This window comes from Hemicordylus capensis, chromosome 1 (genome assembly GCF_027244095.1).
Source record: "Hemicordylus capensis ecotype Gifberg chromosome 1, rHemCap1.1.pri, whole genome shotgun sequence".
NCBI classification, from domain to species: Eukaryota; Metazoa; Chordata; class Lepidosauria; order Squamata; family Cordylidae; genus Hemicordylus; species Hemicordylus capensis.
The window spans coordinates 13,223,859-13,341,141 of record NC_069657.1 but is presented as its reverse complement, the minus strand read 5'-3'; the positions used below and the strand labels follow the sequence as shown (position 1 = coordinate 13,341,141).

The window sequence follows — 117,283 nt, the reverse complement described above, 5'->3', positions numbered from 1 at the left end:
AGTTTTTGTTATATTATTTGTAAAATACGTACTGGTTTATTGTAAATGTTTGCTGGTCAGTGACCAAATAAACTTATAACTATTTAACTAACTGTCACGCAGGCTTATGCCAACATTTCCAATCAGCCCATACTGCTGCAATCATCTAAGGGAAAATTGGCAGTCTTCCTCAAGAGCAAAGTTAAGTTGAGACGTCGAGTCACTGTTGACTCCTGACGACCACAGAGCCCTGTGGTTGTCTTTAGTAGAGTACAGGAGCGGTTGACCATTGCCATCTCCCGTGCAGTATGAGATTGCACCTTTCAGCATCTTCCTATATTGCTGCTGCCCGATAGAGGTGTTTCCCAGAGTCTGGGAAACATACCAGAGGGGATTCGAACCAGCAACCTCTTGCTCCCTGGGCAAGTTATTTCCCCACTGCGCCATTAGGTAGCTGGCAGTCCTCAAAAGTAAGTTGCGCTCCTGGAGTGTGTGCACGCTGATTGGAGTATCAGATGTGCTCTTGGAACCAGTGCAAGTTGTGCTCCTGAAGTGCATGCTGGTTTAAGTATTTGCACAAGAGCACTTTTGCGCAATACAGACAGTGCTCCCTTGGACATCCACAGCAGCTCAGGACAACTGGAAATGCTGGCATAAGTCTGCATGACATCTCGGCCATTGATCTTAAAAGTCCAAAACAACATACAGCAGTGGAAGCTAGGCCAAACTGGCCCCATAGGTTTAAAAAAAAACCCTAGTTCAATATATCTTATATCAGCATTAATATTGCAAATCAATATTCAAAGCCAAGCATAGGTAGAGTCAAATGCACTTCCACTGAACGTGTTCACAAGGTTTTCTCTACCAAAACTTTATTTTAAATACCACTGAGTTACTCTTCCTTAATTTGAGTTTTCTGTGGGTTCTTTTTTGCCTTCTTGACACAAAAAAAGAGTGGATGCGTACATTTTCTTTATGGCTTTGGACTACCAGCGTTGCCTCTTCCACTGGCTGCAGAAACATTGCAATCACACAAACTCAATTCCTACATGGCGTTTTCCATTTAGATAACCTTTTAACGAGTCCTTTTCCTCTTGAAGGGTACAAAAGCTGAAAACAAGACGGAAAAATGGTAAGAATCAGCACACAGCAAGTTTGGAATAAGAGAGCTAAACCTGAACAAGACCGGAATCCTCAAAAGCTTTATTAGGAAAGAATTGGCCAACCAGTTATCAGTTCTGACTAAATGCATACAGATAAAGATCACTCCAGAAAGAGGTCAGTGCATGCAAACATCTTCATATGAATTAATAAATGCAATGGCAGGTTCGTACATGTTCAGAAGAGAGAGGGGAAAAGATTCCTACATTCTTGACCTTGGACCAGTTATTTTCTCTGCCTGATTTTCCGTATCTATACAATGAAACATATTAACCAGTCTCCAGAAAGATGTTTTGAGAATGAATATTATAACTGGGGATCATACACTGTATGCTGGGAACTGTAGTTCAGTGGTAGAGCATCTGATTTGTATGCAGAAGGGCCCAGGTGTCTCCTCCTGTTAGGGCTGAAAGCGACTCCTGCCTATAACCTTGAAGAGCTGCTTGGAGAACTGCTGTCAGTCAATGTAGACAGTACTGAGCTAGATGGACCAATGGTCCAACTCAGCATAAGACAGCTTACTGTGCTGCACTAAAGTACAGAGTCTGCCTTCATCATGAGGCAAATCTCTTCAGCCAGGCAAGTGTAATTTTATTTATTTATCTATCTATCTCTACCTATCTAAATTTGTACACCGCCCCAAACTTTCGTCTCTGGGCGGTTAACAATAGCATAACACAAGTTTAAAATATATACAAAAAACTTGATTTAAAAGTAAACCAGAGATTAAAACTAAAAAATTTTTAGGAAGCTGAGAAAGCTTGGGCAAAAAGATGGGTTTTCAGGTGTTTTTTGAAAATTGCCAGAGATGGAGAGGATTGTATCTCAGCAGGGAGCGCATTCAACAATCTCGGGGCAGCGACCGAGAAGGCCCATTTCTGTGTAGCCATCAAACAAGTTGGCGGTAACTGGAGACGGACCTCCTCAGATGACCTCAATGGGCGGTGGGGCTCGTAATGAAGAAGACACTCTCTTAGATACCCAGGGCCTAAGCAGTTTATAAGTTATAATTAGCATTTTGTATTTTGTCCAGAAAACTACTGGCAGCCAGTGTAGCTCCATCAGTAAAGGAGTAACATGGTCTCTCCGGGATAACCCAGAGACTAACCTGGCTGCCGCATTCTGAACCAACTGAAGTTTCCAGACTACATACAAAGGCAGCACCACGTAGAGCATATTACAGAAGTCGAGTCTGGAGGTTACCAACAAATGTACCACTGTTTCGAGGTCATTGATCTCGAGAAACAGGCGCAGCTGGCGTATCAGCTAGAACTGATAGAAAGCACCCCTGGCCACCGCCTCAACCTGAGAAACCAGGGAGAGCTGTGAATCCAGAAGTACTCCCAGACTGTTAACCTGTTCCTTTTGGGGAAGTGCGACCCCATCTAGAACAGGTAGATCAGAATCGTCTCTAGAGTTCTGACCCTGCACAATAAGTACCTCCATCTTATCTGAATTCAGCTTCAGTTTATTCTCCCTCATCTAGCCCATTACTGCTTCCAGGAAGGCATTTAGGGAGGATATGCCAGCTCCTGAAGAGGCTGACATAGAGAAGTAGATCTGGGTGTCATCAGCATACTGGTGACACCCAGCTCCAAATCCCCTGATGATCTCTCCCAGCGGTTTCATGTAGATGTTAAAAAGCATTGGAGAAAGTACAGAGCCTTGAGGGACACCGTACTTAAGCTCAGATTTTAAAAAGAGCAACAATCTCCAATCGACACCATCTGGAATCTGTCCGAGAGGTAGGAGTGGAACCACTGTAAAACAGTGCCACCCACCCGCAACACCCTCAGACGTTCCAGAAGGATACTATGGTTGATAGTAGGGATGTGCCCGAATAGGCTTCGGCACCGGCGGGGGTACTACTTTAAGGGCGGGGGAGGGTGTACTCACACACACCCCGCCGCGTTTCCCCCTAACCCTGTGAAACAGGAGGCTGGACTAGATGGTCCTTTGGCCCGATCCAGCAAGTCTGTTCTTATTCTCTAACCTTGGCTCTCCAGCTGTTGTTGGACTACAACTTCCATCATCCTGACCACACTTTATTGTGGCTGGGGATGATGGGAGTCCAACAACAGCTGGCAAGCCAAGATTGCCTATTCCTTCTTAGATTGTAGCGGCTGAGCAGGTAGCAAGCAGGCAACCACAGTACCTCAAGCCCCATCAGTGTTCCTGCCTTGGTTGACATTTGGAGGGAGATTACGTGTGAGCATTGTAAGATACTCCCCTTGGAGCAGAGACAGCTCATTAGTAAGGGCAGGAGGGGCTGGGCCCCCCACCCCCGCTGCAACAGAACAAACAAGCCACCAGAGAAACTCAAACTTGCCAATATAGGCAGCCAGCAGATCCTCCAAAGCCGGGAGCTTCCTCCAGCCTCTCCTCCTTGCCAGTTGCTTCTTGCCTTGGTCTTATTGGCTGGAACAGCCTGCTCTAGAAATGTGTTAAATAAATAATCAATCTGCTCCAGCCAGTCTGATTGCAAGGGAGTGCCAGGCTGGCATGGATCACTCCAGGAATTTAAAAAATATGGGTAAAACATACACTTCCTAGTGGCTTCAGGGGCTGGTGGTTTTTTTTTAAACCTATTTTTAAGTTCCTGGAGCGGTCAATGCCAGGCTGGCGCCCCCTAGGAATCAGACTGGCGGGAACAGCTTGATTAGCAGGATGTTCCAGCCAATAAGACCAAGGAAAGAAGCAAGAGGCAAGGAGGAGGGGCTGGAGGAAGCTCTGTGCTTTGGAGGATTTGCTGGCTGCCTGTAAGCCAGCAAGTTTGTTTCTGTTTCTCGTAAGTTTGATTTTCTCCAATAGCTTGTTTGTTTTGTTTGGTAAGGGGTTGCAAGTTCTGTCTCTCTCTCCATCGGGTTCTCCTTTCTGCCCCTCTTTCTCCTTTTCCCCACCCCCTTTTTTCTGCTCTCTGCCTTCTGTCATTTGTCCCCTAGCTTCTCCCCCACCACCCCCCGCACACACACACTGCCATGTCTGCTTTCTGCCCACTTTCTGGTCTCTTCTTTTTGCCCCTGCTTTTCTGCCTCCCTTCCTGCTCTCCTCCAGGTCAGTGGGCTTCCCCGCCGCCCCACCAACATGGAGTAAAGCACAGTTGCAGCAGGATGCCCGAGATATAGGTGCAAGAAAGCTCACTCATCTCCTTGTGGGAGAGATGCCCAAGTGCCTCTTTCACACATTACACCAGAAACATCGAGCATCTTGAGCATATGGAGCTGCCTTCTGTTGACCACTGGCCTAGCTAGCTCCATACTGGCTAGAGTTTCAGACTTTACCAGTCTCCCCCAGATATTTCCCAGCTGTACCTGGACACACTGCCAGGAATTGAACCCGGAACCTTCCACATGCAAAGCAGGTGCTTTATCACTGAACTAAGGCCACTCACGTCCCTATCCCAGCATCTTTCTAACATGTCATCCTCCAACCTCCATCAGTTATAATCTTCATTAGGAACTAGTCTACCTTCATCACTAGAGTGGTGGTCTTCCTCAGCATCATCATCTTCCTCATCCTCTGTAATCACAGGCATACTCAGGATCCGGCCAACTCCTTCTTCCTTTATGGCTTGCAACGCTCCTGCAAAAACAATGAAGTTGGAGAAAAATTATTTGCATTTAAGGCCCTAGTCAAGTCAAACCATGCTGATGTTCCCTGCCAGTCAATTTGGCAGGCCATCCTCCCCTTATATAGTGCAAGTGGCTTGCATATTCTGCAGCTCATTACGCAAGAGATCTTTTCCTTTCAAGTGCAAAAGAGCTACCAACCCCAACACTAAAGTTCTCAGTTTTCGTAGCAAGTGCCCATATTCTTTAAATCTCTTGACAGAGCATTTACAGAAGAAGTCAGGAAAGTAGACTTAAACAATAGTGAGAGATGCAACAGAAAGCAATTTCCCAACAGCTTGAGAAGTTAGAAGAGATTATATAGATAAGTCTAATGAAACAAGCAGGGGTGGGGGGCGTGAGTGTTAACTGACTAAAATCAGTTAATCCCTGTTCACCTGACTCCCCCTGCATCCCATTACATGTCAAATCAACTGAGTGTGTGCCTCCTTTTAACTCCATGCATGGAAAGAAAAAGACGTGTTCTTAGTGAATGCACAGAGATAATAAAATTAGTAATTGACTTCCTTCCCTGATGGTTCACCAGAGGCCCAGTCTTTCCCAAAGGCAATACAGGATTACAATGGCTTGACCTTGGCCTGCCTCGGTTCTGCCCTGCCCAATTTACCCGCTGCCCTCTGGCGTTATCTTGGACTGCCTGCCTGGCTTCTACTGAACCCCCCAATACAACCAGAGCCATCTTCTAGTGAATGCTGATATGGATCAGAGCAGACAGGATGTGACAGCAGCAGACAGAAAACAATGCCCCCTCCCTCCACATGTGTCAGCAATGAGGAGGATGGGTTGGCCCAGCCCCACAAGTTTGAGTAACTCTGGGTTCAGGAAAGGATAGCTCTTGCATTATTTCTCCATGGCACTCAGTGGCAGCCGAGGGAGAAATGAGGACGCAAAGCCCACTTCATCTGGCTCTTCCTCCCCCAGCATTGTCTTCACCAGTGGCCATTCTGCCTGGTCACTGTAACATCCCTGTAACTCGATGAAGAACTTGTGCCTAAATTTCCTTGTTTTCCCATTCTCTGCACATCCCTTTTATATCATGTCTTAGACCAGTGTTTCTCAACCACCAGTCCGTGGACTAGTGCCGGCCCGCGAGGCATTGGGTACCAGTCCGTGAAGCATAACTAATAACAATCACACCCAAAAGAAAACAATTTTGGGCCAGCGGGGGCCATCAGGAGATCATTTCCGGGCAGCCCTCACTGCTGGATAACGTTCATTTCACTTCCTCGAAATGAACATTATTCAGCAGCGAGGGCTGCCTGGAAATGAGCTCCGGAGAGCTGTCCGAAATAGTTTTTTGGGGGGTGCCTGGGGGTGGGGTTAGGGGCGAGGAGGATGACCCCCTTACTAACTGCTGGTCCAGGAAACTGTGCATGAATAATGTACCAGTCCATGACTCCCAAAAACACTGTCTTAGACCAAGGGTTCCTAAAGCTGGGTCCCCAGGTGTGGTTGGACTACAACTCCCATCAACCCCAGCCACAATGACCAATGGCCATTGTGGCTGGGGATGATGTAGTCCAACAACATCCAGGGACCCAACATTAAGAACCCTTGGTCTAAGACTGTAAGCCTGTGGACAAGTCTTGTGGGGTGGTTGTTTTTTAATCTTTGTACAGCACCCAGCATGTTAGGTGTTTGAGAGGCACTTATTCCTGCCCTCAAAGCTCATGGCAGCTTATATAAAAACCATACAAAATATCAATTACAAAAACACATCAAAACAAGTACGTATATCTCCACTGTAAAAACAGCAGCATAATAGAAAATGCAAAAATGCAGTCACCAATTAGAAGCCCTAGGAAAATAAAGTGCTCTGTTGCGGGAAGACAATGTTGTACCTACCCTAGCAGCGGCTTAGCCGGAGACCCTCACACTGGTGCAAAATGCAGACAGACGAATGCCATTTTGATCCATGTTTGGTTGTGAACCACTCAGAGACATGAGTTTTGGGCAATATATGCATGTGCTAAATGAAGACATCTTGCGGTTTCACCCATTCGCAGGCAACTTCCTTGTAGATCAATCCATTTATTGCAGTAGGGTAGTTTCAGTTAATTGCAGTGTTTTCCACTTGGAAAACCCTCACCCTTTAACTAAATTGGTCAACCTGGAGCAGCCCGCATGCCAGCTAAGATGTGGTAGACAAGGGCGCACCTAGGTAATTTGGGCGCCTGGACCGCCCAGCCGCGAGCCCCCCCTCCGCCACAGAGTAAGCCACACACGGCCCTCCAAAACCTCCTTTGTGGGGCCCATCGCCAAACTTCCGAGTTTTTGTTTTTTATCATTGCCACGGCCAAGGGGTGACTGCGGTGGGGAGTGGAGCGAAGCAGTCCTTCTCCCCTCTCCCCTGCTTCCCCAGCAGTGACAGGGGCGGAAGAAATGCTGGGCCCGTCTGTTCAGGCCAGCATCTTTTCCCAACTGCGAGGCGCGCCTGCGCAGCTGAGAGATCGTCACAAGCCCGTGACATCATGGGCTTGCAACGATCTCAACTGCGCAGGCGCACCTTGCAATCTGAAAAAGATGCTGGCCTGAATAGACAGGCCCAGCGTCGCTCCAGCCCCCACTGCCACTGGAGGAGGGGAGGAGAGGGGAGAAGGACTGCTCCGCTTCCCACCCCCATTGCCACCCCTCGGACACGGTAATGTTTTGTTTGTTCGTTGAAACAGAGGTTTGGCAAGGTAGGCCCGGGGTGGCCTCCCGAGGCCCCCCGGCCAATTGGAGCCCCCCACCCAGACCTTGGAGGACTGGACGGGGTCCCCAAGGTCTGGGGGTTAGAGCACCTCTGGCAGCAGCGATGACAGACTGCTGCTGGAGATTTAAAATTGGAATACCCAATTTCTTGCTGCTTCTCAGCTGGCTTGCAGGGATGAATACTTAAACTTTAAACCTCCAGGAGCAGCTTTCGCACTTCTCAGCTAGCTCATGGGCTGCTCTGAGAGGTTTAAAGTTTAAATATCCATCCCCGCATGACAGCTGGGAAGGGGCCAACCCACGTAGGACCTAACCACATTTTTTGGGTTAGGTTTAATATTTGAATGTCAAGGACATAACATTCACAGAATTTTCCTGGAACGTTATTCCCAAAATATTCAAGCCAAGGGTCTCTAGTACACAAAGTTACAAAGCAAATACAATACTAGAGGTAGCAAGGAATTCTCTAACACCATCATGCTAGCTACCTCTGTTTTGCTGAGTCTCTTTCCTCCTCACAGGCTGTAACCTCTTCCTGGCTCTTTTGCCCCTGGGTGATTTTCTGTGATCTGACTCATATTCAGAAGACTCCAGCTTAACTTGACGATGTCGTCTTGATTTAGAAGCCTAAGAAGTTTTAAAATCCAGCAAAGTAGATTAAGCAACACACGGATCTGAGTAGCACACAAAGACACTCAAAAGTAACAGCAGTTCAAGATAGCAAGGCAGTGATCAAATGAACTACTGGATCTTGGGCACTGCTCAATTCTGCCACCTCAAATGTTTTATACCCTGCCTTTTAACCATAAACACTCAAGGTGCATGGTCTTAACTGGTGCCACTGGTTCATCTGGTGGCAACCTGGGATAAGGCCTTCTCTGTTGTCGCCCCTAGGTTGTGGAACTCACTCCCCGTGGATGTAAGAGGATTGTCTTCGTTGGAGGCCTTCAGCAGAGCCTTAAAGACCCATCTTTTTAGCCTGACTTTTAATGATATTTAGTTTTAATGTTTTCTAGTTTTAATTGTAATTTTAATTTGCTTTTAACTGGTTTTTGGTTTTAATTATTTTTTATTTTAATGTGAACCGCCCTGAGCCACTTTTGGAAGCGCAGCATATAAATCAAATAAATAAGAAAAATGCCAAAAAATTGTTGGATGTAATTTAGCAGTTAAGCATAAAGAATTACCATTTGGATGCTTCAAAGGAACTGTTCTGAATAAGGATCTAGAAAAGGCATCATAGGGCTGTTCTCATGATCCACAATAATAGGGTTGGAGGCACATCCTACCCAAGTTCAGGAGTGGTGTATGTTCCCATTATCTGATTGTGTGAATGTAACAAACAAGACAGGTTTCCTCCTACCTCATCCAACAGCATGGTACAGCCGCTGGGTAAGATGGAGCTCTCCTCTATCACTGAATGACCCAGCCTCATGTTCACTCACAACAGTGAAGATGTGCATTGTTTCAGCTTGGAAATCGCCACAGTCTCCAACTATTAGAAGCTGATACTGTATAACCATATTTAGACTACTGTTTCACTAGCAAAATGAACGTACCATATTTACCTGGACACAAGATGACTCTGAATTTCAGATGTGCCCCTTTAAAAACAGAGGTTAAATATAGGTTATGCCTATATTTATCCAAAAGCAAGAAGACTCTGAATTTAAGATTTAAGATTAATATTTCTCCTTTTGTACATCCCTGATTTCTAACATCAAAGAACTTTGGAAAAAAACCTAATCTTGGATTCAGGTAAATACAGTATCAGGGATATGAAAAAGTAGGATTATCAACAGACCAGTTCGTAGAAAAACTGATATTGCTTATTCCTCATTGGAACAATTTTAGCAATATGCAGCCACACCATCTATTTTCAATGTTCACAGAACTTGGCATACAGAATAGCAGAGAAGGTGGCAAGAGTTAAGTGACTAATCCAATACATTATTTTCAGCCCTGGATCATTTAAATTCACACACATCACTCTCCAACAGCAGGGAGTCTCCCAATAGCCATTGTCCCTCGGTATGCTTACCTGAGCAACTGCAGAGTAAGACTTGAATTTGATGTCAGCTAATGCTCTGGCTCTTTCAGACCCCTGGAGGAGATATAAGATACAAGCAGGTAGCTAGTTAACTGTATTTTTTCTTTCCAGACCACTAGCATTATTGTTCAAAAACAGAACCGAGGAAAAGTTATCTGTATCACGTAATAAAATGAAATTGACCACCCATCATCTCTGAAAACTGAATTGCTGTCTTAGGGCTTAACTAAACAGCTCCTGTTTGCGGGAAAGAGTGCACTATTTTGGCACTTAAACCTGCAGACCAGAATTGAAGGACAGACAAACAAATGCAGACTCAGGGATAGTGGTTCAATTTGGGCAACTGGCTTCCTGCAGTCACCATGAGGAGTGTCCCTGGGAAGTGATGCCAGTTTGTCCCCTAGACCGAGATACACCTGCCTGTATTTTGCAGAGCTCAACCAAGAATAAGAAGAGGTATGTCCCTATCCAGACCTTGAGATCATCTTCAGAGGCCCGGCTCCAAGTATCCCCGCCAAATGAAGCGAGGCAGGTGACTACTAAAGACAGGGCCTTTTTGGTGGTAGCACCCCATTTTTAGAATAGCCTCCCCAGTGAGACTCACCTGGTGCCAGGCAAAGACCTTTCTGTTCATCAAGGCCTTTTAAAAATGAGTTTAAGGAGTTAAAATGTTTTCGTATTTTATTGTAACCTTCAGTTTTGTTTTACTGTGCTTTGAGTTGTATGTTTTATTCAATTGTTTTACTGTACTTTGTGAGCCAACCAAAGAATAATTGTTATGGGGCCAACAAATAAAGTGTATTTTGTTAAGGAGGCCAAACTGCACCACACAAGCAGAGCTCCTCTGAAATCAAGCCACAATGCCACACTATTAGAACTGAGATGGTTTGGACTTCCTAAGTACATAATTTTGACTTCTTTGGTGATGAACAGCTAGTGGCCTCCTACTGCAAGAAATGAAAGAAGTAACCACCTGGATGAAAGAGTCTTCTGTACAGAAGCTTTTGATTTTGTATGGCCTGGTGCATACTGTCCAACCACCAGCCTCATGCTGCTTGCCAGACCAGCTGGAAGGGTCAGGGAAAGAGCAAGCCAAGCTGTGCAGAGACCTGGCAGACGATGCAACGGGCAAGAGCTCTCCTGAGGTGGGTGGCAAGCCTGGCCAGGCCGAACTTGAGGGTCCTCGATTGCCGGGGGGGGGCCCAGTGATGTCAAATGACTAGCAACAGCCCAGCTGGCAGAAGCTGAAGGAAAGGGCTAGGCGGAAGGTGAAGAGGCGGGGACAGGAGAGGGAACTAGAGAGGGGCGGGGGACACAGGGAAGCAGGGACACAGGAGCAAAAAGGAGGAGACTTGTAGGATTATGGATTTGTAAAGGCCGGAGGGGCGAAGCAGCAGATGGATGTCCTGCTTGCACCTGGGCCTTTAAAAGGAGCGAGGCCGATGGTGAGGCAGAGTGAAGCCAGGGAATGGCAGGGACCTTGGGGGAGAAGCCAAGGAACATGGTCAGACAGGAGGAGACAGCGTGGGATCAACCCCCTCCCCTCTCACTGATGCCATCCAAGCTCAGCAGGAGCTCCGCAGTCAAGGGAAAAGCCGGCCCACCATGCCTCCACATGGACCAGGAAACAGAGGAAAGGAGAAGCTACTCTCTGCCTCCAACACCAAAGAGCACGCTCTGAAGAGGGACAGCTGGATTGTACAGCTAGCTTGTATTTCCCCCCAGCCCAACTGGACAGCACAGGTCACTTGCATCTTTCCCCAGCCCCAAGCCCTTCCAGATCTCCTTTCTGCTGGGATGTTTACTCAGTGCCATGGAACTGGTGAAAACCTACTAAGCCAGCCATAAAACCCAGAGGCGAGGAAGAATACACACCGGAATATACAGGCTAAAGTGCTAATGAGTGTTGGGGCCAAACATGATGTTGCTTTAGGTGTGTATTTTAATTGTACCAAAAGCAGCAGCAGGGCCCCTCAATCCAGACCAGGACCAAAGTCCAGAGGAGAGCGAGTTAACCTTCCCCTGCCCCTTCACACCTTTTCCCTTGCTGAATATCACCCATCCCCAGAACTACTATTTGTCCAACTGACAAAACTTAATGAACTTTTCCCAATCAGGGCAGAGTGTAACTGGGCTTGTCGTGGGGAGGGGAGAGTTTACATTAAGAAAACGGTGCAGGACAAGGGCTAAATCCTCCTCCAATTCCAATAAAGGGGCCCCTTGGCTGCTTTTGGTAGAAAAACCAAAGCAAGTCCCAATCACAGGATTCCAACAAGCCCTGAAGAGTCATGCTAGTTTGGCCCTTATAACTCACAAGTACTTTCACAGATGTAAGAGGGCATTCTCTGCATCAGAGCCAAAATGCTCCTAATACTCTTCCAGACATCCAGAAGCTTCTGCTGCACATAAGTCAGCATGTCCCATCTTTGCAGACATCACAAAAGGGGCTTCCTTACTTCAGATTCTCGCGAAGATCCTTCCTTTGCCTTCATCGCTTCTTCACCTGCAGTTATGAAGGGTGACTCCTGGAAGAAGAGACAACATTTTAGCATGAGAACTAGAAGGCCTTCCTCTAGAGATGGGCATGCGTCAGGAGGTGTTGCACTTCGCAGTGAATGTGGAAATTCTAAGCAGGGGTAGATACAGGGAGCACAGATGCTCTTGCACCAGAACACAAAAGGGAAAGGCAGACTCAGCAGCTTTGTGCAGGGATACATCAGAACAGCCCTGCTGGATCAGGCCCAAGACCTATTTACTCCAGCACCCTGTTTCACACAGTGGCCCACCAGATGCCTCTGGGAAGCCCACAGGCAAGAGCTGAGGGTATGCCCTCTCTCTTGCTGTTGCTCCCTTGCAACTGGGATTGAGAGGCATCGTGCCTCTGAGGCTGGAGGTGGCCTGTAGCCACCAGACTAGTAGCCACTGATAGAACTGTCCTCCATGAATTTGTTCAAGCCCCTTTTAAAGCCTTCCAAGCTAGTGGCCATCACCACATCCTGTGGCAGAGAATTCCATAGATTAATTATGTTCTGTGTGAAAAAGTACTTCCTTTTGTTAGCCCTAAATTCCCTGGCCATCAGTTTCATGGCATGACCCCTTGGTGAAAAAATTATCTCTGTCCACTCTCTCTACTGTATAATTTTATATACCTCTATCATGTCTCTCCTCAGTCGTGTTTTTTCTAAACTAAAAAGCCCCAGATGCTGTAGCCTTGCCTCATAAGGAAGGTGCTCCAGGTCCCTGATCATCAAATGGTTGCCCATTTCTGCACCTTTTCCAGTTCTACAATGTCCTCCTTAGGATATGTGGACCAGAACTTCATGCAATATACCAAATGTGGCCACACCATAGATTTCTCTAAGGACATTATAAAATTAGCATTTTGATTTTTAATCCCATTCCTAATTATCCTTAAACAGGCCTTTTTCACAGCTGCCAGACACTGTCGACACTTTCAACGAGCTGTCTACCACGACCCCAAGATCTCTCTCCTGGTGAGTCACCATCAACTCAGACACCATCAGTATATATGCGAAGTTGGGGTTTTTTGTCCCAATATGCATCACTTTACACACTTGCTTACATTGAATCGTATTTGCTATTGTGTCGCCCAGTCCCCCAGTTTGGAGAGATCTTTTTGGAGTTCCTCACAATCTGTTTTGGATTTCACTACCCTAATTAATTTAGTGTCATCTGCAAATCTGGCCACCTCGCTGCTTATCTCAACTTCTAGATCATTTAACAAGTTAAAGAGCACTGGTCCCTGTGGGATCCCGCTTCTTACTTCCCTCCAGTTAGGGAACTGTCCATTTATTCCTACCCTCTGGTTCCTGTCTTTCAAACATTTACCAATCTACATGAGTAAAGTAAAGTGTACCGTCAAGTCGGTTTCGACTCCTGGCGACCACAGAGCCCTGTGGCTGTTTTGGTAGAATACGGGAGGGGTTTACACCATAGCCATCTCCCCTGAAGTATGAGATGATGCCTTTCAGCATCTTCCTATATCACTGCTGCCCAATACAGGTGTACCAGCGGGGATTCAAACCGGCAACCTCTTGCTTGATAGTCAAGCATTTCCCCGCTGAGCCTGTCTCCTAATCCCATGACTGCTAAGTTTATGCAAGAGCCTTTGGTGAGGAACTTTGTCAGAAGCTTTTTGGAAGTCCAAGTATGCTATGTCAACCTGATCAGCTTTATCCACATGCCTGTTGACCCTCTCAAAGAACTCCAAGAGGTTAGTGAGGCAAGACTTGGCCTTGCGGAAGCAATACAGATCAAAAGGTTCTGTGTGCATAGCAAGCAGAGTAGCTACCACAGCGTTCTTCACTGTAAGAGCTGGAGGCCAGTGGTGGCCCGCCCACCAACCCAAAGTGCAGGCCTCTGGCTAATTTTTATTGAGTCTGTGCCAAACTTTGGCTGAAGCTGAATGCCCTGCAGTGTTTCCCTGTGCAACGCTGCATTTTATCCTGCACCGGTTGAGCTCCTTTAAGAGAAACGGAGCCCTCTTGAGCCCCTGCGCCACCTTGGAAGGCGCACAAGAAGTGCTGGGAAGTGTAGCCCTTCCCAGGACATTTCCCAGAGAGCAATTAAGAGAGGATTCTGTCTCCCTTAAAGGGACCTCTAAGCACTGAGAAAAGTACAGTACTGTGCAGAAATCAACACAGTGGGAAACGGCTCTCATATTGCAAGTTTTTTGCCCATGTGGTCCCTGCTTGAAAAATAGTGAAGACCTCCGAGCTACACCATCTGCATACAAAATTGGGTCTCTCTCTCTCTCACACACACACACACACACTTACCTCACCATTCAGCAACAGGCATGGTATGCTCAGCACATGTTTCTGGCTCTGCCTTTTGCCCTATATGACACGATCCAGGCTTGCCCCCTCCTACACATTTCAAAAGCAAACTGGAACCTCAATCAAGAACCATAATCCAATCACACAGATGAAGACAAATCTGCATTAGAACTACCTACCACCTTGTTCTTCTGCCACTGCTGGTACTCCGAAATTATATCCCTGAAGTTGGTTACAAAGTCATCTTTGATTAGATTAAGAGCCTTGTCTGGCTGGGATTGGTCCATGGAGATCAAACATTTCATTTTTTGGTAGTGGTCATGAACATTTTGCATTTCCTTAAAAACAAATAAATGGCAAGTCAGCTTCCAGGGCTATATAAGTATCTCTAAAGCACTTTTCCAGTTCTTGACAATCAGAAACGCTACATCGGCATCAGGTCAGCGTTGCAGGTTTTTGGGGAAACAATTTTGCTGACACAAGACACAGCCCACAAAAAACAAAGCAACGTGTGTGATTGAACCCTTCCATTGACTGAAAGATTAAATTATGAAAACTGGAAGATGCATCTTCTGTTCTACGAATCTGGCTATGCACAAATATAAAGTGTCAATGTAGCAGAGTAGTTAAAGTACCAGCAGGTGAAACAAGCAGCAGCAGGTATGGACAGGCATTTTTTATTTTAATTATCATATTTTTATACTGCCTGATATGTACATCTCTAGGCAGTGTACAAAATTTGAAATATTTAAAAGTAAAAACAGATTAAAAAACATGAAACTGCTCTTAATTCTTTCTCCTTCATCCCACTTCTCACCCTTCTTCTGTTCATATTCCAACATCTGCCAGTCATTAGGCTATTAAAGCCTTCACTCCACCTCCCTCCTTATCTCATTCCTGGGAACCGTCTTCACTCCCTGTACAACTGCAATTATATCAAGGTTGCCAATATCACCATATGTCCTGTGCCTCTGCTTTACAAATAAATTATCTCATTGTTTCAAAAGACTTGCCTCCAAGTCTGCTGCTCCTCCGGGGTACCCTAACCCTGGCATTTGCCTGCATCCAAATTGGAGTCTGTTAGCTACGCTTACAAACTTGGTTTCAAGATCATGGCCCCAGCTTGTCCTAAAAGCATGGGTACACATGTATGTAGCATACCTTTGTGTGACCAAGTGTTTTAATACAAACACCCCCTGTAATAAGATATATGGCTCAAACGAGGGACATTTTTTGCATCCCTAATAAGGTATATGAATGCTATATCAGTTTTTAAATTCATTAGATCCATTTGTAGAGCTCATTCAACACAATGGCACATGATGCTGCTGACTGACCCCTATAATGGGCCAAGACAAGCAGATCAGGCCCTATGAAAGATGCTCTCTTATAAACAGCAGTGGCCATGTGATAGCCAAGTGTTTACTGTACCTCTAAACAGTCAGCCGTACTAAGCCCAGCAACTCTGTCATCTGGACCCTTGAATTCCTGCTTTGTTTCAGTACTGCTGTCCATGTTCTTTTTAGTTCTAAATGAAAGCTGCAAAGAAATGGCCATGTGTCAGGATAAAAGTGAAAGGGAAAGTTGTGTCCCCAAGTTGGTCTACTTAGGCAAAATATGAACAGCTGTTTCTCCAAAGTACGCACTGTTTATCTTAACACCATCCAACAAAATGCAAATTTCCATAGAATAAAAACTAGAATCAGGTGCTGGTTTGTCAAGAATATTCACCATCAAGTTTTCCTGCCTTCTGAAGCAAGAGTCAAAAAACATCCAGACTGTGTTTTCAGTTACAAAGCACAACCCCTAACTGGGCAAAGAAGCCCCTGGTTCAAGTGGTGGACCTCTTATGTTTAAAAGAGGGATAGCACAATTCAGCCCAGCAAAGCAAGTATCTCTTAGGGATATACACAAGCCGGTTCGGCGCTTCCTCTATGAAGCGCCAAACCAACTCGGGCACCAACATTCGAATCGATTCGGCAAGGTGGGGAGTGGTTCCTTTAAAAAGCAGGTAAGCAGCTCCTTACCTGCTCGCCCACCACCCGACCCACACCTCGCCCACCACCCGACCCGCTCGCCCACCACTCCTTACCTGCTCGCCCACCACCACTTTTCTGGTGGTGGCGCCTGCTCTCCAGAAGGCCACGCATGACTGCAGCACAGTTCCCTGCAGCCTCTGCACAGCACTGCATGGAAAAGCGGCAGGCAAGCAGGTAAGGAGCTGCTTACCTGCTTTTTAAGAGAACCTTTCCCCCCCCCTTTGTGTTTCTTTTTTCCTTTGGGACAGGAAACCCTCCTCTCATTTCTTTTGCTATGCAAACAGCTCTGTGAACTTGAAAAGTGGTATAAAAATAATTCTTAAAAATTTAAATCAAATAATAATTTAACAAGCAACTCTTTAAAATACAGCTCAGTATTCCTCCACTTGCCCCATATCCCTAAAACTCGCAGTTCCCCTTTCCTGTTGGTTGTCCACTTCCACTAAATGAGACCTTACAGGTCTCATCTGATCAAAATGACCCTCCAAGTGGCCACTGTCAGCAGCCACTGTTGCACTCCTCAAAGAGGGGAAGGCAGAAGGCCCATTCACACATTATGTTCAACACTTGTACAGTGAGTGCACAGTGCATATAAGTACAAACCTGTACACAGGTGCAGACCTTCACATTATGCTGAACACAGGTACAGAAGTACACTTCCTATCTGCACCATACATTTGAAGGCCCTGTTCCAGGTTCACTTTTAAAATGAACACAGGTGCAGTCATTCACACAAACACATGTCTGTACACTCGTACAACATAATGTCTGAATCGGGCTAGAGTCTCCAATGGAAATGGGAAAACCACCAAGCAACTTGTACATTCTCCCACAACTGAACATGCAACTCAAAAAGCCAAGATGGTTGCGTCCATTTAGCCCATTTCCAGTATTTATTCTCACCAGCCTAGCGTCTGGCTCTCCCCATAACCAATACAAAAACATTATTACTAAAGCACTGCAGAAATAGCAAGCTGGTTTTGTGAACGTGACGTGGTGCTGGGAAACAGAGCAACTAATAAACTGCCTTGTCAGGACCACATGTATGTGGGGTGGGGAAATGCCAGGATATCAGAATGCTTAGGAATTCCCTTCCAATACACATCAGGGTGCTAAGAAAGAAAGAATACAAGATCAAGTTGCGCCCGCACTGCTCTTCCTCCAGACAGTGCACGTCTGGAGGAAGAGCAGTGCGGGCTCAACTTGATCTTGTATTCTTTCTTTCTATCTTGTATTCTTTCTTTCTATAAAAGAGTGTAAATCAACTCAGTCACTTACTAGTTTGGGCATGGCTGTAAAGTAGAATGCTTTGTCCACTCGAAGCTTCCTGAAAACATAAGCTGCATCATAGTGCCGTGCATCTAATAGCTCCTGTTGAAATTTCTGGACTTCCTCCCAATCTTTGAGTGAAACTCTGATCTGCAAGAGAAACATACAGGTTGTTCATCAGATTCAAGTCAGAAATAAAGTCTCAGTCAGTCTGTATTACACTCTTTGACCAGAACACCTATTACAGTTAGATACATTTAAACGCAGTCATGCTGATTATGTAACTATACATTGATTCTAGTCATTAGCAGGCAGAGTATGTCGGACTCATATTGCAGAATGGCAATATTCCGCAACTGAATATGTAATTGACAAATTCGTGTCTATTAACAAATATTCAATGTAAAATTCGTCCAGACATCTTGGAAATTTTTTAAGAACGGGATCAATTAACCTTTGCCTAAGGTCTGAATAGAAAGAGAGCCTGAATGCTATGAAATAGTCTAGTGATCTTCACTATTTTTCAAGCAAGGGCCACTTTGGCAAAAAAAACAGGAACACCTTCAACATGCAAGCCATTTTCCACTTTCCTGACCTCCGAACAGTACTGCACTTTTCTCAGTCCTATGTTCCTACACATACACATTTGCAAAGCATGTGTGTTTAAAGTTACTCACAGCATGACCTTAAAGTTAGTTTTCTCAGCAAAACAAAAAGGTGTCTTAAGCAGCAAATATATTTCCCTGTCTCCATTCCTTGTGCTTCTTAATGCTATTACCCACTCTTGTATCAAAGACTAACCAATCTGGGATCACACCCACAGTCAGAACAACAGATTAACCGCTGCACAGGAAAAATCAGGGCAGGAATCCAGCTGCTCTCCCCAGTTTAATCACCCAGACTGCAAATATAAGGAAGTGGTCAACATGTTTTTAAGGGAGCACTAATCTAGGGTTGTTTCCAAACCACACAAATATAGAGGTCAGTTGGGGACAAACTAGAATAAGTCAGTCCATGTTTATTTCAGCATATAAACATGGCTGTGGACATCAAACATTGTGGCTGCTGCTACGAACATCAGTGAAACACCTAACAACGAACAAAAATTAAACAGGAATGTGGGGGGAAACAGAGAGAGCAAGTGTTAAACTAAGACACTGGAGAACCACACAACATCAAAGCTATACCAAATTTATTTTGTGCAGCAGTTACAGCAACAGAACAAAGTCACAGAAAACAGTGGGGGGGACAAGGATTTGAAAGCAAAGGAAATTAGGCATGATTTACCTTCTGCTTTGGCTGACAGAGCTGCATATTGTATAATCCATACAGAAGATAAAGGGCACCAACTCTGATCTGGAAAGCATGAGGCGGCAAGAAGTATGGCCACACCAGAGCTAAAGCTTCTTTGGAGAATTTCGTCTGCTCCAAAGGCCTTATTTTACCACTAGACAAAGCAAGAAGGTCACAAAACAAGTCTGTCCATCTCATTCACTATGGATACAAAAAGTACATACTGAAGATCCCATGAGATTTAGTAATATACTCTTTAAAAAGGAAGCAGGAGAAATCTTGCAGGAGCAATCCTTGAATGTTTTAAAATTGTTTTACATGTGGCTGTTTTAAAGGTTTGTTTTATTGTATTTAAAGTTTATTATATTATATTAAATATTTATATACTATATATATTTAATTTATATACTGCCTTTGGAGTCAGGCAGTATATAAATTAAATATATATAGTATATAAATTAAAATTATATTATTAAAATTAAAATAAAAACATAAATATTTAATATAATATAATAAGTCAATCATATTCACATATATATAAATATATATATATATATATATATATATATATATATATATATATATATTAAATATACAGTATATAAAATAATTAAAGAAATAAAATCTAACAGCCATGTAGCTGTTTTAAGAGGGCTTGCTGGGGTCACTCTTGGATGGGATGAAGAAGTGTGGATCAAAGCCAAGGTCTCAGCAGAAATGAAAGACAGGAAGAAAGCAACATAGCCATAAGCAGTCATCTGTTGTATAACATGAGTCACAACAAAACACCACAAAAAAGATTGCGTGCCAAGGGATGATCTAAGGCAAGGCTGCACAACTTCGGGCTTCCTGCAGATGTAGGCCAACAACCCCCATCATTCACAACTGAGGCCACTGTGACAGGGATGATGGGAGTTGTGGTCAAAAAACAACAGCTGGAGGACCAAAGTTGTGCAGTCCTGATCCATGGGTTCATGATGCAGCCATCTTGCTGAAGCTAAGCCAATCTAAGCCTGGTCAGTGCCTTAAGGCATGCCACCTTAAGCTCCATGATGGTCAAAAAGCAGGAGATGTGTGTCATCAATGAATAAAACCCTCCCCGCAAGGTACAACTGGAGTGCTGAGCTTCACAGTTGCTCTGCGTGAACCTGTAGCAGCGGGGGGGGGGGGGTCAGAGGCTCTCCAGCTATTGTTGGGACACACACACAAACACGCCACCACAATAAATTGAGGCTGGGGTTGATGAGGTTTATAATCCCACAGCCAGAGAGTCCCAGGCTAGCCACCCCTACCCTACAGCATGGTAGGGGTAGGCGACACTGGCTCTCTGGCTGTTGAAGTACAGCTCACATCACCCACAAGCGGAGGATAATGGGAGTTGTATTATTAATTACTACTACTACTACATTTTATATCCCACTCTTCCTCCAAGGAGCCCAGAGCGGTGTACTACATACTTAAATTTCTCTTTCACAACAACCCTGTGAAGTAGGTTAGGCTGAGAGAGAAGTGACTGGCCCAGAGTCACCCAGCTAGTTTCATGGCTGAATGGGGATTTGAACTCGGGTCTCCCCAGTCCTAGTCCGGCACTCTAACCGCTGGAGAGCCAAGGCTGCCTAACCCAGAATGCAGACTCCCCAGAATCCGGGAGGGGGGGGTGCGGTTGGTGGGTAAAAGCAAGACCCACAAAGGGATTTCACAGCAGGTAGGCCAGCCTGGAAAAGGCTCCCTGCACATGGAAAAGCTGGGGCACAACGCAACCTCAGTCAGGGCTGCAGGGCCCCACTCCTCCAGCTGCTGGGCTTCAGCTTCCCCGCTCCAGTGTTCCCTCTAAGGCATTCACACGTGCAGCGCACTCACAAGTTTTTGGATGTCCACTCAGTTCATTTTAGATCCTGCTCAGGTTGAATCAGGAAGGCCCCACTCTGAATGCACGTGCACACAGACTGCCTTGATACTGCCACTCAGAACAAATCCCATTCCACACAGAGATGGGGAAGAATTAGAGAGAACACGGCCCCCCTCCGAGCTGGAAGCCCTCTCCCTTCGCTCAGGTGCTACGGAGTCTCATGGCAGTTATACAACAGCACTCTTCCCATGCCCGGGAGGCACCCCCCCACCACCCTAAAAAAAAAAAAACCACTCTGCCCATGCCCCGAGGGCCTCCTTCCCTCTTTTTTTTCCCACTGCGCGAGTCGCGCAGGTCCACCCACTAGAAGATGGTGTGGAAGCGGTGCTGCTTCCAGAGTAAGGCGAAGTCCTCGAAACGGACACTGTCGGCATTCTGGAAATGCTGCAGCAGCCCCTCGCAGTCCGTCCTCAGCCCCGGCCAGCCGCTCATGGCCCCCGGTCGAGCTCCCGGCAGAGACGACGGAGAATGAACGGCCCCTTTCCTGCTGCTTTTTGTTTCCGCTGCAACTGAGCATGCTCAAGGGCCGTGGAGCATGCTCAGTATGATCAGAGGAAGCTGCCTGCTGCTTTCTGCACACAACTCGCCTCACCTCTCAACTGTCTCATCACAACACGCAGAAGAGAGGAAGTCCAAATGCGGCAGGAAAGCATCAGATTTTGTTGCAAGCTTTATTCTGCAACGAAATAATTCTGACATGCAAAGAGAAAAAGGACTGCCACGGTATATTTTCAATTTCAAGGCAGATGTGAAGTGTCAAACGCCTAGAGAACGGGCAAGGAAAGAGCATGCTCAGTTTCTCCGTTTGTAGCCAGTGCCCTTACCCTGCAGACAAATGATCTATCAGGAACTTCTACCTTGCATGGCAGAGTTTTGAAAGGCTCCTCTATCTTACTGAATGATTATGCTCCGAGTTTCATAACCACTGCCAATATTAAGCCTGATCTTAAACTTACTTTTTAAAACCTGTACAACCATTTCCCCTCCTGATTTCGTTCCCCTCAGACTGCTGACAGGCTCAACCCGTCCCTCACCCTTCCTTCTTTCTCTCTTTCCCTCCCTTCTTTTTTTTCCTTTCTCTTCATCTCTCTCTCCTTTCCTGAGAACAGATCTTGTTCATCTTGTTTCCTCATCTAATTCACACAACGGCAGCCTCCTTCTCCTTAAGGGGCTCTTTCGTCCCTCAGACCCCTCTCTTCGCAGACCCCTGCCCACTATCCTTTTATATACAGAAGTTCTGTTCCTCTCTACAATCAAGAACATCTTCCAAGCAGCAACAGGTGCATTCCAACTGTCCTTAACCATCACAGGCTCCTCCTCCCTATCTGCGTATGGAATCCCCACTGCCCAATCATCATGCTGCCACAGGCTCCTCCTCCCTATCTGCATATTGAATCCCCACTGCCCAGTCAGGTGCTTCTGCTCGCGAACTATCGCAAGAGCTGCCACACACAAGATTAGCCACGGGTACAACTTAGAGAATTAGATAGATAGATAGATAGATAGATAGATAGATAGATAGATAGATAGATTATGTAATAATGTTTGTTTAAAATATTTCTATACCACCCAAAACTTCTGTCTCTGGGCGGTTTACAATCAAAATCATTTAAAGCATTAAAAACACATAAAACCCAGTATTAAAATTTTAGAACTGTAAATCTAATTAAAAGCCTGGGTGAATAAATATGTCTTCAGTGCCTTTAAAAAAGTATATTAAATATATTAATATTAATATGTTATAATACATTATTAATATAATATAGTATAATGTAATGCCATGTACTCTGGGCTCCTTGGAGGAAGAGCAGGATATAAATGTAAAAATAAAATAAAAATACTATACTATAAATTTCACTGGACATCTCATGTGCCTAGTGGACAGGTGGTGTCCTCGCTGCTGAGTGGAAACTCTGGGGAGCTAGTTCCACCCCGGCTGTGTGGTTCACTCCCCCTCTTTCTTTCCCATTGGTCTTGTCTGCTTGGCTCCACCTTTGCAAAGGATGTTGTTTCCCCTCTGAAAAGATAAAATTCTAAAGCGCTAGAATTTAATTACTTTCCTGACATGTTGCGTGGATGGGCTTAAATTATCATGTTGTCCGGGCAACTTGTTTTCCTAATATGTGATCACCTTTACAGTACTTTCCCCTCTTGTGTTTGTGTTTACTCATGCTGAGTTGGTCTCTGTTGTTGAGGGATGTGAGGAGAAACATTAAAGTCCTCACACAGCAGAGTATGCTCTGGTGGTAAAGAGGTTTAGCCCAAGAGATTAGGAACATAGGAAGCTGCCATATACTGAGTCAGACCATAGGTCCATCTCGTTGAGTATTGTCTACACAGACTGGCAGTGGCTTCTCCAAGGTTGCAGGCAGGAATCTCTCTCAGCCCCATCTGGGAGAAGCCAGGGAGAGAACTTGGAGCCTAGATGCTCTTCCCATAGCGGCTCCATCCCCTAAGGGAAATATCTTGCAGTGCTCACACTTCTAGTCTCCCTTTCGTATGCAACCAGGGTGGATCCTGCTTAGCTTAATGGGACAAGTTATGCTTGCTACCACAAGACCAGCTCTCTTCCCTCTCCTGGAGAACTCCTGGCTCCCACACTCAGAAGCAGCTCCTCCTCATCAGCTGACTTGTCTTTAAATACCCCAGTGCAGAGCGGACAGGGCTATCTGTCAGCTATTATCTGGAGATCCTAGGTTGAGTTCAAAGAACAAATAAAGATTTATTGAGTGTCGGGATGCCATGTTACCTGTTCTCTTGGATGGCCCTATGGAGGCTGGAGAAGGGTGTGGCATCCCTTCTCTGAGGCTTTGGTTCCCTTTAGGGGGCAGTGGGGATGAGAAAGGCCCGGGCTGGTCGGATCCCAGTGGGGCTGAGGGGAGCAAGGCAGGGAGAGCTGCAGGAAACAGCTCTAGGGAGACAAGACAGCTAGGTTGGGTAGGGCAGGAAACAGGAGGCGGGGCTGGAAGTTGGCTTTAAGCCCAGTCTGCTCTGCATTGGGGTATTTAAAGACAAGGCAGATGAGGAGGAGCAGCTGCTTCTGAGTGTGGGAGTCAGGAGTTCTCCAGGAGAGGGAACTGGCTGAATGCAGCAAGCCAGGAGGAGGACTCTGGTGAAAAGCTAACCTCCTTCCCTGACTGTTCCTGAGGCTGACCTTTTGGTTTTTTTGCTTACCCAGTCATTCTGGAGTTCAAGAAGGGTCAGGAGCCCACCTTGTCCCCTGGGAGTCTGACATTAAGAAACTAAAACATCACATACTGAGAGAGGGACATAGAACAATATACCCAAACAGGCACTAGCCTTCAACAACTGAATCTAATGGACTCTAACTGACCAAGCCAGACCTATTAACATCTCATTCATGCGTCTGGTGGCCACACCTTAAGTGGTGCAGTGGGGAAATACTTGATTAACAAGCAGAAGGTTGCGGGTTCAAATCCCTGCTGGTACTATATCAGGAAGCAGCGATATAGGAAGATGCTGAAAGGCATCATCTCATACTGTGTGGGAGGAAGCAATGGTAAACCCCTCCTGTATTCTACCAAAGACAACCACAGGGCTCTGTGGGCGCCAGGAGTCGAAATCGACTTAACGGCACACTTTGCTTTACCTTTAGTAAGAGCAGTGCTTTAGAATTCTTACTTTTAATAGTCTCCTCGCAAATGAATAAATGAACATTTGCAAAGTAAGCAATCCTATGCATATTTACTTAGAAGTAAGTCCCATTGTCTCAGCGGAGCTCACAAGGAAATTGTGCATCAGTCGAATTGCAGCCCAGATCTGACATAAAAATTTTAACAACATTGAGAAAACAGTGAGAGAATATTTGAATTTCCCAGGACATTGCACAGCCGAATTGAAAGTCACCATTCTTCAGCAAAGAAACTCCAACCAGACAGAGACTCCAGTGGAACTAGAATTTATCCACTTGTTTTATTCTATCTATTTAGGCTTGAAAAGAGATTGTTTGTCTCCCACAACAGGTGCTAATCAGCACAGCACAGCTAGGTCATCCCTTCTCTACTGCTCTGACCCTGACACTATCCCTTTGGAATGTAGATTGCTAATCTCAGGGTGACTTCCTTTCTCTGCTTCTCTTCCCTTCAACCTTGCAACATGGCAAGCTCCTTGCAACATGGCAAGCTTGCAACATGGTAAGCTCCTTGCAACATGGCAAGCTTGCAACATGGTAAGCTCCTTGCAACATGGCAAGCTTGCAACATGGTAAGCTCCTTGCAACATGGCAAGCTTGCAACATGGTAAGCTCCTTGCAACATGGCAAGCTCCTCTCCCTGCACCATGTGTGCAGAGAAGATGCAGAATCCATCTGCATCCAGCTAGATAGATAGATTAGAGATCCTAGATTGCCTCACTGCTGTGCTGTGGTACCTCAGGGGCAGAGCCTGCCGAAGGTCCCAGGTTCACTCCCTGGCAGCATCTCCAGGTAGGGCTGGGAAAGATTCCTGCCTGAAACCTTGGAGAGCTGCTACCAGTCAGTGTAGACAATACTGAGCTTGATGGACCAATAATCTGACTCAATATAAGGCAGCTTCCTATGTTCCTACAGCCGCTTTGTACCATATTTACCTGCACACTACTCAGAACTTAAGACAAGCCCCTTTAAAAATGGAGGTTAAATACAGGTTATACCCTTATTCACCCAAGATGACTCTGAATTTAAGATGATCCGCTGATTTCTAACATTAAATAACTTGGGGGGAAATCCTAGTCTTGGATTCCAGTAAATACAGTATGTTAGGGATATGCCATAGCGTAACATTGCCCTGCCCGTGCCTGCTGACAGTCTTCAGACCTAGTAATGGACTAATGGTGGTATAATGTGATTTCCTTTTTGTGGTTATTTCCCCACACACACACACACACTTGAATATTTTGGGAACAGCTTGTCATAGGGCTTTGATATCAGGCACAGATGTAGGGCAGATTGGGAAGGCTCCGAATATTTAATTTGCCCAATCCATTTCAATTTGTTGATTTTTAATATTTTTAACGAAATTAAAAAGAAAAACATCCAAAAAAGACCTATAAGTGGCTTGTTTCATTTTCTTTTCTTTTTCTTTTTTTACATTGTACGTATATCCCGCTCTTCCTCCAAGGAGCCCAAAGCAGTGCAAATGTCTGGAACTTAACCCACCCACCCCCTCCCCAGACCATCATCACACCCCCATATGGAGGAATCTGCCCTTTGCCTTCATAAAAAGGGTAACACACACACACCCTTTGGATCACCTGGAATGACTTGGTATAGGATTTTGGTATTGAGCACATATGTAGGGCAGGGTGGGAGGCCTATGTATATTTAAAGTCGCTTGGACAAATTGTTAGTTTTTAATATATATTTTTTAATTTTATTGTAACCATCAAAGTCCTATAAGTGGCTTGTTTCATGGCAGAAAATTACAAAAACTTCTGGAATAAACAAACAATATGTAATAAATGCACTATGCTCAAGTTGGTTTGCAATCCAGAAGGTCTGAGTGAGAACTGTGAATCATGTGCTTTTATTCATATCCCCCCTCACTTACAAATTCATATGTCCAAGCTGTTTGGACATGTCCAAAAACCTCATTCATTCACTCTCACTATTTACACAATATGTCATCAGTCAGTATGATTCTGTAATGTTATGCAAAGTTAAGGAAGCCCCCACATGCTGAATCACCCCCAGACCCTCACAGGTGCTGGCAACAGGTGCTGGGCCACATCACACAGGAGCCACACTGCCATCCATTGCTGCCACCCTTCCTCGCCTTGCTGGGGCACATTGTACATTTTTCACTCCTTGTCCCACTGAGGCGCACACATCTTCTCCCCACCCCACCTGACTTGACTAGGAATGTGCCCTGCCACCACTGGGTGGCAAAGTCTATGCTTGGTGGCATAGTCTGAGAGTGCTCATGTGTCATCATCATTGTCTCAGCTGCAGGACCTGAAAAGTCTGAGCATCCGCCGGCGGATGCAGGAGGATGGTAGCATCGTACTGTCCTTCACTCTGTGTGTGTGTGTGTGGAGAGAGAGAGAGAAAGAGCGCACTTTTCTGTATACATATAAGTTTTATACAGAACTTTATACACAAGCTTTACTTCTTGCATTTTATGGCCCTTTAGCCCCACTGCTTAGCATTTCCCTAGACCCATGGATATACTTGTTTCATTTATTAATTTGTATGCCACCTTTCTGCACTGCTGCACTCAAGGCAGCTTACAACCCAGAGAAATGACAAAACGACAATACGAACGGTAATTCCTATAACAATTCAGTTCTGTAAAAATAAATCATAAAAATAACCAAAAACAAACAAAAGAAATTATATGAAATACGTGGATACCTGACAAGTTAGAGACCCACAGCATGCTTTAACATCTGATGCCCACAGCAAACACTAGGAATAATAATACTATTTTTTTTAAAATATGTATTTTAATAGGTTGCACGAAAATAACACGTTGGGCGAGGTTCTGTAAGAAAATCTTCTGCTCCTTACAAGAGACAGAGGTGCACCTAGGTAATTTTGGAGCCTGGACCTGAAGGCCTTTGGACGGCCCGCCTCACCATCATCATGCTTGGCCGGGCAACCACACCACCCGGGACAGACTAAAGAGGGTGGGGGCAGGTGGCTGTGGAGGCCCTCTGAGTACCTGTTGCTGGGGAGTAACAGCAGGACAGAGAGCATGCCTGTGGTTTCCAGCAGCATCTGGTGGGCCACTGTGCAAAATAGGATGCTGGACTAGATGGGCCTTGGGCCTGATCCAGCAGGGCTGTTCTTATGTTCTTATTTGGCCCAGAAGTCCAGGGGTAAGAGTGCCTCTGACAAGAGATGTGTGCATGATAAAGCAAGCATGAGTTTGGACTGGTTTTGGCTTCAGAAGTCTGTTTTATACTCAGTTCCCTAAAAAAGAAAATCATATTACTCAGTATGCAAATATACACAAATCTGAGTGTTGGACTGGGAGCGGGGAGATCCAAGTTCCAGTCCCCATTTAGCCATGAAACTCACTGGGTGACTCTGGGCCAGTCATGTATCTCTCAGCCTAGCCTACTTCACAGGGTTGTTGTGAGGGTAAACATAACCACATGCACTGCTCTGGGCTCCTTGGAGGAAGAGCGGGATAGAACTGTAGAAATAAAACAAACAATTCTTCTGAAGTATAAACTGGCTCCTTAAGCCAATATCGAGGCTGCGAAACAAACACACAACTGGAATCTAGCTGTGTGTTCACTGAGGGATAAATCCTGAGCAAGCCCCCGGAGGGAGGGTTAGCCAGAGGTAGCTCAGTTGTTCGGCGCCCCTCCCCTGCAACCCGCCCACAACTCTCCAACATGCTACAACACACGTAGGAGGTTAGCCAAGCGAGGCAGCCTCGTCGCTAATGCAGACGGAAGCGGCGGGGGGGGTATCGCCAGCGGCTCGGTCTCGGGTGCTGAACTGCACGTAGAGTGGGCGTGGCCGGCCCGAGCGGATTGGCTACGAGCGGGCCAAACGTTCGAATCATTTGCATCTTCTTCCTGCATCCCGGAGAAGCATCCTCAGCCCCAACTGGAGCAACTGCACAGCAGCAGGACCGGCAGCGGTGGCGAGTGGCTAGCAGGGGCCACTGCTGTATACGACGACCTTAAATTGCTGTTTATGTTCGATTCGGTGCAAGGGAGAGGAGGAACGATGAAACGCTCTCGAGAGTACTGGGTTTTTCTTCTTTCTAGGTGAGTATAGCAGTGGAGAGAGCACACTGATGCAAGGGCGGGGGGCGGAAGGGGATTGTGTACTTTGAATAGTTGTCTAAGGGGGTTAATTTGGATAATAGCTTATGGCATAGAAGGCTTTAAAAGGGAACAGAGAAATTCATGGAGGATCGGTCTATCGCTATTAGACACAAATAGGTAAATGTAATCTCCACACTCAGCAGCAGTGAATTTCTGAATATGCATTTGACAGATGAACTATTGGAGAGAGCTGTTGCCATTATGTGGTCTTATTAGTATCATACTGACCACTGTGGAAACTGAGTGCAGGACTAGATAGACCTTCAGTTTGATTCAGAAGGGTCTTATGTTTTTATCATGCAGGAACAACATTCTTTTTTGAACAGTTATTAGAGACAGAAAAGCCCCATCTTTCACTACATGCAGTTATCCTATTCAGGTGAACATGTTGTTTTATCCATTTACACAAGATAATGATCAGTACTAAAACTCCTGTGCTGGAACAGTATTTGTATAACTGTTTATTTACAAACTCCCATCAGAAATAGAATTTGTTTAACATAGTCAAGGAAAAAGTTTGTCCTACAAGGGTCAAAGCTAAAAGACAGTAGTTCTATTGTATTCCAATTTCTACTAGTTTAACTGCATTTTTGTCATTGCTTAATGAGGGAATGTGGAAAATATAGCTGGTGGGAGAGAAATGGCAGTGTAAAAATCAGGCAGCTTGTAGCTTCTTTAAAGAGTTTATGGAATATTGCAGATGAAATTGAGGTAGAATGTTTGTTTTCTTTAAACTTGTAATGGGACAGTGTATATCATCATAACCAACCTATGAAGTTTGATACCATAGATATTCTTTTCAAAAGTTTGTTAAGGTTCATGTACAAATCACACCACAATTTGTTGAAATAGGAAGGCTGATATGTGTAATTATCTTGACATCAGCAGCTGATGTCAGTGAGAATTATGACAGGTGCATTAATAGTTAACATATAAGGACTTAGCTCCTTTCTAATGAGTTAGAAAGTAAACAGCTGCCAAGGAACACTTCCTGTGTACTGCCACACCAAGACAGGTGTGTGGAAGGACTATGTGATCATGGCCAAAATCTGGCTGTGGCTACTGTAGGAATCCCACCTTTAAGAAGACTGAAGACAAGGTACTCTTGAGGTGGATCACTTTGTATTTCTGTAAGTTATTGATGGAGATGTACACACTGCAGAGAATGAGTTCCAAAGCTCAGCTTCCTCTAAAAAAAAAAAAAAAGACTGAACAAGAACCCCTGCTCTCCCTCACTTCCAGGCCACAAAAATACACCTGCAAAAGCATGAGCATTGCTCTGGCTGAGTAAGATTTTCAGTGGCTGAAAGGAGGGTTTTAGTGACCTGGATAGCAACTCACTGACTCTTCCCATGACTAGCATAGATTTTGCATAGCTGCAGAATTTGCCTGTGCACAATTTTTAAACAAAGAACACACACTGGTTGTGTGACATGCACAGAACCTTAGAGCAACACAATCACTGAAGCATGCATATACACACACGTGCGTGCACATGGTAAGATACAGTTAGATGCTTCATCTACAGTTAGATGCTTCATCCTAGCTCAGTGTTGTCTTATCCGACTAGCAGTGGGTCTCTAGGGTTTTGGACAGAGGTCTTGCCTGCCTTCCTGGAGATGACAGGGATTGAAGCAGGTGTTCTGCCACTGGGCTACATGCCTCAAATTACAGCCACCATGAGAGCAGCTACCTACTAGGAACATAGGAAGCTGCCTTATACAAAGTCAGACCAGATGCTCTTCTACTGAGTGATGGCACCATCCCCTATTAAGAGAGAAAATGTTTGGAAGGAAACTGCATGCAGCACAGTTCCAATAAAGCATCTGTCTGAACAAATCTTCAGTACATGCCATTTAAGGATTTTTCCACTATGAAAGTAATCACTGCAATTAAGCAAAATGGGAGCCTAGAAATCAAGTCCTACCAGAACCATCCTTTACTTATATACAGATTTGAATTTTTAAAAAGCTTCTCTTCCATTTTTAGTACCACACACACTGTTAAATTCATTGATTACCACAAAATGAGTGGAATCCTGGTTTTCCTTCTCTCTCCCATCCCATCTCACTTTGTACTTTCAAATTAAGCACAACTTGGGAGTTAAATGTTTAAGTTGTTTTATTCAGAGTCAGCTGGTTCACTTGTATTTTGGGACTGTTCATATTAGGAACCTAGGAAGCTCCTAGAGTCAGGCCACTGGACCATCTAGCTCAGTATTGTCTACATCTACACTGAATGGCAGTGGTGTTCCAAAGCTTCAGGAAGGAGTCTTGCCCAGCTCTATCTAGAGTTGTTGCCAAGGGTAGATCTTGGGACTTTCTCCATACAAGCAGATGTTCTGCCACTGAGTGATGGCCCCATCCCCTAAAGGGAAATATCTTACAGCAGATAGCACTTGCATGTAGTCATCCAATTGCAAACCAGGGCAGTCCCTGCTTAGCAGAGGGGACAACTCATGCTTGCCACCGCAAGACTAGCTCTCCTTCCCAGTATTACCAAACTGACATGAAGCAAATGCAGATGGGAGTAGATCGGAGTGAGGTCTGGTCATGCTTCCCTATGTAGCCTAGAACTCAATTGAGAGGTTTTGCGGGTCGGTTCTCACTGCCTCATCCTAGGTGTTCTGAATGCAGCAATACCCCCACTGCATGGAGGGGGTGCTGCAAGATCTTCCGATGCAGTCCACTCACTGCCATAAAGAGGCAGCCTGATTGCATGAGCTACATTATTTGTGCAAGAAACGTACGTGGACACATCTCAGTTCACACTCAGTTACTTATGTCCAACTACATATAGAATGTCCATATCAATGTATTTGGGGAGGGGGGTGTTCACGATACAATGGATAGGTAAGCCACGATGCATCAAATGCTGAACTAGTTGTTTCCAAGTCAGGCAACCACCTTTCACTCTGAGCTAACAATTGCTCATTCCTGAGCAGCTGGAGGGAGATGTATTTTTCACCAGGCGATGGGCAGACGATGCTCTCAGGTCCTGGTTTCAGTCCAGTTCAGTCTAGACTGTAGAGGATGTATGTTCTTAGTGAGTGCCAATGATCACATCGTGATTTGACCAAAGTCGTAAAGATGAAGATGCACATGCCAAGCTATGAACCAAACTGTGTCACTGCTTGACACAGTTCCTACAACTCTATGGTGATATGATGAACTTGAGTTGGGAGCAAGAGGCAATTGCATGGCCAGTGCCGACGAAAACCACTAGAAACTGGAAATGAAACATTCCTGATGGCACCTGGAAAATCATTGCCACCTGGAGATAACACACTTTGTTGCAGGCCTGGTCCACGGATAGTTTATTGATGTAATAACACAATACAGTTAGTGTTAGAGCCAACCACGAAGGGGAGGGGGAGAGAATGAGTGTGCGTGGGTGGGTGGGAGGGATATTATACAGCACAAGGAGGAAAATAAGAGGATTGTGTGACATATTCCCTAAATTTAAAAAAATCCTAAAATATCTTCAGCACTACTGAAATCTATGCTTAAACAAAAAATAAAATAAAATAAAATAAAATAGAACATATGGATGTTAATAGCAACAAGGTGCAAAAAAACAAAAACATCAAGTATTACTGAGCAACTCTGCTAACAAGGCAGGATGTTTTACAATTTGCTTGAAATACCACCTCTACCAAACAAGGTAATTGGAACACTTACGATTCAGTTATTAGGTTCACAATATTAGCATGAACTTTCACAGCTATGGGGGGGGGGGAGACTGGGAGATTCTCTCTGCTCTGGCAAAGTGACTACTTATTAAAAAAACACATCAAAAATCTCTTTTAGCCACATAAAGAACATAAGAGCAGCCCTGCTGGAGCAGACCAAGGGTCCATCTAGTCCAGCCAGATGCTTCCAGGAAGCCAAAAGCAAGAGCTCTGCCCTCCTGGTCTCCCAGAAAACTCTTATTCAGAATTACACTGTCTTTCTGGAGGTTCTGTTTCATTATCTTGGCTAACAGCCATTGTTTTTCTAATACTTTAAAAAGCTATTTAAGCCAGTGGCTATCACCACATTGTGGCAGTGGATTAATGCATTGTTTGAGCAATAACTTCCTTTTGTCTGACCTGAACTGTATACCAACCCATTTAATTGGGCGAGCCAATGAGAGAGGAAAAATGCATCTTCCTCCACACCACGCATAATTTTATAACCTCTGAAGCCTTCCTTTCTAAACTAAAAGGCCTCAAATGTTGCTAACCTCTCAAGATTAAACCCTTCCTTTCCCCTAACCACACTTGGACGTTAATACAGCATTTAAGAACTCTCTTGTTGTATAACATGACAACACACAACAGTATTACTCCAAATTTCAACATGATTTCACAGGCAAAAAACAAACAAGAGGAACCAAAAAAATCTTTTTAAAAAGTTCTCCTTAAAAACTAGCTTTATAAATGCAGAATATTGCATGAGGAACTGCTGGTATTTTCTTTTTATTTTCTTAAGAAAATATATTGTGCGATTGTGGCTACAAATGCACTGCTGCAAAGCAATGTTTATCATCTTAAAAAGGTAAAGTAAGTAAAAACTTGTCCAGACATCAGAGCACAACACAGTAGATACTAGCGTCAAACAATGACAGACCACACGACAGAAGACTAAACCAGTTTCTCTGTGGTGTTGCCTCATGGTTAAAAATCTTTTCAATGACAAATTCCTGGTCAAAATTAAAAAATAATAAATACTTCTTTAAAACAACCCAAAATAGGTGCCTACTTCAAAGCTATAATTGCAAGCGTGTCCTAAAAAGGTACTGGACTTTATGTACCAAAGGTTTGTCTATGAAAAACGCATCATTAGCAGAGTTATTGTGAACTTTCCCCCCTATTTTCTTTTTCTTTAAAGAGAGACTGTCCAAAAGTAAAAAAAAGGGATCAGAACCAAACTAACTGAATTAGTGCAGTATTTGTAGCCAGGCTTCTAAAATCAGATATAGAAAATATAAATAGACTGCTTTTAGATGGTGAATCACCAGTGTCCAAGAAAACAGGACAGCGATTGTGGGAAAAGAAGCTCAGTTGACTTGATCCAGGGCTTTGAGCAACTCTTCGCCTTGTAGAAGGTTTCGGTTGCCTTGTATGGGAGCATTCACTTCACAGTCATAGCTGGTAAGCTGCGGGAGCCCCTTCTCGTCTATTGACTGCCCTAGAAGTTTACTTGCTATATCTAAAGGGGAGGGGGGAGAGAGAGAGTGAGAGTTACTTGGGTAATACCAAAAAACAAACGAGAACACCTTAAAAAAAGAGAGAGAGCGTTCCCAAATATCTCTCAGTTTGGCAAATTTAAAATCACCACATTAGGTCTGCTGCAGATTTAAACAGTGGCACCTGATAACCAGGATTGTGTACATGCTGCAATTTTGAGTAAAAGGCATTAAAAGTGAGAAGGTTGCCAATACTTATGGCTGCAATAATATACTCAAAATTGGATGGACAATGACTGATGGAATCTCTGAAGTCAGAGAGGTGACTGAAGAAGATCTCAGTGCCCTGGGGCATGGAGCTTTAGTGTCCTGCACAACTCCCTATCCATGATGAGCCAAATCACAGTTGCAAAATAGAAAAAATGTTGCAAAGTAAGAGCAGTTACACAAAGGTGCATGCTTTCCACAGACTGTGGAATTGAGCTTTTCTAGGTACCAAATCTGGAATGTGGTGGAGGAAAGGGAACATTTTAGTTGTAATGATCCATGAAGCACGTAAAGTTTTGCTGATTACTAGTATAGAATCCAAGGGTAGAATCCAAGTTGTGGGTTGCAAGGACAAGGCAGTGAAATTGAATCAGGAATATTAACAGTTTAATGAAATAGATCATCACTCCATTCCCATGCAGTGCCCCTTCTTTTTGCATGGCTACACTGCTCCCTCAAGGTTGCTTCAGATTTGCTCCCATTTTTTGAGGAGGAAACCAAGTCCCACAGCTCTCTTCTTCAAAAAGAACAGACACTCTGCTCCACTGACCACGTGCCTTGCAGACAGGGGCTCTAATCCCAAGATTCACGGAAGCTCCCCAAAGCACCAGCTTCCCTGTTCAACTCTGGCGTTGGAGCGTTTGGGCAGCTCAGGGCAGGGACCCAGGTGAGTGGGAGGAAGAGCTCTTGGCTTTCCTGTTCTGTGGCACCACTGGACTGAGTTTGTTGTTTCAATCATCTCACATGCAGAGCCACTAACCTGATGGTAATAAAATGACTGTCTTTGCCACCTCATTCTGTCCACTGGATTTGCATCCTTTTACACGTTTCCAAGCCAGTGACACATTTGCTCCAGGACTGTCTGACTGCGTCAGTAATGTGCCCTTTTAAAACAAAGACACACACACACAGGAAGGTTCATTAATGGAAACTGCATGTAAAAGTTAAGAGAACAAGGACGCATCTCCCGTGCGAGTTCCACTGCAATCTGATGGAAGGGTGCAAAAAGCGAGCCCCCTTTAAAAATAGGCAAAAGCAAGCCCTATTTATTTTTAATGAGGCTTCTAGAGCCAGGGTGAGGGTGGTGGGGTCAGAGAAGAGTTGGCTGACTGCCAGGTGATTCCCAACAGTTCTCCTGCTTCTCTTCTTCCCCTGGCCTTGGAATGCCCCCTCCAGGGCACAAGTGGGGATCTAGCCGCGATTTTCCATGCTTCTCACCCCTAACACAGTAGGGAAGGTATTGAGGGTGCCGCCGCCAAGGAAATGGCCTTCAGCAAGGTGAGTGCTGGTGGCTGCAGTGGCAAACCACTCTACTTCAGGGCCCAGCCTTGTCCATTATCGCCTCTGCCAAGGGAGGAAGCCACGGGGCCATCAAGCTTGCCCCCGCATGGCTGCCTTGCTGCTATAAGGCCCTAGGTGGTGGCAGCCGAGGGGAACGGATTCAGTCCACAGCTGCCATGCTCTGAGGAACGTGGGGGAAGGAGTGGCATTGTGGCTCCGTTTCCCTCACAGATGTAGGGCAGCCATTTGAGAAGCACCAGGACCCTGCAGTTCCCTCCCTCTTCCAGTCTCAGAACAGAGGTTGCAAACGAAGCTGCCGGCGGGCAGGAGGAGCAAGTAACGTTCTCAAACGCTACCCAGACAGCCGTCAGAGCCCTTCAGAGAACATGGAGAAGGTGCCAAAGATACAGCCCTCTCACCTCCATGCCTGCTTTGCAGACAAAGTGTCCCCACTCCCAGAGCAACCGTTTCAGTGTCTCCTGGCCTGGCTATCTGCAATAGGATTAAGCCCTTTCCCTCCTCTCCCCCTGGATGTCAGCCAGGCATGCTGCAACATCCTGGCAACCACCGGGCTCAGAGAAGGCGATGGGGGCTGGCATGGTGACTTGGGGTGTGGCCAGTGGAGGCTGCACAGAAGGGAAGAAACGGGATGGCAGCTGGGCAAGAATTGGTGCCGGACTTCCAGTCCACACACCATTGCCACCACTGTGCCTGTGCACAACAGGCAAGGGGGAAAGGTCTCTGGCTAACAGCGGTTGGCTGGAATGCGCGAGCGTGCGAGGATGCATATGCCATGGTAGATAGCTCGCTGAAAACCTCAATGGTGGGCAGCAGCTATGGAAATAGGGAAATCCCCCCGCTAACTGACCCAAGAGGGACCTTTTAAAGAGGTGGTTCTCTTACAATTAGCCCAGAGAAAGAAATGGTCCCTATCCAGTCCCAGCACAGCAACCCTCCAGTGGCTGTTGCTGGGATCTGCTTTATATTTCTTTTTAGACTGGGAGCTCTTTGGGGACAGGGAACCATCTTATTCATGTATTTATTCTTCTTTGTAAACCACTTTGAGAACTTGGGTTGAAGAGCAGCATATAAATTGTTGTTGTAGAAGAGATTATTAAGAAAAAGGACAGAAAATAAAAGTGACAGTATTGTAAGGCCCTTATAGAAATCTATGGTGTCTGGTCACATTTGCAATATTGTGCACTGTTGGAGTCACCCCATCTCAAGAAAAGGTTAATCAAAGAGCTATGCAAAGGTGCAGGAAATGCACTAAAATAATCAGGGGGCTGGAACACTTTGCCTATGAAGAAAGGCTAAAGCATCTGCGGCTTTTTAAGTTTAAAAGAGATGACTAAGAAGGGGCATGACAGAGGCTTAACACATCATGCAAGGTGTGGGAAAGGTGTACAGAGGGCCAGTTCAAATGATACCAGCCCCAGCACATGCCGGGCCATCCACACAGGATATCTCAATGGGTGCACTCTCGGCACGCTGCCTCCTTCACATGTGTCAGGGAGCTGTAAATTTAGGCTTAAGCTCACTAGTGGGGACCATCATTATTTGTGGTCACCGCCACAAATCCCTTCTTCCCTCAGATGTGTTTCTAGCACACAGGCAGACAGTTTCAGGGCTGGTAAGAGACGGCAGGAGCCCTCTCCTACTGCTCAGAAAGGAGTCCTGCTGTTTCTTGCCTTCTCAAAAAGGACAGTGGAAGTGACACCTCTGGAGGGGGGAGATCTGTGTGGTACTGGGTGTCTCCAGAGCGTTGGGGACACTTGCCACTGGTCAGCTGGAAAGTGGATTTGTAGATACCCAGAAGCTGACTGTCTCAATTTTAGAAGACAGGGAGGCATAAATTAAACTTGTATTGAAGAGTTCTCTTTTTCATAGTGGATTGTGCTCTGAATCACAGTGCCCTTGTGTAACAACTTTATCATACCAGGAAATTCAGTTTTAGAAAGACCCTCAATTTTGAAAAGGGAAAAAACAGGAACACAAACTCACGATTCCCACTGCTTGGAAAAGCAGGCCATCCTGCTCCATCTTTCGTTTCCTCTGAATATTATGCAAAGCTATCATCTTTGGACTGATTTCTTCATTCGCTGCAGTTGACCTACTGAGGAAAATGAATTCAAACTTTTAATTTCCACTCCCTTCAGACAAGTATTAAAGTCTGTGAATCATGGTTCAGATTATATCATATATCAATATATTCCCCTTGCTTGTAAAAAAATCTTTGCCACCGCGAGGAATTTAGATAGCCTATGCTATCCCTGCTAACTTGGCAAAGAGGCACCTTTTAACGTGGCGATTCTCTCTGTTTAGCAGGGGGAGAGTAACTGGCCCTATCCACCCCCAGCACAGTACTTCCAGTGACTGTTGCAGAGGTCTATCTTGTGTTTCTTTTTAGATTGTGAGCCCTTTGGGGACAGGGATCCATCTTATTTATTATTTCTCTGTGTAAACCGCCCTGAGCCATTTTTGGAAGGGTATAGAAATCAAATTACTACTACTAATAATAATTATTATTATTATCATTATTATTATGTCCTATGCAATTGTTGTCTGTTGCTGAGATATATAATTTCAGACTGCAGATGTTAAAACTGAAGGTTTGAATGCTCCCCCATGTAGATTACAGTCACCCCTCACCAACCGCAAGAGTTCCGTTCCGGGAAAACCTCACAGTTGGCGAGCCATTGAAATAAATGGCAAACGGGGGGTTAGGGGAATTTCAGTTGTGAAAGGAGTGCAAAATATAGTTAAAAATAGGGGGGGGAATCCCCCCAAACCACCACTAGTCAGTAAGAGGAGTGAAGGGGAAACCCGGAAATCACCCCATGAAACCGCAGAATTGCGGACCCCGCCCCCACCAAAAATTCTCACCAAACCTGCAGATACTTGGGTCGTGGTTGGAGAGACCTACCACAATTTCCCTGTTGAGGATACTTAAAACCGTGATTGGGAAACCCACAGCTGGCGAGGGATGGCTGTATTTCCAAGCACATGCAGAACAACTAGCATATCAGAGAGCAAGGTAGAGTAGAGCCCAACAACAAAAGCATTATCATCTGGAGCGTCTGCTTTTTTGTTTCAGCTCCATCTTCTACCCAGGAACTCTGAAGCTGGGAGGAAATTCTGCACCTATGGAAGAATTAACTGCAACTTTGTGAAAGGCACATTCAGAAGCAGCAATGCACAGTGTTACCAAAATGTTTTCCTTCTTTTGCCAGCAAGCCATACTAGCACAACTTTAGCTACTTAAGCATAACAGAGGTGGATGGATCCCAAATTAGGGGAGTGGTTGGCTGGTATCTAGTGGTTTCTCTACACTGTCCGGGTGGAGTGTACTCTGGCAACTGCCAGAAGTCCAAAGCCCTCAGAAAGGCCACTGCTGACATTGCCTTTGTGTCCATAACCTTCCCATGTTGGTGGCGGCGGCAGCAGAACAGTTCTCTTGGCCCCCTCAAGCAGGAGGGCCCCTCACAGAGAGTAGTTTGGGGAGAGCACCCTGAAACCTGTAGCCAGCCCTCAAGGAGAGATCACTAGCTATCAGGTCAGCTACCATAAGGCAAGCACACGAGTCAGAAACCAAGAAATCAGGCCATTTAGATGTATTTCAGTATTATTCTCGAGCAGGGGTTGGGGTGTGCATGGACTGTCCAGTGCTGAACTGGTTCGTCTCAAACCAGGTTGATTTGGTGGCTCGATCACAAACCGGAGGTGCTTTGGTCTGAGATCAAACCAAGCCCAGTTCAGGTGCACTGGTTTGGAATCAGAAGGGCAGCCCAGGCTGGGGGGTGGGGAGGCAGTGAGAGAAGTTCTTACTGGACCCAGCACCACCGCTCGCCCCCCCCCGCCACGTGGCAATTGCAGTGGTGCCAGCAGCTGTGCCAGCAAGAACTTTAAACTACTTCCCCACCACCACACACACACACACACACACACACCCTTTAGCGGATTCACCACCACTTTGCTTGTAAAGAGGAATCCTCACCAGATTCCTCTTCACAAATATAGCCCCTTGAATTGCCAAACCGGACTGAACCAGTTCAGCGACAGGCGATTTGGTTCGAATCCAACCAAGTTGCAATTTTCGGTTCATGCATATTCCTATTTCCAAAAATAGGTACTATTACCCCTAGGAGTACTTGAATCATCTCAAGTAGCAATTCTCTTTATATTTATTTAGTAGGGGTGAGCAACTGGACCTATTCACCCTCAACATATCCCTCCAGTGGCTTGTTCCTCGTGTCTACTTTATGTTTTTAAGACTGTGAGCCCTTTCGGGACAGGGAATCATCTTACTTATTTGTTGGGTTTTTTCCTATATAAGCCACTTTGAAAACTTGGTTAAAAAGTGGTATATAAATGTGCAGTAGTAGTCTTATTATTATTAAGTTATTGCTTGCACAGACATGCGTCTCAAGTAGGAATCTGACCGAGATAACAACTAAACATACACCTATGTTTCTATGGTTGGCTAAGTTGGGACATACCAAGATAATAGCTTTCTCCAAGTATAGCAATCCTGTTCTTTATGTAAGTGTATTCCTTACACTTAAGCAACAGAGTGAGGTTCAAGCACAAGCAATTACTAACAAGCTACTATAAGAGAAAAAAGCCAGCCCACCAAATGGCATCCTTACAGTGCTCAAGGTTTTTATTTTTGCTGGTGGTTTCCAGAGACCTGAAGTCACTCAACATGTGCTCTGTGAAGCCTGCTTAACTGCCAGGGGTGGAGAAAACACATGTCCATGTTTTCCATGAACAGTCATTCAACTCACAACATTCAACTCACAACTTCCATGAACAGTCATTCAACTCACAACAGCTTCAGTACTGCATAACTGTTGGTCAGAACCATGCCTTTATCATTCTGGGTAGTAAGATGTGATAGAGCTGACTCTGTATGCAGAGTAGACAATTATGGCTCCAATGTCCATTTCGAGGGACCAAAGGCAAGCACGTCACGTGTGCATGGCCCCTACTGATACTAAATGCATTTACAGAATGACTGATTATATTTGTGGCATCCAACCTCAAGGTAAGCACTTGCTACAGGTGCACAATATCAAACGGAATGTCCAGCAAGGGGTATTTAAGCATTGGAATGTGATCCAAAGCTGAACGACAATCTCTGTACTACATGACATAGTTCACAAGAACTGTTCAGCTTTGGACTTTCCAAGCCAAGTATTGTAAAAGGAGAGGAAAGAGACGGCAGTTCGGTATTAAGAGCCTCCGGAAACTGATCTAGAATTTCTGGATTCTACGTCTCAGCTTTGCCCTGAACCTTTCAGCATTTTGAGCAAGTCATTCTCTCTCATGGGCTTCAGTTCTAAAAGCCAGGAAGAGCAGCAACCTAGGGGCACCATAAACCACTCTGTACAGGACAATGTGGTATGCAAATGATAGCAGTCCAATGTGTGCTAAACACATCACCTAGACACATTATACAAAATACCCCTCCGTCAAGAAGCTTATGGTTTCTCACTGGAAACAGACAGAAGGGATGACACCAAACCAAAAATACCAATGAGGAGGAGAAGGGACAGTATAGCAATTTATTTTCCAAAAGCTCCCAACACATTTCAAGGAAAAACCTCTTCTTCTGGAGAAAATATGCATGGATAAAAATGGAAACTTCTCTCCAGCAGATTAACTATTTTTATCCATGCATATTTTCTTCGGAAGAAGAGGTTTTCCCTTACCGTTCCTCCTCCTCCTATGATTTCTTGCTGAACAGAAACACAGATAATTAGTTGTTAAACTCACAAAACAATTAAATGATTGGTTTAAAGATCAAATGGGCAAAAGCAGACTGTGGTTTTGAACTACCTTTTGCCCAACGTGACTGTTAATAAGCTTGGCGTTCCTGGATTTGATTTCTCTTTCTGCTCTATTGTGTCTTTTCCTGCTCGAACTGGGGAGGATGTCCGACTTGGAGTCTCTGCATAGGGCGATGCAGGGGCGCTAGTGGTTTCTATAGCGATATGAATGGGAGCTACGAGCATCTTTGAGTCCTCCCCTTGTTTGGCGGTCACAGACTTTATCTTGTCCGTGGTAGTTGATGGCAGAGCCGACTGCAATCTGGTAACAGGGGCCATGGTGGAAGGAGAACTTGCACAGCTGCTCTCAAGTGGAGAAAGCTGATCAAACGAGCGTAACTGGAAGTCGTCGTCCATAGGGATGTAGGGTGCCAACATTTCCAAATCTAAATCAGTTTCCTGAAAATGGAGAACAAGAATGGGTAACTGCACATGTTTACGGAAAGAAGCTTACAATGGATAATGTATGATTAGGGATCACATCCACCAAGGATAGCTGATGTGAAAAATTTCCATTATTTCCAAGGGACTTGTGTGGAAAACTGATTGAAATGAATGGAGATGGGGAGACACACGGCTTGGGGGGGCTGGCAGAACAGAGCTACATGCAATCACCTAAAGTTATGGCGGGGGCTACTATTGTTTTACGCAATTATTAGTTGCCCTGAGAGCTCAGGGGAGCCATCTTGGGGAGGGTATAAATTTCTAAGTACCCAAGGTTACACATTTCGGCTGTCCCTGCACCAAACTTCAAGCCTGCTAATTAAACATAGGGAAGTTTAAAAGAGCAGATTGTGCATTCTTTGTGTGGGGGGTGGGGGAGAGATGTACTGAATGCTTCCAATGTATCATGGAAAGTTTAGCATATGCACCTCTGCATTACAACCATGTCATTTTATTTCCCATCCAGTTATATACAGTAATGAATTGAGTGTTCCATGTCATAAGAATTACATCCAAATGATTGTAATCTACTGCTTGTATTAGCAATGTGTTAGAATTAATACAGAAAAGCCTCCACCATGCCATAACGCATCCTTAAAAGCCACATGCAAAGATCCTGCTACTGTGCCCACCTGCGTAGAGAACGGGTATTTCGAGTCTGGGTCTATTGCAAAGAGCTTCTCCACCAGTTCCAACTTGAACTCGCTGGCCATCTCGTTATCCACATCAAAGCAGTAGTCACTGGGACTATTAGGCTGCAAATGCAATCCACATCTCGTCAGTGAAATGTGACCCAAGTTCACTCACACAGCAATAACAACTCTGAATGTCTTGTGCAACGGCAATCAATGGTCTACATTCATTCTCAAAAAGCCACAGGTGTTCCCCAAATGGTGTGTGTTGGAGCTTCGCAACATTAAAATAAGGCAGGATAGAAGTACTAGAGTTTTATGTTGCATTGCACCTGGCTTGCTGCACTTCATACATTCAGGTTGGCAAGTATATACTCAAGTTTTAGAGACATACTGAAACACACACCCCTTCTCAAACCTCCCCCACACCCGCCACCCATTTTTTCTTTAAGATGGGATTCTTTGCATCTGGTGATCTCTTTCATTTGGCCCAGGTCAGGAGTGTGCAAACTTGTGTCCCCTCATGTTGATGGTCAAAGGCCATTGTGACTGGGGATAATGGGAGTTGTCGTCCAACATCTGGGAACCATAGTTCGAGAACTCCTGGGCTAGTGTACTGCTAAAGCAGCATGTCACATGGACAGAATTCTGTACCGCTCCAAATTTTTATTATATGTTATGATGTTATCAATACGTTCTGTTAACCTGACAATACAGATGGGTCAAAAGAGAAAAGAGGGGAGTGAATCACCAAGGCAGTGAGATGTAGCAGTTAGAGGCTTGGACTACGACTCAGGAGATATGGGTTCAAATATCCACTCAGCCATAGGAAATTACCACCTTGCATTTGCATGTAAAATATTACCTTGCATTAGGAGCCTGTTGAGTATTTTGTAGGTACTGTTTTTATGGAATCCTCACAACCACCCTGTATCCTTTTATTTTCATTTTTACATTTATATCCTGCTCTTCCTCCAAGGAGCCCAGAGCAGTGTACATAGCTATGTTTATCCTCACAAGCACTCTATGAGGTAGGTTCAGCTGAGAAGAGACTGGCCCAGAGTCACCCAGGGAGGTTCACAGCTGAGCAGGGATTTGAACTCGGGTCTCCCCAGTCTTAGTCTAACACTCTAACCACTGCACCACACTGGCGCTCTATTGCAGCTGGGGAGTGACTTGCCAAAGGCCACCCAGTGAGTTCATAGCAAGGAAATCCCAGTCATAACCCAGTCCTTGACCATTACACTACAGCAGCAATCACTGAAGTCATGAAATTCACTGGGCGACCTTGATCCAGTCATCTCTTTGCCTAACCTGCCTCACCTGGCTGTTGTGAGGATAAAGAGTGGGGGGACACGGGACAACCTAGTTCTGCCATTCTGAAATCCACGAGGGCCGGTTGGGGGGGAGGGATAGAAACCTTTGATCTCCGAACTGTTACTGCACCATACTAATTTTTGCACAGATGAGATTTGTGACCGATAGCCCATGTGGAGTAATGGCTTAGAATATGGGTAGGCAGCTCTGACTCTCCAGCTGTTGAACTACAGCTCCCAGTGTCCCCAGTCACAATAAATTGTGTGTGTGGGGGGGGAAATATAGGAGGAGTGGTTCAACAACAGCCAGGGAGCCAAGGTTGCCCACTCCTGGGCTTAGAGCATTGGATTTAGACCAGAGAGACCTACATTTGAATCCCCACGGAACCATGAAACTCACTAGGAACCCCTGGGCCAATCCCTCTCTCTCTACTCTACCTTGCTGATCTCTGGCAGGGATAAAACAGGGGAACCCCCTACCACCACCACCAAATACACCACCCTGAGCTTCTTGGAAGGAGAGCAGGATACAAGGCTGACAGAGATTTAAAGCTGAAAAAATAGAGCTTTTATTTACAGATCAAACAGCAGAGTAAGCAGAAGATCGCGGATCCACCACAGCAGCTTCTCGAGCGACTAACCTCAGGTGAGCTTTGGCTGGTGCTTCCATCCGAAGGTGTGGCTGGCTGCTCTTGGGTCTGACGGGCAGCAAAAGCCAGGTCTAAGGGCTCTGGGCTGGGCTCCAGCTTGGCCACCACCTCTCTATTGAGTGCTGGGTCAGCACTGCTACGGAGTGGCTGTGTCGCTTCAGAAGCAGGTAGTGGGGACATTGCCAAATTTATACTCTGCAATTTCTCACTGGATGAGGGGAGCATTACATCATTATACAAAGGAACGTCCTCAAACTGTTGCTCATCAGACTCTACAAAAATTAAAAAGAAACCATCAACCTCAGTGAGAAGGGTTGTGCCGCGTCTCCTGGGCCTCATTAAAAATACAGATTAAATGTTTGCAGTATTCCAAACGTGCCCCCTTAGCATATCACTTGGCTAATACACTTTAGAGCTTATTTTACTCATCAGCAGGTTCTTTAAACTATACACACACCCACCATCATTGCCAAAATCTAATGATATAATGGTGTCTCCGGCTGCAGGGGCAAGGAAGGTCAATGCGTCTGGCTCCTCCTTCTTCAGTCTCTCAAAGAGGCTGTTTTTATCATCCACGTCAGTCTTGCCCGATACTTTGGTCATTTGCATTTCAGGAGAATCCACTGGCTTCAACATGCACTCAGTTTGCTGGAGTGAAAAAATCAAGTCTCCCTGCACAATGCCACTGTGAAAGAACAGAGGTGGTGTGTTATTAGAGAGCAGTTAGGAGTCCACTGGTAAGCTATGAAGCCTATTGTTTCACAGTACAATGTTCAACACTCAGTAGCTGCAGAGATCTCTGTTCTGCTGAGGAAGCCCTGCTCACAGCAGAGGATTCTGAGGTATGTTCTAGAGTGCAAACAAAATCCATACAAGGGACTGGCTAGACTGTCTTGGCTTTGCCATGGTTCCACTTGAAACGAGATCGCATCCTAGAACATAACGAACACACTCTAGGGCTGTGCAATGCAGTGAGCCAGTGTGGTGTAGTAGTTAGAGTGTTGGACTAGGACTGGGAAGACCCGAGTTTAAATCCCCATTCAGCCATGAGACTTGCTGCTGGGTGACTCTGGGCCAGTCACTTCTATCTCAGCCTAACCTACTTCACAGGGTTGTTGTGAGGAGAAACCTAAGTATGTAGCACACTGCTCTGGGCTCCTTTGAGGAAGAGCGGGATATAAATGTAATAAATAAATAAATAAATAAATAATAAGAATTTGCATCTTAGGAAACTGGCCTACTGCTACTGCTATTTTATTCCATGGACACTAGGGCTCTCTAGAACCTACCTCGAAAACCATAGTGTGATACAAAGGCTGCAATCTTACGCACGCTTACTTCACAGTGATCCCATCTCTCTCTCTCTCTCTCTCTCTCTCTCTCTCTCTCTCTCTCTCTCTCTCACACACACACACACACACACACACACACACGATTGGGTTGCATACACATTTTGTAAGATGCTTGTGTCTACTTTATGTTTTTTAAGTTCAGAAAATAAATTAGATATAAGAGGGCACTTTTAGACAATTTGTGGACTAGGATGTTACTCTCTGCATGCACATTCCAGCCCCTCTAGAATTCCAGCTGGCCCCAAGAGCCCCATCTCTCCCTCCTCATATTGGTACAAGGCACCAATGGTACACCAACAATGTATACATCTTATCCCCATTCCGCCCCACCTCTTTGTAGATTGCAAGTTACACAAAGAGGAAGGGCAATGGAAAGCACACACAGTCCCCATATTCCAGACAGTAACCTGTTGTACTGCTTGTGCCAAGGAGGGATCAGGGCTATTGCTGATGAAAAAGCAATCCATTTGTGGAACTGGGGCTTGTCATGCAAGAGTTATAGATATATGAGTCAAAGGAGTTTGGTTTTTTGTTGTGATGGTTTACATAAAGCATGTTTCAGATTAGTTTAAAATCTTGAGATCTTAAGTTTAGGAAGGACATTACTAGCAGTAGAATCAAACAATAGAACTATTTTTTTTGTTTTTGAATGCAAGGCATCTATGGGGGGGGGGAGCTGGTAAAACCTCAATCAGATTTTACACTTTCTAATCAGGTTTATCAAGATTTCCATTCCTAGACATCTGAGTACAGAATATGGGAATGGGCTACACACCGGTAATTTGGACTTGTGCATTCACAAGTATGTTTCCCTTTAAAACGAAAAGAAAACTTTGCTGCCAAAGGCAATAGCATTGCATCAGAAAGAGTATAGAAACTTGCGATGAGTCAACAAGAAGCTAAACTATCTCTGGAGCCTGCCCGCTGACAAAAAAACAATTAAAACCAGCAAGCTAGCCGCTGCCACCCCTACAAAATGGTTACAAACAAAGCTCACCTCAAGACATAGTTCACGCACACGATGCATTGTGGCTGGGAATTCTTAGTGTTGTAGATAACCGTTGCTTGAGTCTCAACCCAGACGTAGCCCCCTTGCTTAGCAAGCATTCTGTACTGCCCAGTCGTCACTTGACCTTTAGCAAACACTGGAAAGAGGAAGAGATGGGCATTATTCCTGCAGCTAGAGCACATCCAGAATTATTCCCGATAAAAGTACTATATGCACGGTACTTAACACGATGCTGAAATTAGGGCTGCCACATGCAGCTGCCCCACTTACTGTCATGATGTGTTTTGGTCAGATGGTCAGAGTCTAAGGCATGATAGTATTCATATACGGAGCGACCCAAGAGCTCTTCAGGGTCATACCCTATCAGTTCTGTAATCCTTTATATAAAAAGAGAAGGTCATTAATGTACAATTCTCCTTTCTTTTGCTTCCTAATGTACTACATTTCAGGCTCAAGCCTGAGAGAAGAGTCTGTCATTTCTCATTTTTGTAGAATTCCTAGCAATTTTAGGAAAAACAGTATTACTTGCAAAGCATTTAACATACAAACCTCAAAATCCTAACCCTAAAACCAATTATGTCACCAATCTTGCTTTATAATTGTCATGTTTAAGGATGTTGTGAAAATGTTTTAAATAAAGATCCACCGAAAGCCACATAAAATGCCTTTAGAATTCACAGTGTGAGTCGATTATGTTCTAAGATGAGCCTTCACTATTTAGAAGCACCATATTTTAGTAGCTGGCTCAAACCAAGTCTTAATCCTTTCAGCCACTTGATGGCAGTGTTACCCAGAGCAGCAGTAGCAGGGAGGTGGGGAAAAGAGTGCTGTTCAAACCTAGCTACATCACAGAACTCTTTTTAAATACAGGGCAATATGACGTTGGTTCAGCTTCAAATGCATTCCTGCCCCAACACAAACACTGCTCTCTGGTGTGATGCAATATCTGCTCGAGTCTGGTTACAACCATATGAAGTGGGCAAAGAATTGAAAATGAATTGTAAGTTTCCCCCGGCCCAGAAATTTTACCTTTCATCACAGTATGAAAATTTCATGTCGAGACTGTGGCGGCTGAGGAACGTCTTGCTGTCCAGGGGGACTTCGATATTTGACGGATGAGGGATAGGTTCACAGATTAACACCAAACATGCCATGGGAGGCTTTTTATACCCACACGCTGTCTGATTATTGCAACTGTCATAGACACGAATGTGCCCTGTGCAATGAAGCACCTGGTTGTTGGAAAGGGGAGAAAATAGGATTTGTTGTTGACAGGGATGGTCTACTATACAGAAGGATTAAGTATGTGCACTTGTGACAGAAGCAGCCCAGGCAATCGTGACACACCTGGATGGGAGGGCTCCTGAGCCCGGAGAGGGCATAGGTGGCCTTGGGGCTTGCACATCTGCCCGCTTCTCCAGTGCAGTGCCACTGCCTTCTCTGCAGCTCAGACAAGAGACTGAAGCACTCCACGACTCCTAGAGCTGCATACGTGCCATTTTCCCCACTGAAGTGGAGTGCTCTCTTACTGTGGCCCTGACTCGTGGGGTTCTTATGAAAAGCACCATTGCTGTAACAGGAAGTCACACATATGCTCCAAAGCCTGTAAATGCCACAAGGTGGGACATCTCTTGTCCAAGGGCCATGCAGACACATTTTCTAACTGGCTAGGGGTTCCGCTAAATGGACTTGCAGCAAACATTGAATGCCTCTTTCCCTGCTTTGCTTTCTTCCCAGCTCCCCAATTTCTTCTGCTGGTGCCAATTGACAACACCAATCTGAGTCAAGCAAATCCAAGTATCCAAAACAGTATCCAAAACAGATATTGGAAATGCAATTACTCACGCATTTCAAGAGCATACTAGTACTGATTTTTGGCTATAGCAATCCCATACCCCAAAAGAGGTCAAAAGAAGCAGAAGACACATCTAACATGCAATGAGGCCACTGCTACAATATCCACCCAATCCATCCCTTCACACAAGTGTTATTTTGATGTTCCTCAAAGGATCAGACGTGAAGGGGACCAACTGCACTCAGACACCAACCATCCTAATTCAAAAGCAACTTGCTTTCAGAGAACAAGGCCAATTACCTTCCATGTGGCAGATTTTATATTGACAGTTCTTCCTCTGCTGGTCAACGTACACTTCATTCTGAGGAAAAAGCTACGTTCTGTATTCTGCTCCTTCCCCTTTTTCACAGGACCTAATGGAAGAAAGAAAAAAACTAACATCAGTGGTATTTTCCAATTTACACAATACTGAGCCCAGCAGAGAACTGAAACAAAGACAGTAACAGGCTTAATGCATAGAGAGAGAGAGAGAGAGAGAGAGAGAGAGAGAGAGAGAGAGAGAGAGAGAGTTGCCTTTCTGTCTCAACTGGCCTGTTGAACTTTCAGTAACCACCAAAAACACAAGCCGAATTCAGCACACCACCCAGGGGAACCCTAGAACCTTAACCTTGCCAGAAGAAAAATATGACACCCTTTGCTGGATGGAGGGGAGTGGGAATAGAGAAAACATCCCCCTAGGTAGATTTAGTGGTGTTTAAAATAATTTTTTAAAAAATTAAAAACCCACAACCAATTGGACTTCAAGGAAAAGTAACTGTGATAACCAGAACATGTGTCACAATGAACAGTGTACATCACCCCACACCCTACAAACACAGATAAAAGCAAGGGTGTCTTGTGGCATCTGTTCATTGACTCCTGTTTTTTTCTGTTACAAAAGTAGGTATTTTATTGATAACACAAGGTAAGAAACTTAAAATATAGAATACACTGGTGATGCTTGACTGTGGATAAACACTAACCCTAGTACTCAATACGGGACACCAGGCTACAAAGTTATTGCAGTAGGAACATGCAATTGGTTTCTGAGGTAAGTCTGCACTCTGGGAATTTTTTGGTCACAGGAAGGAAACTGTTGAAGACAACTCATTTTCCTTTTTGGTTGGGGGTGGGGTAGTGTTGACCATGTCCTTCATGGGCAAATTGACATAGCTACTAACTTGAGTTTATGCGAGGAAGTTGCACTTGGACTAAACAGTTGCTCCAAAAAGCAGAGAGAAGATGCTAATGACTACTGGAGGAGTTATGGCAGGGAACAGATGACCCCTTCAATACCATATTCCGAGATTCTTAAACTTGAGCCCCCTGATGTTGTACTACAGCTCCCATCATCCCCTACCACAGTGGCCTTTGGCCACTGGCATGGGATGACCGGGGCTTTAGTCCAACAACATCTGGGGACCCAAGTTTGAGAACCCCTGGGATACTCCATTGAACAGCTGAAAACAACAAGATTTAGACATTGTTGCATTGGACACACCACCAGGCCAAACCAGTATAGCCGCTCTTATGTGGATCATTACTAGGCCACCTTTAGAACATGCTGCAATTAACTTAGGGACAATAAGCGTAGGAAACAGGTGCTCATTTTAGATACGAGTTTACAAGACATGAGGGCAACACAAACATGGGTGGATTAAACTAGTAACAAGTTTCCATCATCTAGATAGGCAACAGCTTTGTAGACCAGAGAAATCCAGGCAAGACACACCCAACTGTTACCAACACAATGAACGAACAGAAGAACAGCTATGATGCCACAGATTAATTTGCACTGATGTAGCTCAACAGTATCTTTTGCAAAGCAAGCATAACATGCCCATCCTCTTATGCGCCTTTTAAGTTACCTGTTTTATGAGTTTTAAGTGTTTGATATTTTATATTGTGTTTTAAACTGTACACTGCCTAGAGATTTCTATATTAGGCAGCATAGAAATTCAATTGATGGTGATGATGATAATGATAATAATGATAATACTAATAAAACTGCAAGCCCACAAGTATATCACTTGCCTGGGGTTGTACCACTGCGGTGGCAGAAATGAAAACACGTATTATGCTGCTGGACAGGCTGGCGTGCCACACCAACACAGCGCTTGCTCCACATCTTGAACAGTTAACTTGCTGGCCTGGCCAGGAGAAGACCGACGATTGCCAAACATTTTAGATACTCAGGAGAGGCAGACACACTCACCTGTCCGAGGGTCCTCTTTGCATATAGGACCAATGGCTTGATTTGCATAAACTCCCCCCACCATCCATTTTTGGAGGAAAGGGAGTTACACCAATTGGGCCTAAGAGTATACAGCCCTGTGTGTGGAGCACGTGTTTTACAAGTTCTCTCATAGAGCTGGCGGTGGGCCCCTGCCCCTCAAATGCTGGGGAGGGGGAGAAGAGAGATCAGAGATGGCACGAGTCAAGCCTATACATATCTGGAGCACTCATGCGAGCAAAGTGCATTGTGATGGATGGGCAGACTTGGGGGTTCAACTGCCCACTTCTCCCCACTTAACTGGGCAAGCATGTGAACTGGATCTCGATTTCTACTGGACACCAAGACTCAAAGCAGTCTTGGGCATTGCAGAATTTATTTAGGAATTAGGGAGATTCGTCAAGCCCCCACTTTGACTGCTTTTAAGGAGGAGGAGAGCAGGTCTTGTGGTAGCAAGCATGAATTGCCTCCTTTGCTAAGCAGGCTCTACTCTTGTTTGCGTTTGAATGGGAGACTACACGTGTGAACTTTTAAAGATATTCCTCTTAGGGAATGAGGTTGCTCTGGGAAGAGCACCTGCATGCAGAAGGTTCCTCCCTGGCATCTCCAATATGGCTGAGATTCCTGCCTGAAATCTTGGAGAAGCTACTGCCTGTCTGCAGTCTCAGTAGACACTACTGAGCTAGATGGACCAATGGTCTGACTCTGTATAAGGCAGCTTCCTATGTTCCTATGCCTTTTTATTTTGCTTGGCTTGTAATAATTTATTTTTATGCTGCATTTTAAATTCTGCTTTAGCCTGCTCTGCTGCCAGTGTTGTCATCTGTGGTTGTTGTATTCCAGTGTTTGATTGTTTATTGCCTTGTGAAAAAGACACTTTAAATATATTAGTGTGCTGCCTCTTAAATATAATACAAATATATTAAAAACAAGTGAGGCAACTTCATCAGGCCATCCCCTAAAGTAAGCAGTTATGCACATATTTAAACTAGTATTAGGAGCAATTGGAGATGAGGGCCATCTGGCCCAAAATCAAAAACCAGAAAAAGTTTTTTCTCTCACCATTCCGGTGGGTGAGCATTTCTCTCAGTTCTTCGTGGTCACACGGATGAGTGAAATCAAACACACTGTGTCCAGTCAACTCAAACTGTAAAAGAAAGAGGGATCAGTCTAGCTCAATACATATTTATAGTGAATACCACACTGGACATATTCCAGATTCAGCAGTTCTAAGTCAGTGGGACTTTGGCTTATAATTACAGTGGGTACTATCTAGCCAAGCCACCTAAGGGCGCAGCGGGAAAGCAACCTGCCTACAGAGAAGGAGGCTGTTGGTTCGAATCCCTGCTGGTGTGTTTCCCAGAATATGGGAAACTTCTATATTGGGCAGCAGAGATATAGAAAGGTGCTGAAAGGCATAATCTCATACTGTGCAGGAGAAGGTAATGGTAAACCACTCCTGTATTCTACCAAGAAAACCGTATGGCTCTGTCGTTGCCAGGAGTTGACACCAACTCGACAGCACAACCTTTCCTTTCCCACTATCTAGCCAAAGTGGAAGGAATTGCTGCATTTTGTACCTGTGTGAGTCCCATACACTTGTTCACATTTTCAGACAGGTAGATCACATCCCCATCCTCTGAGAGAACCATGACAAATCCATCAAGAGCTTTTAAGTAAAAACAATTCAGCTGTGTCTCCATTTCAGCTTCTGCTTCCAGGTCATCTAGAAGGAGGAATATGCATAAGACAAACTTGAACTGTTACCAAAGTTAACGTTTACCATTTTGCAAGAAGTATTTTAAAGATCAACAAGCAGCATTACAAAACTATACCAATCATATAGCAAAAGACTGATTTGGGAAGAGAGATTGGATCTGCCTAAACAGAACCTGTATTAATACTCCACTAGATATCTTGGATAGCATCCAGACTAGTCAGTCATGAATATTCACAAATGAAATTAATGGGGCAAGTTAGTTATGACTAGCAAGTCCCATTAATATAAATGGACTTAGTCATAACAGTCTAGATACTGCCCCTCTCTCTCTCTCTCTCTCTCTCTCTCTCTCTCTCTCTCTCGCAATACCACCCTAACCTGAAGACATAGCAGGCAGGTTACAATACAAAGCCAAATCATTAAGCGCAAGCCAATGTCAATCTTTATTTTGGTCTTAGACCACCATATCAGCAATTTTAAAATGAAAGAAAAAAAGACATAAGATACAGGCAGGGGGTCTAACTGCAAGCAAATACAATTACAAATGTTTTTCAAACAAAAGTACAGTGTAACTAAATTTTCCAGCCTCAGAGCCCTCCTACATCTTTAAGATCTCTTTAACCCACCAACCACCAGTGGTGCTCCCGTCACTGTTATGTTCTCTTTCTTTTTATAGCTTGAGTATTTTCCGAGTTCTCAAAACTCTCATGTTCTTTAAAATTAAACTATTCTGCCGAGGGTTGGTGGTTTAATAGGGCTATTGGGAGGAGTTTCTGCTAACCTGAGAGATACAAAATTTGATTTTTGTACTACAGAAATTGTTATTCTCCTGTTAATACTTAAAATATTGAATACAGTCATCTTAATTGAAAGGCCCTGGGCACAAACACTAGAACTCTCCCACAAATTGCATTAGTTAAGTAATGCAACATTAAATCTACAACTATTTGGGGATTTTATGCAAGTAGATCAATGAATATGCATAAACCCCAACAAATCAGCTCAACCTTGTAGCATCAATAGAAATTGGTTCATTTATTTTTAATATATCTACACCACTTTTCTAAGAACAATTGGGTAAAATCCAGTAAATTTCCCCAAAGCAGCTTATATGAAGAAGTACAAACACAAGAAATTCAAATATGTCAACTGACAAGACAACAGAAGCAAAACAAAACCATGTTAAAACCAGCATCAAAAGATTAAATAGTTAAGACAATCAAAAGAGTGTAAGTAAGGGAGACTGTTAGATCTTCTAGGCAGTTCCAATTATACGGAACTACCACAGATCCCTGTCAACCCGAGGCAGGTCTGTGCCCACGGTGGACCAGAGAGCAAGGCCTAGAATGAAGATCTTAAGGTACACATGGACAAAAGTGGTCCTTAAGCTAACTTGGTACCAGGCTGTAAGCTTTGAGTCTCAACAATGAAAGCTAAAGCTCTTGGCTTCCCTCCTACAATGTTTCCAAGAAATGACTTATCTGATCCAATGTGGGGGGGAAGATGTAAGCTGCTGGGAAGTGATGCAGTTTCAGAATATTGTAACACCATATGGGTTTTAATATTTGGTCTATTTTAAAATTCAAAACCCAATTTCTGGGTTTTTAATCACTGTAATTGTTTAATTGTTGTTTTAAAATGTTTTTAAATTGTTAATTGTTATGTTGTTTTTTAATTTGTTTTAGCTCTTTACTGTTTTAGTGGTTTGTTTTAATTGGAAACTGCCCTGAGCCATTTTGGAAGGGCGGTATACAAATCAAATCAAATCAAAAAATCAATAATAACAACACAGACAGCTAAGTATTTATTCACTGGTCATTTCAACCCCTATTTCGCATCAGGATTCAGGTCCTTTGACAGCCATCCATCCACCCCGGCAAACTCTCACCTGCATCAAGCAGCTTTCTCATGCGCAGATAGCTGATAGTTAGCCTCATAATTGAGGCTTTGTCGAGATGTGCGCTCACATGGTGGGGAAGAGGCAACTGATGAGCAAGCTCATAGAACACCTCCGATTCCTTGCTCCTCCGGCACCTGGCTGCATCTCTAGACTTCTCTTTTCTCCTTTCTGAGCTAATCCTGTAAAAATCAAGATAGACATTAGCATTAGGATCCATATAATTGACTGAACAGCTTTAATCACATGTACACCATTAAGTTGTGTATGTGCGACCAGAAGAGCAAGTCAGGAATCACAAATGGACACCTATGCGCATGTGTCAATATGCATTTCTGCATCCATAGGAACACAGGAAGCTGCCTTATACCAAGTCAGACCATTGGTCCATCTAACTCACTATTGTCTATGCAGACTGGAAGCAACTTCTCCAAGACTGCAGGCAGCAGGAGTCTCTCTCAGCCCTACCTTGGAGATGCCAGGGAGGGAATTTGGAACCTAGATGCTCTTCCCAGACAAGCCCCATCCCCTAAGGGAAATATCTTACTCACATTCCCATTCAAATGTGCTCACATTCCCATTCAAATGCAAACCAGGGTAGACTTTGCTTAGCAATGGGGACAACTAATGTTTGCTACCACAAGACCAGCTCTCTCCCATACACTCCTTTATTCACATTCATATACACCTTACGTGTCATTCACATACCACTCTTAAACATATATAATATTCTTACACACAGAGAATGATTAACCAACACCACATTAGTATTGTCTATTTCCTTCTTGACCAAAAATATAGAGCCATCCCTCTCTCTCGATTTTATATGCTAATAGCACTTCAGCCTTCTGAGCACTTGGAGTGTTTATGGACTTTCCATAACACCATGGCAGCAGAGACAATGTCTAGGGAAGGCTTAGTTCAATCAACTGACCAGAACTCTTCTAGCCACTTACTACAGATGTACCATATGACAGCAGCCTACGTTTATTATGGGGTTTTATGTATTTTATTTTATTGAGTTTCTCATTGGTGCACACACTATTTTCCTGAAAATCTGTATACTATGTTTCATTTGATTCCTTGTTCAAGTATCTAGGGCCATTGTAAGTGCTCTAAATTACAACCCCAAAGCTGGTTTCAACTTCAAAAACAGATCTTTAGAGAACTCTGATTAACCCAGTGTAGAATTATGGCAACTGGAAATGCATCACTAACAGCAGCTGCAACCAGTAGTACAGTTCCCAAACCAGCTTGCTTACAGGTCTTAGCAGCAGCAATTTGCTATTTATATTGATTGTTCAATTTTTATACCGCCTTTCATAATGTATGTCAAGGCAGTTTACAAAAGAGAATACACAGTAAAATTCCATAAGTTATATTTAAAACCTTAAAAAACATTAAACACCACAAACACAAAAAACACACAATTAAGAAGATAACAGAAGCAAGAAAGCCGAGAAACCTGGCAGCTTCTAAGAGGTAAAATGGTGTCCTCATTAGGGACAGGCTCCACCAGGCAAAGCTTGATATAGCACCTTACTGGCAGCATTCAGCCAGTTTAAACATGCTGTGATCCAACAAACACAAAATTAGCTCACTTTAGATTAGCCTCTCTTGACTTGCTCTACACCTGCAAACATTATCCAATTTCCACCAAAGTATTGGTGTACTAATGGCACATCGGGGAAGCAACCTGCCTAGGCAGCCGGTAGCAGTGCCGGTCTCAAAGAAGAGGGACCGGCGTATCTTCTAGGGCACTTGCCCCAAGAGGGCAGAGGCGGCAGCGGTGGGCACCAGGTTCACTACCAAAGAGAAAATGTAGCAGCAAAAACAGTTCTCGCTCTTTCTGACCAGCCCAGTTGCTAAAAAGGAGGATGAGAAGTGGGGACCGGGCAGAGGCGGCAGTGGCGGGAGCAGCCGTTCCGCAAAAACGAAGGAAAACAAGCGGTAACCGGGGAGGGCAGAGGCGGCAGCAGCGGAACCAGCCCTGCTGCTAAAATGAATGAGGAGAAGTGGAGACCGGGGGAAGGCAGAGGCGGAAGCGGCGGGACGAGCCCTGCCGCTAAAACGAAGAAGGAGAAGCACTAAGCACAATACCCCCCCGCCCACCAAAACACCCAAAAGCCAACACACACAATAGTAAAACAAGTAAAAGCACTCAGTAAAGCAACACCCCCCCACAAGCCCAAAACCAGAGCAAAAAGAAGGGCCCCCCTTCTTTTTGCGGAGGGATTTTCATTATTGAAAAGAGGAGCGGAGGGGTTTTCATTATTGACAGATGCCTGCGTTTAAGCTGTGAAAATGTGTTTATAAAGAAAGCATTTGCCGGCTCAACCGAAATCTCAGCAGGGTTCCTCACCGCAAAAGGGAAGCCAGGCAGTCTCAGCTCCTGGGAAGTGGAGATAGCAAACGCTGGGAGAAGGCGGACACAGGGAGAGCCGGTAATATGGAACGCGCAGCCGGAGCCGGGGAGGGGCCCAGGTGCAACGGGAAAGGGCACCCACGGGGCAGGCTGGGGGTGTGAGACCCACGGTTCTGCACGGGACAGAAATAAAAGCAGGAGACTTTCGTGGCTGATGAGCCCAGCACCGAGACTGGCGGCGGGGGGGGGGGTGTTTCAGAAACCCTCTCTACAAGTTGCCCTCCCAAGTTTCAGGTTCAAACTTGCCAGTAAGCTGAGTTTTGGACAATGAGAGACAACCCCAACTGATCCCCTGAGCTTTTCCTGGGAAGAAAGAGTTCCTTTCCTGCCAGCCAGAACCAGCCTTGGCCAAAGGCACCCAGCTTTCTCGGAAAGTAAAATCGGAAAGGTTTGGGTTAAAGGAATCTAGCACCTTGCAGCTTCCATGGGCCAGGGGCTGAGGGAGGAAGGAAAAGACAGAGAGAGAGAGAAAGAGAAGGAAGGGAGGAAGGAAAGAGAGAGAGAAAGAGAGAGAGAGAGAGGAGGGAGGGAGGACAAAAGAAAGAAGGAGGGAGGGAGGGAAAGAAGGAAAGGGAGAAGAAAGAAAGAAAGAAAGAAAGAAAGAAAGAAAGAAAGAAAGAAAGAAAGAAAGAAAGGCTACTAGCGAGAACCAGAGATGGCGGCGGGACCGACCCGGTCCCGCGAGGGAGAAAAACTGTGACAAAAGGTCCATCCTGGCCATGGGGAGGGAGAGAGACCCTACTAGCACCCGTTATTTTAACAGGCTTAAAATTACTAGTACATAATAAAATTAAAAGTGAGTTCCATGTTGTAGATTGAAGTTGAAAGGTAACCTCCGATTCTGTATAGGTTCATCTTATAGATGTGGAGATGACCACTAGTTTAAATGGTTTCTGAAAAGGGGATAGACGAATTCATGGTGGACAGGGTTATTGATGGCTACTAGTTTTGATAAGCATGTGCTACCGCCAGGTGCAGAGGCAGTATTTCCTCTTTTGAACAGGAACATTGGATCATATTTATTGCTAGACATAATAAGCATTTGAAAAAAAACTGGGGCTTTTTGATTTTAAGAGAGAGAGAGCATGAGTGCGCGGACTTAGGTTTCCATCACACAATTTAGTAATTTCAGAATAGAACTACTGAAGAGTAGGTACCACAAGCTCAAAAGTCCACATCCACATCATGTTCACAACAATACTAAGAAAAATAAAAAGGTTACTGTAATTAACTGAATTCAGAACTAATTTTTTCTAAGTTCTTCAGTGATAGAAATCTTAGTCATCTTAAATTCAGAGCCCTGTTCTTTTTGGATACATACAGGTATCCTATATAATAAGATGCTTGGTGTCTGCGTCCCTGTCTTTTTCGGGTGTTCTGCGCATGCGTGGTGCTCGTGCGCAGAACACGGCGAGGTAGACACGGACGCAGGCGCCGGCCGCCATGTTGGCTGGGTGGCGGAGAAGCGGCGGGCCGAGTAGAAGCGGCCACCGCCGACGCTGGGCGGGGGGAGGAGCAGTGGCCGCCACTGGGCGGCCGCGCCAGGGACAAACGGCCTCCGCCGACGCTGGACGGCCAGGCAAAGTGAGGCGGTGGCGGGGGAAACCGGGCAAGGCGGCAGCGGCCCCAGATGGCGCCGGCCCCGGCCGGAGGAGGCGGAGCAGCGGCAGGCTGAGGACAAGCGGCCGCCGCCGGGCAGCCGCGCCAAGGACAAGCGGCCGCCGCTGACACCAGACGGCCGGGCAAAGCGAGGAGGCGAGGTAAGCTGGGCAAGGCGGCAGCGGCCCCGGCTGGAGGAGGCGGTGGGCCCAGGCGGGAGGAGGCGGCGGGGGAGGGCGGAGAAAGCTACTAGCGCCCGTTAATTTAACGGGCTGAAAGATACTAGCAACCTATATTTAATCTCTATTTTTTAAAGAGGTCGTCAAATTTGGAGTCATCTTCTATTTGGGAAAATACATGAAAGAGCTGGGACCCTAGAGGCCTCCACTTCATGGCAATTCCAGCATGGCTCCTGATGCCACCAACACATAAGCCACTTAGTACATACCAAATGCAATACCTTCATTTTGAGAATGATGATCCTCGCATTCAAGTCTATAGGTGACCCTTGTTACCCATAACCGACACCCACGGTTTTGCATATCCACAGTCGATCAATGGAGACCCATATGTGGTTTTTTTAAGGGATTAAAATTTGCATGGCTGCAGTTCCTAAGTGGCTGGAGATTGTCTCTGAGGTTATTTCCAGCCACCATTTTGATGAAGAGAGCCATTTTGTGGCTCTTTGGTTATTAAAAAATAAATAAATCCCAGGTTTGTGTGTGGAAAATTGTTGAAATTGGGCATGGGGGGGGGGGTAATGCAAGAGAGCTGGAGACCCACAGAGCATGGTACGGCACTTTCCCCCTCTTATTTATTCCATTTTTTAACCTCCAGGAACCTAACCCCGCAATTCACATTGCCTCGAGGTCTTATTATCAGTGGTTGTAGCCGAGAATGGAACCCCTGCGGATAATGAGGGCCACCTGGATTTTCAACATCTGTAGCGATAGGACAGTGGAAGAGACTGGCTAGGGTCCCCTCCTCTCCATAACGATTCAAGGGGGGGCAATCAGCTCTCCTCAAGCCACTGTGCCAGTATCAGAAAATGCAGGCCTGCTCCGTTGGGCCCATTAAGGAAGAACTGAGCTGCTGAGCAACATCCAGAACCTGTTTTCTGCAGAACTTCATCAAGGCAGACATCAGGTAACTACCACCAACAAAAAATATTCTTTTGTTTGAACTCTGGTGTTTTACTGCTGCTTCTATATTAGGAGTTTTAGCTGGACTGTTTTAGGTGCTGCTGTGCCGATTCTATACTTGATAGTTCCTATTTTGTATCCTGCTTGTTATTTATCACTTTCGTTTTATGTTTTTTACTTGTAAGATGCCTCAGACAATTCTTGGAAGAGGTGAACTATGAATCTAAATATTACTAAGTATTACTTTCTAGGAAGCGTACAACCATTTTCATTTTGCTAGGTTCTTTCCTGTTCCGAACACCAACTACGTCAGGTCTGCAATTCAGCATTTGAATTGCAGTATTCTGCAGTTAGCTCCTGTGCAGAGTTCCCTCTAAGGCATGTGTGTGAACACACAATTTTTACATGTCAGTTCAGTTAATTTTAGATCCTGCTCAGGTGCCAAGTCAGGCCACCAAGGTGGCTTACAAAAGTACAATTGAAAAAAACAAAACTCCAAAAATCTAAATTACATTCAAACCAAAAGAGTACTAACACAGTGATCTTCACTATTTTTCAAGTGGGGGCCACTTTGGTTAAAAACACACACAACCCCTCTTCAGTGTGATAGCCATTTCCCACTGTCCTGTCCTTTGCACAATACTGTGCTTTTCTCGGCGACAGGAGAACCCTTTAAGAGAGCCAGAGCCTTCTCTTAAGAGTTCTATGGGGAAAGCGCTGGGAAAGGCTATACTTGCAAGATGGTGCACACCTTCCAGGGTGGTGCAGGAGTTCAAGAGGGCTCCGTCTCCCTTAAAGCAGCCCCACCGAACCCCAGCTCTGGGCAAAGCACAGCACAGCGAGAATGGCCATCTCTGTAACATGCCAGGCGGACTCTGCAGACAACTTTGGGCAAAGTTCTATACAGGCCCAACTGAAAATTAGTCAGGGGGCTGCCCCTGGCTTATAACAAAGAATGCTGCACTGAGAGAAGAAACCCAAACAGAAATGCAAGAATCCATGGCTAATCCTTGTTAAATAACTGAAATATCTCAGACAGCTTGAAACAACAACAACATTTCAAATGCCTCCCTAAAAGCCTATTATGAGTAGCCCAAATTGGTCTCCCTTGGGAAGAAATTCCACAACAAGGGGGCCACCACAGATGGCCCCCCGCCCCTTGCCATCACCAGCCAAACTTCCAAAGGCCGAAGCCCATGAAAGAGTGTGCCATCAAATGAGCAAGGCAATGCTATCATGACCACGGAGACCATGAGTGTAGCTCAATCGCTGCTGTTGATCCCTGTTGATTGTTGATAGATGGGGTAGTGGGGAATTTTTTTTAAAAAAACAACAGCAAAAGCACAGAGTTACAAATAATGCAAGCAGCAGCAATGTAGGGAGCATTCTCAGCACAGTTATTTGCAAGGTTGAGCTAATTTTTTCCAGTTACTGTTTTTGCTCCAATATAGTTTGCATTACACAACTGCTCAAACCTTCCTTGTAAGGTAACAGCATTACACCATTCAGATTACTTACTCACGGAGAAAATGAGCAGCTCTACATTTTGGATAGGAATGCCTCAAACACTGCCCAACATTCGGAGAGATCTCCCTCTTGTATAGACAGAGGAAGAGAGAGAAAAGCAAGCAAGAATGCACCCCCAGTGCACGTTCCAATTATTTATTTTCCTTGTTTAAGGAAAAACAAAACTGTGTAAAAAGAGCTCCTTCCAGAGTTTCCGTTCTCATAATATCCTCACTGCCACCCCCTCCCTGAACAATTTCTCTTCTAAAAATTATCGACAATTATGAGAAACATGGTTAAAACCACACCAGATGCAAAGTAGGGGATGAAACAAGAACCCCCTTGCACTTTGCAGAACTTTCACTTTGAGAAAAATGCACCACTTGCCCAAACGACTATTGTGAACATCACAATGCTCGGAAAGTGATTTTTTGTTTTTCAGGAAGTGAGAGTATGAATCTTCAGTCACAAGGCAAAAGCCAATTTTGAGCATATGTAGGATTGAGCCAGAGTGAGAGGGGCCCTTATCACAAAGCCATTCATCTCCTGCAGAAGCACCCACGCTATTTCTGCAATCCTTCAGGAGAGGGGGACACATGAACAAAGGCAAAAATGTAAAGGAGACAATTTACAAAACAATGAAGCCCTTGCCATGATCAACTGGGAAGGGCTACCCTGTTTTGCAGAGAGGAAGCTGCTTACCTCCCCACAGATGATCAGCGCCTTCTCCCTGGGAGGGCGGATTGCAAGCCCAAATAAGCGGGGGCTTCACTCCGGTGCTCCCGGTCCCAGGCACAGCTTGCTCAGGCACTCTGGGGGTTGGGCAGAGGGAAGCACTGCTGCACGGCACCCCATCCCCCAAACCCCAGTAATGCACTGCACAAGTGCGCATTGCATTTCTGGGATCCCCCCTCCTCGAGTGGGGGAGGAGGGTCCAGGAACACAGGGTTAATGGAGCACTCACTCCGTTAACCTCATTTAAAGGGGAGGTTATTTAGGTGGGCTTGCCGCCGAGCCGCGGCCAGGAGCCGCGAGCGGTTCTCACGTGCAGTGCAAACCAGGCTGGGATTCCCTAGCCCGATGTTCACTGTGCCTGAGAATGGCCTCAATTTCTCCCCTACTCCTGGAAAATGCCTTGCCAAGAAAGGTTGAGCATTCTCAGTTCACAATGGGGAGATGCAAAATATTTCAACATCAAAAGGTTTGGACTCGAGACAGGCTGTTTCAAGTGTTTTGCGCTCGGAACAAAACAACCTGGCTTCTATTCGAAATGTCGCAGCGCCATTTTGGAGGCCCTTGCTGGTTGGTTTTTCTGGCACTGGCTTCCAAATGGCTTGCAATCTCCTTGCTTCTTGGTTGGCTTATTATCATACAAATCAAGTGTCATGGGCAACTGTGCCCTCACTGGCTGCAGGGAACGAGGAGGGAGCCCAAAAGGAGGGAGTTTCAAATGTATTCAAAATGACTAGGTGCAGAGAGAGCCCTTATAGTGTGCCTCTCTTGAAGAGAATACATGAGGAGAGGAGGAAAGAATCAAGGAAGATTTGATTTTGTGGTTCTCTCAGCACCAAGTATGCTGCTAAAACTATCTGGTTTTGCTGGATCTCAGATTGACAAAAGGCAGAACTTGGTTTCTGCCTTCCTTGAGTTGTGCTTTAGTTTGTTTGTGAGATAGTGTTGTGGCGATAAATGGACAATGGCAGCTGTATGTGTGTGTGTGAAAGTGAATATTTCTTGGTGATTGCTGTGATGATCTCCATGTCTGGCCTTGAGAATAACCTGTGCTTCACTTGCTGCTCTGCAATTTGCACTGCAAGGTGTACTCAATCAAAATGTGGATGAAATTGCTCTAGTTGAGCATATGGCTATGCTTGTTGTTAAGAGAGCTACTTTGGCAACTGTTGCAATGCTAGGAAGTAAGGAGTCATAATTGTGTGAGAGAGAGCAACTTGTGCCAAGGATGTTGTACTGTGGCTGGCATAGGAGCCTGGGTCTGTGATTCTTTTTTGGTAGCAATGTGTAATTTGATTCAACCTCAAATAGATTTGTGTTGAATCAGGAGTGATTTGGGGGTTCAACCTCAAATTGAATTGCCCTAATAATAGCCGCCCAAGTTTGAGGTCAAGGAAAATCAGCCCCAATATGACTTGAAGCAATTTGGGTGACTCAAGCATCATTTTTCTGGGGAGAGCTCGTCTACCAATTGGCGTAAGCGGGTAGACCAGCCTTCCACTCCAGACTGCTACCTACCTGGTAGGCAGGAGTGGAGAAAGTTGACAGAGAGAAATTCTTCTCCCTCTCACATAATACTAGAACCAGGGGTCATCCCATGAAACTGATTGCCGGGAAATTTACAACCAGCAAGTGGAAGTATTTTTTCACACAATGCATAATGAACTTGTGGAATTCTCTGCCACAAGATGTGGTGACAGCCAACAACCTGGATGGCTTGAAGAGGTACTTGGGTAACTTCATGGAGGAGAGGTCTATCAACTGCTACTAGTTGGAGGGCCACCTCCAGCCTCAGAGGGAGGATGCCTCTGAGTACCAGTTGCAAGGAAGTAACAGCAGGAGAGAGGGCATGCCCTGAACTCCTGCCTGTAGGTTTCCAGTAGCATCTGGTGGGCCACTGTATGAAATAGGATGCTGTACTAGATGGGCCTTGGGCCCAATCCAGCAGGGCTGTTCTTATGTTCTTACCTCCCAGCCCACAAAAGGAATAGGCAAGTGGGTGACTTTTAACCAATTTAACCTTTCTCCAAAGCCTCCAGAAGATGGGTTGAGTGGATAAGTAGCACCAGGAGTCAAGAAATGTTGGCTCAGTTCACCAGCAAGACAAAAATATTGTACTATTCAGATGCTTCCTCAAGCTATGTTGGTACATTACTTGTCAGGATTCACCCCCACCCGTCAGGTATTTTTCACTCGTCACAGACTAGTAGATTTCCTGAGTCCTGGGTAGCACTCATCATGCCATACCACCGAACCCACTTTGGTGTCTTTAGGAGGTATCCATGGGGAACTATGAGGTGTTTTGAGTTTCTCCATTGTTCCCTATGGTCGAAACACTCAAAACGATCCAGGTTTTGTTTCATCGAAACAACTGGTTCAACTGCTGTTTTGAGGAAACATTTCAACCATCTGCATTTTGTTTCAAGCTTGAAACAAAAACCAAAAAAATGCAAGATCTGTTTTGTGCACATCCCTAGTTCACAGCATAAACCATTCTTCTCGCTAGCAGAGACCTGCTCTTTTGAAGACATCTTAATGCCCTTCACAAAACAGCACCTTTTGCCAAAAAATAAAAATAAAAATGTCACCATAAATTTAGCACAGACCTAGGTACATCCTGACATGACAGCTTGGGTCCCAATCCAGACAGTCCATAAGCCAGGCGCACTCATTTTGGCCCTCAGCACCATTTCAGGGGATGGATACTCACAGTGATTTCTGGCAACACCTACCCCCCAGAAGATGGGAAACAGGTTAGCACTGCTGCACTTGCAGCTTTCTCTCAACCCCTTTCCACTTACCTTCTACAAATATTTAGGCCAACCTATATAATGCTTTATTAGAGAAGTTCGTCAAATCAGAAAAGTCCGTGAAGCCTCCGCTCTTAGGCAATTCTGACCTCATTAGTAAGTTCCGGTTGGGCAAGCTGCTTTCTTGCCAGAAAACCTATTGTCTGAAACTTTTAATTATGCTTCTCTTCTATTTTGAACAGCATTAACGTTCTGAATAGGCTTCGTGGTCTTTGAAGTTAAATATTTCATTTGGTTGAAGCAAGGAGTTTATATACATTTTTAAAATGGTGCTCGAATAGGAATGGCAGTTGACCACATCTGAATTAATTTTGACACATCTGAATTAATTTGGTGGTGCTGGTGCTGCTGCTGTTCCAACCCCACCCCCTCCACTTTCCTCTTTGAAACAAATGGAGATTATGCAGCAAGCAGCTGTGGTTGCTTTTCTTCACCAGCCTTTTCCTCAGTTCAGGTGGCAATACCTTTTTTCGGAAGAATTTTTATTGATTATATTTCTTAGTGCATCTTGAGTGTTCAAAGTACTTCTCTCTGTGTGTCTTTCAATAATCCTTATAATTCTCTAAAGTAAGGTCTGAATAATTGGTGAAGAGATTAGAACATAGCATAAATCTGCTGGATTAGACCAAGGGGTCCTTTTAGGCTAGCATCCTGTTTCTCACAGTGGCCTAATAGATGCCTATAGGATGAGCATGAGAGCAGTTCTCCTCCTCTGCCCTTAACCACCAGCAACTGGTACTCAGAGGTACACTGCCTCTGAATATGGAGGTTCCATATCATCAAGATGATGGCTGGTAGTCCTTGATAGACATATCTCTGTTGAATTTTCTAGTTCCCTTGTGAAGTCTTCTAAGCTACCAGGCATTGCCATGTTTTGTAGTAGCAAATGCCACAAATTATGTGCTGTGCAATGAGGCTAAGAGAGAGTGGGTTGCTTAAGGGCATCTTCCTAGGGAATTCATGGGAAGATTTGAACAGAGGGCAACTTAATGTATTGCACAATCTCTTAGCCACTACATTAGCTTTAATATGGAGAAAAGTATCGTAATCATGGTACACAAGTCATAATAATAAAGCCAGCTGGGATGGTCTGTAAAATCTGGGGGGTCGAATGCTCATTGTGATTTTTTTTACAAGGTCTACACTATGACTGCAGTTGCACAATAATCGTTTGGGGGTAGGGATAAAGAAGATAACACCAAAAATACATATTTACACATCAGTGTGGCACAGATATACAAGGAACATATTAATTCGTTACTGGAGCTATGTCTGAGCAGGTTTGAAGAGCTAGCAATCCAAAAGGAAGAAGCCAGGACGAAAGAATCAAAAAGAAAGGAAAAGCATACATGCCAGGAGGTGTAGAGATGAGGAAGTTCATACCACTGTCAGCTGTGTTCCTAACCTGGAGAAACCCAAACTGACCTCAGTTACTCATATCCTACCCACTTCCAGGTTAGACTGCTGTAAAAGATGCTATGAGTGGCTGCCAATGAAGACTGTTCAGAATCTTCATGTGGTCCAGAATGTGGCTGCTGGAGTTCTGGCAGAAAGCAGGTGACCAGAATTCATTAGTCTAATCTTTTATACCAACTGTTGGCTTCCAGACTCAATTCACGGTGCTGGCTTCAAGTCCTATCCAGTCCGGGGACATTGTATCTCTGGACGAGCCTCTTTCCGTACAAACCTAGCTGGGAGCTTCGTTCCACGATACAATACAATGAATATTGTAATAGTGCACTACAGAGCAGCGTTCCCTGTAACAGGAATTTCCAGATGATGTTGACTACAACTCCCATAATCCCCAGCTCCAAAGGGCTTTGGGTTGGGGATGATGGTAGTCAACAACATCTGAAAATCCTTGTTGCTCATAACTCTATGGAGGCCCTCTTCCATGCTGCTTTACTCTGAGATGCGACAGGTGGGTGCAACAGAGAGAATCTTCTCCGTTACAGGATCCTGAAAGGTTTCACACCTGGCCCCATCCCTGCTTGTCTCTTGGCAAGCAGTGCAAATATTATTCTGACGTGCTTTTAGATAACGTGTCCATTTTATGTTCTAGCCTGCTAATTTTGATGATTTAATCAGCTACTTTTTAAAGCATTCCAGGGTCACATAAGCAGTATGGGTGGTAGCTCTTCAAGTTACACAAAGACCTAGGTCTACCGGACTTGCACAACTTCCTATAACCCTTGGAACTCTTTCAAGTTCATGACTTCAAGCTTATTTATCAAGGGACTTGCGGTGTGTTTGTTTACATCACAAACGGAAGAAGTAGTCACAGTCTGGACAAATTATGCTGGGAACAGAATAGTATTAAGTTGTTGCCCAAGTTCCGCCTGTGCCAAGAGCTACAAATACAATATTCTGCACCACAGTAGCTCAGATTCTGCAGTAAGAAAAGCCAAATTCTTCAACCTGCATATTTTTATTTATTTAATTATTTACATTTATGTACTGCCCCATCCAAACGGCTCTGGGTGGTGCACAACAACAAAAACAAAACCCACAAATCAATCCTTTTAAAAATTACAGAACAATTAAAAATAGCATAAAACCATCTATATATATTTTTTTCCTCTTAGGCATATCAGTTGCTAATCCCATGTGTGGCAGCTCTCGCGAGAGTTCAGAAGCAGCTGCTGGATAGCGACGGGGACGGGCAGGAGGGAAGAAAATGGTGGTGGTGGTGGTGGTGGCCGGCTGGCGGGGAAACAAAACGGAGGCAGCGGGAGGGTGGGCAGGGGAAACACCGAGGGCAGCGAACTAGAGACGCAGATGCTCTGCGCCCGGCCATGTGTGTATATATATTTTCTCTTAAACGTAACCGTTGCTAAGCCCATGTGTGGCAGCTCTTGTGAGAGTTCACCAGCCAGATAGTGACGACGATGAATGGGCTGGCTGGGGAGAAACTGGTGATGGGGGCAGGTGGAGAAACCAGTGATGTGAGTGGGCGGGATGGCAATGGGGGTGGGAGGGTGGCCAGCCACTGGGAAAGAAAGCGCTGGTGGGCAGGAAGAAAATGGTGGCTGGGGGGGCGGGCAGCCAGCGGGGGGGGGTAGACGGGGACAGGTGGGGGAAGAAAACGGAGGCTGTGGCAAGCTAGAGGCACAGATGGTCTGCGCCCGGCCCAGCTAGGGGGAGTGGGGGGGGAGAGAGCGCGCTAATCCCATGCATGGCAGCTATTGTGAGAGTTCGTGAGTGAACTGCAGGCAGGGTGAGAGGAAAGCGGCAGTGCTGGCAGACAGGCGAGACGGGAAACAAAACAGCAGGCGAGAAAAAGGCAGCAGCGGGTGGGGGAGGAGAACTAGAGGCATAGCCCGGCCCAGGTAGTTAACAATGAAAACATTTAACACAATTTTAAAACCCTGGAAGGCCACGCCAAATAAAGAGGCTTTAAGGGCTCTCCTGAAAGCCAACAATGAACTCAAACTACAGATTTCTGCATATTATACAATTAATGCAGACTTATTTGCATAATTTACTCTTCCTCTGCTAGTAATGGGGTGAGCAAGGAGCTACTCGGGGCACAGAAACATTACACCAAGTGAGACCATTGGCTCATCTAGCTAAGTATTGTCTACTGTTTACTGGCAGCAGCTCTTCAAAGTTTCAAGCAGGAGTCTTTGCCAGCCCCACCACTGTTCCCTTTAAGGTGTGCGCATGTGCACATGCTCACACATTTTCTGATGTCCAGTCAGTTAATTTTAGATCCCGCTCAGGTTGAATCAGGAAGGCCCCACTCTGCCGCCCAAAACAAAACTCATTCCGCACACAGATGAAAAAAATTTAAAGAGAACACTGAGCCCCACCTGGAGATGCCAGGGACTGAACCTGGGACCTCCTGCATGCTCTGCAACGGAGCCTTGCTCCATCCCCACAGAAACTTTGCCCTGAAATCTTATTCAATCATCTTTCCGGCTTCTGAGATTTCGACACGTATGGCATAAATGCTTTCAAGCCAACCTTTGCAGCCCAAATGCCTAGACACCTGATCGCCCCCCCCCTTCTTCTAAGAAGATAATACATGTCATTTACAGAGCCACAGTTTGTGCTTTTTCTGGACTCCTGTGGAATTGTGGTACATACAAACATCTCCCTCTTAAAGGATGGACAACTTACGATTCAAACAAGGCAGCATTCAAGGTTTGTGTCAGTGAACCTATGTGTATTTTAACACACATCTTGTTTTTCTCCTCTTTGAGGTCAAAGACGTTTCATTGCCAGTCTATCCCGCCTCTGCCTTGCTCAGCTTTTCTGGTACGGTACACAGACGTAACTTGTGCCGGTTTAGTCAGAGGAAGTTCAACCCATAAAATTAACCTAATACACGAACCACAGCTTAGCGGGGGGGGGGGGATTACAGCTTATCAGCAACCAACTTCTGTCAAATAGATTTCAGTTGGGTTGTCTGTCCCTACACACAAGAATGGCAAGCTGCAGAGGAAGTGGCGCTGGTGAGGACCTTTTCCTACTCGCATAAATGTTCCCACAGTGGTAATTTTCTGATTCCACAGGAGGATTTATCTAAATGGGAGTCAAATATCACCACTGGAACAGTAAATGTGGTAATCTTTGCGTAAATGTGGCTTCTTTGAGTAAATTCATTGAAATGGTTGCAAGTGCCCTTGGATCCAGTAACAATCTTTGCTGCACCTGATGCTGTAATCACTATCACATACCAGCATTTCTGCTAGGTATTAATCCCAGCAATGTTATGAATTTATTATTATTATTATTATTACAACCACCACTACCACAAATATTTATATATGGCTTCTCAACAAGTTCTCAAAGTGGTTTACACAGAACACAAAAAAGTATTGATCCCTGGCTCACAATCTAAAAAGAAACATAAGGTAGACAGCAGCAACAGCCACTGGACGGATGCTGTGCTGGGGCTGGATAGGGCCACTTGCTCTCCCCCTGCTAAATTTAAGAGTATCACCACTTTTTGCTCAGTCATTCATCTCAGTTAATCAAAACACAGATTTGGTTTCAGCAGCAATCTTCTCTTCGCCCTATGAAGAAATCTTTTCCCATCCCCAATTCTAGTATGATGGGGGGGGAGGGGGAGGAACTAAAAAAAGAATTACTCCTGTCTCAAGTCATATGTGGCCTTTGCTATTACAGGATTTTGATCTTCATTTCTAAAGCTCTTCAACAGTATTTTCCCAGCAGGTAGAGATGGAGGACAACTAGGCAATCAAACCAATGACATCTTCAGGAGGTTAGTTAAGGGGAATCTGGCCATTTGCAAGAAAGGAAAGGAGGTGGGGCTGGACCCACTGAAGCTTGTTTGTGTCGATGTTGGCTGAAGCGGCAGGACCAAAGTCATGGCAACGCTGGGCATTTAGGCGGAATTCAAAAAAGGTCTGCAGTATTTAGAATCAGTACAGCCCTAGGGTATGTACAGAGGGAGATCTCACGACCATACAACTTCGGAGAGATTGGAAAGTGTACCGCTATCAACGAAATGCAACTTTAAACAGCTACTACTTTTCACCCTCTTTACTTTCAGGTCTTTTGTTCTCACACACAAGTTCATGGAAGGGTGGGGGGAGGAAACAAGCAGCAACAATTCAGGACAGAAGAGGTTGCAGAAGCAGAAACCTTGAGGTAAACCCCATGCAAGCAAGGAGGACATGAAACAATGCTGTGTCTACTAGGGGTGTGCATGAAACCAGCTGAACTGGTTCGGTTTGAGACCAAACTGGACCAGGCTAGTTCGGTTTTGCCCCCACTGAACTCCCCCACCCACCTAGTTCGGGGGCATGTGTGTGTCTCATGAACATTTTTAAACAATTCAGAAGCCACCAGGGGGCTTCTCCAAGGCCACAGGGTGTGTGCGTGTGTGCGCAGAGGTTCCCCCTCCCCCCCCGGCAGACACCATTATGCAGTAAGTCACCCCATTTGGGCATTCTTCAGCCCTTTCCAGGCCTTTCCTCCGTCATGGCAGTCATTCTGGAGGCCACCACGTATGTCCAGGTCTCAGAGGCACACTGGGCATGCGCGGCAGCCTCCAAAATGACTACCATGAACGAGGGAAGGCCCTTGAAGAATGCCTGAACAGGGCAATTTACTGTATAATGGAGGACGGCAGGGTGGGGGGAGCTGACCCCCACCATGGCCTCAGAGAAACCCCTCAGAGGGGGTAAGTGAATAATTTGCGATGCACCCCCCCGAACAGCCGGGGGGTGGGGCTCGGTCTGGGGTCAGACCGAACAGGGGTGGTTCGGTTCAACCCCAAACTACCGAACCTAACTGGTTTGATGTTGAACCAGCTCAACATCGAACCGGTTTGCACATCCCTAGTGTCTACATACAGAGACGATGATGAACATGGTCTGGGGCGGGTCCCCCCACTTTTTTTTTTTTTAGGTCTCTTGAGAACACAAGTGCAGTTGTCAGAGTGAACTTTTTTAAAGACAAGGAGCAACAAGCAGCAATAAATCACCTGTGAAAATTTTTTAAAAAGAAAACGAGCAACAAACAATAAATCATGTGTATTTCTGCATTTATATACAAGTTAAACATTTAGAAAAATGAAGCCCTCTGCCTCTAAAGACCACCTCTAAAGATAATGCCTGAGATAAATCAGAAGCCGTCAACAAATTCAGGCATGGTCCTAAGAAGAGGTTGCAGCCGGAGAAAACCAACCATTTCCTGCCACTACTCCTGGAGGTGTTTGTGTAGACTCTAAAAGTCCGTCCCCTAAGACCCCACAGATAAATCATACAGTCAGCTATCACCATTTCTAGTTGCTATTAGGTAGAATCAACAGAAAACAAGAACTTGAAGTTACAGCCTCAAGTTCATCAAGATCCCTGGTGTTTTGAAGAAATCTCCCACATCTGCATTAGAATGTGTTCTGGAGCGTAAACCCCTTTCAATTGATTCCCCCTGGATAATGAAACTTTCTCGAGCTAGAAAACCAGCTTCTAAGTCACCAATGAGACACACTGCAGTGCCAATTTTGTTTATAGTCCCCAATAGGTGAAAGACAAAGGGAAGGAACTGGAACAGCATGAGACCACCACATTCAAGACTATAAGGGAGGAACCCAAGTAAGGCCAAACCTCTGCAGATAAATATGACTGATCTTGGAATATCCATATGAGTCAATATAAGGCAGTATTTCCAAGCCAGTGTGGCAGAGCATGCTAGTGTGCCGTGAAACATTGGCCAGTGTATCATGTTAACTTTTCTGAGTCAGCTGCAGAAGCAGGGAGTTTGAATTCCCTGCTTTTGGAGCCGACTCACTTATGTGCTGAGAGGGGCACATTCTTCCCAGTGCATTATGGGACAAGTCAGCTCTAGAAGGGCTGAGAGGTGCTGCTATGAATAAGATTATCAATTATATATTTTGGGGAGGGAAAGCGATTGAAATAAAGTCATACTTCCCAATTACCTACAGATTGGGAAACAGTACTGCCACTTAAATTAGTTGAATGCACTATTTTGATTGATTGATTAAGTGCAGTCAAGTCGGTGTCAACTCTTAGCGACCACATAGATAGATTCTCTCCAGGATGATCTGTCTTCAACTTGGCCTTTAAGATCTCTCAGTGGGGCATTCATGGCTGTTGTAATCAAGTCCATCCACCTTGCTGCTGGTCGTCCTCTTCTTCTCTTCCCTTCAACTTTCCCCAGCATTGTGGACATCTCAAGAGGGCTGGGTCTTCGCATCATGTGTCCGAAGTATGCTAGTTTGAGCCTGGTCATTTGTGCATCAAGTGAAAATTCTGGATTGATTTGTTCTATGATCCATTTGTTTCTTTTCCTGGCTGTCCATGGTATCCTCAAAAGCCTTCTCCAGGACCAAAGGTTCAAAAGCGTCAATGCTTTTTCTATCTTGCTTCTTCAAAGTCTAGCTTTCACATCCATGGATTGTCACGGGGAAAACCATGGTCCAAACGATTCTAATCTTTGTAGGTGTAGACACGTCATGGCATCTAAATATCCTTTCCAAGGCCTTCATTGCAACCCTACCAAGAGCTAGTCTGCGGCGTATTTCTTCACTGCTGGATCCTTTACTGTTGACGGTTGATCCTAAAGGGCAGAAGCTATCCACCACTTCAATGTCTTCATTGTCAATTCTGAGGCTGGTTACTGTACCCGTTGTCATCAGTTTAGTCTTCTTTACATTTAGCTGTAGTCCCATTTTTTCACTGTGCTCCTTGACTTTCATTAGTAGAGCTTGCAGATCATCCACATTCTCAGCTATCAGAGTGGTGTCAATCAGCATAGTGCAGGTTATTGATGTTTCTTCCTCCAACTTTAAAACCATGCTCATCTTCTTCCAATCCAGCTTCTCTCAGTATATGTTCAGCATATAAAGTTAATAAAGAGGGAGAAAGTATATAGCCTTGTCTTACTCCCTTGCCAATCTGGAACCAGTCTGTTTCATCATGTTCCATATAGACTGTGGCTTCCTGTCCTGCGTATAGATTTCTCATGAGAACAATGAGGTGTTCTGTGACACCCATTTTCCTAAGGATATTCCACAACTTGACATGGTCGACACAATTGAAGGCTTTTCTGTAGTCAAAGCAGCACATATTGACTTCCTTCTGGTATTCTTTGGCTTTCTCAATTATCCAGTGTGCATCAGCAATGATGTCTCTTGTTCCCCGGCCTTTTCTGAAACCAGCTTGAACATCCAGCATTTCCCTTTCCACGTAGGGCTCTAATCTACATTGGATGATCCTGAGCAGTATTTTGCTAGCATGTGAAATTAAGGATATTGTGCGATGGTTTGCGCAATCTGTCAAGTCCCCTTTCTCTGGTATGGGTATGTAGACTGACCTCTTCTAATCTGTTGGCCACTGTGTCATTCTCCAAATTTGCTGGCATAGTTTGGTTAGAGCCTTGACTGATTCTTCTTCTGTTGCCTGCCATATTTCTATAGCTATTCCATCAATTCCTGTAGCCTTCTGACTTGGTAATGACCGGAGTGCTGATCTAACTTCATCTTCCCGTACTAGAGGTTCTTGCAAGTAGGGAATATCTTCTAGCACTATTATCTTCTGCACTATTTTACACACCACAATATGCTCAGGGAAAGGTTTATTTTTTTGTATTATTAGAAAAAAATTCTTAATACTTGTATAATAATTAATTATTATTATCATTATTATTACTACTACTACTACTACTACTACTACTACTACTACTACTACTACATTTATATCTCGCTCTTCCTCCAAGGAGCCCAGAGCGGTGTACTACATACTTGAGTTTCTCTTTCACAACTATCCTGTGAAGTAGGTTAGGCTGAGAGAGAAGTGACTGGCCGAGAGCCACCCAGCTAGTATCATGGCTGAATGAGGATTTGAACTCAGGTCTTCCCAGTCCTAGACCAGCACTCTAACCACTACACCACACTGGCTCTCTTAAACACAAACTTTATTTTCCTTTACTTTAATAAGATTTTTTAACACTCAGATCAATAATTCAAAAACATCATGCCCAAGAGAAGCAGAAGATCTCTCTCAGGTTCAAATTTACCATGATTCAAACTTACCATCTATGTTAATTATTCAATAAAACAAATAATGTTTTAAGTTGAAATCCTACAAATTTCAAACTGTTCTTTTACATCCCTTTTGCAAGCACAATAATTAAAAAACCAATAACATATATTTAATCTCTTGAACTTCCCTATAAGTGTTATCTACACAAAATGACTTTGCCCAGTCAAGAGGTCTCACCCACCAGATAAAAATAAAGAGGCGGAAGGAAGCAAGAAAATAATGTATGGTGATGCCTGCACGGGGGGAGGGGGGGTGTCCCACACACTCCCGTGCTTCGGAATGAAAATGCTAGGAAACAATGTTATAAGGGCAGGGGCTCACACATTTAGGGTTAGCTCACTAGCCAGCTTGCTCGCCAACAACCCCCTCTCTTCCCCCAAATCCTATGGGGCATACAGGCAGAGGGTGTAAGAGAGAAGTGGGTCTTCTCTCATTTGCACTTTGATATGAAGAGGGCAAGAAACAGTGATAACCTACTGCTCAAAATGGATCCTTGATATTTCTTATATTCTCAAAAGTGGCACTGGAAATTGGATCTCAGGGGAAATCTGTATGGTGCTGGGTGTCCTACTCGCCAGAGGGATGGGGGCACTCGCCCCTGGTGAGCTGCCTGACATGGATTTGTGAATGCCTGTATAAGGGATAGATGGAGTACAAGTATTTTGTAGCAGAGCGGCTAATAGACTGCTCTGTCAATCAGGAATGAACTGGTTCCAATTTTGCTGCTGCCACAAATTCACTAGTTGGCCTTACTCCTTCTCAGCTATATATGGCATCCTTGCTAATCGAGCAAAGAGCCACCTATACCAAAGCGGTGATTCTTTATATTCAGTAGAGCAACTGACCCTATTCAATCCCAGCACAACAGAAATCCATAATCTGAATTCTTTATAGGCATTTAGGAGAGCCCTAAAGATCCACCTGTTCAGTCCGGCCTTCCAGGGTTTTAAAATTATTTTAAAGGGTCCTTAATGTATCGGGTTTTAATAAGGTTTTGAATTGTGTGTTTTTTAAGCTGCTTTATTGTATTTTAAAACCTTTGTTCCCTATCACTGATTGATTTTAACCCTTTTGTGATATTTGTGAATCGCCCTGAGCTATTCTGTAAGGGCAGTCTAGAAATCAAACAAACAAACAAATAAATCATAAATAATAACATCCCTCCAGTGATGTTGCTGATGTCTACCTTGTCTCTGGGTTTTTATCTGTTTGGTTTTTTTGGGGTGGTGCTGGGATAGAACCACCTTATTGTTTTCTAACTAAACTATTTTGATAACTGTTTTCATTGAAAAGCACTATATTAACTATCACCACCACCTCAGCCTGCCATCTGCTATATAAGGATATAGCTACTAACACATGAATGTTTTGAGGATTACAGCAGTATGTGTGTGCCAAAAGCTTTGGACATTCAAAAACATTTGGACATTCAAAAACACTGGACATTGTTTTATAAATGCTGCATATTCTATTATTGCTATTGATTCTTTGACACTGTCATTCACGTCAGTCTGAGCCCTTCCCCATTTTTGCCCTTCATAGACCTTCATCTCAGAAGATGGTCACAAGAAAATATTCAACAGCAGAAGGGTGATCACTCTTCTCATTCACCATTCATGGTTGCAGTTGACTGACTAGAGTTACCATTAAAAAACAACAAATCTACCTTAAAATGTCCTGAATTGTGCAGCTGCCAAGTCCCTTAATTGCAATTTTAAATTGTTTTTATTAAGCCAATATATTAATGCAGAGCTCAACAATTCCAGTTTCCAAGTACCAGCTTGCCATAGTGCCTGGAAGTTTAAGCATGGCACCATGCATGGGAACCATACGACCAGAGGGAGCGAGCAAGTAATGGAGGGACAGGTTGCTTCCTCCTTCAGTGTAAGCAGCCAGCCCACTTCCCCATGGAGCAGAGGGCAATTTGGCTCCTAAAGCCAAAGAAATTTTTGTTGAGATCTGTGTCAAAAGCAACTTTGTCTTCACATACAGGGTGCTCATTAGAAAGGCAGCAACATGAGCCTGTCATACTTGAAGGTAAGAAATGAAAGGCCAGCAAATGATCATAAAGGCCAGGCTTTTTTTCCTGGCAAGTAGGAAACATCAACATCTACTTTTTCCACACATAAAATGAACGACCCGTCACAAAACAATAGAGGCCAGAACTTACAAAATGGGCTCATACAAAGGCATGAGCTACAGAGTTCCTTCCTGCTGCGTACATGCTTCATCTGCTATTAGCCATGCCATGCGTTCATGGCCTTGGAACTGCAGCTTCCTGCACTGCTCGACTTCCAGACTCTCACACCCACAGTTGCTTTTCCCCAGGGCTTTCCCCATTCTTAAATATGATGTACTTAGTTATATCATTGTCTCAAGAACTTGGCTGCAACACACACAGAGCCGGCACGAGAGACAGTCAAGTATGACACACTATAGGGGTGGAGGGGAAGGAGAGAGAAAGGGGATCTTAATCTGTGCATAAACAGGGCTCTTTTTAAAAATGTTAGTTGCTTCAAGTGCAAAGGCTGCCTACTGCACAGATAGACACATAACATTCACATCTAGAAGGCTTGTGTCCTGAAACAAAACCAAATTCCTGTCCAATCCAGTTATAATAAAGTGATAATGAACATATAGTGTAGGCTTTTTCCCCCTGAGTAGGAGATCCTCAGCAAGGGTAGTGGACTGCGCATGCCCGGAGACAGAACTGGACCATGTGACTTGAAAGTAGGCAGATCCGCTTCCTAGCCCCAGTTCCAGTTCTGTCTCGCTCGGGACAGGACATAGGAGAGAGCTCTGCTAGCGTTTTTTCTCCTCTACAACCATTGCAATTGCATCTCCTACTTCAGGGAAAAAGAACCCTTCACGGTAGGACCAATGTTCCTTATCTTACACATGTCAAAATTTTAAACTGCAATTCTCAAGTCACTTGCTTCAAAGTATCCCACTGAAGTCAGTCACAGGATTAAGTAGCCTGGTAATTAGAGAAACATGACAGGGAAGACCTGAGTTTGAATCCCCATTTAACGATGAAGGTCACTGGGTAACTCTGGGCCAGTCATGTATCTCTCAGCCTAGCCTACCTCACAGGGTTGTTGTGAGGATAAAAATACCCTTGTGCATCGCTCTGAGCTCCTTGGAGGAAGAGCGGGATATAAGTTTAACAAACAAACATACATATTGTTTGCATGTTTTAGTCAGACAGTAGCGTCCACGGAGCGAGACAGGACCAGAACTGGGTCAGATAAGGTGGAGCTAAAGGAGTAGAGTATGTGCTAAATTTTGACTGGCCCTGTCTCGGAGCATGCAGAGCTTGACAACCCATCATGTGATGGATGCCCTCCCCATACCTTGGAAAAAAGGTAAATGGGTTTCTCTTTATCCCCTCTACATGTAACAGAGAACAGAAACAGGGCTGCCTGGGCCAAAGTATTCTTTAATTTCCTGAGAATATCCTGGTCTAGGTGCCACAGTTAAATTTACAGGCACCATGGCTGCCTGGAGCAGGCTTTACTGTGAGTTCGAAGTTGCCCCCCCCCCCCAAATGACAGAAAGGGTGTATTTTTTAGACCCTGGAAATGAACTGGGTTACACTCCAATGTGCAATGAAAAACCCAAACAAATAATGTGTGAAATGCTCCCCGACAGCTCACTGGGTCTTTGGGGTAAGTCTGGCCGAGAAGTGAGTCCGCCTCCATTCTGAAGGAGATGCGAGCTAAAAGCCCTGTGTGGAAAATGCCCTGGTGCCTGGGATTTATCAAGCCCAGACTTGCAAATCTTAAAAGTTCCATTATGTCCAGAATAGCCTGCTTCCTTCTAATATACATTCTTTTTTCCCCACAGCCCGAAGGTCATCCTCCAATTGTATGGGTTGTGGACTGAGCATGCTCCGAAGACAGGACCAATTTCAGAACTGAAGGCATGGCTAGCTTCCTGCCTGAGAGGCAGCCAAACCCCAGTTCCGGTCCTGTCTTGCTCCAGTAAACAGGTCTGTGAAGTTGCTCTCTATTTGCCTTCGCTAATCTCTTAATTTTGCTGGCCGGCTTTTGCTCTACTACTTCTCTCTTCCTCCCCCTCTCTTTGCATTGTTCAAGGATGGGAAGCAAGTCGATTTTTCTTTTTTTATCTAAAAAATTTCAAATTCCTTTTTACTTCTATTCGGCCCCATTTGGTGGTTTTTACACTTTCATTTTTTGCCTTCGGCTTGGCTCCTGGGCTGCATTATGCAGCGATCTCACATTGGCACCCCTTTAGAGGGCTCTTTATCTGAGGGCTCGCACTGCGAGATCCTCCCTACGAAGAAAAATGACCCCGTGCTATCTCACTTGACCAGGAGTGTGGCTCACCTCCCCCACTAGCCCACAGAAAAGCTGTGGAGGCCTCTAACTGTGTTCATAAAAAGCAAAGAAAAAGTCCAGGCACTTAGAAGACAAGAAAACAAGCTGGTTGTCAAGTAAAAAACACTCAGCATGGGTAAGTAAAAAACACTCAGCATGGGTAAGTAAAAAACACTCAGCATGGGCAACCACTGTTCGCCTGAGTGAAAGGCTGCTTCTCCAAGCCGTTTGCAAAGAACACCCACCTCACCGCTTGCAGATTCACGAAGCAGACGACACTCAGCCAACAGACCAGAGCGCTCCGCTCCAGCAGCCTCTGATCCCTCCACTAGTTTCATTTGGGGAGGTGATTGAGACTCCGGCTCCCATAACTAAGGCGGTTCCGACTGAGCCGCACGTTCTTGCCTTGGAGCCTGATGAGGGAGACACCATGGAAGGTGAGCAACCCGCTCTTCCAGTGGTTCCCCTCCCTCCACAAATCTGCTGCCCGTGCTCCTGGCTGAGACACTGCGCCTGACGTCTCCTGTGCTGGCTCAGCCCCAACAGCCCACAAAACTGGCAGTTCTGAACATTTCCCCTCAAACCCCTTTAGACAGGGGATATGCTCCTGTCCCTGGTAATAATCCCTTCCCACTGGACATAGCTGCTTGTTTAGGGGAGTTTATTATGTGGCAGTCTGCACCACTCATTAAAGCACAGCTTACACCACCAGCCAACCCTTTTCCTTCTTCCCTTCCGTCTGCCCCACACCCAGGGCTAATCGGCCTAATTTCAGATTGCCCTCGCCAGCCTCTAGCCTACTGCAGCAGCCAATTCCATTTAGCAATAGCAATAGCACTTACATTTATATACCGCTTTATAGCCGGAGCTCTCTAAGCGGTTTACAATGATTTAGCATATTGCCCCCAACATTCTGGGTACTCATTTTACCGACCTCGGAAGGATGGAAGGCTGAGTCAACCTTGAGCCCCTGGTCAGGATCGAACTTGTAACCTTCTGGTTACAGGGCAGCAGTTTTACCACTGCGCCACCATTTACAGTTTCCAACCTTGCCCCAAAGGCACACACACACACACAAAAAGAGGGCTAGGGCTTCGTTGTGATCTTCCTCGGAGAGGGCTCCTTCCCCAAAGCACCCTGTTCTCCCTCCTCTCAACCTCCATCTATTCCATCACCCTCCTACCATCCCTATGACAGCTTTAGCTGGGGCTCAGGCTATCTCCCCGAGAGAGTTCATTCCTATCTCTGAATGTGAGACAATCTTAAGCGACACTAACAGTGCCTCCCCGTCTGATAAGGAAGAGGAGAACTCTCAGACAAAGATGCACCATCTCCCGTGCCTTCCTCCACATGCCTCTCCTCCTCCTCTGATTCTGAGGTCATGCTTTCCAAGCACACAATTAATGATGTTCCTCCTGTGGATGTAGCTCAATCCATGTCTTCTCTGGATCATAACATTTTTCCTTCCAGCTTGGCACACATTACTATGGTCCCCTTTCCTCCTCTTTTCAGAGAAGTCATGATGGCTGAATGGGCTGCCCCCACTTCTACCAAGCCAGTGGTGCTTATGCCTAAGAAACATTACAATCTTCCTCAAGATGTCTCTGCCCTCTTCAAAGTTCCCTCTGTGGACCCCTGTGGCCCAATTAGTCTCACCCTTGGTGGTAGCTAGGGAGGAATATGAGCAATTAAAGTCCCCAGAGAATTGTAAGTGTGATCTTCTACGGAAAAACCATACTGCCTCTGCTATCGTTATTAAGGCTGCTAACACCAACTCCATTTTTGCCAGGGCTTCGATGCTGTGGGTTAGGAAGCTTGCAGCCATGGTGTCCCCTCGAACTTACCAAACTCCAACAGGGCCTGAACAAACTGGCCAAGGCTACAGCCCTCATGGCAGACTCCAGCCTTGATTGCATTCAATATGAATCCCGGACTATGGCATCAGGGGTAGCAGTGAGATGTTCCCTCTGGCTTAAACACTGAAATGTAGGCTCTAAATCAGGGTGGATTTGATTTAAATCAAACTGATTTAAAAAAAATCTGATTTAAATAAAAAAATCTGATTTAAATAATCTGATTTTTTTTATTTTTATCCACCCTGCTAGTGATTTAAATCGTGATTTAAATCAGTTTGATTTAAATCAAATCCACCCTGCTCTAAATCAAGGTTTAACCTCTCTTCTACCCCTTTTTCAGGTTCTCACCTCTTCAGAGAAGTCTTAAGACATTATTTTAATCAAGACCAAGGATGAAAAGCAGGCACTCCTGTCCACATCCAAGGAGTTCCGGAAGCCATTCAGGTTCAACAACCCCACTTTTCATCCCTTTAGGGGTTTCTCCAGAGGACCTGTCCAATCATCCAGAGACGTTCGGGGCAACATATACTGTCCATCCTGCGGCAACCAGTGGTAGCAATAGGGATGGAGTGCACCTAGAGGTCAATCTACCCAACCTTTCCCCCCTCCCAACCTCCCCACAAACAATGATTATCCCCCAGTGGGAAGCAGGCTTCTCCACTTCTACCCACAGTGGACAGCCATCACACAAGCTGGTTGGGTACTAGCCATCGTGGCTTTCAGCTAAGCCCTAGAGTTCCAGAACCCCCCCTCCAGACCACATAATCAGATCCCCAAAGTTGAGGAATCCAAACAAACATCTTTGGATAAGTCAGGCCATTTTCCATCTGATTCAGAACACCACCATCAAACCGGTTCCATTAACCAAGTTATGGCTTGGCATTTATTCACTTTTATTTCTGATACCAAAGAAGGGCAGGTCTTGGAGGGCGGTTCTGAACCTGAAATGTCTCAACCACTTCATTAGGAAACAGAAGTTCCACATGGAATCTCTCTGCACTATCAAGGAAGCCGTTCCTCCCCCTGCCACCCAAGATCTTCTGGCCTCCATCGATCTGGCGAAGGACTATCTTCACATCCCAATCCTGCCAGCACATCAACGGTTCTCAACCATCTACATTACCAGTACAGGCCCTCCCCTTCGGACTTTCGCCAGCCCCAAGGGTCTTTACAAAGGTCTTGGTGACACTGGTCACACACCTCAGGACAGGCGGAGTCCACATTCATCTGTATTTGGATGACCTTTTGATCAGAGGTCCTTCCTTCCCTCAAGCACAGCAGGCAATTCAACAAAACTCTTTTTTTTTTTTTGCTTTAAATTTTTATTGATTTTTGCAATTCAACAAAACTCTTGGCCGTGGATAGTCATGGGTTCCTAGTGAACCATCAGAAAAGTCACCTCATTCCATCCCAGACCCTCCAAAACCTGGGAGAAATATTTGACACCACTCAGGCAACCGTCTCCCTCCCCTCAGACAGACTGGAGAAGTTGGGAAACCTCATCCGCCCTCTCCTTCGCAAATCTGCAGAGGAACTGATGACCGTGGCCCAACTTCTGGGGTCCATGATCGCCTGCCTGGAGTGCGTCTCATGGGCACACTGGTGCTCTCATTCCAGGAGGACATTATGACCTGTATCCACAGGGAAATCCTACTCCCTCCAAAAGTTCTTTTGTCTCTACACTAGTGGTTGTCTTCTGCCATCTGTCAGGGCTTGCCCCTGATAGTGCCAGAACAGACTGTGGTCACAACGGATGCAATGGTCAATATGTTCAGGGCACTTGGTCTCCCGAAGTCATTATTGGAGGATGACTTCCTCGGGCTGTGGAAAAATAAACGTTGGTCTTGTTATGAAAGGTTCTTTTTCACAGCAGAGGTCATCCAGCCCACCCTGGGATGTTCATTTTTTCTTTTTCAGTAGGAGGGCTTAGACACCTTCTTCTTTGTGGGGTGTTAGCGACTTCCAGGGTATTAGCTCTGCAGGCTTCTGTCTATACTTAATTTGTCTTATTTCTTTTACCTCTCTCCTCTAGATCTGTTGAGTCTATTTTTTCACCTTTTCTAGTACCTTTCCTTGACAGTTTTCATGAGCTCTCCAGTTCCGGAAATGGGGTTTTGCCACCTCCCAGGCAGGAAACTAGCCACGCCTTCAGTTCTGAAATTGGTCCTGTCTCCGCAGCATGCTCAGCCTGCAACCCATACAATCGGAGAATGATCTGCTCAGCTGTGAAAAAGAACCTTTCACAGTAAGACCGTTTCTTTTTCTGCTGTAACTGAAATTGAACTTGTACTACAATCAAAGCATCCCAGAATGTAACTATTACTCTCAAAAAAATGTGCCACATAAATAGGACAACTCATACATTTAACAGATTTATAAGCCACTTTTTCACAAGTTCAAAGCTTCTTACAAGAGATAAAATTGTCTGAAGTAAAGAAAATAAATCAGATCAGCCTGCTGGCCGAGTTGGATCAATGGCTAAAACAAGATTTGGTACCTGCAAATACAGGCAAAGTCTCCTCCTTTTCTAGGCATTATCTGGTTAGGAAAAGTTTCCCAGAATGTGCTGATTAACTTCTCAGCCTCACAATTCACTTCCATTTTGTTTTCTTTCCTGCATAATAATTGTCAGAGAGAAGCCATGGCTGGGTTGGGACAAGAGAATGAGGTCATTAGGTAGATTATGGCACTATGGTAATGAGGCTATAGTGTGCCAAATATTAATGGCGTTCCTTTGAAATCCCAGATAATGAGATCTACAAAATAGGTAAGGTAATCTTTCATTGGACCAGTTTCCGTTGGTAGAAGAGTATGCAAGCTTTTGAGTTCAGAAAACTGTTATGCAGAATGGAAAGACTGCCAGTTATATCCCAACAATGATTTGCCTTATTTGAAGGTGCTTAAACTTAGTAACAGAAATTTATCAAAAAGATATCAGTTTACTTGTCACTGTTTTCTTTATCCACTTGCCTTGACACTAGCCTTCTCTATCACATTCCATTCTGACCTTCAGGTTTATGTGGATTTAGTAATTAAGTACTAAATGAACTAGTCAAAGTACAATTCCATATCAAATGCTATTCTGGCTAACTCAGTCAGTAACAGGATTTTGGAGGGCCTCCATAAGAACATACAGGCAACTGGATGGGAGATGTCAACATATTCCCTTGTCCCACACAAAGAGACCTTCCTTAAAATCATGGCTTTTTACCAAGGCTATTTATTTTGGTCCCTAGGGTTGAAAATATATGGGTAATACTTGAAGAGAACTCTTGAAACCAGAGGGTGATTGAGCAGGACTTCTAGAGAATAGCAAATAGGGACTCAGGGTACTGTCCCCTGACCACAGCTACAGTCTACCTATTCTCTCACCCTACATCACTCTTTTCCCACTTTGCCATCTGAAGGTGACAGAAAAGGGTGGTGCTGGTAAAAAGTGTAACAGCCTCTGCTGAAGCTTGATGGATAAGTTCATTGCAGAAACAGTAATGATTGTGCAAACTGATAGCTACCCCATGGAAGCTGCTGCATTTAAAAAACTCACTTAGATAACTGGAAGGAACTTTTACAAATCACCAGCCATTTAATTGATAACATCTGCATCCATATTATATTTTAATTCTTTAACAGGCTTAATTCATGTAGACATTAAAAATGTGAACGCATGCTTAAATGCAGAGCAATTTAAATGGGGAAACTTCCATTTTTCACAATTAATGTGCGTGTTCTCTCATTAAAATCAAGACAGCTGCTTTAAAATGCCAACTTAAACTGAAATTCTCCCCCCAAAAAATCCCCATGTTCAAAATTAGCCACTTGGCAGTTTAAGAGTAACACAAGATTTCCAGAGCTACTTGGACCAATGGTGACTAACCTTTACATATCCACTGCTTGTGGACATCACCTGGCCCAGATGCTATGCTTAAATTTCCAGGCATCATGGTAAGCTAGCTCCTGAGAATCGTAAAGCCCTGACCTAGACCAAGCCAAACCATGCCATAAAGAGAGTCAATCAGTATCTCTCTTTCCAATCGGTTTCAAATCAAGCACTGCTTCAAACACCCTATTCATTTCACCAAGATGTGCTGCCTGAAAGCAGTATTCTATTTGTTTATTCTAATTATATGCTGCCTTTCTGCCTTGTCAATGCGATTTAGAATATTGAAATCAAACACATTAAAAGAACGTTCAGAAAGGAGAGTTGTACTAATCTCTTAGGATGCCATGAGAAGAGTTCACTGGCCAGGGCTTATCTTTTCAGTTTCAACGTTTATGAAATAGTAATACATTTTTGTATCGTGCTTTTTGAGTGTGCAAACCACTATCTCCATATTGGGGCTGGGGAGCTGAGAATGAAATGGAGTGGCTTGTCTAAGGTCCTAGTGACTTTATGCCAGAGATAAAGTTTGCACAGAAAAGTCCCAATCTGCAGTAAAGTCTCTTAGTCACCACACCTTGTGTGGTTTATTTAGTCAAGGACACCCTGTGGGAGATCTCAGAACTAAGCAGATTCCCAGCCTTCTATTTAAAGCAATGTCAATAAGTGGGGAAATTTCTGGGTCAGGAAGTGTCCTGCATTGGAGAATGACAACAGACTACTGAAAGTACTCCCCAAAATTGGTTGTTGACATGCTGGCATGACAGAGCCTAATGAATCTCAATGTCCCCTTCAGGAGCCAAATATCTTTGGTGCTGCAGAGAAGTTCCTGCAGTTACAGCTCAAAATGAGGAGATGTCCACTCCTCCAAGAAAAGTCATCACAGCAAGCATAGGAAAAAATAGGTTTCTTCTCTGCAGTGAAGTGAGCTTTCTGGAAATATCAGAATTAGAAATGTTTCCTCATTGGCACATGACATTACAAGCTTTTGTGTCTACTTGGGTTTGCATATGCTCTGGCTCTCCTCTTTAGACACTCGTGTGAATTGAAGTTTTTATGCAAATTTTGACACTTGAAATAGATTGTGGTCTGATCTGAAGTGTTTTTGCAATGTGGTGGCAGAGAAAATTTTCTGTGGAAAAATCTGGTAGTAGAAAGTTTCCTGACCCATATCACTGCTCTGATCTGTTCTATAACTGTCTATGGATGAAAAAAAGCTATGGCTATGAACATCCCGAATTCAGAAAACGTAGACAAGAGACTTAGACATGTAATGAGTATACCACAATTTTTTGTGTGCTGTATGCTAGCTACTTTTGAAGTGGCTGTGTGGCGCTTTTTCCATTTCACTTATTCAACAGTTTAACGTGCTTATATCCCACTCATCCTTTGGTATATGTTAAACTATAAGTCAACCAAGTCAAAATTGCACAGGGCCATTACTGCAAAAGTGGGGCGGGGGGAGAGAGAGAAACACAAACATCCTCAATGGCAGTTTTTACAAGCTGTAATGATCAGCCTCCCCTCCCTCTAAGGGGTTAACAGGGAATGAACCCTTGTCTCAGCTGACAGGCTGGTGAACTCTAGGGCAGCCAATCAGTACACCAGGTGGGTGGGATGTAGAGAACTGTTTGTTGAGAGAAGCACATAGGGAAAGACTTTGTGAGGGGCAATAGAGTTTTGCTCTCTCATGGTTGAAGCCATAAAGTTTTCTCTGATGGAATAATCTTAAAAGAAAGAACTGCAGGAAGCTTGATTTTCAGCAGGAATTGGGTGAGTTCAAGGAAAAGGGAATTCAGCATAGGGAGCAGTTTTAGTCAGACTGTGCGTTAGGAACTTATATTTCTTTGTGTGTGCTCTACATATTCTGGAAACTGTTCTATTATAGTTTACCTGCAATTTAATTGAAATAATAAATACTCGCCTATGCTCAGTATACCTAGGGCATTGCAAAAGCCTCTGTAAACATTTAAGTGTGCATGTCTGATCAGGAGCGAAGACAGGAAGGAACTGGGGAATCGCACCTGAGCATGCTGGGAGAAGGGGTCAGACTTCAGCTACCTGAAAAACACCTGCGATTTCCTGTCTATTGGGAGCAAGGAGTGGAAGTTAACCCTTTGTGAGCCGTGACCACCTACTTCGAGGGACAAAGCCTAGGACGGAAGCAGTCCATAGTGACTGAATAAAACCGTGGGGTTTTTTAGTTCTTTTCTTTTTACAAGCCTTTCAGAGTTGGTTTTTAACTCAGAAAAAGGGGGGCCAAAGTGGGATTCCTCTGGTGCAAACATGCCCTCAAACGTTCAGCAGCTCTCAGTTTTCTCACCACTTGTAGGCTTGCATGTGGGAGATTTTTGTGCTTGTCCAAGAACCAAACTAAGAGTTTTTTTCTGGGTTATCTCACCCCAAGCCCAGAGAGTTTCTGTAGACAAAAGGGGTGGGAGCGGCAGCATTTTGAACCTATCGATAATACAGAATAGTTTTAGGAGAAGCCTAGCCAGTCAGCACAGCAGGGATGATTCACCATTTCTTTCCCTCATGTAAGCTTGCTCTGAGACAAAGGCTGCTAATCTGCTACCCAAGCTATCAAGTCCAGGTGGCAAAAAATGTCTTCTTCCAGCCCTTTATGCAATGGCAATGGCCTTTATGCAATGGCTCCCATTCACAGCTCTGCAAACCAGCCTCCTGCTCTATCGTCATGTGAACAAGAATGTGACATTCCTATGAAACTTCAGAAGGGTGATGTGTGTTAAGTTTTAAAAATAATGATTAACTGGTAAGCAAGAGGGCATATTCAAATTTATGTAAATATCACATAAGCAGCTACTTGCAAGCTTAGGCTAGTTCACCTAGGCAGCTGTGGACTGCCTCCAAGGAAGCTCTGGGAAAGAAAACAGAAAAACAAATGGTCACCCCACCACACCACCCATTTCAGCCTGTTAATATGTCAGATAAATAAATATGTCAGACAAATAAAAAACAGTATGTGTCAGGAGACAGGCTAGAAAGAATTCATACATAAGCTAGAATTTGTGTGTTTATCTGCAAATATAAAGTAGCTTCCAAGAGCTGTTTCTAACCTGTTGGCTTATTAGCCAGTTTATTCTGAAGTGATTCATCCTAGCTTAAGGCTTCTCAAGCATAGGCACATTGACCTTGTAATTATAGCTTCCCCTACTTTGTGAGGTCTACAAAAAAGTGACAGTATTTAATCTAAATGCTTGGAACAGCTTCCAAACAACCATTCCAATGGTTCTGTGCATCCAAGTGGGCCTTCTATTTCTCAAAGAGCAGCTCTGCATCCAACACAGAAAACCATTTTTGAAATTATGAGGGCTTTGCAAAGCATTCTGAGATATGCTATGCATAGGAAGCAGGAGGTTCTGTTCAAAGCAGTCTCATCATGCATGGCTGCACTGCTGGGTATACACCAAGTAGCTCTTCAGACCTCGGTCATATTTAGCCCAAAAATAGGGCTTTAAAAGATGCCAATTAATTGTATCAATTAATTCCAAGAGGAGTGTTTTAAAGGGGCTTGACAAATCCCAGGTGCCAAGGAGTCATAGTACCTAGCTATTTAGGAAAATATTTGCCTCAGCAGCCCTGTGTTAAAATTTAAACAAAACTTCATATCTAATGTCCACTCTAAAACGAAGGGGAGCTATTTATTTATCATATTTATACAGCACCTGACATATGTATCTCTAGGCTGTGTACACAATTTAACACAAAAAATATAAAACCGAGTAAAACACAATTTCACAGAATAAGTAGTTAACAGTTTTATGGGATAAACACAAGTAAAAAGTTCAAAATTAATTTCAGTTAAAAGCTTCAGAACACAGGTATATCTTCAGCAGGGTTGATAAAAAGCAACAATTAAAAAAAATGAAAGTGGATTTTTTTTTAAACAATTTATTTTAAAAAATAACCTAGGTCAAAGAGGAGAGGAGAGCTGGTCTTGTGGTAGCAAGCATGACTTGTCCCCTTAGCTAAGTAGGGTCTGCCCTGGTTGCATTTGAATGGGAGACTAGAAGTGTGAGGACTCTAAGATATTCCCCTCAGGGGATGGAGCCACTGCTCTGGGAAGAGCAGAAGATCCAAGTTAGGGCTGAGAGACCTACAACTTTGGAGAAGCCGCTGCCAGTCTGTAAAAGCAATACTGAGCTAGATGGTCCAATGGTCTGACACAGTATATGGCAGCTTCCTATGCTCCTATGTAAAGATGATATTGTGAATATTAGCTCCTAATTATATTCTGTGAAGTTGTTAACAGCAGTATATGGGCATGAGAGATAACAGAGCTAATCAATCCTATTCTGCAGGTGGTGCGCATGGAGCACATACACGTGCGCATGCATACACACAGTCATGCCCTTGCCCCTCTCTAAAAGTGCAAAAACATTAGGCTCATTCACACCTTATGTTCAACATGTGAATAATAAGTATACCATGTACAAAGGTACAGTAATTCACATCTTATGTTGGACACAGACACAGAAGTACACTTCCTATCTGTACTATGTATTTGAAAGGCCTGTATCCAGCTTCACTTTTAAAATGAACCCAGGTTCATTTGTACATTCATGCGAACATGTGTACAGATAGCGGCACACTTGTACAGCATAGTGTCTGAATGAAGCTAAAGAAGGCCAATGAATGAACAGAGGATTTGGGGAGGGGAAGGAATAGGACTGAGCTAGGAGGAGTCCGGATATAAATGCAAGAGATAGATAGGGGAGGGGTATAGTAAGTAAAACCAATAACAAACAGAATGTATTCACACAGTCCTGAGGAAATGTATCCTCCATTTTATTTTCATTTTTTTAAATCTTTTTTTCAACAAAATAACAGAAACAAGAAACATAGAAAAGGAAGATAAAAGTAATTTTAAGGCTCCCAAGTAGAAATAAAAGTTTCATCAGAAGTATTCCGTAAGTAAGCAGTAACCTTGGCCATGGAGGCATATTCCCATAATTTTAATAACCACTCATATACCGTTGGGATTGTTTGTTGTCTCCATTTAGCCACATATTAGATCCTGGCTGCTGTAATCATATACAAAGACAGCTCTGAATACTTAATAGGAATATGGATTTTAGTCATGCTTAACAAAAAAAAACCCTGGAGAGTAAGGAAAATTTGTTTAAAATTTCTTGCATCTTACGGTGAATTTTTCCCCAGAATCGTTGCACTTTGCTGCATGCCCATGACATATGATAACATGGCTCTTACACTTCCAACAATCTTCAGAGTAGTTACTATCCATCTTTGCAATCATCGTAAGAGTAATATACCATCTAAAATACATTTTGTACCAATTTTCCCTTAAAATGCTATTTGCTGTAAATTTAATATTCATCTTCCATTGGTATTCCCATTGTTGCATATCAATTGTTCTGTTTAAATTTTGCATCCACTTGATCATACAGTCTTTTATCTGTTCTGTTTCTGAAAGATATTTCAATAGCAACTTATTTATCAATCCCAATAAATAATTGGTATTTTTAGTAATTAATACTTCAAATTCTGTTAAGTCTGTAAGTTTGCCACCTTGTCTCTGTATTTCTTTCTGCACTATAGTACTAGTTTGTAGATACTGAAACCATGGGGGCTCACTAGACCACTTTGAATCAAGAGTCTGGATGGGTTTCATTTTTGTTTTTCCTGTAGTTAAGCTTTGCTTTGTAGTTAAGCTATGCCTTTTCTCTCCAGTAGCAAAATTTCTAGAGTTTTCCTCTCCATGAAAAAAAAATGTTTATGATAGATGCCAAAGGCGATAATTCCAGACTTATCCTGTTCTTATATTTGTCCCAAACATGTAATAAACTGCTTCTAATTGTATGGGATTTTATGTCATGATCTTTCCTTTTTATGTTAGTCCATAAATACTTACGTAACCCTTCTGGAAGGTCAAACCCTTCCATAGTCATCATTGAACCATATGGTTCTTGATCCAGTCCGAAATCCATGTTAAGCAACTGGCATGATGATATAATTTCAAATTGGGAACAGCCAATCCTCCCCGATCTTTTGCATCTTAACTTGAACTTAACTCTTGGTGTTTTATTGGCCCAAATAAAAGAATTTATATTCCTTTGCCACATGTTCAATGTTTTATCCTCAATTTTAATAGGGATCATTTGAAATAGAAAGTTCATCTTTCGTAAAATATTCATTTTAACCGATGCTACCCTTCCCAGCAAAGAAAGAGCCTCCATTTTAGAAGGGAAACACCTATCATGGCAGCAGGCTGTAAGACAGACTCCACTTGGAAATATTTTAATGAAGTTCCTATACCCGTGGGAGGGCTTTCTCTGTTGCTGCCCCCCTACTCTGGAACTCTTCCCGCCCCAGATTCGGTCTGCCTCTTCCCTTTCAGCCTTTAAATCCTTATTGAAGACATTTCTTTTCTGCCAGGCATTTGCTCTTTAAGTGGTGTGTGTGTTTAAATCTCAGATGCTGTTCTTGCCTTGTTCACTGCCCTGAGTCTGGATTGGGCGGTATATTAAATCTTGTAATGAATGACCGACTTGTGGGTAAAGTGGACATGTGTGCTAAATGAAAACAGTGCAACAAAGAAATACAAGGCTTGCTCGCTTGAATAATACCCTTATGAGAAGTGTGTATACTCATCATAGGGTGTAAAGGTGAAGTGTGTCATCAGGTTGGTGTCTGCTCCCAGTGACCACAGAGCCCTGTGGTTGTCTTTGGTAGACTACAAGAGGAGTTTACCATTGCCTCCTCCCATGATGCCTTTCAGCATCTTCCTATATCGCTGCTGCCCAATATAGGTACCAGTGGGGATTCAAACCAGCAACCTTTGGCTTGCTAATCAAGTCATTTATCTGCTGTGCCATTAGGTGGCTTACCTACCTTCTAAAAATGGAATCTACATCTCTGAATATTTATTAAGGTTATATTAGACAATAAGAATATACTTTTACTAGAAAATGATGATTAAATAGAATCTTCTTGACTAGTGATTTAAATAGTTAAAATTGAGTCCTCCTTTGATTTAAATCTTTTTGATTTAAATCCAACCAGCCCTGGTCTTGAGAGTCTTCCTAAAAGCAATCAGATATAGAGTTGCTCTTATGTTGACAGACAGCATATTCCAAAGCACCAAGGCGGCCACAGAGAAAGCCTGGTCCCGGGTCGCCACCAAATGAGCTGGTGGCAACCGTAACCGGTACTCTCCAGATGATCTTAAGAGGCAACAGGGTTCATGACAAAGGTGGCGCTCTCTTAAGCATGCTGGACCCAAGCTGTTGAGAGCTTCATAGGTAAAAATCAACACATATTTGGTAGCCAGTGCAGTTTTTAAAATCAATGTTATATGGCCCCTTTGGGTTATCCCAGAGACCTGTCTTGTTGCCACATTCTGTACAAATTGTAGTTTCCAGACTACATAAAAATGCAGCCCCACATACAGTGCATTACAGTAGTCAAGACTGGAGGTTACCAGCATGTGCACCATTGTTTTAAGGTCATTTTCCTCCAGAAGTTATTTATTATTATTTATTCTATTTCTATACCGCCCTTCCAAAAATGGCTCAGGGTGGTTTACACAGAGAAATAAATAAATAAGATGGATCCCTGTCCCCAAATGGCTCACAATAGAAAAGAAACGTAAGATAGACACCAGCAAGAGTCACTGGAGGTCCTGTGCTGGGGGTGGATAGGGCCAGTTACTCTCCCCCTGCTAAATAAAGAGAATCACCATGTTAAAAGGTGCCTCTTTGCCAAGTTAGCAGGGATGCCATTTGTTAACCACAGTTAGCAGATAGCCAGCACTACATCTGCAGCAGCCAAAGCATAAACCTGTTTTAAGTTACTGAACTTCATGCCAATCATTCATGGTGACTACTACAAACTTGACTGAACTTTCAGGTGGCACTAGTGCCAAGAGAGCTTGTAAGCCAAGACAGCCATTCATATGAAAACCAAAGAAGGCAGAAAAGGAAGATGATGTGGCTAACCTAAGCAGCAGCAGCTACTGGAGCATCATATTGTTTATTTATTCATTCGATTTCTATACCGCCCTTCAAAAATGAACTTTTTCTGCTTCTGACCAGATATTCTCTCTAGTGCCAATCCTAGCATTCAAAGGCTACAATGCTATGCACACTTGCGATAAATTAGTACCCTCTGAACTCAAGAGGACTGAACTTTGAGGAAGCTTGCTTAGGACTAAGCTGTAAGCCACCTCCTTCCACTGACAGCAGGTGAGATTATTATTTTCCATTCTTTCCCGAGTGTGTGTGTTACCATTAAGTTCAGACTTTTGGCAAGTATGGTTTCAAAACTATTTGTTCTCCTATTCACAGATTCAAAACTCAAGAAGGGCCACTCCTCCAAATAAGAAATGGGGAACAAGCAAAAAAGAGTGAGAAAATGACATCTCTAATCCTTCCTTGTATGCTTTCCAGATGATCTGGCTAGTCACTAATGGCAGAACAGAGATCCTGATAGTTTCCCAAAAAACAATTATTGTGTTCTTATGAGCTAGAGAAAGCAGAATGGCTCTCAAGGATACCATGTGACCAGCCTAGTATAAAGCCAGAAGCCAGTTCAATCCCTGGGGCTGCAAGAAAATCAGGGCCTTTTCCTTTGCACCCAACGGATAGGTCCTGAAACCCAAAGAAGGAAAGCTACAGGGGACAGAAAGCTGCTGCAGGCAGAACAATGTACTGTCCCTCCCTGCTTTTCAATGCTGTCAGGCATTCCTGTGCAAAGGTCCCTTCCTCTTCACTTCAGACTCCTCCAATGGTTATCCCCAAAAGGGCTACAGCAAATGGAGGCAATGGGGCTTCAGCTGGCACAGTGCCAGACTAGAGTGGCCAGGACAATCACACATTCCTGCAGCAATTAAATATGTAGCAACTGTAATGATCTCTCTGGCTTTCCAGCTGTGGTCCAGGAATTACATAACATATGTGAGAGCATGATCAATTCAGGGCAGTGGTGCTGGGGTGTGGGGTTTCCCCCTTACTCCCATGCTGTTTTCCTGATCAAAAACTGTCCATCGTCCGTTCCCAGAAGAAGGTATTACACCATCAGAGAAGAAGGGACAATGAGAAGAGTTAACCCTGCTGCCCTGATCCAACTGGGGGGGGGCGCTCTGCAGCTGTTTTTAAGAACACTGGGAGACCCAATCATGGTTCTCATGTGTAGCTTAACCATAATCTATGGTCTATTGAGTCTGCAAGTGTTGTGCCAATTGCTTAGTGGGGTGTGGTATCCCTGCATCATCCTGCAAGACATGCACAGAGTGCTGGAAAATGTACCCCCTTCCCAGTGCTTTCCTCCTAGAGCTCCATCTCTTTTAAAGGGCCCAACCAGCACTAAGTACAGTACTGTGCGAAGGTCAGCAGAATGCAAGATATGGCTCTCACACTGAAGGTATTTTTGCCAGACAGACCGCTGCTTGAAAAATAATGAAGATCACTGCTCTGGGCCTTGACAAATGGGATCAAGGAGCCAGACAATAGACACCTGAAAAAATTACCAGACTTAGTGACAAACATTGGGGAAGGTAAATGGGCTCCTCCTTATCTTCTTTACAAATAACACTTAGAAAAGGGGCAAACAAAGATTTGCCTGGGACAAAGATTTTAGTAAATAATCCTACCTTTGAGTATTCTGGTCTAGATGACACAGCTCCGTAGCATCTGGGATTTGCCAGACCCTGCTCTATAGAACTGCATCAAGCCTTTACAAAACTTCTCCAGTGGAGAAGAAGATTTTAAACACTGACATAAGCTCAAGAAACCAGCTTTTACAAGGACCCCTTTTACAGTTTGTTCACACACACTAAGTTAGAATTCCTTACTATATGGCAATCTAGTCCATAAAAGTCTACCTCACATACAAGCTACCCCATAATACGGAAATAAATTATAGAGCAACAACAAATACATTGCACTGTACTGCCCCCACAGATCTGGAATTTATGAAGTCACACTTGTCAATTTAAAACACTCATGTGTTTGCAGGATCTAGAGAACTGCAAGATTCACACTACACTGCATTTATGGGAATGTTTATTCCTGTAGAAATGCATTTCGAGGAAACACTACTCTGAACTTTGTGAAGCTGTCTAGTTCCCCTTGGTAGATCCATAATTATCTTACAAAATTATTTCTGGGCAAACTTCTTGGTAGAAACAACTCGGCACTGTAGTGGAGAATTTCAGATAACAGAGTGGCTAGCAAGCACAGTGTATTTCCCTTTTTGGCTACAAACTGTGTGTTCACACACCACAAGCCAGGAGGGGAATGCCTTTATCGCACCACCACATTTCTCCCCCATACACAAACTGATCTCAAAAAACAAGAAGTGCAATGCATGCACTGTTCCTTCCTGGCCAATAAAGAGTTTCTGGAACATAAGGAGATCATTATCTCCATCATGCCCTACTTGTGTGGACTTTCTGAGCCTAATTCACACATTACTGAGAGTAGTGGTGCTCACAATTACAGCAGGGAGAGTGGGGAGGAAGTGCCGCCCCAGATTTGTCATTCAGGCCCTCCAGTCAGGCACTCAGGGTTACAGGTAGTTTGTGTTTAGGGGGAAGCACCATAAGCGATGCCCGACGCTTCCATGAGCAGCAGCCTGGATCACATGAGGCCATCAGAGTTACGATGCTTCCCCCTTCACACAAAGGGCACTGTAACCATGAGCACCCAGATGGGCACTTCTTCCTTGCTTTCTGAGCCATAAGCATGAACATTGCTGCACTCAACAATAGGTGAATAAGGCTCTGGCCAGTTTCGGTTGACGGACACCATGCTCGGCTAGACGGACTTTCAATCTAAGCCAGCAAAAGGTAATTTTTTAATGTTAGGTCATCCTTATCAACGTCATGGTAGTATTAGAACAAATCTCTTAACACACCATCGACAAGTAGTTTTGTGCATTATTTGTTCATTCTTTGAAAGCTACTTATGTGGTGGAAACGTCATGTGTATCATGGATGTAGTGTGGACCCACAGTCAATCCAGGCTTCTTAATGTATGTCCCTGCACAATGCACACTTGTCAAGTTTATGTGTTACATTTTTGGATGTACCTGTTCATTTTATAGATCCACCCTAAAAGCATAATGCACACAGGAGCCCTGACTCAGGACAAAAACCAAAGCAAACTAACTTATGACAACACAGTGACTATTTTGCCCACATCCAGCAATATAAACTTAAGCAGCAATGTATTTTATAGCTTGGACTCAGTTAACCTACTCAAATTGCAAAAATGGCTTCACTATCAATACAGTATAAACAAACACTCCCAACTGAAGATGGGAGATTAAGAAACTTAATCCCCACCAAGGACTGGTATAGTTTGTCTAATTTAAAAACAGGCCACCCAATGGTCTGATCTCCACAAATACATAATAGCAAACCTTCCTACACACCAACAAATTACGGCTAGTACCATCCGAATTAACAGCCATATTCACCCAAGAGTAACTTGGAAGGAAATCCAATTTAATGACCATGCAAAGATCCAACACTAATTCTGAATATCCTCAAGAGAACAGCAATTTAAAAAAAAAAAAGACACACGGTCTGTCATTCTAGGATTCTGAACAACCTTTTCTGTCCTCACCAAAAAGAATAAAGACAGTGTCTTCCTTTCAGCATCTTCCATGACTCACATTACTGCAAACAGGTTGGCCTCTCCCAGCATGAAGCATTTGGGGAGGGGGAAAGATGCTGATGTAATTTGGATGTAACTATAGAATTAAAAAATACAGCATGCAGGAAAAAGAGCTTTTATATATTGGGTGAAAAATTAATTCTGAGGGGAGCACCACAGCTAAATTTCCAGCTTCTTTTACAGGAAAAGAAACTATAGTAAGGTACCAAGGATCAGCACTTTTTGTCATTTGATATAGGGTCTGTCTCTTGGCCCCCTGAAGCTGGACAGGTAACAGGGTGTTCAATTTTTTTAAAAAAATATATATATAGGCCCTGTATTGTTGTTCCACCTTTCCACAATGAGTTCCATACACAGTTCTGACCAAATCATACATCACAGTACCAAATGAAAACCAGGCCTTGAAAGAAAATGGAAAGACATTTGAAAAAAAGAAGAGAAGTTTTTTAAATACAGTTTTGTACCCAAAGTTTTTAAATTACATTTGTGTTTTTCTCCTTTAAAGCACATTTTTCTCCTTTAAAGCACATACTTTCTGTAAGTGCAGGGATTTACAGTTCTTATCTCTTTTATCAGAAACTATTTCTGCATTGCCACTAGAAGAGACATAGGTTGTGCAGTGGAGTCAAGGTCTACTTCCGGCAACCACAGAGCTAAGTGGTTTTCTTGGTAAAATTTTTATTTTATTTTATTTTATTTATTTTTACATTTTATATCCCTCTCTTCCTCCAGGGAACCCAGAGTGGTGTACTACATACTTAGGTTTCTCCTCACAACCACCCTGTGAAGTAGGTTAGGCTGAGAGAGAAGTGACTGGCCCAGAGTCACCCAGCAAGTATCATGGCTGAATGGGTATTCAAACCTGGGTCTCCCTGGTCCTAGTCCAGCACTCTAACCACTACACCATGCTGGCTCAATACCATTGCTATCTCCCACACAGTATGAGATGATGCCTTTCAACATCTTCCTGTATCACTGCTGCCTGATATAGGAGTTTTCCATGTTCTGGGAAACACACCAGTGGGGATTTGAACCAACAGCCTCCTGCTGCTCTCTACGCAGATTACTTCCCCAAGACATAAAGGTAAAGTTGTTCCTTCAAGTCTGTGTCAACTCCTGGCAACCAAAGCCATGTGGTTTTCTTTGGTAGAATACAAGATAGGTTTATTTACCATTGCCATCTCCCACACAGTATGAGATGATGCCTTTCAGCATCTTCCTGTATCACAGCTGCCCAATAGAGGTGTTTCCCATAACCTGAGAAACACACCAGCGGGGAATCAAACCAGCAACCTCTTGCTCCCTAGGCAAGTTACTTCCCCACTGCGCCACTAGGTGGCTGAGAAGAGACATACTGTGCTTGAAAACAGTGTCAGATCTGAAGATCTCTTCCACTTCCAGTCACTACAAGTATTCTAATCCCTCTTACCAGCCGTTCTTTTGTACCTCTCTCAATCCAACTTCTCTCTTTTGGCCTGCCTGCTTGCCAAGAGCTTGGAAAAGAACACAACAAAGTGTTGTTCTAACCAAATCAAAACCACGCCTATGCACATTCATATTCATTTAATACCCATTTACACACACACTCAGACACATTAACATAACTCCATAATGGTGCGCACATCCCCAAAACCAGAGGGGTGTCATATTATGCCACCCACAATTCTACCCTACTCATTTCAAATCAACAGCAATGCCAGGTTTTAAATCCAGCCTCCAACTACTTGTTAGCAGAGAATCAACATTGGGACTCCGCTGATGAGACAGCCAGGGAGTCCCTGGCCTGATTAAAATTATCGCGTGGAGAGAAAGTTGCATGATTCACTAGTCAAGAGCACCTTCCACGTTCAAGCCAGTTTTGTTTCTCAGGCTCTCACCACTCACCCCTTCAACCCCCTCCAACAAAATGGCGACGTGGACAGCTGGGAGGAGGAGAAAAGAAAGGGGGAAACACTCCTGGGAAAGAGGAGGAGGGAGAAAGGGTGAAAAGAGGGAAAGACCCCAATCATCACAACCACAATAATTAATAATAAGGGATGAGGATAACCCAGGTGGGAAGGAAGGGATGAAAACTAAAGGAGAGAGGAGGAAGAGATACACGGGGAGGAAATGAGGGGGGCACTGCCTGGAAGAGGGGAGAGAAGCAGTAGGAAATTGCAACGGGTGGAGATTGCAAAGGGCATCAAACTGGGGAGGGGGGGGCGGCCTGCCTCCCCTCCCTCCCCAAAACCACAAAGTATCTTCTGGAAACACAGCCGAGGAAAACTTGAGAGAGAGACTGAGAAATCTCGAAACGAGGTAGCAGGCGCTGGCGCGGGCGGCCGCGGGGAGAAAGGGGATTTCAGCACACACACCCCACAACCAGACTCGGCCTTTTTTAATAAAAGGAGTCTTGGGTGGGGGATGGCGCGGTGTGGGGTGGTGAAGGGGCAGGCAGAGGCGGTGGGGCAGGCGGCTCTCCCCACACCCACCGGCCTTCTCTGCTCCCTCCCTGAAACTCTGGTCCTGACCGCCGTAGCAGCCGGAGCTCCCGAGGGGCGGCAACAAGGGGGGGGGGGTTCGGGGCCGGAGGAAGCAGCCGTCCTCCCTCCCGCCCCACAACAAAGGGCGGGGAGGGCCGTGCCAGGCCGCCGCCGCCGCCGCCGCCGCAATAGCAGGAAGGCGGACCCTCGACTCCCCCTCCTACCTTTTCTTCTCGTTGGGGCCGCCCGTCGTGCTGGGCTCCTCCATGGCTTCGCTTTCGGAAGAGGCCGAGGCCAGCTTGGCGGGCCGGGAGAGCTCCTGGCAGCGCGGCGGGCCTGGCGGGAAGAAGGGCGGAGAGAAGCGCCAGCCAGCGAGCGGGCTCCTCTCGAGTCTTGAATCCCCCTCACCGACACGGCACTGGCGGCGGCGGCGGCGCGGAGGGCAGGCTGGGAAGGGGGCGTCGCGGCGGGCGGGCCCTGGCCTCGCCCTCCCGCCGCCGCGGACGGCGCCTGAGCCAGTCAGGAGGCGCCTGGCGGCCCGGCCCCCCTGGCCGCGTCGAGCCAACCGCTTCACGTGGAGGGCTGTGTGCCGAGCGGGCCGCCGCCGCCTCCGAGTCAAAAAAAAATATCGCCTCTTAGGCACCGCGGAAGGGAAGGCGCTCTCTCTTTCCTGGCAAGCGGGCGGGCTTTCATATGCAAGACTCCCGCCTTGCGCTTTCATCAGGCGCAGCAGTTCTCCGGGCAAGAGGGTTCCTGGGCGTGCACAGAGTGCTCGCTCTCTCCCTCCCTCCCGAGTCCAGCCGGAGACTAGCCTTTAGGTCTGGGCTTCTGATTTACGCGTTATGGGTTATTCTGGAAGGCGCTTTCAACCGGTTGTAGGATGTGATCAAGAAGGGTGTTTTAGAGGCTGTGCGATGTGTCTCTTCAGCACTGATTAGCGCCTCAACACACACACACACATAAATAAAATTTATATATTTATTTTATTGTTAAATTTAGAGAGGAGAGCTGGTCTTGTGAGCCTCCTCCAAGCAGTAGTGTCCTGGAGGGGCGGGATATAAATATTTTAAATAAATAAAGTAAATTGTGGTAGCAAGCATGACTTCTCCCCTTAGCTAAGCAGGGCCCACCCTGGCTGCATATGAATGGGAGACTAGAAGTGTGAGCACTGTAAGATAATTCCCCTCAGGGGATGGAGCTGCTCTGGGAAGAGCAGAAGGTTCCAAGTTCCCTCCCTGGCAGCATCTCCAAGATAGGGCTGAGAGAGACTCCTGCTTGCACCCTTGGAGGTCGCTGCCAGTCTGGGTAGACAATACTGAATTAGGTGGACCTATGTTCTGACTCACTATATGACAGCTTCCTATGTTCCTATATTACCGCCTTTCATTAAAACAATCCGAAGGCGGTTCACAGACTATAAAAATACACAATTAAAATATTAAGCTAAAATATAAAAACATAAATATGACTACAAAGATTTAAAATACAAGCATATAATGATTACGCAAAATACAAAGAAGCAGCAGTAGAGACAATCATATAAAAGCCTGGGGGGAAAGCCAAGATTTAACACACTTTCTAAAAACTGTGATGGAGACTGAGGAGCGAATAGCCATGTATAGCTGTGGGGAAGATTCTTAGGTTAGGGCTGCTTCATAGGTTACAGATTTCCTGCACTGAAGATCCCTCACCTATAAGGTGAAATTAAAGAAATGTACACCATTCCTAAGCACTGAGTAGCTTCTCTCACACACAAGTATATACAACTGGGTTGTGTGGGGCGGTTCTTCGGTCATGACTGCTTCACAAGTTTCATCTGTGCTACACAGAAAATGTTTCACCTGTGAGATGAGTTGTTTCTGAACATGTGCAGAGTGCATTCCTTTAGCACAGGATAGCTTCCTTCCTGCCACACATCCAGATTGAGTTCAAGCTACTACATGTGTTACACATTGCCAGTCTGATTTGATGCAATATTCTCTTACACCTTGCAAGGGGCAGATCGTCTCACATCACAAGGTATACATTCCTTTCTTGCGGGAAATTGGTGAGGTACAATGTCCAGGAAGGAAGCCTTAAGCACCTGTTTACACTTCAGATCCTATGTGCATGTATCTTAACTCTCAGATGAATCCCAAGTTCAGCAGACTGAATATTTAGGGTTAGAGATGACTTCGATGAGATAATGTTCAGTAGTTGTAGGCAGATTATTTGGGGTGCTGTTAAAGTGGGCAGAGGGAGGAGTACACAGTCCTCATTTCCCAACCAGTGTAGCCAGTGCGCGGTGCTTTTGCTCTTGAGTTTGCTCCAAAAGCAAGGAATTTAAATTCCGCTCTATTGGAGGCGAACTGCCCTGTGATGTATTAAGAGGGGAGTGAACTGTCTCCAAAAGCAAGGAACTTAAACTTCGTTGCTCCTGGAGCATAACAAACAAATAAATGTGAGGAGTGTGTTTCAGGAGGGCACACAAAGCGGTGATGCCTCAAACTTTTTCCTTTATAAAAATGTGCCTCTTAAAAAAAAATAATAATAAAGTTGAGAAATACTGTGCTAAGACTTTCTCCTGAGCTAGCCCAGCTGAATCATGAAAGAGCTTTGCAAGAGTGCAGTCACTGGGCTGCCATCATATTCCAAACTGTCTTGGGACACACTTATTTGGCACTGACGGGCAAGTCTTGACGTATACCAAGAAGAATGCTATTATTACTTCCCATATTTCAAGTTGATTTTTCTCCTCTGTTGTTACTGTATGTACCAGCTCTTCATCTGAACCATGTGAAGCCATAGGAAAGAAGAGAGTCCTTTTAGGTGTTTGCAAAGCAATTTCCCTTCACCAAGTAACGACAAACAGCCCACACACCTGACACAACACATCTGAAATTGCACAGACACAATTTTACTGCTCTGCATTTGCTATTTACTGCTGCTTGTGTGATGCTATGGATGTTTCAATTGTGTTTTTAATGCTATTTATTCTATTTTTAATAATTATATACTGCTTTGGGCACTCTTGGGGTAGAAAAGCAGTATAAAAATATAGTACATAAAGAAAGTATGCTGTGTTGTGGTGATCAGAAGAAAGTCTCTCTTCTTCAGAATCAGAACTGTAAAGCCAGAATAGAAATGTCTCCACCATCAAATATTGCCAGGTATTTGTACTGTACTGCAAGCCTTGTCATGTCCCACAATATCTGCCAGGGAAATCAATCCACTACATAAAAATGAACAGAAGTTGTAAGTGCAGTCATGACTTACTTCCAAATAAATATGCTTAGGATTGCAGCTGGCCAAAGACTGCATAATTCTGCACACTTTTCCAATAATAAGTCTCACTGAGCTCAAAAAGAACTCCCATAAGCATGCTAGGATGAGGCTATAGGTCTCCAAAGGGAACACAGGCACATTCCCAGGAATATGCCCATCCTCTAATTAACTGACATGAAGGAGTCCCTTCAACACCTCTTTTTCACTTTCCATCTCATGTTGTTAACAACATTCACAAGTGACACATCTCAACATTAAAAATAATAATCAAGTTCTTTGGAAAACACCTGTTGGGAGGGATGCTTGAGATGTGATCTATTTACTGCCTGGAAATAATCTCTGCATAGAAAAAGCATCCACTATGCTGCTCCAGAACTCCAGCTTAAGTGTATATTGCCCCTGATCCATGAGGCAGGTTGTCAGTGCACACAAATGTGTACCTCTTCACAGCTGGGGAGGCAGGGGAATACGTACTGCTCTCTAGAACAGTAGCTTTCAAACTTTCCCCATCAACATGTCTACTGAGGCACCCCTACGCCTGCCAACTTAGCAAAGAGACACCTTTTAAAGTGGTGATTCTCTTATATTTAGCAGGGAGAGAGCAACCGGCCCTATCCAACCCCAGCACAACATCCCTCCAGTGGCTATTGCTGGTATCTGTCTTTTTAGATTGTGCGCCTTTTGGGGTCAGGGGACCATCATACTTATGTATTATTTATTTTATCCGTAGTGGCCGTAGTAGTAGGCATCTGCCACATAACCCTTATTCTTTGCAGAGGATTCCGGGATACACTCCAAGATGCACATCCAGGTTTCTGGGCAAAATACAAAGTGCTAGTTATAACTTACAAAGCCCTAAACGGCTTAGGCCCTGGGTATCTAAGAGAGCATCTTCTTCATTATGAGCCCCACCGCCCATTGAGGTCACTTGAGAAGGTCCATCTCCAGCTGCCACCAACTCGTTTGGTGGCTACACAGAGACGGGCCTTCTCAGCTGCTGCCCCGAGATTGCGGAATGCGCTCCCTGCTGGGATACGAGCCTCCCCATCTCTGGCAATTTTTAAGAAACTTTTGAAAACCCATCTCTTCAACTAAGCTTTCTCAGCTTTTAAAAACTTTTTAAAAATTGTTTTGGCTATTTAATTGGTGTTTTATGATGTTTTAATTGTTAATTATTATTTTATGCAGTTTATAATTTTTGTTTTAATTGTTAATTTATTTTAATGGTGTTTTGATGTACACCTCCCTGAGCCTTTTGGAAGGGCGGTATAAAATTTTTAATAATAAATAAATAAATAGAATATGAAATCCAGGGCCAGGTCAGACTATACTTTGTCCAACCAGCACGCCTCACATGATAAGGATGTGTGCATGCTGTTAGCACATGTCTCTCTCCCCTCTCAGTGCACTGGGATGCCATTCCTTAATTGCATATAAAATGTAAATTTAAAGTAGTATTTGGAGCGTGTGCATCTCCTTCCACATTTCCCCAATGAATCTGTGAATATGTAGGGTAATGTGTAAGCATGTGTAAGAATGTGTACGCAGCCTGGAAGGCATGGCATACGTACATGTGACTATGAGCATGCCATAAGCAGAAAGCAGATAATAAAGTGTCTGAAGAGCACATGATTCCAGATTGCCAAGGCAGATAAGGGAAGCCATACCTCCAACATCTTCCAGATGAAAATGTGGATACCCTTGTAACCACCAATTCTCATGCCAAGGAGTACTGCCCAAGCCCCACCCCATTACACATTGCCTAAGACTGGATTCCACCAGCTAGAAAGATGCTGTGTGCACAGCATAGTCCCTTAGTGTGACGCTGACATGCTCTAGAGATGCAATGCATGGGAGAAGAGCTGCTCTTGCGGTAGCAAGCATGACTTGTCCTCTTTGCTAAGCAGGGTCCACCTTGGTTGCAGATGAATGGAAAATTAAATGTGTGAGATGTTCCCCTGCGTGGATGGTGAAGAGATTCTGAGGTTCCAATTTCCTTCCCTGGCAGCATCTCCAAGATAGGCCTCAGAAAGTTTCCTGCCTGCAACCTGCCAGTCTGTGACGACAAGACTGAGCTAGATAGACCAAGGGTCTGACTCAGTATAAGGCAACTTCCTATGTTCCTATCATATGCAGGTGCTACCACATGCATGTAGTCTCCCATTCAAAATGTAAACCAAGACAGACCCTGCTTAGCAAAGGGGACAATTTATGCTTGCTACCAGGAGAACAGCTCTCCTCCCATGCAATGCACCTCTAAAGCACCTGCATGTCAATAAGTGCATAATACTAAGGGACGATGCAGTGCACACAGCATCTTTCTGGCTGGTGGAATCCAGTCTTAAAGCAATGTGTAGTGTCTGAGAACTGTAAGGTAATTCCCCTTAGCTAAGCAGGGCCCATCCTGGTTGCAGTGAATGGGAGACTTGATGTGTGAGCACTGTAAGATATTCCCCTCAGGGGATGGGGCCGCTCTGGGAAGATCATCTGAGGTTCCACATTCCTTCCCTGGCATCTCCAGATAGGACAAGATTTTTTTAATGAACCAACAAACTACCAAAGCATACAGTACATTGCCAAAGCACAATTATATACAAAGAGGTTGTTTGTACATCATATATCTACAAAGATTTACACACAAGGATTTGGAAACCCACAAGGTTATGAAGTATATGCAGGTAGCACTGTAACTTGGGGTTGGGGGATTACAAGGCACATCAGGTAATGGGGGGGGGTTACGTCCAATGTCCATTTCCACAATTTGTCCCATTGCTGTTTAGAAGAGATACATTTGTCTTTTTGCACATAACCATACAAACTTTTCCAGAAGAGATTTACTGTCTCATCTGCGTGAACCTCTTGGTCGCGTCTTCCCTCCCTATTCCTATGCAGGAGCATTGCATAAATGACATACAGGCTTACTAACCTGATTACGAGAAGGGGAACGTTCCAATTCCCTAGTATGAGGGCACCCGTTCAGTCCCGTTTCCTTGAAGGTTTCTTTCTGGGACCTCGAAAAGAGGTTCTATCGCTCAAACCCGAGGTTAGTTCTTCCCAAGTCTGTTTTTCCAAATCCGACCACAATAACAGCTTACTTACTGCCTGCCACACTCTTTTGGCCACCACACACTCTTTTAAGAAATGTGAATGGGTTTCCCTGAATGTCTTGCCTAGCTCACTAGCTTTCTATTTGCAGGTGATTTTAGGACACTCTTGCTGGTCCTCTGGGAGCCAAGGCTTAGCCGCATTAAGTGGTAGTACTTGGTGGTATAAACGCCACCTTGTTTCCCATAAATGGAAAGGGACTTTTTTCTCCTTAAAGAGAGCGATAGGGTGATCAGGTTGCAACAAGTACTGTGAAGTGCGGTGTTTGTAGCGTTTACGTTCTAAATCAGGTTAGGGCTGAGAGAGACTCCTGCCTGCAACCTTGGAGAAGCTGCTGCCAATTTGTGTAGACAAATACTGAACTAGATGGACCAATGGTCTGACTCAGTATATGGCAGCCCCCTATGTTCCTACTCACCCACCCACTTGGATATTTAATTTCTAGAGACTCTGCATTCTTCAGGATCCCTCCCCACTGGGGAGAGAGCTAAAGAATGACACCTCTAGCAAGGAAAAAAAGTGAGTGGGCTGGGGTGGGTGGGGACTGAAGAAGGCATCTCCAGGAGGCAAGCACAGCAACAGTTGTTTTCCACATTCCAGAAAATGGGCCAGTTAGAGCCTGTGTGTTTGTAGAGGGGTGGTTTGGATGAATCCCCTGCCAAACCCATGATTAAGGAACAGCACATTGAGAGGGAGAGATTTGTGCTCACGTGACTTAATCACGTGGTTCAGCTGGCCAGGCAAAATATTGTCCAGACTAGCCTTCCGGTCCAGGCCTTTGGGGCCTGACCATTGCCCCATATGAACTGAGTGTGACCTATGGTGTGCGTCAGCACACCACAGATGGGCCGTTGTGGGCAAGCAGGCTGAGGAGGAAGCTGGTCCACCATTACTGATCTTATCATCGAGGAACCCTGATAAGATTCTAAAGAAATCTCTTGGTTAACCATTTGGAAACACTAGAGAGATACTATCAGCCATCTCCCCCCACCCTTTAAAAACGCAGCTGTAAATCCAGCACATACTTGGTTCCCTTCCCCTCCTGTGGCTAGGCGCTTTTCTAATCGGAAGCCCATCATAGTTTTCCCTCCTGCAAATATAAAACACAGCTCCCTTAGGACAGCTGAATAAAGAGAAGTGGTCTTTTTCAGCCCTTGAAAAACATTCTTCTTAAGAGCAAGGTGAATGCAAAGGGGAACTTTGCTTTGAGGAAGGAAAGTGTTGCTGCAACTTATCAGGTGGGGGCAAAGAGAGAAAAATATGCGTGGAGTGAAGAGTCAGTGCCTCTGAGGCCTCAGCCATCTTAGCCAGTGTGTGAACACAGCTGCTCAGGAGCAACCACAGCATAATCCTTAGCTATTCATGTGCAGATGAATGTACTTGCCACAGGTCTGGAAAGCCTAAGCCGGACACAAAAGGACTTTCACAGAAACAAACACAGTCTAGGCAAGTCCAAGGAGTACTCTGCTTCTTGCAACTTTAGACTGGTAAACATAAACACACACACAGACAGACACATTTCACACGAGGAATTTACAACTTCCTTGGAGAATGAATATGTCTATTCTTTGTTACTTTGAGCTCATTCGTTTTTATTGGGCTTTGGCATCTTCGAGACTACCACATTATTGTAGCACAAACTTGTAGTGTGCTTTTAGCCTACTTTCCAGTAGTTTTATGAGATCACCCAGCATCCCACGTATGTGTGTGTATCCATGTCTGTGTGTCCATCTGTGTGTGTGTGTGTGTGTACCCACCTGCCCGCCATCAACTTCGCAATGTCTGGACCAATATGAACCAAATAGAGTATGGTTGTAGGGACACATAGGGATACCTCAATGGCATAGTTTGTGATGATATCATCCACTCCAATTCAAGATGGCAGACGTAAAAATGTTTGAAATTCAAGCAGGCTAACTTTTGGACTATCTAAACGATTTGAACCATTTTTGGTACAATTGTAGTGAGTGACACATAGGGACACCTCAGTGGTGTAGTTTGTAATGATGTCATCCACCCCAGTCTGGATACATGAATGTTTGAGGCATAAGAGGGCTAACTTGTGGACTGCCTAACCGATTTGAATTTGCTACAGTTAGGGACATAGGAAGCTGCCATATACTGAGTCAGACCATAGGTCAATCTAGCTCAGTATTGTCTACCCAGACTGGCAGCTGCTTCTCCAAGGTTGCAGGCAGGAGTCTCTCTCAGCCCTATCTTGGAGATGCTGCCAGGGAGGGAACTTGGAACCTTCTGCTCTTCCCAGAATGGCTCCATCCCCTGAGGGGAATTATCTTACAGTGCTCACACTTCTAGTCTCCCATTCATATGCAACCAGGGTGGACCCTGCTTAGCAAAGGGGACAAGTCATGCTTGCTACCACAAGACCAGCTCTCCTCTCTTTTGAAGTTGCAGTGAGTGACGCACAGGGACGCTTCAATGGCTGGTTTGTGATGATGTCCTCCACCCCAATTCAAGATGGTGGATGCATGGACTTTTGAGGCACAAGTGGGCTAACTTGTGAACTGCCTAACCAATTCGGACCAAATTTAGTCCCGTTGCAGAGATAGTGAAAGGAAAGTAAGCAGATTAGTTCTTACTAGAACAACCTGTTTTGGATTTTTGGTAATGATTAGCTTTCATCTTCTACTTCATCCATGAGCCAGGCCCACAAACGGTGGCCATCAGTACCATATCAGGGAACAAATGCACATAGCAATGTTTGGCAATGTCTACCTCCTTAGAAGTGGGAAAGAGGTGATAGCATTACTGCACTTATAGCTTTCTCTGTGTTTTCACCCCTTCTTTATCCCTACCTCCCAAACTATTAGGGTACAATTGCAGCCATTTTTGCACAGAGCAAAATGTTAGATGTCAAGGTTAGGGTAACAATGGGGGCGGGGGGGGGGGAAGGTTGTATGATCTCCATAAAGTAATCTTTGGAGAACCTTCCTGCCAACTTTCATTTCCACTCCTCTAACTACAAGTTTTTTGTGTTTTTAAAACATTTTAAAAGTTGTTGTACACCACTCAGAGCCTTCAAATGGGGTGGTTTATAAATATAATAAATAAATACATACATACATACATACTTCTAAAACATCATTGCAGATTTGCCCTCTGCAAGCCTTATGGTCTGGACAATAAATGCACGATAACCAACATTTATGTGGTTGTGTGTCCCCAGGGGCGGAGCTATAATAGGGCGGACGGGTTCAAAGAACCCGGGCCGCCCAGCTCCTGAGAGTTCCTACCTAGCTGGCTCCCTGCTTGCCACCAGCCTGTACTCCTTTCCCAGCTGGTGTTTGCTGGCTGGGTGCATCTATTTTTCTTTCTCTCCCTTGCTGGAAAGAGAGAAAGGGGGGAAAACAGGCACCAGCCAGCAGGAATGAGCTCCAGAAATTCCAGCCAGGCCCTCTGGGGCTCTGGCCACACCCCCTTGCATGTGACATCACATGCAAGGGGTATCACTGGGGCATGCACATGCTGGGTACACCCATCAGGGCCATGGGGATGGGGGTGAACACAGGTCCCCTGGCTACGCAAGCACACCAAGGAGGAGGGAATCTCAAGTTCATCTCAGGACATAAACCATCTTGGCGTGATATCCACACATATTCACACTAACACTGGAAACCCACCTTAAGCCTAAATTTGAATGACTGGGTGAACCAGGCTGACGAATCATGGATAGCTTCTAAGTCAGGAGGCGTCAGCAGCCTCTTGTACATGCAAGTGACACCCATTCTAGAGACATGTGAGTGATGCATCGGTTCAGCCATCTCCCATCTTATTTAAAATATGTTTGAGGCTTCCCAGTTCCAAGTCCTGGACACATCAGTTTTTCTTGGAATTAATATGATGTGTCAGCATCCCAACCCGTGGCGCTCTGATTTTGGACTGGATCTTGATTTATTCATCAGCAGTTACAGCCACAATAACAAAAGCTCCGTATGTATCACAAACGTTCAACCAAAGATATTTTGTTCATCTCACTGAAGCCCTAAGGAAACATGACCACAGCAAGCAGCAAACCTAGATCTCCAGCATCAATGAAGTCAGTCTAAACAGCATATTTTGCAGGACCAGTAACAGCTATATAAAACCCTACATATCCCCCCATGTCAAATCTGTTTATTTTAAATGCTTATACCCTGCCCTTCTTTCATCAGGGTAGCTTCCAGTTATATTAATGGGAAAGTAAGAACAATACATTTTTTAAAACCCTGTTCATTTTGAGCCAATTTTTATTTAATCTTTCTTAATCTTTTTGCAACTACAGACCTCCCAGATCTTCAAGTATTATGCATGGACCCCTAACCTATTTATAATTTTATAATTTTAGGGTTATTATTTATAACCCAGCAATAAAAGCCAGTGTGGTGTAGTGTCAATGACCGGGGAGACCTGAGTTCAAACCCTCAGTCAGCCATGAAATTCACTGGGTGACTCTGGGCCAATCACTTTTCTCTCAACCTAACCTACCTCATAGGGTTGTTTGGGGATACACATAAATAAGTACACCTCTCTGGGCTCCTTGGAGGAAAAATAGGATATAAATGTGAAAATACATAAATAAATAATGTTATGTCAAAATTAAAGAAAAATAAATGATTTCTGTATTTGATTATAAATGATGTTCTGGGGGAACTATATTTAATTATATATTTAATTTTCCATACATACCCAATGGGCATACCCAATGGATAGGACTGCCATATGGAAAAGAGGGCAGGTCTCCTATTGACTAACAAGCCAGAGGTTGCCAGTTTGAATCCCCGCTGGTGTGTTTCTTAGATTATGGGAAACACCTCTAGTGGGCAGCCATGATATAGGAAGATGCTGAAAGGCATCATACTGCGCGGAGATGGCAATGGTAAAACCCTCCTGTATTCTACCAAATACAACCGTAGAGCTCTGTGGTCACCAGGAGTTGATACCGACACAACGGCACACTTTACTCCTGTTCCTTTAAGAGATGCATAGAAGAGTAAATTTCAGATGTGCAGCTTTTCTTTCCCCTGCATAACAAGCTCCACCTGCTGAAATTCTCGCTGTGCATCTCTTAAAGGAACAGGAGTAAAGTGTGTTGAGTCGGTGTCGACTCCTTGCGACCACAGAGCCCTGTGGTTGTCTTTGGTAGAATACAGGAGGGGTTTACCATTGCCATCTCCTGCGCAGTATGAGATGATGCCTTTCAGCATCTTCCTAGATCACGGCTGCCCAAGAGAGGTGTTTCCCCTAGAAATATTCCTGTGGGGATTCGAATCGGCAACCTCTGGCTTGCTAGTCAAGTCATTTCCCCGCTGTGCCATTAGGTGGCTAAAGGAACAGGAGACCTGCCCTCTTTTCCATATGGCAGCTCTACCCATGGATCCCCAAAGGGTCCATGGACCCCCGGTGAAGAACCTCTGATTTAGAAGACGCATCCTTGGCAAGTGCAGAGACTGTGATGAAGTGGTTAGAGTGTTTGGCCAGGACTGGGGAGACCTTGGATCCAATCCCCACCCAACCAAGAAGCTCTTTGGTGACTCTTGGCCAGTCACTCACTGTCAGGGTTTGAATCCCTGTTTTGCCATTAAACTAAATGTGTGGCTTTGCACCAGTTACCATCCCATTGCTTAACCTACCTCACAGGGTTGTTGTGAGGATAAGGTGGGGTGGGAGACATATCCAAGCTAGAGTGGAGGCAGAACTACAAGGCAACTGATGTGCTATGTTTCATCAGATTCCCAGCGACAAATCTGGGGACGAATCCCCCTGCTAACTGGGCAAAGAGTCACCTTTTAAAATGGTGGCTCTCTGATATTTAGCAGGAGGAAAAGTTCAGCCATTCCTACAACACCCAGCATTCTGTCCCTCCCAGGAGCTGTTGCTGGTGTCTTTCTCTTGAGACCCTTTGGGACAGGTGAGAGAGTCAGGTTCTCCATCCTTTGTTATGTAACTGCCTTGATAACTTTTGGTGGAAAACAATATATAAATACTAGCTGGGCCGGGCGCAGAGCATCTGTGCCTCTAGTTTGTCGCATGTCACTACAGGACTTCCCCATTTTGGCCATTTTGTCACCTGCCCACCCGCAGCCTTCTTCCCCCTGCCCACCACCTATGTTAGATAATTAGCCTGGCCGGTCTGATAAATTTTACTTAAATTATCTTTTCACTAATGTGGATAATGACATTATCTCTGGTGTGGCCAGCTTTGGTATATTATTTGTAAGATGCATACTGTTTTATTGTAAATGTTTGCTGGTCAATGACTGAATAAACTTATCTCTCTCTAACCAATATATATTATCTCACGCAATTCTGTCTGGTTGCGGAAAGCCAAGGAACTCATCTGTAAATTAAAATTAGCATTTCAACCTGGAAAACCACAGTGATTAAAAGAAGCACAAGGAAAGGTGAAGAGTCTATTGTTTTGTGTTTGCCATGCTGTCTGAGTGGATCTACTACCCTGGCTTTGCCTTCAAGTGATGTCTGGTTAAAGTTGACAAAAGAATGATAAATGGTTCCTAATGGCTGGGGAGACTCCCTTGAATGGATGAGGGTTTGGCAGAGTGTGGATGGGAATAACAGCAGTCTGGCAGTTTGGATTTGGGAGGCAGAGAGAAAGAAGGAAACAGCTGTGAGCTGGTGAAAGATGAAGCCCTTTGGGGTGCAGGGGCAAGACCCCTCCCCGAGAATCTGAAGTGAGGCAGCAGATCAGCTGCAAGAATGCCACCCTGCCTCTGCTTCAGCTCTGCTTGTATGTTTATGAATAATGTGGAGGAGAGCTGGTCTTTAAAATATATATATATATTACATTTTATATCCTGCTCTTCCTCCAAGGAGCCAAGTACTACATACTTAAGTTTCTCCTCACAACAACCCTGTGAAGTAGGTTAGGCTGAGAGAGAAGTGACTGGCCCAGAGTCACCCAGCAAGTATCCTGGCTGAATGGGGATTTGAACTCGGGTCTCCCCGGTCCTAGTCTGACACTCTAACCACTACACCACGCTGGTTCTCTTTCTCGTTCACACTGGTCTTGTGGCAGCAAGCACGAATTGTCCCATTTGCTAAGCAGGATCCACCCTGGTTTGCATTTGAATGGGAGACTACATGTGTGTAAAGGTAAAGTGTGCCATCGAGTCGGTGTCGACTCCTGGCGCCCACAGAGCCCTGCAGTTGTCTTTGGTAGAATGCAGGAGGGGTTTACTATTGCCATCTCCTGCGCAGTATGAGATGATGCCTTTCAGCATCTGTCCTATATAGCTGCTCTCTGATATAGGAGTTTCGCATAATCAGCATTGTAAGATATTCCACCTAGGGGATGATGGGGCCACTCTGGGAAGAGGATCTATATGTAGAAGGTTCCAAGCTTTATACAAGTGGAAAGGGTTAGGAACATAGGAAATTGCCTTATACTCAGTCAGACCCTTGGTCCATCTAGCTAGTCTACATTGACTGGCAGCAGCTTTCCAAGGATTCAGGCAGAAATCTTCCCCAACCCTATCTGGAGATGCTGCCAGAGCTTGAACCTGGAACCTTCTGCATGCAAAGCAGATGCGACCATATCAGGCAGTGTTGGCCAGTTTGCGACTCTCTGGCTGTTGTTGGACTACAACTCTCATCATCCCTAGCTGTGCTAGGGATGATGGGAGTTGTAGTTCAACAGCAGCCACAGGACCTAAAGTTGGCCACCCCTGATATAAGAGATGAAGAGACAGAACTCTTGGATGGGGATAAATGAGAATCAGCCTTGTGTAGTGGTTAGAGCGATGGAGCAGGGACCCAGGTTTGCATGAAGATCACTTAATTCTTCAGGCAGGCTTGCAAGTCATGTAATTATCCTAGGCCAGTCAGTCACTCTGTGTCAGCCTAACCCAGGGGGCTCTGCAACTGGAAGAAACCTCCCAGCTCTTCTTGGACTACAACTCCCATCATCCCCAGCCACAGTGGCCAATAGTCAGGGATGATGGGAGTTGTAATCAAAGGAGAGCTAAGGTTTGCAGCCCTAGCCTTACCTAACCTAATAATCACAGGCTTATTGTGAGGATATAAATGTGGCAGGACAGAGGATAGAATTATGCATGCCACCCCGAGCTCTTTGGGGAAATGGTGAGATATATGCTTGTGGTTAGGTAATATTCACTGCAGTCAGGAATAGAAAATCTCTTGTATGTGTATACAAAAATGAAAATATTGGCTTGATTACATTAACTGGAGAAAAATACTCATACACATATTTGAAGAAAACAAAACCCGGCAGCCCAGCATCATAAAGTAAAATTTATTTATTTTATTTATTGTTGAATTTCTTTACCGCCTTTCATTAAAACCAACCCCAAGGCGGTTTACAAAAGTTAAAAACATACAATAAAAATGACAATTAAAATATTAAATTAAAAAATAAAACAAATCTAATTTAAAAACTATAAAATACAAGCATAAAAACTATAAATGAGTAAAAACACATCAAAGCAGCAGTCGAAACAGTCATATAAAAGCCTAGGTAAAAAGTCAAGATTTAAGAAGCTTTCTAAAAACTGTGATGGAGTCTGAGGAGCGAATGGCCACTGGGAGAGCATTCCAAAATGCATATTTGCTAATAGTCTCACTCTTCCTCCAAGGAGCTGAAGCTCATCCTCCCATTCCATCATCACAACAACCCTGTGATGTAGGTTAGGCTGAGAATTAGTGACTGATTGACCCAAGATATCCCAGTCAGCTCAGGGCCAGATTATGACATGCCAAGACTCTAAACTATGTCACACTTAAAAGGCTGCAGAGCATTACAAAAATATACTATTCTAATAAAAAGGACAATGAACATAGAAATAATAATGCTTTATTTTTACTTGGCAAAGATGCAATTAAAAATTAATAAGCTAACAAAAACAGACATCTTGCAATAATCCTATTTACATTAGAAATACCTTTAAATGAAAATACATTGAAGCTATTCTCATGAGCAGCAAAAACGGGGCTAGGGAACATGGGAACATAGGAAGCTGCCATATACTGAGTCAGACCACTGGTCTATCTAGCTCAGTACTGTCTACACAGACTAGCAGCGGCTTCTCCAAGGTTGCAGGCAGAAATCTCTCTCAGCCCTATCTTGGAGATGCTACCAGGGACAGAACTTGGGACCTAGATGCTCTTCTCAGAGTGGCTCCATCCCCTGAGGGGAATATCTTGCGTTTTTTTAAACCTGCATTTTTTTCTTAAACCGTGGCGCCTCCAAAATCCCAGGGTGGGCCCTCCAAAATCTCAGGGGGGGGGCCTCCTGCCACCACCCCACCCCGTCACTACCCCATGGCAGTGGTGGCAGGTGGAGCAGCAGTGGCTGCTCGTCTCGACTGTTTGGCCCAGTGGCCCTTGAGAACAGCAAGGAGGAAGCTCCGTTGGGCCTGCTCAGTGAGCCAGCAGAACTTCCTCCTCACAGTTCTCAAGGGCCACTGGGCCGAACAGTCGAGCCCAGCGGCCACTCCTGCTCTGCCGCCGCCGCCCCCATGGAGGTGGGAGAGGCCTGCTCAGCTCACCCCACACCCCAGCCGCGCACATGGTGCGGCTAGAATGCTTGGAGTTTTTGGTGCCGCGGTTCGGCGCTGTGGGGTAGCATCAAGGTCGGGTGGTGGCAGGAGGCTGCCCTGGGATTCTGGAGGGCCCCCTGGACCTTGGAAGCCACGGACCAGGTCCCCAAGGTCCGGGGGTAAGAGCGCCTCTGCATGTTAAGCTACACCCGAGAACCACCAGGACTGAGCCCAATGTTGGCGGGGCAGTGCAGCCTAGCTTGGCTTTTTAGCTTGATCGTTAGCTGAGGTTAAGGGAGCAAGTGAGGGAGAGAGGGAGAGGAGAGCTGGTCTTGTGGTAGCAAGCATGACTTGTCCCATTAGCTAAGCAGGGTCTGCCCTGGTTACATATGAATGGGAGACTTGATGTGTGAGCACTGCAAGATAAGAGCCCCTGGTGGCGCAGTGGTAAAACTGCCGCCCTGTAACCAGAAGGTTACAAGTTCGATCCTGACCAGGGGCTCAAGGTTGACTCAGCCTTCCATCCTTCCGAGGTCGGTAAAATGAGTACCCAGAATGTTGGGGGCAATATGCTAAAATCATTGTAAACCGCTTAGAGAGCTCCGGCTATAGAGCAGTATATAAATGTAAGTGCTATTGCTATTGCTATATTCCCCTTAGGGGATTGAGCCGCTCTGGGAAGAGCAGAAGGTTTCACGTTCCCTCCCTGGCTTCTCCAAGATAGGGCTGAGAGAGACTCCTGCCTGCAACCCTGGAAAAGCTGCTGCCAGTCTGTAAAGACAATACTGAGCAAGAGGGACCAAGGGTCTGACTCAGTATATGGCAGCTCCCTATGTTCCTATGAGCTCCTTTAACCTGGGCCCGCTGCTCGTTTGCGAGCCTGGCTACTTCCAGCCTGGCCGCACACAGAGACCTGTGCCTAGAGCACCCATCTCCTGTGGGAATTCCCCAATGCACTGTAACTGCATGTAACTGCACTGTAACTCGGCATACAATGCATTGTGGGATTCCCGGAGGCCAGGACGCATCATCCCCACCTCTGGAGCTCCCCTCTGCATGCAGTGCAGATCGTCTGAGAGCAAAATCTGTGCTCCCAGAAACAACCAGGGCTCATTTGTGGGGGAAGGTGAGTACAACCGGCCTTCCCACCTCACACACACACACCTGGCGCAGTCTACCCCACCCACCTGGTCATGTGAATGAATGACCTCATAGGCTTCTGCTGTAAATTGCTCAAAAGCAGAACATTTTTGGAGCATTTCATTGTGCTTATCGTTTTGTGAATTCTCAAAACAACCCGAATAATAATTGTGTCTATTCTGAACTACAAGTGTGCGAGTCTGGGGGAGGGACTATTAGCTTTCCCCTCCAAAAACAACAGACTCTGGCATCCTCTTAAAGGCTAAAGCATTAATAATGAATGTGTTAGCCTTTAAGGTGCCTTAAAACTCTTGCTATCCTTAAAGTTTAACAAATGGATTAGGTCAACAGGTCAGATGCAACTGGTATTCTTTGGTGGTGAGGGGTGTTCCTATACCTTTAACAGCAGCTTGAGCTGCAGCCATTAGAAGACAATTTTGCTTATCTCCAGGCTGTAAAAAGATTCACTTGCTGATTTATTTATTTATTTTTTTTGGCAGATTAAACTGCTGTTAAAGAAACAAGAGCAAACCAGGAGGGGCTTTTTTCCAGTCATCGCCTATCTACTTAGGCTTCAATTGAGATAACAGTTTCCTCTCCCTTTATGTGTGTTGTGTAGCAAAGCTAGAAAGATCGGGTTTTCACCAGTTACTGCTGTCTTGAATTGTAACAGGGTTTATCTTATACACATTTAAGCTCTACACAGAATTGCCACTCTTGTATTTCATGGCCTATTGGCCCCACTATTTGTATTTTTCTTTCTACACCTCTCTCTCTCTCTCTCTCTCTCTGTATCTATTTTCAAAAGAGCTGGAAATGTTATGATCTTTATGAATGGATAACCAGAGAGCCTGAGGTCAAGTGGGAAATACCAGCAGACCCAGGGTGATCTGCAGATACAGTGGTGTTCAAAAATATGAAGGAAGAAATCCCTAAAGCGGCCAACCCGCCACCTGCCCCCATGTAAGTAAATGAGAAGGAATGTCCAGGGGTCAGAATGCAATTAACAGACAAGCAGGTAGGCAGAGCTAATGGAACTTTGTGGTGAGGAGGGAAAAGAAAGGAGGACTTGAACAAAAAGAGCAGGGAATTTCTCAGCATGAAGAATGCTCCCTCAAGACAGTCACAACACCTTCTGCTTCTGAGCGGGAAAGGTGCCTAAAGCTTTCACCATTCTCAGGCATAGTCTCGATTAACATATGCATCTTACTCCCAGGGAGTATCTGGGAGTACTACTCAGGGATATACTGCAGCATTTTTGCTGTAGAGCCATTGTGTGTGTGTGTGTGTGTGTATTTTCCAACTTGAGTCCCAGATAATGTTGGACCACAAAGGCCACTGCAGCCAGGGATGATGGGAGTTTTAGTTCAAAAACATTTAGGGATCAAGGTCTGAGGACCCGATTGTCTCTCCGGGTTCCGTCTTGTCATCCATGCTGTTTAACATTGACATGAAACTTTTGGGAGAGGTTGTCTATGTATTTGAGCTGGCTCATCATCCAAACACTGATGATACCCAGCTCTGTTCCCCATTTTAAAAAATCTGATCCTGGGACATGGTGGAAGTTCTGAACTGATGTCTGGAGTCAACAATGTACTGGACGCAGAAAACAAGCTGATAATAAATCCGGACAAGACAAATGTGTTTTTGGTCAGTTGGAAAAATGACCCAGGGTGTGGTGTGTTGGATGAGACTGCTCTCCCTTTGAAAGACCAGGCTTACAGCTTGGCATTTGGGCCCCTCTGAGTGGTCAAGTGGTAGCTGTTCCCAGTGAATTGCCAGGTGATTCGAACTCAGGTCTCCCAGGTGGTAGCCCAACACTCCGACAACTACATCAGACTGGCTCTCTTCCTCTTGAATACCCTGCCACCAATTCCATCATGATCACAGGAGGACTTGGCCTGCTCTGTCTACATTTCCTCTTTTGAAGCTCTTTATACATCCTCCTTTGAAAACTCCATCTCATAGACAACTCTCTTGTTTCTGTATGGGCCGCCCTTTGGAAGGAATTAGATGCTTGCTAGGAACACTCACTGACTCACTCATTTCCCCCCCGGCCTCCGTCAACAACTGTACTG

At 44.7% G+C, this 117,283-nt stretch overlaps 2 protein-coding genes across 4 annotated transcripts; both read right to left on the bottom strand.

Moving 5' to 3' along the window:
• Positions 1–825: 825 nt before the first annotated feature.
• Positions 826–21,354, bottom strand: SNAPC1 (small nuclear RNA activating complex polypeptide 1). Of its 3 annotated transcripts, none has more exons than XM_053285754.1 (10): positions 21,127–21,345; positions 18,908–19,067; positions 17,630–17,770; positions 15,744–15,851; positions 14,495–14,650; positions 11,970–12,038; positions 9,505–9,567; positions 7,952–8,090; positions 4,609–4,722; positions 826–1,089 (listed from the first exon to the last, which is right to left on the bottom strand). In XM_053285754.1, exons 1-10 carry the CDS (start codon positions 21,252–21,254, stop codon positions 1,055–1,057), a joined length of 1,113 nt encoding a protein of 370 aa, XP_053141729.1. In that variant the 5' UTR covers positions 21,255–21,345; the 3' UTR covers positions 826–1,054. The 3 variants fall into 3 exon arrangements, with proteins under 3 accessions (XP_053141729.1, XP_053141728.1, XP_053141730.1); XM_053285753.1 differs by having other exon boundaries at positions 14,492–14,650; positions 21,127–21,344; XM_053285755.1 differs by lacking the exon at positions 18,908–19,067 and having other exon boundaries at positions 14,492–14,650; positions 21,127–21,354.
• A 10,549-nt stretch (positions 21,355–31,903) lies between these two features.
• Positions 31,904–98,675, bottom strand: HIF1A (hypoxia inducible factor 1 subunit alpha). Its single transcript, XM_053284422.1, has 15 exons — positions 98,409–98,675; positions 54,231–54,421; positions 52,203–52,348; positions 51,685–51,769; positions 48,651–48,763; positions 47,585–47,787; positions 46,826–46,932; positions 46,544–46,691; positions 44,656–44,879; positions 44,186–44,466; positions 42,229–42,351; positions 41,163–41,551; positions 37,326–37,437; positions 34,801–34,924; positions 31,904–33,796 (listed from the first exon to the last, which is right to left on the bottom strand). Exons 1-15 carry the CDS (start codon positions 98,450–98,452, stop codon positions 33,645–33,647), a joined length of 2,442 nt encoding a protein of 813 aa, XP_053140397.1. The 5' UTR covers positions 98,453–98,675; the 3' UTR covers positions 31,904–33,644.
• Positions 98,676–117,283: the final 18,608 nt, after the last annotated feature.

Coding starts and splice junctions, on each gene's coding strand:
- SNAPC1 (XM_053285753.1), bottom strand. CDS start 21,254: ATGAGCGGCTGGCCGGGGCTGAGGACGGACTGCGAGGGGCTGCTGCAG. Junction 19,068..21,126: donor CGCTTCCACACCATCTTCTA/GTGGGTGGACCT, acceptor TGCTTTGTCTAG/TGGTAAAATAAGGCCTTTGG. Junction 14,651..15,743: donor GTACGGCTGACTGTTTAGAG/GTACAGTAAACA, acceptor TTTGTTTTTAAG/GAAATGCAAAATGTTCATGA.
- HIF1A (XM_053284422.1), bottom strand. CDS start 98,452: ATGGAGGAGCCCAGCACGACGGGCGGCCCCAACGAGAAGAAAAG. Junction 51,770..52,202: donor AGTGTATGGGACTCACACAG/GTACAAAATGCA, acceptor TTTCTTTTACAG/TTTGAGTTGACTGGACACAG. Junction 44,467..44,655: donor ATTAGATTTTGGCAATGATG/GTGGGTGTGTGT, acceptor TAATTTTTGTAG/AGTCTGATGAGCAACAGTTT.